General features: G+C 62.8%; 10 protein-coding genes across 19 annotated transcripts; 2 read left to right on the top strand and 8 right to left on the bottom strand.

Moving 5' to 3' along the window:
- Positions 1-2,981: 2,981 nt before the first annotated feature.
- LOC141951981 (uncharacterized) lies at positions 2,982-13,426 on the top strand. Its single transcript, XM_074888931.1, has 21 exons — positions 2,982-3,322; positions 3,935-4,099; positions 4,182-4,275; positions 4,351-4,572; positions 5,332-5,442; positions 5,734-5,836; positions 6,406-6,473; positions 6,887-6,957; positions 7,318-7,400; positions 7,683-7,794; positions 8,057-8,194; positions 8,494-8,594; positions 8,874-9,015; positions 9,188-9,274; positions 9,906-10,018; positions 10,577-10,963; positions 11,171-11,337; positions 11,701-11,832; positions 12,037-12,152; positions 12,248-12,365; positions 12,440-13,426. Exons 1-20 carry the CDS (start codon positions 3,320-3,322, stop codon positions 12,362-12,364), a joined length of 2,532 nt encoding a protein of 843 aa, XP_074745032.1. The 5' UTR covers positions 2,982-3,319; the 3' UTR covers position 12,365; positions 12,440-13,426.
- Positions 13,427-14,895: 1,469 nt separating this feature from the next.
- Positions 14,896-41,396, bottom strand: RNF157 (ring finger protein 157). 6 transcript variants are annotated; one of them, XM_074888935.1, is made up of 20 exons: positions 37,170-37,387; positions 31,311-31,429; positions 26,786-26,874; positions 26,062-26,208; positions 25,417-25,534; positions 25,239-25,305; positions 25,022-25,065; positions 24,088-24,135; positions 23,730-23,801; positions 23,037-23,196; positions 22,703-22,815; positions 22,166-22,404; positions 21,952-22,060; positions 21,637-21,748; positions 20,984-21,204; positions 20,784-20,849; positions 20,406-20,454; positions 18,769-18,879; positions 15,600-15,640; positions 14,896-15,138 (listed from the first exon to the last, which is right to left on the bottom strand). In XM_074888935.1, the coding sequence occupies exons 1-19, from the start codon at positions 37,255-37,257 to the stop codon at positions 15,600-15,602; spliced, it is 2,013 nt and encodes a 670-aa protein (XP_074745036.1). In that variant the 5' UTR covers positions 37,258-37,387; the 3' UTR covers positions 14,896-15,138. The 6 variants fall into 6 exon arrangements, with proteins under 6 accessions (XP_074745036.1, XP_074745037.1, XP_074745033.1 ...); XM_074888936.1 differs by lacking the exons at positions 15,600-15,640; positions 37,170-37,387 and adding an exon at positions 40,971-41,396; XM_074888932.1 differs by lacking the exon at positions 15,600-15,640.
- Positions 41,397-41,654: 258 nt separating this feature from the next.
- UBALD2 (UBA like domain containing 2) lies at positions 41,655-47,248 on the top strand. Its single transcript, XM_074889374.1, has 3 exons — positions 41,655-41,889; positions 42,550-42,612; positions 46,087-47,248. Exons 1-3 carry the CDS (start codon positions 41,770-41,772, stop codon positions 46,405-46,407), a joined length of 504 nt encoding a protein of 167 aa, XP_074745475.1. The 5' UTR covers positions 41,655-41,769; the 3' UTR covers positions 46,408-47,248.
- Positions 47,249-49,902: 2,654 nt separating this feature from the next.
- Positions 49,903-52,081, bottom strand: LOC141952076 (glutamine-rich protein 2-like). Its single transcript, XM_074889100.1, has 6 exons — positions 52,009-52,081; positions 51,655-51,756; positions 50,909-51,062; positions 50,637-50,724; positions 50,373-50,480; positions 49,903-49,961 (listed from the first exon to the last, which is right to left on the bottom strand). The coding sequence occupies exons 1-6, from the start codon at positions 52,023-52,025 to the stop codon at positions 49,903-49,905; spliced, it is 528 nt and encodes a 175-aa protein (XP_074745201.1). The 5' UTR covers positions 52,026-52,081.
- A 1,186-nt stretch (positions 52,082-53,267) lies between these two features.
- On the bottom strand, positions 53,268-59,032 carry LOC141952230 (uncharacterized). Its single transcript, XM_074889424.1, has 11 exons — positions 58,662-59,032; positions 57,587-57,691; positions 57,134-57,202; positions 56,788-56,931; positions 55,496-56,003; positions 55,265-55,359; positions 55,036-55,127; positions 54,806-54,920; positions 54,040-54,637; positions 53,739-53,813; positions 53,268-53,429 (listed from the first exon to the last, which is right to left on the bottom strand). Exons 1-9 carry the CDS (start codon positions 59,019-59,021, stop codon positions 54,314-54,316), a joined length of 1,812 nt encoding a protein of 603 aa, XP_074745525.1. The 5' UTR covers positions 59,022-59,032; the 3' UTR covers positions 53,268-53,429; positions 53,739-53,813; positions 54,040-54,313.
- Positions 59,033-62,512: 3,480 nt separating this feature from the next.
- On the bottom strand, positions 62,513-64,691 carry LOC141952075 (glutamine-rich protein 2-like). The gene is made up of 6 exons (XM_074889099.1): positions 64,619-64,691; positions 64,265-64,366; positions 63,519-63,672; positions 63,247-63,334; positions 62,983-63,090; positions 62,513-62,571 (listed from the first exon to the last, which is right to left on the bottom strand). The coding sequence occupies exons 1-6, from the start codon at positions 64,633-64,635 to the stop codon at positions 62,513-62,515; spliced, it is 528 nt and encodes a 175-aa protein (XP_074745200.1). The 5' UTR covers positions 64,636-64,691.
- A 1,186-nt stretch (positions 64,692-65,877) lies between these two features.
- On the bottom strand, positions 65,878-71,743 carry LOC141952236 (uncharacterized). The gene is made up of 11 exons (XM_074889438.1): positions 71,272-71,743; positions 70,197-70,301; positions 69,744-69,812; positions 69,398-69,541; positions 68,106-68,613; positions 67,875-67,969; positions 67,646-67,737; positions 67,416-67,530; positions 66,650-67,247; positions 66,349-66,423; positions 65,878-66,039 (listed from the first exon to the last, which is right to left on the bottom strand). The coding sequence occupies exons 1-9, from the start codon at positions 71,629-71,631 to the stop codon at positions 66,924-66,926; spliced, it is 1,812 nt and encodes a 603-aa protein (XP_074745539.1). The 5' UTR covers positions 71,632-71,743; the 3' UTR covers positions 65,878-66,039; positions 66,349-66,423; positions 66,650-66,923.
- Positions 71,744-75,122: 3,379 nt separating this feature from the next.
- Positions 75,123-77,301, bottom strand: LOC141952074 (glutamine-rich protein 2-like). Its single transcript, XM_074889098.1, has 6 exons — positions 77,229-77,301; positions 76,875-76,976; positions 76,129-76,282; positions 75,857-75,944; positions 75,593-75,700; positions 75,123-75,181 (listed from the first exon to the last, which is right to left on the bottom strand). Exons 1-6 carry the CDS (start codon positions 77,243-77,245, stop codon positions 75,123-75,125), a joined length of 528 nt encoding a protein of 175 aa, XP_074745199.1. The 5' UTR covers positions 77,246-77,301.
- Positions 77,302-78,487: 1,186 nt separating this feature from the next.
- On the bottom strand, positions 78,488-81,241 carry LOC141952237 (glutamine-rich protein 2-like). The gene is made up of 7 exons (XM_074889439.1): positions 80,716-81,241; positions 80,485-80,579; positions 80,256-80,347; positions 80,026-80,140; positions 79,260-79,857; positions 78,959-79,033; positions 78,488-78,649 (listed from the first exon to the last, which is right to left on the bottom strand). Exons 1-5 carry the CDS (start codon positions 81,173-81,175, stop codon positions 79,534-79,536), a joined length of 1,086 nt encoding a protein of 361 aa, XP_074745540.1. The 5' UTR covers positions 81,176-81,241; the 3' UTR covers positions 78,488-78,649; positions 78,959-79,033; positions 79,260-79,533.
- A 5,803-nt stretch (positions 81,242-87,044) lies between these two features.
- Positions 87,045-90,601, bottom strand: LOC141952241 (phosphoribosyl pyrophosphate synthase-associated protein 1-like). 5 transcript variants are annotated; one of them, XM_074889451.1, is made up of 5 exons: positions 90,203-90,601; positions 89,659-89,729; positions 88,801-88,947; positions 88,029-88,140; positions 87,045-87,880 (listed from the first exon to the last, which is right to left on the bottom strand). In XM_074889451.1, coding segments are annotated over exons 1-5 (339 nt in total). In that variant the 5' UTR covers positions 90,204-90,601; the 3' UTR covers positions 87,045-87,872. The 5 variants fall into 5 exon arrangements, with proteins under 5 accessions (XP_074745552.1, XP_074745550.1, XP_074745547.1 ...); XM_074889449.1 differs by having other exon boundaries at positions 87,045-88,140; positions 89,659-89,968; positions 90,203-90,596; XM_074889446.1 differs by having other exon boundaries at positions 87,045-88,140; positions 90,203-90,596.
- Between the last annotated feature and the right edge of the window lie 31,295 nt (positions 90,602-121,896).

Genomic DNA, 121,896 nt, shown 5'->3' with positions numbered 1-121,896 from the left:
GAAACCACAAGGAAAGCTGGGCTTTGGTAAACGAGCCACCCCTGGAGCATCAGCCTGATTTTCCCTCCCCTGCCCATGCTGGAGGGCTGGGGAACAGCTGGCCTCCTGCAGCCCCCCTGGTTTTCTCAGCTCAGCGTGACAGTGAACCCCAAAGCTCTCCCCGTGCCCAGCACGGTGCTGCTGGTTCCTTGGGGCTGGAACACCCAAACCCGTGGGTTGCCCCAGCACGGCACAGAGCAGCGCATCCCCATGGGGGGATGCAACGTGTCCCCAAATGGGGTGCAAGGCTTGTTCCCACCACTCCAGCCCTCTCTGCTGTCAGAAGCTCCCATCCTACAGGATGCCAGTTTGGAGGTGTGACCCCCCATCAAGCACCCACCCCTGGTGAGCTTACAGGAGACATGGTGGGGTGTCAGCCCGGAGGAAGGAGCAGAGGGGTGGCCGACACTGACCCCACCTCCAGCAGGACCCATACCAGGGCCACAGAGCGAGCAGCTACCGCAGCTCTGACTGTAAACCAGGCAGAGAAAACACCCTCCCAGCCCCAAAAAGGGCTTTCTATCCCTCTTTAGGAGCCACAGCCATCAGCAGAGCCTGTGCTCCTCCATGGGGATGGGCAGTGGGGACCTGCTCTCCACACACACCCCGCAGCCACTGTGGGACGTTGCTTTCACTGGATGAACATGTCTGTCCTAAGGTAGCAGTGTCCTCCTGCAAAGTGGAGGTGACCTTTGCTATAGCATCTGTGTGACAAAACCAGGTGGGGAAAGGGGAGCTCAGCCTCCCACCCTGGGCTGGCCCAAACAGCTCCAAGAGCTCGCTAGATTGGGATGCTGGGTCTGGTGCTCCTCAAAGTGGCTTCTGACTGTCCCTGATGCTTTCTAGGGTGGAGCCTGGCCTCTGCCAACAAGCCCATCAGGTCCCCCAGGGCTGTGGCTGCGTCCCTACCCCATTGGTGTCCCCGCCGGGCCCTGCGGGGCAGGGGCAGCCCCACATCCCTGGTGCAGAGCTGGGGGGGCAGCTGAGACTGAGCTGTGGAGGGGTTGCTGATTCCTCCCGCCCCAGCATCCCCCCTCGGGGCGGTCGGTGACGGTGTCGGTGTCTGTTTGCGCAGATCTCGTGCCGCCTCTCCATCCCCTGCTTCGTCTCCTCCTCGGACGAGTGTCTCTGGACAGACTGGGCGATGGAGAAGAACAACATGGACGGGCGGCAGGTGAAGCACTACGCCTGCATCAAGAGGAGCGAGGGCTCGTGCGCCTGGTACCGCGGCACGGCCCCTCCCAAGCAAGAGTTTCTCGACATCGAGGACCCCTAAGCCAAACGAGCGCATTCCAGTAGCCAGTAGAAAAAAAACCTGCGAGATGTTAGACTGGTGCACGCTGATATCAATTCCTGGAGACAGCATGAAAATCCGCTCGGCCACGGGGGTCCCCGGGCTGCGGCAGCTGCCGCGCGCATGCAGGGGGCAGGGACAGGGACCCGCAGGGCTGAGCAGGGTGCGGGGGGACCCCGCTGCCGGGGCCACGCTCAGCCCTGGTGCCCGGGCAGCTGTGAAGGAACCGAACCCTCGGGAGTGGCGGGAGCTGCCCCGGCTGCGTAGCAGGTCTACCAGTGGCCCCGCCGTGGGGGAGCCACCCCAGCAGCTCTTGCCAGGCAGCGCTCCCCACCGCAGTGTCCCCAGCTGCCCTCCAGCGCCGGGGACCCCTCTGTCCCCCTCCCCACCCACCGTCCGTCCCTCCCTTCGGGGTGCAGGAAGGGTACAGCCAGGGGCTCTTGGGTGGGGGGGTACCATGTGGCAGATCCCCCGGCTGCATGCGAGGGGCTCTGGGCTTCTCGTGGGGCCGGGTGGCTCCTGCGCAGCTGCTTGTCCTGAAAAGCTGGAGGGACACGTTAGCATGGCTGGGGTGACCCCCCCCATCCCTGCATGCACCCGGGCACTGCTGCCCCTCTCCCCACGTGCCCCTCTCCCCACGGGGACACGGAGGTGAGTGTGGGGTTCACCGCCCTCCCCGGCATCACGGAGCGGGGGGTCTGCTCCCCCTACAGCCGCCTGCACGGGCGGAGAGCTGCTGCCAGACCCTTCGGCTGCCGTTGGACGGGCTGAGACCCACCAGCCTGGGCAGGCAGGGAGCAGGGCAGGCGGGGAGCTGCCCCTCGACGGCACCGGGGGCAGGAGCTCCGGCTGTGTGGGTGCAGAGCGTTTCCATCATGGCCTCGTGCAGCTGCTGGCTGAGCCGGGCCACGGCCTTCGGCGGCACCGGCCGAGCTCCCTCCTCACCGGCAACGGGAAGATGGATCCCGGCACCCGGCCGGGCGCGGGCAGCAACGCAGCCGCAGGAAAACCCGTCCCCTCCGGCGAACCCTCCCGCACCCCTCGGGTCCCGCTTTTCTCTGAGCCGTTCCCACACCGCGCGGTGCCGGCCGTGGGGCCGCCCGTCCACGACGACGGCAGCACCGGCACGTGCGCCCCGGGAATCCCCCCCGCAGCCCCGCTCCGGGGCGTTTTCATGCTGTGCGTCCCCGTCAGGTGTGAGGGGTCGTCCTGGACCAGTCTGGGCCATTCCAACGTATTAAAGAGAAAAATTGAAAGGAAAAAAACCCAAGCTCTAATCGCTCCCATATAGGAGGCCCGTTCGCTTACTGTACGGCTGTATCACAGGTGCCATTTACTCCTGTCTCTGCTCTAGTCTGTCTCGGAGTTTATTAATTTCCACTTGTTTTGCCACCGGCTCCGCGGTCCCTGTGCTGTAATTTCTGTTCCGCCGGGGCCGCGCCGGCAGCTCCCGGGCACTGGAGAGCGGTGGCGCCGCTCCTCCGGCTCGGCTCGGCTCGGCTCGGCCCGGCTCGGCTCGGCCCGGCTCGGCTCGGCTCATCCCCCGGGTCCCGCCCAGGATTAAGTCGGGTCCCGGCGCGGCCGCTCCCGGTAGCGCCGCCCGCGGGGTGTAACGGGGGGCGTGTCCTGTGGTGTCGGGGGGCGGGGCCGCGCTTTTGTCTAAGTGACGCAACAGTGCCCCCACCTGGCGACGGTTGCCGCGGCCACCGTGTCCCCCGCGGGGTCTGGTTGGGGGGCGACAGTCCGCGGCAGGACACAGACGGAGAAGGAGCGAGTAGAGAGTAGGGAGAGGAGAGAGGAGAGAGGAGAGAGGAGAGAGCGACGGACAGCGACCGGTAGCGACAGCGAGAGGGAGCACGAGCGGGCGGGGGCGGACCCCTGCCCGGCGCCGCCCCTTCGGGGACCGGCGTGGAAGCTCCGTGTGGCGGCGGCGACAGGAGGGCGGTTCCTGTACTACACGTGCACGCCGAGGTGGCGGCGACCCGGATGGTGAGTGCAGCCGGGGACGGAGGGGACGGGAGGGAGCGGGAGCGGGAGGTGTCGGGAGCGGGGCTGGGGATGGGACGGGACGGGACGGGACGTGTCGGGACCGGGACCGTCACCGGGAGGTGCCGGGACCGGGACGGGGGCTCGGGATGGGACGGGAGGTGTCGGGACTGAGACCGAAAGTGGGGCTGGGGATGGCACAGGAGTTGTCGGGACCGGGAGCGGGGTTGGCGATGGGACAGGAGGTGTCGAGACCGGGACCGGGAAGTGCCGGGACCGGGACCGAGAGCGGGGCTGGGACGGGAGTTGTCGCGACCGGGAGCGGGGCTGGGGATGGGACGGGACGTGTCGGGCCCGAGATCGGGAGGTGCCGGGTTCGGGGCTTGCGCTCCAGCCGCCGGTACCGGGCGGGCCAGATGCAGCGCGGCGGGCAGCGCTGAGGGTCGCGGTCGGGAGGACGCGGTGTCCGTGGCGACAGTGGTCGGGGACGTGCCCCCCCCAGCCCCGGGCCCCTGCGGGACGTGGGCCGCGGCCCGTTGCCCCGGCAGCGCGCTGCCCCGCCGCGGGAGCGGAGCGGCCGGTGCCCCCGTTCAACCGGCCACTGCCTCCCCCCAGCCGGGGCCGCCGGGCCCCGACATGCCGATGGCGGAGAAGCGGACGGAGGCGCTGAGGCCGGGCCCGGAGGCGGGCGAGGAGGCGGAGCCGCTGCAGCAGGTGGAGGTCGAGCCCGGCACCTGCGACAACGCCAGCCCGTGGGAGCTGCTGCGGGACAAGTACCAGGTGCTGAGCCCCTGCCCCGAGGCCACCGCCCGCCAGCCCAGCGCCGAGGCGGGACCGTGCTGAGCGGGACCATCCCGAACAGGACCGTGACGAGCCGGACCGTGACGAGCTGGACCGTGCCGAGCCAGACCGTGCCAAGCAGGACCGTGCCAAGCAGGACCCCTCCGGCAGGCAGGGTAGGTAGCGAGGGCCAGAGGGAACACCCCTGCACCCCCCACCCTGCCACTCACCCCCCGCCCTGCTCCCCGCAGACAGCGGCCGTGGCCCGGAGGGGCCGGGGGACGGGATCCCCGCGCCCCAGAAGGTGCTTTTCCCCCCGGAGCGCCTCTGCATGAAGTGGGAGCGTGTCCACCACGTCGGGGCCGGGCTGTACAACTTGGGGAACACTTGTTTCCTCAACGCCACCATCCAGTGCCTGACCTACACGCCGCCGCTCGCCAACTATCTGCTCTCCCGGGAGCACGGCCGCAACTGTGAGTGGGGAGGCCTGGCGCGGGCAGCGGGGCTGGGGGGCTGAGGAGGAGGAGGAGGAGCGCCTGCCTGTCCCGCTCGCGGTGCTGCGCCCAGGCATGGCTCTGGCGAGGGCCGTGCGGGTGTCGGGATGCACCTTCTCTGCTCCCTCCTGCCCGTTTCTGCGTCGAGAGGCCGTTCCTGCGTACGGCTCGTTCGTCCTGGCCTTAGCAGGGGTCCCGAGCACTGCATCCTTGTGTCTGGCAGGGGCTTTATCTCGGCTGGGTGTAGCTGGGACTAAGATGGGTCTAATGGGCTCTGCTGGCTTCCTGCGGGCCCCAAGCAGCCCCTGCCTGTGGGGGCAGGAGGCTGCGTACAGCTGCCATTGAGGGGTGGCTTGAAAAGGGAGCCTGGGGGCCACTGCTCCAAGCTGTGACCAAGGGGAGCACGCAGGGCTGGCAGCCCTGTCCTTAGGGCTCCGGGGGGACCTGCCCCTCGGGGCTGACCTGTAGGCTCCTTCAGCTGGTCCCTGTGACCTGTTTTCCATCCACGTGGATGCTGCCTTGTCTGGGGGGGTTGCGGGGGCTGCTGCTGTGACTCGGGCTGCGCCAGCTGGGGTGGTCCCTGCGTACCCGGGATGCCCCAGAGCTCTGCTGTAGCGCAGAGCTCATAGGGAAAACTGAGCGTGGCTGAGCCGCGTTGGACCAGAGAGCCCCCTGTCCACTGTACTGCCTCCATCTGTCTTGGGTCCGTCCCCAACATCCTCTCCTCTCCTGCTCCAGGTCACCAAGAAGGCTTTTGCATGATGTGCATCATGCAGAGCCACACGATCCAGGCTTTTGGCTCCAGCGGGAACACAATAAAGCCGGTGTCCTTCATCCGAAACCTCAAGAGTAAGGATGGTTGCCCCACCCCTCCCGTAGCCCTGCAGGAGGGCAGTGACTAGTGCAGGAGCAGAACCTTTGAGATCGGGGCAGGTCTTGGCAGAGGCACTTCTGAGATGACTCACTGAGCCTGCCAGGGGCTGGCGACTTCATGGGCTGCCTGGGGCTTCCCCACGGCCAGCATGGCTCCGACTCTGGTTTGGGTTGAGGGGGCTCAAACCCCAGAGTCCCTGCCCCGAGGGAGGGAGGGCCTGCCCCTGCTGCCGCACGTGCCGGGGCTGATTCCTCCCTCTCCTGCAGACATCGCCCAGCACATCTGCTTCGGGAGGCAGGAGGACGCGCACGAGTTCCTGCGTTACACCATCGACGCCATGCAGAAGGCCTGCCTGAGCCGCTGTGCCAAGTACGTGGGGCCTCTGCCCGCCCGTCGCTGGTGCCCTGCGCCCGCGGGAGGGGACTCTGGGGTGGACGTGTCCCCCGGGTCGGACTCAGGGAGGGAGGTGCTGGGGTGGGTGGCCCAGCTCTGCCCCTCTGCGACACAGCTCTGGGCTGTTGTCTGCCTTCTCCCCGCTCCTCCGCGCGGCGTAGCTGTGGTCCTGTCCCCGGATCCCGAGGCTGCTCTGGGTTTGGATCCTGCCCCAGTTGCCGGGGAATCCAGGCGTGCCCGCCGGCTCAGCCCCAGCTCTGCGGCTGGCGGGGGGCAGCTCTCCCCGGGGCCCCCCATCCCGGGCAGCTGCCTTGCCTCTGCAGAGCCCAGCTCTGAGCTCCGGCCGCGAGTTTCTGCTCCTTCCAGGGGCAGGTGCGGGCCGGAGCCTGGTGCCGCCCCATGAGCTGCGGCGCAGGCAGAGCAGACGGGCGGAGGCTGCGGCTGCCCGAGCTCTGCGGGGCCGGAGCGCGCGGGGGAGCTGCCCTGAGGCCACTGGGGTGGCCGTTGCAGGAGGGGGGTGTGAGATCCAGTGTCGCTCTCTCTAGGTTGGATCACCAGAGCCAGGCCACGACGCTGGTTCACCAGATCTTTGGCGGTTCCCTGCGGTCCCGTGGTGAGTGCTGGCTGCCAGGTCCTGGGCCTGTGACTCTCCGGGCTGCTCTTTCCCCGAGAGCCTCACAGTGAAAATCTTTGGGGAAAATTGCTGCACGTGTGTAAATTATCCGGAGCTGCAGCTGGTCGGTCTTGCGGTACCCGTGGGTCGTGATCCTTGTCGTGGCGATGGAAAACGCTGTTGGCTGTGGGTCCCCAGCCCGTTGCCACCAGCGAGGGAGCCCGTGTTGCCAGCTCCCTAGGAGCGCTCGCTGTCCCCTCCCGTAGTGGACTTGCCCTCCTTGCCAGGCTGGGCATCCCAGCGCTCGCGTCCCGGAGCCCGGCGGGGGGATGCCGCAGCTGCCCGTGCTGTGCTGGGGTGGTGGCAGGCGCGGGTGTTGTGCTGGGGTGTGCTCATCGCTCGCTCTTTTGCAGTGAAGTGTGTGGAGTGTGAGGCCGTTTCGGACACCTACGAGCCTTACCTGGACATGGCGCTGGAGATCGAGGTACAGCGGCAGGGTCGGGGTGGGGAGGAGCTCTGCTCTTGCGGGGGATGTTCTTGCAGCTGCACCGGGGCTGCTCTCAAGGCTGCTTAAGCTGCACGGTGCAGGCAGGGAGAGGCAGCTTGCCCACTGCCCGCGCGTGAGCCATGACTCCTCCGCTGAGGCTCCGTGGCGTGGGGAGCAGTGCCGCCGGCCCTCATGGCCACTGGCCAGTGCCTCGCTGGCGGCGGGCTCGGGGCTTTGCTGTAGCCTGTGGCCCCTGCTCGTGCTCTGCGCTCCCTCTCGGGGCCAGCGTCTCAGCAGGGAGCCAGGCTGTGGCGTGGACAGGCCGCTGGTGCTCTGACCTCTCCTCTGCCCTTGCAGCAAAGCAGCAACATCAAGCAGGCGCTGGAGCAGTTTGTGAAGCTGGAGTTGCTGGCCGGGGACAACGCCTACAGCTGTGCCCAGTGAGTGTGGGGCCACGGGTGGCGCGGGGCCGCGGGCGTGCTGGTGGGAAGCAGGAGGAAAGAAAGCCTGCCGCAGGTCGGGGGGGCTTCTCTACCCGCTCCATGGCCAAACCGTGAGGTCCTCACGAGGAGGAGCTGGGCCGGGAGATGTGGCCGCGAGCGGGTGCCCTGGAGTGGTGGCTGGTGTCAGCAGGGCCATTTCCGAAGGGTTGCCACTTGCCCAGGGCTGGCAATCAGCTGGGTGGTGGAACAGCTCGACTAGCTCAAGCTCTTCCTGTGCAGATGCAAGCAGAAAGTTTTGGCCTGCAAACGCTTCACGATCTACCGAGCCTCCAACGTCCTCACGCTCTCGCTGAAGCGTTTTTCTGACTTTGGTGGAGGCAAAATCACAAAGGTGAGTGCCCGGCACTGCTGAGCTGGGGCTGGCCCCGACCCGAGGCCCTGCTGCCCGGAGCAGGGCGGAGGGTGGTCCTGCATGCGGTGCGAGCTCTGCGGTGGGACTGGGGCCCATCCTGGCGTCTTCCTCCCTACGGCCTCTGCCTGGGGAGAGCGGGACCCTCCGCTCGAGAGATGGGACTCTCAGGACAGCTGAGCTGCTCCTGCTGTAGCCAGAAAGCGTCTGCTGTGTGGGCTCCTGAGGTGTCCTCTCTCCGCAGGACGTGGCGTACCCCGAGTTCTTGGACATCCGCCCTTACATGTCGGAGAAGGGGGACCCCGTCATGTACTCGCTCTACGCGGTGCTGGTGCACGCTGGCTACAGCTGCCACGTGGGGCATTATTACTGCTACGTGAAGGTGAGCCCAGGGCGCGCTCCTGGGACCCGCTGCGGGCTGGGGGCTGGCGGGTGCTCGGGGGTCCCTGTGTTGCACAGAAAGGAGGGTGCTCAGCAGATGCGTGTGGTGTGGAGCACTGGGCGGGGGTACAGGCTGCGCTCTGGAATCGTGGAGATCCTCTCTAGCAGAGTCCCCTTGCCTGCCCTGGGCTGCCTGTGGGTTTTGGGGAGCGGAGCTCTGCCAGCGGGTGCTGTTCCTGCTGCTCTTCGTGCCAGGAGGGTCCCCAGCACAGCCTGACCCTGTTCCTTCTCCTTCCACAGGCCAGCAATGGGCAGTGGTACCAAATGAACGACGACGTGGTCCGCTCCAGCAACATCAAAGTGGTCCTCAACCAGCAGGCCTACATGCTGTTCTACGTGAGGTGAGAGCGGCCTGTCCCGCAGCCCGTGGGACAGGGCGGGTGGCCCCTGCGTGGCTGGGGGACGGAGCTCGGCCCAGGTAGCCCCACACCCGTGTGCATGCGCCGGCTCGGGGGAGCGTGGCAGGGAGAGGTCCAGCCCCTTGTCATGGTTTTGCTGTAGATCCAGAGCACCTCAGCTCTCGGGGCTTCTGGCTCCTGTTTCTTGTGTGCGTCTCTGACGAGAGCGTTCAGTTGCTCAAACCCCCGTGGTTAACACGTGTGCTTCTCTGCCTTCGACAGAACCCCCAACCCCGGGAAGGGCTTGGAGGAGCGCATGGCCAAAGTTATCTCCAACCTGGAGCCAACTGCCCTCACCAGCAGCGTCTCTGGTCAGGCCCAGAAAGTGTCCAATGGGCCCATGTCCTCCTCGCTGCTGGGCTGGGTGAGTCCTGGGGGCTGGGAGCCGCTGCCCCTCCGTCCGTGCTGCGAGCGGGAGGGGTCCTGCTGAGCCGAGGGTTCCTGTGTGGGCCTGGGGAGGGACGCGGAGGGCGGTATCGCTCTGTCCCTGGCTCCTTGAATTCTCTCCGTGCTGAACCTCTCCTCTCTCCGTCTAGAAACCAGACCTGCTGCTGAAGAAGCAGCTGCCGGATCCGGACAAGATGAGAATTCTTCTGACCCCTGACGAGTTTGAGAAGCCGAAGGTGCCAAATGGAGTTGCTTCGCAGAAGCTGCCCACTGGGTCCCTGTCACCTAAACTGCCCCTCAAAGCCACACACATGGCCACCGCGCTGCCCAATGGCACAGCCCGGGGGGCCGAGAAGCTGCTCCCCTCCCCGAAGCTGCCTGCTGTGCTCAAAGCAGTTCAGGGACTCTGCAACGCAAAAGGGGCCAAAGAGGGGCCGCGCTGGCAGAAATCCCTGGGGGGCGAGCAGCTGTGTACCTCATCCAAGCTGCTGCTGGAGCCCAGCCCCGGCCAGAAGTCCCGTGGCCGCGAGGCAAACACCAGCCCCCTGGAGAAGGACTTGTCCCGCAGCAAAGCTGCCAGCCTGGAGCACAGTGCAGCGGGGAAGGTGGCCGAAGCGTCCCAGAAGGCCAAGAAGGGAACCAGCAGCTCCCACACCTCTCAGGAAAGAGGCTGTGGCACGGGGCTCCCTGCAGGCCCCGGTGCCAAGCCGGCTGCCCCCAAAGGCTCCAAACCGGCACAGCTGAAATGTTCAGCTGTGTCTGTTCCCCTCCCCTTTCTCTGGGCTCCCCTTTTTATTTTCCCCCCTGGGCTCACAGAAACATCTTTTCTTTAGACCACCAAGTTTTTATTTCTGTCAATACCTGCAGGGCAACGCTCCGCAGAAGGCGAGCGGAAGCGACCGCCAGGCACTGAGTGACCGCACCACGGCCACGACCACCACCCCCCCCGACTCTGCTCCGCAGCCTTCCGGCAAGTCGAGGTAAGCGGTGCCAGTCGCTGCCGGGCTCCGGTCGCAGCCCTGGGCAGCTCCACCAGGCGACTGTCCGGTGTCGCAGCTGGCTTGGGGGCAATTTTGGCAGCCGGCTCTCCTGCTCTCCTGGGCTGGCTGGGCTTGCTCTGGGTTCTAGAAGCAAGGTGGTTTCTCTGAGTGTTGGCTCACCCTTGCCTAATCCCTGGTGGGACAGCGTGTGCCCCGCGTGTGGCTGGCCCTGGGCAGGTGCAGGGTCGCTCTGCGCCTGCAGCTGCTGCCCTGGGAGCGGGGTCTGATTCACATTTCGTGGCAGAGATGGCAGCAGTTGGGTGCTGAGCTCCTGCAGCTCGGGGTGGGGAGGAAGAGAGGGGCTCCCGCTCCTGACCTGCCTTTCAGATCATGTCAGCCTCTTTTCCTGTCCTTCAGACTGTCCTCATTGGCTCTCAAACTGCCCAGTAGTGAAAAGCCTTCCTCCAGCTTCATCTTCGACTCAGCCCCTCAGCTCCCAGCCTCCCCCCTGACCAATGGTTGCACTGCCCACCCTTCACACCACCTTCCTCCCCACAGCAAGGAGAAGGGGCTCGGCCAGGTCACCTCTGGCTTCTCCAAAAAGAAGGGGCAAAAGCGCCATCATGGAGCAGAGGACAGCCCTGGCGCTCTGGCTGAGAAGGGCAAGGATGAAGTCTTCAAGCCCCACAAAAAGAAGTCGAAGAAGAACCATCTCCCTCAGGAGAGCTCAGTGCCCCTCGCAGAGAAGGCGGCGGTGGACAAGGGCCCCAGCAGTGTTGGGAATGGGCCGGGCTGTCAGGAGCTGGAGAGCAGGCCCAAGCTGCAAGTGTGGGAGCCCAGAAGTCACCTGGGCATGGAGCCCACCTCTTGCCTCAAGAAGAAGAAGAGGGAGAGGAGGATGGAGGAGGCAGGAGGGTGCTGCAGTGGGACACTGTCCTCGGGCAGGTGAGGGGCTGGGGTCACACCTCCGCTCTGCCTGCGGGCTGGCTCCCTGCGCTGCCACCGGCTGCACGGAGCAGGCTGAGGGTGGCTCCCCCCTCCCCGAGCACAGCGCTGGGGCGCAGGCGTCCCTGTCCCCCATTGCCCTGCGGGGAGCTCAGACATCCCCCTCGGGCCTGGCCGGCGCGGCCTGACCCTGGCTGCCTTCCCCAGCTCTAGGGAGGCCGAATCGGAGCCGCCAAGCACAAAGCGGCAGCGGACTGTGGCGCCTGAGGGTGGAGAGAGCGACCAGCGCAAGCGCAAGTGGAGGGAAATCCTCAGCAGCCTGAGCCTGGAGCTGCCAGCTGCCCACAAATGCTGTGCCACGGACAGCAGCCCAGGTACGGCCGTGTGCCTCCACCCTGCCCGCTCCCCTTCCCACGCAGCCCCTCGGAGCACTGGGGTGCAGTCCCCAGCGCTTACTGGTCCCCACAACGGCCCGGTGGGTGCCCGTCTCCCTGCCCCTGTCCCTGGCTGAGCTGCCGCAGGCCTGTGTGCTGCTGGTGGCGGGGAGCTGCCCGCTTGCACCCTGCCTGAGGGTGTGCTCCCCTGGGGTGAAGATTTACCCCCCAGCTCCTCCCTGCCCCAACGCCTTGGGGAGATCTTGTTAGTCCCGACAGCGTCTCCTGGGGCAAGATCTGCCTTGGCAATGGGGCAACACAGGAGCTGCCTGCGGCTTGTCCTCACCCCGCCTGTTTCCGCAGGGGCAGCCCGTGACCGGCTTGGCCAGGCTGGAGATGACTGTGGGGCTGGAGTAGCACCCGGGAAGCTGTCGGTGTCCAGCGTGGTGGAGGAGCTACTCAGGGAGTCCTTGGACAAGGCTTATGGCAGACAAGGTAATCCCCGCTCGCCTGGGTGGGCAAACAGCCACGTGGCTCCCTGGCCTTGAGCCCCGGACGTGGGCAGAGCCCTCGGTGCTGGGACCTGAGCTCCCCCCAGCTCCAGTGCAGGTGGCTGCGGGGGCTCCTGGAGCCGGCCGAGGGGCTGTTGGGGGGTGCCACAGAGTGGGCTGCTCCCCCCCTGACCGTACTGCTCCGCAGTCTTGGCCTGGTACGGCGGGGCCTCAGCCGTCAGCCAGGATGCCATTCGGGATGTGACATGGCCCCGGAGCGAGACCATCATTGACAAGTGGGACGAGGAGTTTGACACAGGGAAGGTGGGTGCTGGCCCCGTCCCGGGCTGGGGTGGGCGGGAGGAGGCTGGGGGGGGACTCTGCAGTCTGAGCCCAAGAGCCTTCCTGCCCCTGCACAGGTAAAGAAGAGCAGACAAATGAAGCAGGAGACACAGCGCTTCAGGCCCTTCCCGCAGCAGCAGGACAAACGCGGGTTGTGTTCTCCCAAGTCCTCCAGCCTGAGCCCCCAGCCCTGAGGTGAGTGAGCCCCAGGGCGGGCAGGGAGGGGGGCAGCTGCCCGGCGGGGTGCTAACGCCGCCCTTTCCTCCCAGGTCCCCCAGCGGGCGAACGGAGCAGTCCCGGGTCAAGGACGGGCCGGGGAGCGGTGGGGACGCTGACCCCGCGTGTCGCCAGGGCCCCAGCGCTGGGGTCACGCCGTGCTTGGCGTCCATCCCCTGCCCTCCCCTCCTCGGGGCGGCTCCCCAGAATCACAGAATCAACTAGGTTGGAAAGGACCTTGAAGATCATCTAGTCCAACCATTAACCTAGCACTGCCAGTTCCCATCTACACCAGATCCCTCAGCGCTGTATCGACCCTACTCTTAAACACCTCCAGGGATGGGGACTCCACCACCTCCCTGGGCAATCCATTCCAAATGCCCGCTCCCCTCCAGCTGAGCAGGGGCCTCTCGAGCTCTGACCGCCCCATCCAGGCCCCTCCACCATCTCCTCTGGGCCTGGAGCAGCCCCTTCGCCCCCACCCCCCAGCCTGGACTTTAAATCTCGGGGGCTCCTGGGAGGTTCCTGGGCCAACCACCGCCCCGGGGCTGCGGCTGCTCCCCTGGGCCTGGCTCCAGCCCCTCTTGACCTCCTGCTCTCACGAGTGGTGTCCCCCAGGGCTCGGTTTTGGGGCCACTCCTGTTTAACATCTTTATTGATGATCTAGACGAGGGGATCGAGTGCCCCCTCAGTCCCCATCCCTGGAGGTGTTCAAGAGTCGGGTTGACCCAGCGCTGAGGGATCTGGTGGAGTTGGGAACTGTCACTGTGAGGCTGATGGTTGGACTGGAGGAGCTTCAAGGTCTTTTCCAACCCAGACGATTCTGTGATTCTGCTCCATCCCTGGTTGGGACCCCTCACCCCCCTCATTCCCCCCCTTTCCCCTCTGCCTGTTGCAGTGAAACCCTCAGTTCCCCCCCCCTTCCCCTCCCCATCCGCTCCCCGCCCGACCCGACCCCACGCTGAGCGCTGGAGGCGGTGGCCGGTCCCCGCGGGCTCGGGGCCGCCGGACCGTGACAATAAACTGTCGGTGTCTGTGAACCGGCTGCTCTGATCGGTGGGGCGGGGCCGGCCGGGGAGGGCGGTGATAAGGGGGGGGGCGACGATAAGGGGAGGGGCGGCGATAAGGGTGCAGGGATAAGGGTGCAGGGGCTGGGCTGGTGCCGCCCACGGTGGTCTCGGCGCCTTCGTCACGCGGGCGGGGCCGGAGCGGCGGCGGCGGGATACAGGAGGAGGAGGAGGGCGGCGGCGGCGGCTCCGGTCAGTGCGGGGCCGGGGGGCTCCGGGACCCCGCCTGGGCCGGGTCGCGGCGGGGCGAAGGGCCGGGGTGGGTGCCGCGGCTCCGGGCAGGCAGCCGGCGGGGGCCGGGGCTCGGGGCCGGGGCGGTCCGTGACGGTCCGTGACCCGCGGAGGGGGGGGCGGGTCTGTGTCCGTCTCCCGGTTTGGGCCGCGCCGCTCCCGGGTGGAAGAGCGGGGTCGGCGGCTCCGGGTCGGGCTGGGGGGGTGGGGGGGCGGCGGAACCCGCGCCCGCAGGTGCCAGGGGCGGCTGCTCGCCCAGGCGTGGCCGCGGCGGTCGCGGGGCGGTGGAGGAAGTGCCGGGAGGAAACGGGCACCCGGTGCCCACAGACAGCGCGGAGAGCGGGGCCCCCCCGCAGCCCCCGGCGCTCCCGCTTCGCCGGCGGCGCGGCCTCATCCTGGCCCGGGGCTCGGCCCCAGCGGCCCCGCTGTGCTGCCCCGCTGCCTGCAGTGTGGGTGCTGCCGGGCTCTGGGCCCCGCTGCCTGCAGTGTGGGTGCTGCCGGGCTCTGGGCCCCGCTGCCTGCAGTGTGGGTGCTGCCGGGCTCTGGGCCCCGCTGCCTGCAGCGGGTGGGACAAGGAGTGACACTTTTGGCACTTATTCCAGAGAGAGGGCACAGCCCCAAGCCCCGAGCTCACAGTGGGGCGGAAGACAGTGAGGATAAATTAGTGATGCCACAGGGGCTGGTGACTGGGGAGGGGGAACCGGGTCCCCTGCCCACCCCTGCCACCCTGCTCCATCCCCTGGGGAAAAGCAACCTCGTGGGCCTGGCCCAAAAGCCCACGTGCTGCCCAGGAGGAGAGTGGAGGGAGGGGGAGCAGGGGGGAAACATCACCACCAGTGCATTAATGGGGACATCCCACAGCATGGCAGGGGCACGGGCCAGCAAACCTGGGGGGGCCTGCCCCCCATGAAGGTCACAGGTTCATGCACTGAGGACGTCAAAGCCAACACTCCTCCTCAGCCCACACCCCTGGGCACCCTCCTCCTGTTGTCCCCCTCAGCCACATCTCAGGACCCCCTTTGTGGGGTGACCCCATCCCACCTGCTCCACACGCTGGAGGAGAGGAGCCTGGGGGTGTGAGATGGCTGGGGGCAGGAGGGGACCCCAGCCTGTCCCCATCAGGGCTGGAGGATGGGAAGGTGCTGCTGGGGGAGCCCCGACATGATGTGGCCCTCGGCCCCTCTCTGCACAGCGGGGCCAGGCAGGAAAAGTCAAGGTTACCATCTTTTCTTTTGAAAATCAGTCCTGTTACAGCCGAGGGGTGGAGGTGGCGATGCCCACAGCGCCCGGGCACCAGGGTCCCTCTGGGTGGACAGGGGGGTTTGTGCCCCCGCCGAGGCTGAGCCCTCACACAGGCAGGGTGGCTGCTGCCTGCTCCAGGTCTCGGGTGCCAGGGGGGCGGCGGGGCCAGGGCGCCTGCTGCAGCCGCACGTTGTTGTTGGCTGCCTCTGGGCCTGGGGGGAGAAAAAGGGGGGTTAGGGGCTCCCAAAGCCCACCGCTGCCCTCGGCTCATCTTTCCACGGGGGATGCAATTTAGTCTCCCCAGATAACCCCCACAACCCCAGCCCCTCTTGGGGTTTTGGCTGCAGTGAGGGCTGGTGAGCGCCTGCACTTACCTCTCCAGGCTGGAGGAGCTCCTTAAGCCCCTGATCTCTCAGGAATGCCAAGGGGCAAACGGGAAGCACCGCGCACCGTGGCCGGGTTTTAATAACCCAAAGGGAAGGGGGCTGCCTCTGCCCGCCGTGCCCAGCGAGAGGACACATGCAGATGCCCGGTGGGGACTGCAGGTTAGGCACTAAGGGATGTCACCCTGCCTGGGACAGCGAGGGGACTGCCAGCAATGCCAGGGTGAGGGATGCCAACCCCCCCTGGGTGATGGGGCGCGAGGCGGGCGCAGGCTCTGAGGGTCTCATACCTATTCCTCCATGTTAATGGGGCAGGAGTCCGGCACGGCGGCTGCGTGGCAGGAGAGACCAGAAGGCACATGGTGAAGGGGGGAGCGGAGGCAGCGTGGGGGCATGCACAGGAGCGAGCAAACGGGGCAACCGCGGGGGGACGGGGGGATCCCGTTGCCTGCGAACGGGTCTGGGATGAGGACGGGGAGCTGCAGTGCGAGGGGGCCATCGTGCGTGCTGGCCACCGGGGTTTTGTGCCAAGGAGAACCAAGGGGTGGGCATGCCTGTGGCATGGGGGACCCGGGTCCCCGCACACCGCCTCTCTGGCAGCAGGCTCCCAGTTCAGGCAGCACCCTCCAGCTGGAGCAGGGCGACAGGCAGAGCCTGGGACCTGCCTGCCCGCAGCTTGTGTCCCGCCACCCAAACCACCAGAGACTACGTGGTGCCCTTAGGAAGGGGGTGCACCCCTAAAGCAGGGCTTAACCACCAGCGAGGTTAAGCCCTGTTCCCAGGTGTGGGGACAGCTCTGAGCCCAGGGGGCTCATGCAAGGGCACCCCAAGGCCAAGGGCAAGCAGTGAGGCTTCCTCAGAGAGGGAGCAACAAAAACCTGCTGCCTGCTGATTTATGGGAGGTGACAGCTGCCGTTTGGACTGGCTTTTCATGGCAAGCTCAGGCTGGAGAGCAAGTCTGCGGATCCCAGAGGGAACGGAGAATTAAATAGGAGCACACACACACACACCCCCCCCCCCATATACACACGCACACCGAAATCCCATTAAGAGCTTGATATTGCATAAGTCACTGCACTGCTCTGCTGCAGAGACCCGGCTCAGCTCAGCACACCCTTTGTAGGCTGCCGAGGAACGGGGCTGGGGGCAGCAGGACACGGGTCTGCGGGTGTTACTTAAACCTTGTGTCCTAAAATCCTGGGATGTGGCCTTTCAACTCCTCCCACAGCCCTCTCCCACCAGATTGAAATCTGCAGAGATTTCACAACAGCCCTGGGGATGAGCAAACCTTTCTGTTTAGAGGAATCACGTCCCGTGCCTTTATCCATTACAGAGACAGCAAAAACCAACCCATGGGACTGATCACATCAAAATCTCCCCAAAGAGAAATTGGAGGAGGAATAATAATAATATCATCTCTGGTCAAGGTGATTTTCTTTTAAGCTTTCAAGAAAACAGCACCTGGCCCCAAAGTCCACCCTGTTCTTGCCGGCCCCATGGATGCGGTTACATCCAGACCTGCAAGAAACCTCTGCCAAAAAGGACTTTTTCAGTGCATGCAAACCAGCCCTACAATTGCAGTCCAGCACCGTTAAATCGTGCCTCAAATCATCTCCGTGGCAAAGCAGCCGAGTCCTGATAGCGGGTGGCTGCTGACGGGGAGCAGACGGGGTGGGGGAAGGAAGGAGCTGCCCTGAATCTAATGAATAAAACTGATGTTGCAAAGCACCGACTGCAACCAGAAAATGACCAACCAGCCATTACGGCCCCATGGGCAGCTGCTCCCCTTCACTGCCCTGGCCCCCCCGAGCTCTTCTGAGCACCCCGGGACACCCCAGGGCAATCCTCCTCCAACTCCTCCTCCCGAAGCCCCCACTATGCACCTCCTCTGTCCCCAGTGCGAGCGGCAGCCCCCCGCTTTTCCCAGCGAATGCCGAGGCCGGATCCATCACCCCTCTCATGCGGGCGGCAGCGCAGCTCCCTGCCGAGGGCTTCGAGCAGCGCAGCCGCCGGACACACGGACAGCTGTGGTGGCCAAAGGATGGAGAGTGCATCCTTGGCTGGGCTCGGCCCAGGGGCCAGATTCTGCACCCCAGCACATGCGGGGGATGAGGCCGCTGCAGGCCTCATGGCAGAGCAAGAATCTGACCCTGTGCCGGGGCTGTTTGGGCTGCAAAGCTCTCCCTTTCTCATCCTCCCCCCGGCACAACCAAGAGGGATGCGGTCAGGGATGGCTTTGCCTGGTGCCACAGCCAGGGGATGCTTTGCCGGGACCCCCAGCAAAGGCAGGGGCATTGCTGGGGCCCCCCCAGTCCCTGCCCCAGTCCCCCCAGGCCAGCAGGGCTCAGCCAGTTGCTGCCAGAGGGTGATGGAGGGGACACGGGGCATTTGTGGCAGGCGCCCCAAGAGTCTCAGCTCTATTTCTGCAGTGCAGAAACCACCAGGAACAGGCAAGGCAGCAGAAGAGGAAGCTTTCCCAGAGGAGAAGGGGGGAAGAAAGAATTTCCCCTCCCTCCAGTGGGTTTCACCCTCCCTCTTGGCTCTCCAGCAGCCACTGTGGGTCTGGGACCTGCCACAAATTTAGCCAAAGGGGCAAGGCGGGAGCAGAGTTGCTTTCAGCTTGTCCACAAATGTATTGATGGAGACTTAGACCCTCAGAGGGCTTCATCGTGGCTTTTTGCCCCATTTTCCCCCAACACAGGCTGACAAAGAGGAGCCTGCAGCGCTGCGCAGGGTCTCCAGCCCGCTCCCTCCTTGGTCTGCACGGGGACCAGGGGTCAGCAATACATTTGTCACCTTTGGGCAACTCTGGGCAGGGAGGGGACACAAGCATGGGTTGAGAAAACCGTGTTGGCACAGAGCGAACATGAACTTTCACGCAGACAGAGGAGCCTGGGAGGGAGGAAGAAGAGAAAAAAGGGATGGAGAGAGGGTGGGAGGAGAGAGAAGTGGAAGGAGGGTGGGAGAGAAAGCGTGAAGAAATGGGAAAGAGGGATGAACTTTGGGGCTCTGCAGAAGGACAACCTGACCTGACATGCCCCATCTCCCTGGCCTTGGAGGAAGAGGAGGGTGAGGCAGGCAGCCCCTGCAGTGAGGCTGGAGTGGCTGCGGATCTCATCCCAACCCAAAATACTGCTGCGAGTCTGGACCAGGCTGGAGTGGTGCCACACAACCGCCTTCACAGGAAGGGCTGGTGCCCCCCAGGGGCATCTCAGCGAAGCAAGTCTGCATCCCCCCGAGGACATCCCAGTGGGGACAGGTCACCCTGACCTACGGCTGCGGGGTGGTGACACGCCTGGTGCTCAGCCCACCATGGGGTGGGTGGGGGGGTGCAGCGAGGACAAACTGGTGGGGATGGTGGTGGGAGAGGAGGAATGGATGCAAAGGGCTGGGGTGATGCGGGGCAGAGTGGAAGTGTCCCCCCCACCCCAAGTTCATGTTCAGCAGACGGCCACTCACCAGGTAAGCAGGCCTCAGAGCACAGTTTATTGTCCAGCGCTTTCACGTGTGCGATGCCCAAGTCATTGTTATTGTCACACCTCAGACCGAGGAAAGCGCCTGTCCTCGGGCCTGGAAGGGAGTTAAGGCAGTTAATGCCGCGGCTCAGCGCTGGGGCTTGCCGTTGCCTTTTTAGCAGTGGGGTGTGGGATTTCCGGGTCTTTTCCCTCTCCCCTCCCCACCCTCTTTCAAAAAAAATAGATAAAAATGATGCATCTAGATGGGAGTGGGTGAAGAGCGGACAATAACACCTGGGCACAGTCCGAGCTGCTCCTTTCCTTGCACCGGCCGCATCGGAGGGCAGCGAAACAGCAACGATGCGGCAATGGGCACCGGCATGCGTGAACCTGCTCCCCCACCGCCTGCCCGGGGTTCAACCAGACCTTCCCCGGGCACGGCCGAGCCGTCCCCGGTCGGTAGAGCCGGGCTGCGGTGGCACCCGTCACCTCCCGCCGGAGCCTCTCCGGCACCATCAGCATGTGTGCGAGAGCCGGGGGGATGCCGGGGGGAGGCAGCAACTGGATGCGTGGGGCAAAAGAAGCCGTAGCCAAGCTTTGCAGGGGGGCTGGGGGCTTTTGAGCTGAGGGAGGTAACTCTGCTTCTTAGCATCACCTGTACGAGAGATCAGCCCCCAGGTTCTTACCTGCATCCATCAGATGCAGGTGACTAAAGCTCAGGAGCGATGTTCCCAAATAAGCCAGCAGCCCCGCTGAGAATGGGTGCAGGACCGTGTCCTAAGGAGAAAGGCTGTCCTGCTCCTGGAGCTTTTGGGGTGCCCATAGATGTCCACCACAGCCCCTGGTTGCTCCCCAGTTGTCATATTTGAGTTTCCCCAACAGCAAGAGCCTCCCCGCAGAGCAGAAGCCAAGTTTGAGGGACAGGTGTTCCTGCTTTCCAGCTCAGCTGAGTGTCTGGGTCAGACAGGGGAAGAGTTTTGGGACGTTTTTGCTAACCAGAGACTTGCAAACATGGGAGGGGGCACACTGGGGGCCTCCCTATTGCCCAAAAGGAATCCAAGGTGGCTGGTGCCCAATGGTGTGGGGGTGACCACGCCTTTCCTTGGCTATTTGAGCACAAGGGAGGAGGTGAGAGGAGCCCTCAATGTGCCTGTGTGGGCTTGCGAAAGCACACTGAGGACAGGCCAAAAAAAATTAGGAGAGCATCCCACAGGGAAGATTTTTAGAGCCCCTTCCTATGGGAACCAGCCTAGGCAGGGGTCCCTAAGCAGGAGACTTTCAGAGATATGAGGAAAGACCTTCTTGGTGGGGGGAAGAGCACAGAGAAGCCTCTTTCCCACTTGGCCCATTGGAAACACCATCGGATCCTGCATGCCAACCGTCACCCCGCACCATGCTCACCAAGGTCCCCGTGGCCAGCTGGCTTCCCCCCACTCAGTGGTGTTCAACCCCGCCATGGGTGGCCCCGCTGTGACGGATGCTTGCCCAGCCCTGGTGCCCACAGAGTCAGGCAGGGCTCTCCCTGATGGCAGCCAGCAGGCAGGGGAGCTGGGGGCAGCGCAGCATCTGCCGCTGGCTTGGCTGCCCACTGGTGACAGCAAACCGAAAGTGAGGGGACAACAACGACCTGGGACTTTTTACCGTCTTCCTGCGTGGGAGAGGCATCCTCATCCTCCAGCATGTCGTTGCCCTGTGGCACAGGCAAGAGGCAGCGAGCGTTAGAGGCCCGCGGCATCCCGGCACTGTGCCGGGGGCTGTCCCCAGGTCCCTTTGGGGGAATGTCCCTGGCCCTAGGGGTTTCCATGGAACATGGAAATGTCCTGGATAGGGGACAGCCCCACTGCCCCATCCGTCCCCAGGGCAGCCCCACAGGGACATAGATGTGTGGGTAGCCCCTTCCCTAGCCCAGCCCTGGGGGAATGCGGTGACAGCCACCCAGCTTCCCCCTCCGTGGGCACCCAGAACCAGGCACAACCGGGGTCCCCCTGCCATGCCGGGGTGCAGGGCGGTTACGGTTACCTCGGCGTCGCGCTCCTCGGCCGAGATGCTGACGAAATTTATATCCGGGGACTCCACAGGTGTTGACTGCGGGAAGAAGGTGGAAAAGATGGAAAAAAAATAAAGAGTCTGCTGCTGGGTGGTTTGGAGAAGTTACATCCCATGGGGAAGCTCTTGAACCCGGGGCCTATGGGCACCATCAACAACCCCCCAGCCCCTACCTCTCCATCAGAGGCTGTGGCACTGGCAGCCGTGGGCGAGGGGAGCATGTCCCCTTCCTCCTCCTCCTCCTCCTCCTCCTCCTCCTCCTCCTCCTCCTCCGTGCCGGGAGCGATGTAGGAGCCAGACATGGAGGACACGGTGTTGGTGCTGAGCTGGGAGTGCTGGCTCTGGGAGGAGGCCATGGACATGACGGACTGAGCCAGGCTGCTGCTGACGGGCTCTGGGGGAGAGCAGGGGCTGAGCAGGGCTGACAGACCCCCCCCAGCCCACCAGTGCAAGTTGCAGCACAGCATCAGCTAATTAAAAACAAGGGTAACGAGGATAAGCAGGGCAAGGAGCAAGGACCTGCTGCATGCCACAGAGGTGTGATGGGGGGAAAGCTGCCAGCAGTGGGTCCCTGGAACTTGCAGCACCCCCATCTCTGGGTCTGTGGGGTGATGAGGCAGGGGCGGTCAATGCCCCCATGCCCCCCCATCTTCAGGTCTGTGGGTAACAAAGCAGAGGTGACACCCTGGGGCTTCACACAACATCCATTGCAGGGTAGAAAGGGGCCATGCAAACCCCCTCCGCATCCCCCCGCAGCAGGACGGACCCAAGACCGCGATGCTGCTCTCCTGCCTTGCCAATGCCCGCGAGCCCCGCTGTGCCGTACCTTCTGGGGACGAGATGGTGGAGGAGAGGGGGGTCCCGGTGCACGAGGACTGGTCGATGGCTCCTGACGATGACAGGGTGAGGTTTTCACTCTCTGGTGTCGCACCGCATTCCTGGAAGAAGGGCCCGTGGGGAGGATGGGATGAGGGATATTTGGCACGGAATGGATCCATCTCCTCTGGGCATCCTTATGGATGGAGGAAGAGCCAGGACGGGCAAACCCCAGCCAGACCCTCTGGTCCCAAGCTTCCCCAAAACCTGCCACCCTCCACTCCGTGCCTCAGCTCATCACCAGCACGTTTTGGAGAGCGCTCACCTCCTCACACCGGGCAGGGGATCTCCTCCTGGAGACCCTCAGCTCCGACTCAGTGCACGACTTCTCGTCTTCCTCTTCAGGCAGGATGGAGGAGTTCTGCGAGATGGACCTGCCCGGGGAGGGGAGGGGGGCAAAGCAGAGGGCTTCACCCCCGCCCACAGCCCCCAGATCCCCCTGAACCCCCCCAGACCCCTGCGCCCACTCGGGTACTCACTTGGAGAGGGTCTTCTTCAGCTTGAGCCCCGGGGGGCCGCAGTCAGGGAGACGCTCGAGGGGCGAGAGGGCCCGCAGGGGGGGCAGGGGGCCGTCGCTGCCGTAGGACGGGAGGGTCCCCGCGCCCGGGGGGTCCCCCAGCGCGCGCAGTGGCAGGGCAGCCGGCGATGGCGTCAGCGGCCCGTTGAGGGCCTCTAGCAGCGACACCACCTCGTAGCCTGGGGGGATGTTCTCTGAGGACTGGGGAGAGGGGGGAGACGGGGTGAGGGTCCCCTCCAGGCCATTTTGCTGCCCCCACCTCTGCTCCCCACAGGATCGGAATGCCCCGGGGAGAAGTCAAAACCCAGAGAATGGAGAAACTACCTGCACAAACAAAAGCCCCAAATCCACCATCTTTCTACCCAACCAAAAGCCCTTTTTTTGCAACATCAAACTTGCATTTTTTGCAAGATCAGTTTGCATTAAATAAATAAACCCTGGCCCCTGGAAGCATGTGCATCCCCAAACCTCCCTGGCTTGGCCCCAGCTGGTCACTGACCGAGTGCTCCTCGGAGTCAGAGGTCTGTGAGGCGATGATGGGGTTGAAGCTGGTGGGCGAGAGGGGACCCAGCTTTTTCCTCATGGCTCGGATTTGAAGCAAGGCTCGGAAAGCTGCAACAGCAGGGATGAAAGGTGAGGTGAAAACTGGGCACCAAAAGGAGACAGCCCCCAGCAAAACGCCACCCCATTTCCCAGGAGGGGCATCCCCGTACTGTACAGCATCGCTGCACGTGGGGCTGGAGGAACCCAAAAGCTCAAGGATGGGAGATTCCAGCTGCCCCCCAGAGATGCCAATCCCCCGCCCTGAGATGCCAGCCCCCTCCAGCCCTTACGCAGCCTGCAGATGGGGCAGTTGTTGGCCTGGTAGCGCAGGGTGTCAGCGCAGGTGTTGCAGAGGCAGAGGTGGCGGCAGGGCAGGATGAGGGTGTCGCGGACGTCCGAGAGGCAGACGACGCACTCGGCGCTGTTGTCGCTCACCTCATCCTCGGCCACCTGCCCCATGGGAGAGACGGGAACTGCTTGGCCTCGGTGTCTCCAGGCCGTGTGGCACGAGGGTGGGTGCCCTAAAATACTGGCTGGGTGCCCTGAGAGCTCGCTGCAGGGTCCCACCTGTGTCCTTGGGCTGCCTGCTCTTGAAACACAACCCTGGGATCTTATCCCTTCCCTCCTGGAGGCTGGAAGATGGGGCCAGATGCATCAGGCACCCCACAGAGGGATGCATCCTTCACCCCAACTTTTACATATATAGAGCAGAGCATGAGGCACATCCCATGCTTTGAGCCCCACATCCCCCTCCTAAACCAGCAAGATCCGTCCTCCACCTTCTCAAAGGACCACAAAGGATGGGGGGAAAAGGCTCAATCCTTCAGCTTTGATGCCAACACAGTGTCCCCAAACAGCTGCATGCCCCTGGCAGCTCCATGCTGTGCTGCAAACTCTCGCCCTGAGCATGTTTTGGGGGCCAGACCTGTGCTAGGGGAAGGGAAGAGGGGATGTGAGAAGACCCACGGGATGCAGGCGCGTACCTTGGAGTCCTGCGTGTTGTACTTGTTCTCGATGCCGTAGATCTCCTGCAGCAGGTAGCTCACACCATCCACCTGCAAGCCCATGGGGAAGGGGTGAGGGGCAGAGACATGCCCTCCCCAGCCACCATGGCTCCTGCTCCTCAGGCCAGCCCTCCTCACCCCAACATCCGTGGTTCCTCTTTGCATCGATGCACTCAAAATTGCACTCGAAAAGCTCCCTGGGAGGCAGGAGCAGGGCAGGGACAGGCTGCTACCCGCACCGGGGTCTGCTACTCCCCAGAAGCCCCTCATCACCTTCCCCACAGGGATGCGTACATGGCAGTAGCTGCCACCACCTCGGGGACACCCGGACACTCACCACTTGCTTCTGCTTGAGGGGCTTCACACAGAAGGTGCCGTCGCTGTGCTGGAGGGAGGAGAGCACATGGGTGGGCACCGGGGCTGAGCACCCCAGGGACCGCTGTGCTCGAACACCCACCCACTCCATAGCTGTCGCAGCTCCCTCCTCACTCCCAACCAGCCCATTTGGCAGCAATTCTGTTTTTTCCCTGACATCCTGGTACCAGACAGGTGTGGGATGTCACACACATCACAAAGTTGGAGACTTGTTGGAACAAGGAAGATGCAGTTGAGACCAAATGCCTCAAAAGTGGGTGCTTAAAGTCAAGGATTTGGGGGGAAAATCAAGGATTGGGGGATATTCGTAGAATCACAGAATCGTTTGGGTTGGAAGGGACCTTAAAAATCACCTAGTTCCAACCCCCCTGCCATGGGCAGGGACACCTTCCACTAGCCCAGGTTGCCCAAAGCCCCGTCCAACCTGGCCTTGAACCCTTCCAGGGAGGGGGCAGCCACAGCTTCTCTGGGCAACCTGTGCCAGTGTCTCACCACCCTCACACTTCCTTATATCTAATCTAAATCTCCCCTCTTTCAGTTTAAAACCGTTACCCCTCATCCTATCCCTACACTCCCTGATACAGAGTCCCTCCCCATCTTTCCTATAGCCCCTTTAAGTCCTGGGAGGCCGCTCTAAGGTCTCCCCAGAGCCTTCCCTTCTCCAGCTGAACACCCCCAACTCTCTCAGCCTGTCCTCACAGGGGAGGTGCTCCAGTCCCCTGAGCATCTTTGTGGCCTCCTCTGAACCCTCTCGAGAATTTCCAGAATTTCAGGAGTAGCCCCAGACTAGTCCCAGCCCAGAAGCACTATTCTGAGCCCTGCAGGGTTTCTCCAGGCTCTTGCACCCGGTGGGCAAGGGGGCAGGAGACGGAGGACAGCCCCAGCTTGGCACTTACCTTCTCAAAGGTGGCCAGGAGCACGTGGCAGTGCCCGGTGTGCTCTGCAAGACACAAAGGGACAGGCAGGGCTCAGGGGACATGCAGGGCTCAGGGGATGGGCAGAGCCACTGTGGCAGCGAGGAAAATCAGAAGGCTCTGCCCAGTTGGTGCAAGGGTTGGCATCACAATGCCAGCAACTGGGAAAGCCCAAGCCAGCAAGGAACCCCCTCCTCACCGTCTCCTTCATCCACCACTGCATGCACCACCATGGGATACACCTCCCGATCCAGGTCGAAGCCCAGCTGGAGAGAGACAGAAGAGGCTTGGTGAGATGGAGCAGTGATGGAGGCTTCATCCCACGTTCATAACCGCACCTGACCCTGTGGCTGCTGCCATGGGCTGGTGGGACCCACCTCCTCCTCGCTCCACTCAGAGGGGTCGACGGTGTGGGAGGGCACACAGAACTGCTGGCACACCCCCCGCTTGTAGTGCACCGTCTCTGACTGCAGGCTGTTGTCCCTGGGGATGTAGCTGTCCCGTGGAGAGAGGACAGAGTCAGGGGCACCGCGGGTGTTCCCACACTCCTCCTGGTCCCCCCAGCTCGCAGGGATGCCGGGAAGATGGGAGAGAGGGGTGTCACTCCTCCCCTCCCGGATGCCTCTCGGGGACAAGGCATGAAGTCCTAAAAAGAACTAAAATAATCCACAGGGCTAAAATAACCCTAAGGCAGCCAACACAGGACAGGGATAAACCCGCAGCCAACCAGGCGGGGACCAGGAGGGGCAATGATTTCTCCTGGTCTCAGCTCTGGCCTGGAGGTAACAAGAGGAGCAGGACGGGACAGGGAAGGAGGCAGTGGGGGCTGGCAGGGACCTGGCGGTAGCACCTAGAGGAGACAAGCACCCCCCTCCAGCTTTGGCACCATGGGGAGCTGCCTGATGCCCCAAGGAGGGGAGATGCTCCAGGGAGGAGAGACCATCTCCATCTCCATCAGCAGAGACCCACACCCTGGTCAGGAGGACACAGGCCAGGCTGGGGGGGCGACACACACTCCTCACCTTGCCACCCCGTTGTGAAACTCCTCGCTTGCCTGGTAGTAGATGGTTATGGCCACACGGGCGTCTGTGTCAAAGGTGAACTCCACGTTGTAGTATACCTTGGCTTTGCTGACTTCTTCCCCCGGGGTCTTCACCTCCTCCGAGCACCTGGGGAACACAGAGGGTCCAGGAGACGGGCACCCCTTGGGGAGGGCTCGGGGTACCCCAGGACTGATCCCCTGGCAGAGATGGCTTCCCTGGTGTGAGGTTCCCTTCGGCACCAATGGCCCTAAAAAGGGCTGCTCCCTCCATCGGGGGAAACTGAGGCACACCAGGAGGGCCTGGAGTGCCCAAGGTCAAGCCTGCAGGCTGGGAAGCACCGCAGGCAGATTCCAGCCATAATCCTGAATCTCCCAGGCTGGCTGCAATCCCCAGCCTCCCTCCAACAAAATCTTTGGAAGGTGGAGGAGAAAGAAAAAGCAAAGCACTTCAAAGGCAGCACTAAGCTCCTTTAATCCCGCAGTGGAGCCAGCGCAGCCAGTGCCTGCCTGAGGGAACCTCACCCGTGCCAGGAGGGGAATGGGCACATTTGGACAGCAAGGGCTCATCCCCTCCGTCCGCCTGTGCTGAGATGAGAGCACCCTCGTGCTCAGCATCCCCGGGAGCATCCACCTGGACCCTTCCCTCTCTGTGGCTCACGGCCGTGGGGGGCCCAGCCTCGTCTTCCCCCCCCACCAGGACTCACTTGACGAGGCGCAGGGTGTCCTTGCGGATGTTGATTAAGCTCCTGAGGGTCTTCACGGGTTCCTGAGGAGGTGGAGCAGCGTAAGGGAACTAGGATGAGAGAGACACCACTGAAGGCAGACACACACAGAGGGTTACAGCAGCCATAGACCCTGTCCCAGGACCCCCCAGTGACCCAGCCCCAACCCGACACCCCCATATAACACAGGGACCTGGGGGGGGGCTGTGCATCCGAATGGGTGCTGAGCACCCGCAGCTCCTGCTGGCACTTGGGTACCAGGCAGCGTGATGACAGGGACATCCCTCCACAAAGAGCAAGCCCAAAAGCCTTTACAGGGGACAGTTTCACCGGGGGAGGGCATGCAGGGAGGGGCTGTTCCTTGTCCCTTTGGCTGGAGGGCGAGGGGGACGCAGGGCACGGGGCAGGTGGCTGGCTGCTGATCTATTTTGAGGCTGTTGATGCAGCGTGGAGCTGCTGGATGAGGCTGGGCAGGACGAGGCTGAAGCTCCCTCCCTGCCTGGCAGCCAGGGAACCTGTCCCTGTTTTCTCCTGAGGATGGATGGGATTTGGGTGGCGGGGTCTCCGCCAGCCCCATGGGGCAGCTGGGCAGGACCAGGTGGGCAGCAGCGCTATGAGGAAGAGGTGTCAAGCCATCCTCCAAGGTGACCTTCTCCTTCCTGGTCCTTCCTGTCCACCTGCAGCCACCACGGGGGCTACAGAGCTTGCTGAGGAGAGGGGACACCCTCTCCTTGGTACCGCAGCCACCCAAGGGAGACTCAGGCCACAGAGGAAGGGGTGTAGGACCCATCTCCCCTCTCTCCATCTCCCAGGTATGTTGAACCCCAGGAAGGGATCAGCCCCGCCAGGGGACGACACAAACACACATTGGAGAGACAGAGGCTTAGGCCGGGATTAACTTCTGGCTCGTTGGCAAGGTGTCACCATGTGCCAGGGGACAGTCAGAGCCAGGAGGGTGTCAGGTGCCATCGGGGATGGCAGATGCTCACAAGAGCCAAAGAGCTCAAGCGCTGCCTTGGGAGAGGGGTAGGTAACCAAACCAGGCTGCCTGGGTCCCTTCATCCCCCCACGCTGCCCCCAGCCCAGGGAGGGGAGACTTGGGGATGGTGAGGCGCCTGCTGCACCCCGATAGCGAGGGGACAAGACTGAATTGCAGATGGCACCTGGGGATGCCCCGTGGGGAGCCAGGTGCCCATTTCCCATGTCCCTGGCGCCCTTGTGCGGGAAAGCCATCATCATCTTCCCCGTCCCCAAAGCCAGCGTCACCTTCCCCATCCCCAAAGCCAGTGTCACCTGTCACCTTCCCCATCCCCAAAGCCCTGCAGGGCAGGATGGATGGGGCTGGGGGACCCGTACTGGGCTCAGCGGGATGGGACAGGACAGGCAGCTTGCAGGACCAGGCAGTGCAAGCAGAGGCCTGCCCCATCCCTGTTCCACCATCCAGGCGTCACCTCCTGTGTCCCACCATCCCACGGCTCTGGTCCCACCAGTGACAGCAAAAGGCAGGTTAAAGCCTGGACTGGACCCAGCCTGGCTGATGGCACAGGGCACTCTGAAGATGAATCCACGGCACCTTGGAATCGCTGCCCCCTCCCTCCCCTCCAGGAGGGGCAAAGGGCGGCTGAGTCATTAATCTGGTGTTAATAGGCTTTTTAACGAGTCACTAAAGGTGCACCTGCAGAATTGCCAGGTTGCAGCTGGAAAGGAGCAAGTGTGAAAAAGCCTCCAGGCTGGAGCTGAGCCGTGTTGTAACATGCCCTGCCATATCACGATACATCCTCTGCTATTCAAATTAATGAAGCAATCCAATCTTGCTCATTTGCACCTTGCCCAGTTGAGCTGTACCCAAACCAGCCCGCAGTAAGTGGCAGAGCTTGCCCTGGCAGGAAGAGCACCCATGGGTGCAAGCCCCCTCCCACCGCAGCACCCAGGGGTGGGCAATGGAGCAGGAAAGGGGGGGCCGTTGGGCAGAGCAGGATGGGGAAGCACCACAGGCAAATTTCTTGCTACAGAAACCACTTTGCCGTCACGGTTGAGCTCTTCCACACACACATCTGGGCCCTTTCTTGGGGGGTTGGGGCTTTTTTTTGAATGAAATTTTGCAGGCTGGATTTGCACATCAGAAAGGGGTAGTTTAAAGGACTTTTTGCATCTCCTCAATTTAAATCAAACTGAAAAACAACAGAAAAATCCTCACGGCAACCGTTACCCATTTAAAAACACCATCCATGCATCTATAGCGACATTTGGTCCAAACTGGCTTCTGTTAAAGTGAAAAAAAATCTGCTCAAATATCTCTCTTGGGTTTTTTCTACAAGCAGACCCAGGCTGGTTTGCATGGGCAGGGAAACCCAGCAGCACATTTCAACAGTCCCCGGCTTCCCCAGAACACCCCACACTCTCCAGGTACCACAAATCCGCTCCTCAGCCCCTGCAAAGGTGTCCCAGCATGGTGGCAGATACTTAAACCTTCCCAGCAACGCCCTTCCCAGCCCCTTGGGAACCAATCCCGAGCTGGAAAATCCAGATTATCCCGTATCCGTGGAGGGGAGGGTCTGCACAGCCTCTGGGTGCTCGGCACATCCCTGCGGCAGCAGCACTGTTACTAGCTCAGCCAAGGTGCTCAGAGAGGACTTGGGACACAATTTTTCCAAGACTTCCTAGCCCTCCACACCCAAGGAACCCGAAATAAATCCCCCACCAAAAAGCACTGGCCATCTCCGATGTTTCCAGCCCAGCCAGGGCTCTCACAGCACGCCAGACAGCGAAAGCATCGCAGCCAAGAAGCATCAGGACAGGTTTTGGAGGCAGCATCAGAGATGCCCAAACGGTGCCTGGACACAGGCTTGGACCAGAAACAACACAGGTCTGAGCCCCCAAAACTGGCCTGACCCAAAAGCCCAGCCCCAAAACGCCCGCCGCTCCCTAGGGAGATGGGACCTCGGTCACAGCTCAGGGCCATCGGTAATTAAACCGGAGCAGTGCAGTTTAGTTTGCAATGCTATATTAATTCTTTCTGCTGTTTCCAAGCTGTTCCTTTACCTTTCCCGCTGCTTCTGCTGTCAGGGCGTCTGACTCAGAATTGCTCACTGGGCAGTTTAGAGGCTTTTACTGTCATCAAGGGCTCGCTGCTGGAGGGAGAACCCCAGTGCTGACTTTTCATTTTCTAGGGAAGCATGGAGGATGGAGAGAAAGATGCTGGCTTTGCCCACGCAATGCCCATGGGTTTTGAGGAATGCTCCTGCCCTTGGCTTTACTGGGATCCCCGCTCTGGCACAGCCCAGGGCCGTGTGCTTCCCCACGGAAGGGCCATACGATGCTGCCAAAACGCTGCTGAAGATGATTTCAAGGAGGAAACACAAACTGGGATGGCAGCAGCCTCACCAGCCCAACACAGAGCAGGCAGCATTTGAGAGCTGGGCCAATAGCACCAGGTAAATTTATCTCAACTCAATAGAAAAGCTTTGGTGCTTTTTAAGTCCTCACTTTGAATTTTTTTTTAATACTTGAACCTCCTACTACTCCAGCTCATGCTGGAGAGCCACCCTGCTGAGATGCACCTGGAAGAGCAAGGGACATTTGCCCCTACAGCCAAAACCCGCTGTGGGGACCGCCCCACTCTCATTTCCTCCCCTTCCAAAGGCAGAAAACACATCCCCAGGACCGTGGGCTCTGGGGATCTCCCCTGCAGCCGGGTTTCCCCGTGTCCTGGGGCCAGCTGGAGCAGGCAGCACCCAGCACCGCAAAACCCATCAGTGCTGCCCCACAGCCCCCACCAACCCATTTTGGTTTTTTTTTTTTTCCCTGTTGGCTAGAGCTTGGGGAATATTTTCACCTGCTCCTGTCCATGCTACTCTACCCCACAGCACGCCAGCACCACTCCCAGCATGTCCCCCACCCTGTGCTGCCTGGGCTGGGAAAGGCAAGAGGGAGTGAGAAAGGAGGAGTTGGGCTAAATCAGCCCATTACCCCTCACCACCTTCACCAGCTGATGTTTTTAAGTTGGTGGGTTTGTGTGTGCAAGCAGCCCTTTGCAGGTCAGAAAATATGTGCAGGTCTGATGAGCCACAACACGGGTACTGCAGAGAGTGGCACCCAAAGGCAGATGTCACGCCATCGCCCGGTCCATCCCCAACCACCTGCAAACCTATTCAACCCTTGCAACTCAAGTTTGGCACCGAGATGAGAGATATAGCATTAACATTATGTTGCTGTGGAGCGTGTAGACGCAGGCAGACAGGCTGAGAGGAGACCTGGGTTAGTCCCTGATGGAGGACAGGCTGCAGCAAGTAACCGACCCTTATATTAGACATCAGAGAATCCAGTTGGGCCACCCCAGGAATTCTTGGCTGGCTCTGCCCTTGGGGGGTGACAGCCAGCAGCCTTATACCATGCACCCCCATGACACACACAGTCACTACCATTTTGGGAAGGGGCATGCCCAGGCCCTGCATCTCCCGCCAGGCCCCATGTCCCCCCCAGCCTCGTATCCCCCCCCAGTGCCCACCACCACAGGTCGGTTCCCCAGGAAGTTGAGGTCACTGTTCTCGCCGAAGAGGTAACCCTCGGGGTGCGTGGAGTCAAACTTCTCGCCGCCCATGATGAAGTGGTTGGCAAAGTAGCTCCCTGGAAAGAAAACACAGAGAGACTGCCTGAGTGGAGGGGGAGGACGGGGCTTCAACCAGGTGATGGAGCGGCACGAAGCCACCGAATCGATGGCTCAGAGGTGGCTTCGTCCCCAGGGTCACCTTGCTGGGAGCCTTTCAGGTTGAGTTCATGTGCTGCCAGCCCCCAAGCAGGCAGAGCTGAAGGGGGAGCTGGCCAAGACGTGACCCCGCCTGGCTGCCCTCTGCCTGCCTGTCCTGCCCGCCCCTCTCCCTGCCTGCATCCCCCCACCGCCATCCCTCCCAGCCCTGCACGGCCGCCGCGATGACCGGAGTGTGGGCAGAGAGAACCGGGATGGGGAGAGGCCGGTGCTGGGGTCCAGCCCCATGGCAGTGCCTGGCCCAGGGGCTGCTCCATCCAGAAGGATTTAACGGGAGCAGAATCACACCCTGGGGCTTTGGCTGTGTCCCTCCCGGAGTGCAGCGCCCACTCCCCTTTCCCTGCTCGGGAAATCCCTGTGAGCCCCAGCCCAGCCTGAGCTGCCCAAGGTCACCCCGACCTTCAGCCATCCCCGCACTGGCAGGGGTGGCCAAATCCTGGTCAGTGAGCAGGAACGGGAGATGGGTCCCAGGGCAGCAGAGCAGGAGAGCAGCACTAATCCTCCACATAAATACCAGCTAATTTCCCCGAGGAGGCAGGAGAGGCAGCGGTCACAGCCTGTCCTGCCAGAGCACCACGTCTGTCTCCAGAAGCCCTGGGAGCCCTGGGGCAGCCGGGCTGGCTCCTTCACCCCCACGCTGGCAGGAAGGGGCAGCACAGACCAGGCACACAGCCCTCAGAACGGGCAGGGATGGTCCTGCCCAAAGCCCGACATCACAGGCCTCGTGTGCCATGCAAGGCAGCATGTCTGCAGCCAGACACCTGCCCGGGTTTGCCACGGCCACCACCAGGAAGGTGGGCAAAGCACAAATGAACTGAGTTCTGTCAGTTCTCAGCCTGAAGCCTTCCCTAGGAAGGACCTGCCTGCAGGAGGGAGGATTCTGGGGGGCTGTAGACTCTCCAGGAGGTCAGCAACCCCCCTACAAAGTGTCCCACATTGCCCTGATGAACACCAGGCAATGACCAGTGTCCCTTCTTCCCTCACAGGGTAAAGCACAGAGCCAAAACACCGGCATGTCCTGTCCCCCAAGCTCGGAGCAGCCCCCAGGCCAGGCACTTCTCAACTACAGGAGTTATTTTCCTCCCAGCTCAACCAGGAGATGACTGGTGCCTGCTCCTTGTTTGCGAGATCCGGGGGCAGGAAGGTCGGGACTTCTCCCTGAGGTGGGAAAAGGAAGGGAAAAAGGGAGGTGAACAGGGATGGCGAGGAGCAAGCAGAAGCACCAGGAGCCACGAGAGGCAACGGATGGAGGATGGACACGGCGCCCTGCATCCTGCCAGCCACGGGGACAGGATCTAGTTTGCAAAAACCCCAAACCCAACAGCACAGAGCCATCCACAGCCCCACTGGGGACACCCTGAAACTAAACCTTTGATGTCCACAGATAAAGAAGCTCACGCCTGGGCTGCAGCTCTGCTTGTGGGGACTGAAGTCAGAGCTGGCAGTTACCTCCCAGCAGATGCAGCGACTGCCCAGGGCTGGATCAGGCCTTAATACTGCATTTAAAAAACAAAACTGAGCCCAAAGCTCACAGGGGAGGAGGAGAGGGGATCTAACACCGGGGCAGGAGGGACGAGTGGGGCCGTACAGCTTCATCCGAAGGCCCCGCCACGCAGGGATGCCCGGATGCAGCGCGCCCATTAGCAAACGTCGACCATCAATTATTGATGCCTGCTGCTTTCTGGGCCCATTTTCCATGTACATAATTTATAGGCAGCTCCCCAGGGAAGGACACAGCCACGTAAAAAAAAAAAAAAAAACCAAGAGCAAAGTGCCTTCGGAGCTGCCTGCTGGGGGAGAAGAGGGCAGTCAGGAGCTTTTCCTGGCACGAACTTGGGGTGAGAGCAGGAGATGGAAAAAAAAGATATTTAAACCTGCAGAAAACCTACCCCAGCACTAGGGAAAAGCTGGACAGTGGAGCACAGGCTCTCTGCGATGGCCCCAGTCATGGTTTGGTGGGTGCTGGGGACTCCCATAAAATGGGCAGAGCAGGTGAGGACCACACTGCTGTCACGTAATCTCTCTGCCAGGAGTTGGGAGCACCCCTGGGTGCTGCAGGCTCCCGGTGCACCCCGTGATGGCCCAGGGGCTTCAGCTCCCCCTTTGCAGCAGACAGCGCTGGCCCCGTGCTCCCTCCCAGGGAAGGTCCTCCAAAAACCTTGCCATTAAACAAGAGCCCTGAGCTGTGCTGGGCTCTGCCAGGGAAGCACCAGCACGGAAAAGCCCGTGGCATCAGCAAAGCCAAGAGCATCCGTCAGCAAAGCCCAGGAGCCTGCCAGCTCCACCGGGTGCCAGTGACCCTGTAGGCACCGCCGGGTGGCAGAGGAGTGAAGCACCTTTCCAGCCCGCCACCTTATTATCGGCTAATTATAAATCCTTAACCAAAGCCTACCCCCAGGGAAGGAAAGCCAGTCAAGGACGGTCACGTTGCAAAGGGAAAGCTGGGCTTTAATGAGATCTTAAACTTCAGAGACTCAGTGAGCGTGTGGGAAGGGCTGAACAGAGCGGCTGCTGGAAAGGAGGAATAAACCAAAATTCCCTAAGGTTTTTGGGAAATAGAGTGTGTCCTGCACGCCTGCCGGCACCAGCACGCGGGACATATCTGGCACCAGCCAGTGCTGATGACACTGTCAGCCCCTTTTCTCCATGAGTGCCAGGGATGCCACCTTGCCCAGATGCCCCGAGATGGGTGAGGACCCCGTGGGTGCAGACCCTGGTGCGTGCTGTGGCCATGCCCGTGGCTCTGGCACATGGTGGCACACGTCCTGCATCATCCCCTGAGCCATCGCTGCCCTGCTGGGGTCTGGCTCAGCTCTGGTAACGCAGCCTCTGGCTCTCAAACGTCAGAGCCTGGATGTTTCAGCTGGGTCACAGCCTGGCTCTCCAAAGCAGCTAAAATAGAAAAGCTCATTTTCAGCCCATCCGCACGCTCCCAGAGAGGCAATCGCCGAGTTTCACACAGGCTGGGGTCAGCCTAGTGGCTGTGGCACGGTGCTGGCACAGGGCACAGGAACACCCTGTGGCAGTGGGTGCCGGTACAGGGTGCTGCCACAGGCACGGCACCGCCTGGGCGAAACCCTGGCTGGTTAAAAGGTGCAGGGTGCTTCTGCCCCAGGGCACCCCATCGCCACCCAGTGAGCTGGCACACTGCGGTTTATTTAATTCAGCGCTCTAAAGCAGGCAGCCAGAGCCAGCAGCAGCCCGAGGCAAAGCCAAAGCCAAACCCTGGCCACAGCACTGCTGTGTCAGCCCTCATCCACTGCGGCCCTGGGAGCCCCCCTGGGCTGCTCCCTGTGCCTTGGCAGTGCCACCACCATGGGGTTGTGCCCCCCAGATTGGGGGTGTCTCTGCCTGGGCAACCCCTGCGCTCCTGTTCCCAGCCAGGACCCCGCTCCCTGTCCCCACTCCCGTGTGCTTCAGGGGAGCTCAGTGCTGGCCTCAGCCAGGGACAGGGGCTGAAAGCCAGGGACTTGCCCCAACAAGCATCCCACTAGCCAGGCAGTGGGCTCCATAAACAGCCCCCGCTTGCTCTCCCTCCTATCGCCTTTGCCAGCATGAGGTTAGAGCCCTGAAGTAAATCCCAGACTTTGCTTCAAAATACTGGTTTAACTAATCCCATCTGCACCCTGCCTGGAGGGGATGGGACCCCCAGGATGGGAAAGGGAGATGCTTGACTGGGACAAGACATGGCTGCCCTATTCCCAGGGGCTGCACTGGCCATCCCAAACGAGCCTGCAGCAGAACAGCCAAAGTCATGTCTGAAGAGAGGGCAATGCCTCAGGGTCCCACAAGACCCCCCCTGAGGGCCATGTTTCCAATGCCAGTGGCTGTGTCCAAGCAGCATTCGAGGCGAGAGAAGTGCTGCTGCCACAGAGTCAGCTCTGCTGCCCGGCACGTCCTCCCCTGCCTCCCCCCCCCGGCTGCTGGCAGCGCTGAAGGCAAATCCCCTCTCAGATTAAAAGCAAACCAGCCATAATCTCCCCCGCTCACCAGCCTGTCTTCGTCCCAGTGCAGATGGCCACGTCACCTGGGCACCTCCTGCCCCTCTCCCCGAGGACCCTGGGCAGTACCAGGACCATTCCCCACCCCCCGGGCTCTGCCCAGGCCCCATCGGTGGGACCAACCCAGCTGAGCACACCTGAAAGCCCCAGGTTCTCTCTGAAAGACAGAATTAAGCATCAACCTGGTGTCTTCTGCTAGCTGAGATGAGTTGGAAGTACTCAGCTGGGTGCACTTGCTCCCCCAGAGCAGGGCACAGGACTGACACCCTCCACCCCAGACATTTCAAGAGCCTCTACAGAAGAAGCAGCCCCAAGATAAAAGCCTTTAACACACGGCCCCTGCAGAGAGCAAACCCACAGATGGGGTGGTCCATCTTCAGCTGGTATCAAGGTGACAAAAGCCTTGAAACCGTGTAAAAGGGGGAGCTGGGAGAGCCCCACAGGAGGACAGGCAGTCCAGGATTGGCCACCTCCACCCCGCAGCGTCCCGGTTAACCCCCACCACTGCAGATGTGCCAGCCAGCTGTGCAACTGATTTCAGATTAAAATTTAAAAAAAAAGCACCAGCACAGCTTTTCAGGACAAGAGAAGGGTTTGTGTTGGCTCTAATTCTTCCTAAGGAGGTCTTTATTTGTAATTAGCGAGTAATTTGTCACGGCACTAATGATCCAAGCGTTTACCTTATCCTATTAACTACCAGAATAGTCACCTATTAATAATATTCAGTGCCGCAAGGATCCTGTGGCAATCCCCGCGCACACACACAGTGCTCCCGGGCATCATCCACTGATAGCGGTATTTTTGTGGCTCTGAAGCGCTGCCAACCCACGGACCAGACTCCATCACCTCTCCCCATAGTGACCCCCTCACGGCCCCCCCGGACACCTGCTCAGGCTGGCCCTTTGCAGGGAAAACCAAGGCACAGAGGGGAGGGACGGATTTTCCAAGGTCACGCACAAGGTTTGAGACAGGGCCGGCTTCGGGAGCGGGAGAGACATCACGGCTGAGCCCCAAGGCAGGGTGAGGAGCCGGGGCAGGCGAAGTCTCCCCATGGCAGAGGTTGGGGTGCCGCTATGGGGCAGGGCCCTGGGAAGGAGGGATCCCCTCCAATCCCTCCCACCCCAGCCTCTCTCATCCTCCCGGGAATTTAAACCCAGGCTTTTCCCAAGCAGCCAGCACCGGAGCGACCGGCTATAAAAAGAGCTCCAGCCTTCCCAACCCTGTGCCGCAGACCACGGGTATTAAAAAAATCATCATAATTATGATTAAAGTCGCATCAACTCAGCCAAGTTTGGGAGCCGGGTTGGGCTGGCAAAGATGCACCCAGAGAGGGGGCACCCCGCGAGCAGACCCAGGGGTGCCCCCATCCCCGCCGCGCCGCATGGACCCAGGGCGCCCAGCACCAGATCTATATTTTTTAGGGTGCCCTCCCCACCCCAGCTGTGTGCGCTCAGGCTTTGTTTTGGGGTGCGCAGGGGCATCCCCGGCCGGAGCAAGGTCGTGCCCGGTCCCCGCCCTGCTCGCTTGCTGCCCCCCCCCGCCCTCCACCCCCCCCCGCCCAGCGGCGGCACCGGGATGCGGGACCCCCCCGGCGGCTCACCGGATTTCGGGGGGTATCTGTAGACGGAATTAGCGGGGATATCCACTTCCTCCACCCCTGCGTTTTGCCGGCTGGTCAGAGCCCCCATGGCCGGGCCGGGGCTCAGCGGGCGGGATGTGGCGGGATGCCCCCCCGCCCGGGACCGGCACCGGGGCTGGCGGCGGCGGCCCCCGCCCGCAGCATCCTCCGCTCTGCGCCGCGCCCGGCACCGCCTCCGCGCTAGCGCCGGGGCTGCGCCAATGCGGGGCCGGGCCGGGCCGGGCCTCCCCCGCCCCGCACCGCCCCGCCACGGCTCGGCACGGCTCGGAGATGCCGCGGGGCTGGGGGACAAGGCGCTGCCCCTGTCCCCAGGATCACCCTGCCCCTGTGTCCCCCACCCGCACAGCAGGGGCCCCCCTCAGGTGCCACTTACCTGGACACCCTCCTCCCCCCGTGGCACACGCGTGACCCCAGTGCCACCCCCGCTGGCACCCAGTTGCCTCTAGTAGCGGTCACTGGTCCCCTTTGCCATCACCCCCATACCATTCATCTGCCCACCCCCCAGTCACACACCCCAGTGACCCCTGCGCACCCCAGTATCACTCTCCTCCCACCCCCAGCCCCACCAGCTGGGTGACACTAAGCAGCATCCCCACCCCAGGGGCCCCCAGGGACAGCCTGGGCCCCCCCGGCTGGTTCAGAGCACGGCCCCTCTGTCCCTGTACCCCCCCCAGCTGCTGGGGTGACCCCTGGGAGAAGGCCAAGCCCCCCCACTTTTCCCAACCAGTCGCCTGGCACAGGGGAAGGAGAGGGAGCTGCCGTTGGCACTGGGGTTGAGCCCCTCTGGCAGCTGCCCAGTGCTGGGGGGGGGGGGGGGGGGACGACACAGATTAAAAGCCCCCCCAGTGCACACCTCCATCTTCTCCGTCCTGCCTTCCCAGCTCTGCTCCGCACCAGGAGCAGCTGTATTTGCCGGGCACAGCCTCTGGAGGCAGGGAGCTGGTTCTCTGCTCTGGTGCACCTCAACACACCCCCAGATTCCCCCAGTTCCCCCAGCATTAAGCTACTGGGAAGCACTGGGCACCTTCACATCTTCCCCTTGGGGATGGAGGTGAAGGATGGACCCTTCGACCGCTCGCTTAAAAACCCTGGTGATGGATTAGTCCTGCAGTGCAAGTTAGTGGAGCATCACATGATTTTGATTTGAGTTGATAACACGAGTGCTATAAATATCAAACAGGAGATGTGCAGAGAGGCGGATCAGCTGCCCCGATGTCCTCGGCTACTCAGCGGTGACAAGCAAAGGCCGTCCCCGAGGCTCCCCCCTTCACATCCTCCCTGCAGAGGGGACACACGCATCTCCCTCCCCGATTGCTTTCTACCAGCACAGCCCCAAGGGCGGCTGAGAAAAGCCAAACCAAAGAGCAGCCACCACCAGGGCAAGCCCAGGGGCAGCTCTGTACCCTGTTTTGTCAGCCAGATGCTGTCACACCAGGACCCACGGCCCCGGCAGTGACACTGTGTCTGCACCGCTGGATGTCACACCTGGGCTGGGTGCCAACAGGAGTGCTGGCCCAAGAGGAGTCGAGGGCGACATCAACGCCGGGAGCCTGCGCTGGCTCTGGGTGCTGGCACCCAGCAGGAGCCCCGAGAGCCCAGGGGCTGATCCCCGCTCACCCCAACACACATTTCGGAGACCCTGTTCTGCAGATGGATCATTTACAAATCTAGCACAGCCCAGCACTGCTGAGCTGCCAGCACGGCCCCGCTCCTCTGCCTCACTCCAGCCAGTGACAACAGCGAGAAACACGACCCTGAGAGAGGGAGCCAGCACATTTCATTACCGGCACACAACAGACTGCAGGGTTTTAGTGCAGATAATAATTCAAAGTTATCCCCGTGCAGATCCATAACCCAGCAGTCATTACACACAGAGCTGCTGCGTGCATGCACGGCTTGTGGGGTGGTGTGTTTTTTTTTTTTTCCAGCAGTGTATTACTGCAGCAGAGGATTTTGTAGGACAGTGCCGCAGTGGAGCGCGGGAGCGCAGGCAGGAGCTGGGTGACGATACGGCTTCGAGGGCAGGTTCCCTCCCGAGCCTGCCCGGCCACGTACGCACCAGACCCCAGCACATGTAAAGCCAGAACGAACCCCAGTGGGGCTGACCCGGCAGGGCTGTGGGGAGGGTGAATCCAAGGCACAAAGAAAAAGCAACATTTAACCCCAAAACACACCTGCTGCTGGGCAAGATGCAAGTCTGAAGCGCTCATGCTGCCCGGCCGTGGGATTTGGTGTGTGTGTTTGGCAGGGAAAGGGGATCCTGCTCCAGCCTCCCTGTGCTGAAAGGGAAACTGAGGCACGGGAGGGCCCAGCGGTTTGCTTGGAGGTTAAACAAGAGAGTGAGCAGCTCACTCATGGCAAGTAAATGTTTGTCCGTATACCCAGTATTCCCAGTCCACTCCCAGTCCCTCCAGCAGTCACTGGCACATGCTGCAGAGCCAACCACCCTCCCCTGGGCTGGCTCAGACCCCAGCTCTGTGCAGCCCAGCACAGAGGCTGCCCCAGCCCTGCAGCATGGGAAAGGCTGGGGAGGGGATGGGCCCTTTGTTAGCAGGTGCTGAGCCCCTAATGAGGGCTGCTGCATTGTCAGCCCCCCCCCCCCCGGGCTGGTTCCCAGATCAGCTCCTGGCCCAGAGGGCACAGCAGGGTGCTGGGAACCCACAGCCTGCCTGGAGGGGTGACCCCACACCCCGCCGCGGGTCCCAGGGGGTGGCAGGGCAGCGCACCTGATGGGAGGATGGAAGAGCCTCTCAGGCAGGATCAGGCCAAGGAAGTGATGGTGAATCCTGCCCTCGCTGCAAATCCTGCCTGAAAAAGTGTTTTTTCCACCAGCTGGTTGGTGCGGCGGGAAAATCCGAGGTGTTTGCAGTGGTCTTGTGGCTCCACAGCCAGGCTAGGCACAGAGTTTCATTTTGAAGGACTGATGGTCCTGCCTGCTTTTCCAAATGTCACTAACGCTGCGTTTTATCACGGCCTTGCACACCCGCTGCCTGCGTGAGCCCCGCTGGGTTGTGAGTGAGGGCTCACAACAGCGTTTTCCTGGGTTTCAGAGCAGGCGCTACCTGAGGCTGGTCGCTCGCAGCTTTGCTAGCTCAGCTAAAGCCGCGCTGCGCACACAAGTGGGTGTTTCTGGCAAGCGGGAGAGGTCCTGAGCGCTCTCCAGGGCTGTGCGGAGGAGGAGGCAGGCCGGTTTGGGATCCCAGCTTCTGGAATTGCTCCTCTCACACCTCCACCTGCCTCAGGGCTGGTTTTGCCCCAGGAGGATGAAGCTGCCAAAATCTCAGCAGGGCGAGCAGGACCCTCTGTACCCACTGCTGCATCCTGGTGAGTGGGATCCCCCTGAACACCCCAGGGCGATACCCAGCCTGGGGAAACCACGCGCTGGCATCGCTTCGCCGTTGTGCTGCTGCCTGCCAGAGCCCACCTCCACGGGACCATCGTGACTTTGCAGAAGTCCCACACGGGCTCTCGCACACAGACCGATGGGGGTAACCGGCCACAGATGCTGCTTCAAGTCTCCATCCCTCCACCTCTTCATTTCCTCTCCCAGCTGGTCACCACTGCCACATTCAAACACCCAACGGCTCTTTTCAGCTTAGTCTATTTTTGCACCATCCACATGCAAAGTTCCCAGTTTACTCAATTGGTTTTTAAGTGTTACTTTTCCCTTTTTTATTAAAGGCTTTTGGGTGTGCATTGCACAGGTCCCACTCGGTCCCTGAACCCCACGGGGGGACACGCACTGGGGGGAAGCTCACTCACCCTTGCAGGCTGCAGCTGAAGCTTGGAGTCACCAGGATTTTAAACGTTATATTATAAAAAAACAAAAAACAAAACCCTCAAATTTGGGAGCTCTGCCTGAGCTCCTGCTGGCGGGGCCTTCCCCCGGGAGGGGCATGAGGGTGAATTACAGGCCGGGGGGCCCGGTCCCCCCTCCCGCCCCCAGGCTGGGCCCTTGCTCCGGGGGCAACTGGGTCCCCCAAAAAGCGGGGGGGGGGAAGGCAGCAAAATGGGGGCTAAGGGGGGGCTAAGGGGGGAGAGGCTAAGCGGGGTGGGTAAGGGGGGAGCCCCCCCCTTCCCCCCGCGCCTCTCAATGAACCTCCTCAATGAACGTGACGTCACCAACGCCGCCGGGAAAAAAAAACGCCTCACAACTCACCCAATCAGCGATCTTCTACCGTCCGCCCCGCCCCGCCTCGGGTTCAACAGCCAATAGCGACGCCTCCTGCAGCCAAAACACAAGCGCCGGCCAATGGGGAGGCGGCGGGGCGGGGCGTGGCGCCGGGGCAGCTGGAAGATTCGAACCGAACGCCCGTCGGGGCGGGCGGCGCGGCGGCAGCCAATCAGGGCGCGGGGGCGGGGCCTCCCCGTGTGTGTGTCTGTGTGTGTGTGTGTGTGCGTGTGTGTGTGTGTGTGCGCGCGCGCGCGCGCCCCCCCCCCCGCCCCGGCCCCCCCCCCCCCCCCCCCCCCCTCCCTCCGCCGCCCCCCGGTGTCGGCGCGGCGCGGGGCGGCGGGCGCGCTCCGGGCACCCAGGGGTGCGCTCGGCGGGGCCGCCCCCGCCATGTCGGTGAACATGGAGGAGCTGCGGCACCAGGTGATGATCAACCAGTTCGTGCTGGCGGCCGGCTGCGCCGCCGACCAGGCCAAGCAGCTGCTGCAGGCGGCCCACTGGCAGTTCGAGGTACGGGACGGGCCCCCCCCATCCTCCCCCCCCCGCGCAAACCGGGGCACAACGCCCCCCTCTCTCCCCGTCAAACCGGGAGCCCCCGACACCCCCCTGCCCGCGGAGCCACGGGGCGGAAGGGATGGGGGGAAGGCCGGCCCAGCCGCGGCCCACCGACACGCGTGGCTGGGCCGCTGCGCCCCCCCCTCCAGCACCCACGCGGAGTTGGGGGGGGGGAACAACCGGCTCCGAGCTCCCCCCGAATCTATTTATACCCGGGCCGTAACCCGAGCTGCGGCCCAGCGCCCTCCGCCGCGGGGGCGCCCCCCCCCCCCCGCCCCGCTGAGCTGGGAGCGGGGGGGCCGTGGGTGGGCCCGCTGGGGAGGGGGACACCGTGTAAACACCGGGGTGGGCTGTACACCCCCCCCCCCTCGCGGGGAGCCCCTACGCGGTGGGGGGACACGACCCCGAGTGGGTCGGGTGAAGGGCAGCACCAGGCTCCCCTGCCTTAGGCCTGGCGGGGCGGGGGGGGGGGGGCGCCCGTGGATGCCCCCGGGGTGGTCCCACGGGGCGGGAGGGGGGGAGCGAGCGGGGGGCTGCGGGGTGGACCGGGGTGGGGGCGTGTTTTCCTTCCCCCTTTGTCTCGGGTGGGCCGGGGCTGACAGCTTGTCCCCACAGACGGCCCTGAGCGCCTTCTTCCAGGAGACCAACATTCCCAGCAGCCACCACCCCCCCCAGATGGTAAGTGGGACCCGCACCCCCCCCCATCCCTCCCCAACCCTCACCCCATCCCAAACCCACCTTTAAACCCACCCCAGCAGCTACCAACCCCCCCCCACCCCCCCCCCCACCTACAAACACCACCCAGCTCAGGACCCCCCAGCCACCCCCCCGGCCCCCCCAGCCCCCCCGGGCCGCGGAGCTGTCAGCTCCCCTGCCAGCCATATTGCTCTGCGCCCGGAGGAACACGCAGCCGGCGAATGTAAACACGAGCTAAAATGTCTGCCAGGAAATAGTTTGTCTCCGCAAGCATCGCGCTGGAAGTTGGGCTCTCCGGGCTGGGGGGCCACTGCAGCCCCCCCTTCCCCCAAACGCCGCTTGACCTTGGCCGAGGGCACGTCCCTTGGCCAAGGGGAGGAAGTTATTCCCTCCCCGGGTGGTTTTTGTTGTGTTTTTTGGGGTTTTTTTAATGTCTTTTTGTGTTTTTTTTCCTGTTGAGGGAACTAAACGGTGCCGCACGCGGGGGAAGGAGCGGATCTGGGCTAAGCCGATCTTTTTTCCCCCTTTTCTCCTGCCGTCAGGAAATCACCAGCCAGCCCGGCATCGCCGGCAGCTCTCTCGGAGAAAGTCGTTTTGCCGGCTGGCTCCCCCTTAAACCCCTTTTATTTTAATTCCTCCTCCCCCTGTGCATTTTCTTGCTGTCTCAGGCAGCTTGCGAAGGGTCGTCTCTCGGAAAACCCTCTTTCCCGGTGGGAGAGGGGACGGGAGAGCCGGTGGGAGCTGCGGGCCGGGTCTGGGCCTCGCTGTGTTTTCACACCAAAATCCTCGTCAGGGCGATTCCTGTCGGGCGGCTGCCGGCAGCGGGATGCAAAGCAGCTCCGATGAAACCCATCCCGCTCCCCATCCCTGCGCTCCCCGGGGCCGAGCGGGACCCCCCTCCCACCCCGAGCAGGACGGCCGCCCCGTCACCCCCAGCCAGCCCAGAGCTGAGCAGCTCTCCCCTTCCCCACGTTGTTTTCCCAACACTGTGTTCCACGTGGTGACAAAACACCTTTCACCCTCTCCCCGAATACTCCCACCTCGCATTTTTGGCATTTTTTTGCTGCTGTCCCCCACCCTGCCCAGCATCCTGATTTCTGCAGCTTAAAACACCCTGCACGGCTCGGGGCAGGGGGTGAGACGAGGGGCTTTATGCTTGCGGTTTCTATTTCTTTTTCAAGCAGCAGAGAACAAAGCTGTGAGTGCAGCAGCGTTATGGTGTGGGGTGGAACGTCACCTTCCCCCCCGCACGGAGGGGAGGCTCCCCCACACCCGGCAAAACCCCTGCGGGTCCGGGCTGTGGGGAAAGGACTCCCCAGAGCGGCAGCTCATGGTGGGACTGACAGTGGAGCAGCTCCTTAACAGAAAGTGTTGGAGGAGGAAGGCGATAATTACATGGCAATTCTTTTTTTTTTTAAATTAATGTTTTAAATTAATCTGGCAAACACCACCCCAGAAGCTCAGAGCTGTGTCCCCCCTCCAGCATCGTGTCCAACCTCAGTCCAGGGCTGGTGGGTGGCACATGTGTGGCTGTGTTGTTTGTTTTTTTCAAAACACAGCCACTTGAAGTTTTTTTTTCTTTTTTGGGGGGTGTTGGGGTTTTTTTTGTAACAAGTGTCTTTTCAGATACTGCCAAATTTACAGGTGATTTTTAAAACAAAGCTGGCTTACCACTGCGTTGAGGTGAGCTCTGAAATGAGCTTTCCCAAAGCCTGTGTGTGGTGAGGGAGGAACACCCCGGCTCACCACGAACGCGTTCGCTGCCAGCCTGGCTGTGATTGCATTTTTGGGGTGCACCAGCTCCGCACGCTGATGGGAGCTCATCCATCCCACTGCCAGCACGGGTCTGCCGGCCGCTGCTTCCCCGAGGCTGGGGGAGCACCCCGTCTTCGAACAGGTCTGGCTGGGACCCCCCTGGCCAGGGTTTGGGCGCAGGAGGGGGGAGCGGGGAGCACCTGCAGCATTCCCGGCTGCTCCTCTCATCCTGGCGATCGCCAAGGGTGGCCGGGATGGGGCTGAGGGGGAATCGTAAGAGGGATTCGGCACTTGCATGTGCTGGGGAGCAGCTGGGACTGCCGGGTGCCAGCCAGGGCAAATCCCAGGAAGGGGGAGATGCAGCAGCTACTCCCCATCAGAAGCGTCTCCCCGATTCGCTGTTGCCGGAGGCAGCAGATGCTGCCCTGGCCCCTTGGCACTGCTCGACATCCCCACGAGCAGCACAGCAGTGAGACGCGCTGCTCGGCTGCGACCCGGGGTCCGACGGGAGCCACGGCTCCGTGAGGGCGATGGGGATTTGGGATGGATTTAACCCAGCGGGGTGAACCCCCTCCCCATGCACAGACCCCCTCCGTGTCCACGTGTCCCCTCCCAGTGCACCCCCCGCCCACACGTGTGCCCCATACACGTACCCCCACGTGTGTTCCCCGTGCAGCCTCAGGGCAATTTTGCTCGGTGGGTCCAGTGGGGTGAAAGTGCCCCTCTAGACCATTCCACCCCCCCAAGGGACTGGGCTGGACAAAGTGCTGCTATTTCTAACCACCCCCCCACGTGCGTTCAGAGCAGCCCGTGGCACAACGCTGCTTCCTGCCAGTGACCCCCCTGCTCTGGAGATAAAAAAGGGGGGCATTAGGACAGGCACCCACCCAATTTTGCATTGCTGGGGTGAAGCCCCCCCCCCACACACATATCCCCTCTGGGGGGCTTTAGCACCCCCCCATACTCAGAGTGTAGCAAGTGCTTTGCTGAATTGAGGCCCCAGCACCGCCAGACCCTGGGCCCCAGCACGGGGCCGGGTCCCCCCCCCACCAGATTTTCTTCTGCCAGCGAGATCGGCTGCAAAAAGGGCCGGATCCGGCACCGGCTGGGCTGGGGGGGGCGGGGGGGAAGGTGCTAAATTTAGCTGGGTACGCAGAAGGCAGGGGCCGTACCGGGAACCGCACGGGGCCCGGCCACTGCCTCGCATCCCGGGGGGGGCCCTGCCTGCCTTCTGCTCTCTGTGCCCTGCCAGGGTGCGCAGGGGAGGGAGGGTGTCAGGGAACTGGGTGAAGGGGGGGTCCTGTGGGACCCCAGCACCCTCCCCACCCATTATGCTGGACCACACTGCATCACCCCCGTCCCTGCTGCTCTCCTCCATGGGGCAGCTGGCATCAGAGCAGCATCCCCCTCCCCAAACCTGCCTCTCCCCGGGGCTTTGAGCACCCAGACTGGGTGGAGACCCTCCCCAGGCAGCCCCCACATCTTTGGGGGAGCCACCCAGACCCTTGAGGGCTGCACAGCAGCGCTGGGGACCCCCAATACCAGCCAGACCTGGGCTCTAAGTGTCCCCTGGAGCCGGGGGGGTCCTGGGTGTGGGATACAAACAGGATCCCCAGTAACGTGTCCGGCTCCTGCGGGCAGGTTGGGACCCCAAAAGTATCCATGCGCAATCTGACACCCGCCCTCTCCTCTCCCCCGCAGATGTGCACCCCCAGCAACACGCCGGCCACACCGCCCAACTTCCCGGACGCTCTGGCCATGTTCTCCAAGCTGCGGACCTCCGAGAGCCTGCAGAGCAGCAACAGCCCCATCACCTCCATGGCCTGCTCCCCCCCCGGGAGCTTCAGCCCCTTCTGGGCCTCCTCACCCCCCAGCCACCAGCCTGCCTGGTTGCCCCCCTCCTCGCCCACTGCCCATGGCCTCCACCACCACCTGCACCACCCGCAGCCTGCCTGGCCCCCTGCCCCCCCACCCGCTGCCCCCCCACAGAAAGCTGTGGCCACCATGGATGGCCAGAGATAAGAGTGGGCTGGCGGAGGGGGGGGGGGGGGGGGTAAATCATGGGTGGGGGTGTGGGGGGTTGTCTGGGCCAGGGCGTTGGGAGCGGGGGCTCCCCCAGAAACGCACTGGATTAATTTTCTAGGTTTTATTATTATTTTTAAGGGGGGGGGGAACGGGACATGCTGCCGGGGAGGCCACCGGCCCATGAGAGCCTCTGCAAGAGTCACTAGCTGGTCTTTTCTCCCCCCATTTTTTTTTTTAAATATATAACTATAATATATAAATATATCTAATGTATATAAATCCAGAGAGAAGGAGCAGCAGCACGGAGGTGGCTGCTGGGTGGGTGGGGGGGTTTCCCTGTGGCTCCCCCCCCAGCATCCCTGCAGCAGGGCAGGAGAAGGAAGGGTGGGGGGGAAATAACGGAAAATAAATGGAGGCAGCTGTTGGCACCCCGGATCGTGGCCACAGACACAGAGCCACTGGCCCCCCCATCCCTGGCTCTGGATTTCCTGGACGCTTGTCGCAGCGCCCAGAGCAAACACGCCTCTTCTCTGGCTTCGGAAATTCAGCCTGGCTTCTTGCACAGACCCCCCCGGACCCCCCCCAACCCCATCCTCCCTCCCTCGGCACCCCCAGGGCATAGGGGGATTTATCAAGGCGATGCCCCTCCTGTCCCTGCAACTGCCATTCATGGCCCTTCCCCAGAGAGGGGGGAGCTGGGGGGAGGTTTTTTAGTTTTCAAATCAATCTTGCTAAAAAAAAAACAAAAACAAAAAAAGAAGAAAGAAACAACAAAAAACAGGTTGAAGGTTTTTTATTAATTTAAAAATAATTAAAAAAAAAAAAATCACTTTTTTAACACCAGCTGTCCCTGCCTTCTCTCTTTGCTGGCAGCACATCCCTGCAAGGGCACCGAGAACGGGCGTGAGCCCCCCCCCAAGCCGCAGCATTACCAGTGGGGACAGGCCCCCCCCAGGAGGCTGCGCCGAGTCCCACGTGCTGCCTGCGCTCTGCCTGCGCTCTGCCTGCAGAAGCCGCCGCTGCCATCCCCGAAGGGGGGAGCAGAGGGAAGGGGGGACCCCGGAGCCGTGGGGGGGCCATGTGAGCACAGCGAGGACCCCCATGTCCTGGGGTGCAGCCCGAACCCCATCCTGCACCCTCACAAAATACTGCGGTTTGCAACCCACCCCCCGGCAGCTTGTGTCCCCCTCCCCAGCCCCATCACCCACCCATGTGATGAGCCCCCCAGGCCTCAGCCCTGCAGGGAGCCCTGCGATACTCAGGGCTGCCAGGCTTTTAGGCAAAGCCTGCTCTGAGGTGGGGGGGGTGGGGGGGTGATGCCTTTTCAGTGTCCCCCACTGCAGGAGGGCCATGGGTGGGGGCTCGCTGGCCACCAACTCCTTTCCCCCCAGGCCCAGGACACTGCTCAGCCCCAGGCCCTGACCTCACAAGCCACTTGCTGTGCCACCCCCCTTCTAACGACTCCAAACAACGCACCAGCCCCTGGCTTTGTGCTTAAATATCCAAACTCAATTAAAATTGAAGAAGAACACGGCACACACCCCCCCCCCCCCCCTTGCCACACTGCTCACACACCAAGCAACTGGGGTAAAAAAAGCCCAAAATGGGAACGGAGCAGCTCCAGAGATGGCAGCAAGGGCTGGGGGGGCTCAAAGCACAACAGCAAGTCATCCCCCAGGGAACAGGGAGACCCCCAGCACAGCCCAACCTCAGAAGGAAAAAGGAAAAAAGGGGAAAAAATGCCCCAGCTGGGGCTACTCACCTGCTCCAGCAGCGCAGGCAGCACCCAAAAAGGGATGTGGGGCTGGGTGCTCATGTTTGGGGGGGTGGGGGTGTTTGTTTATAGGGTGCAGCTGGGTCCGAGCAGCAGCAAATGGGACAGTGGGTGGGAGAGGGGGTGAGCTGGGGACACACACACACCCCAAAGGGCTCAGCCCCAGCTGGGCCAAATCCTGCAAATGCAATTAGTCCCAGGGAGTGGGGGGTGTTTTTAAGCCCATCAATGCCTGACCCCCCTCCTGGGGGACAAGATGGTCCTCTGCTGGCTCTATTCTAGTGGTCACCAGTTTGCTCTGAGTGCTCCCAGTTATCCCACTGGAGGTAGCACTGAGGGAATCCCAGATCCTGCTGGATCCACCTGGGCACCCCCAACGCGGGTATTTAGCACCTATTTTTCCCCTGAAAAACCAAACCCACCAGGGGAAACATCCCCGGCAGGGGGGGCTCCCTGGGGGCTAAGGTGCCTGGAGACTGCAGCGGGGTGGGCAGGGTTGGGGTCTGCCATTGTGGGGGGGAGGTTTGGGTGCTTCCCCCCCCTCGCCCGAATCTGGGGAGAAGATCTACCAGGGGAGCAGTTTTTCCACAGGGCAGCCCCCAAGCACGCACCATGGCAGGGTGAGGGGATGCTTCCCCACGTGCCTGGGTCCCCCCCGGCTGCCTCTGGGGTTCCCCTCAGGGTTTCTCACCCTCCCGAGAGGTGCCACCAGCTTGGTGTGTCCGTCCCCGTTCCCCCAGGGGAGTTGGGGCTGTCCCCGGTGCTTTGCACGTTGTGCTGGGACAGCCCCGGCTCCCCCATACACACGGCCACATGTCCCCAGCCGTGACACCCCCAGGTCCCCCCGCCATGTCGCTTCTAGGGACTGCAGTTTCCCTGCCCAGTACCTCTCCATTCGTGACACGACTTATGCCAGGTCTCAGCACACCTTTCTCCCATCTGACGGTGAGGGGTGGCAGAAGGGGGCTGGGGAAAAGCAGCCCCAAGCAATGGGGGTGGCGTAAGAGAAAGGAGGGGATGTGTGTCCCCAGGGCTGGGGGCAGAGAAGGGGTTATGGTGCTTCGCTCCGGAGGGGGGAATCATCAGCTGCCCCGAGCCCGGCAGCAGTGGGGTCAGTGCCTTCCTCTTTCCATCAATGGCCGCGTTGGAAGAGGGACAAGGGGGTGACAATCCATGAGCAGATAAGGAAACCTGCTCAGTGATGCTCATCCCGCGGGATAAGCGATAGCCAACCAGCGGGCTTGGGGGGGGATTCGCTTTTGGCGTTAAAGCCATGTCCTGCTGCCACCCTTCCCACCGCGGTCCCCATCTCCCACCACAGTCCCCATCTCCCACCACCTTCAGCAGCAACGGAGCGTCATCATCCTCCTGCTTTAGCGTGGGCTCCCCCAGAGCCTTTTGGGGGCCACAAGCTCCCTGTCAGGAGCCATCGGGGCCGAAAAGTGGTTCATGGAGGCCAGGGGGTGTCAGGGAGAGCGTGGCAGCACGGGGCCGGCACAGACCCTGGGAGGGGGGTTGGACAGGGGCTGGTTTCAGCTCCTCTGGCCACACGTGGCCGCAGGACAAGGGATGCTGCGACCCCTCCTTATGCACGACGGGAAGATCCCAGCCCAGGGCCACCCCACTCAGGCCACGCAGGTGCTTGGCTGCCCATCGCCCTTTATTGCTGCTGGCCAGAGATGCTCGCTCGCCTGCTCGGTGGCCGGGGTGGTGGGGGTTCAGTCGGGGACCCCCAGTCCTGCCTGGCTTCCGGGGTGCTGGATCCGTCCCACGAGGGCTGGAGGGGCACGAGGAGCCCCCGTGCCTGGGAGAGGCGGCCGTGGGAGGAGGCTGGCCTGTGCTCTGGCGAGGTGGGGATGCCTGGGGGAGAGGGGCAGGGGTTAGCCCCCCTGCAGCCCCTGGGGGTTAGCCCCCCTGCCTGGCCAGAGACACCCAGAAATGGGGTCCTGGCCCCCACCCTGAAGCAGACAGGCTCTTGTCCCGCAGCGGCCAGGACCACCCCGCCACATCCCTCCACCTTGCTCTGGCTCCAACATGGGGATCGATTGCCCCATCTTCCAGTCCTCCCCCTCCATCCTGCTCCCACCCCACTCCACCCCAAACCCCCATCCCACCCTGCTTGCCCCCACCCACCAGGACACAGCAGGGTGCCCTCTCCCCCCACCCCGGTGCCCTGGCAGGGCTGTACCTGGCTGGCTGAGCGAGGACGCAGTGCTCTGGGGCCGGGAGAGCAGGCGGTCGGTGTCCCTCGCATCCCACTGCCTCGGGGACAGCTTGGGCTTGGCCCTGGGGAAGTCTGGCAGGAGGGAGCAGAGGGAGCTGGGCTGGGGGGAGCCAGGGAGAACACACGGCGGGGAAAGGGGGAAAACCTGGCACCCCGCGGGCACCCTGCCCACTCCACTGCCCAGTTCACCCCCGCCACATCCCCTCCCCAAGCGTGGCCCAGACGTACCCTCCTCGCCCACGAGCACAGGCAGCTGCCTGACCCGCCGGCCCCTGTAGATGTGGCCATCCTGGCCCAACAGCTCCGTCTCGTCGTGCTGGGAAGGAGAGAGGGGATTGGCTGAAACACGGGGCCCAAATCAGCATCCCCAGGCAAACCCCCCCACCCAGCTCCCCCTGGGGAAACCGAGGCACGGATCCCCCCACCCCCACCCTGGATGCTCAGCATCACCCTCCCAGCCTCGCTTGCCCCCGCTGTATCCCTACCTTCGTCATCCTTACCTTGATGGGGAGCAGGGCGCGGGGCTGGAGCGGCCGCGGGGCCCTGGGCGGGTGGGGCTGGGGGTGCGGGCAGCGCTGCAGCGGGTGGGTGAGGGTGTGCCGGCCCCTGCGGCGCCGCGGCACGCGGGGGTACCCGCACTCGGCCACCCGCTCCCTGTGGGACGGAGCACAGGGATGCTCAGCACCCAGCACCGCGGCACCCCGTGCTTCACCCTACTACGCCAGGGAGGGGGCCGCGCGTGCTCCCCGCTGGGGTATGTCCCTCCCGGGTGCCCTCCGACTGCTGAAGGAGACCCACGCCTGTCCAGCTGTGCTGGATCTGCTCTTTCCCCGTGGCCCTGGTGAGCTGGTCACGGCCATGGCAGGTCCCTGCACCCTACGCAAGGGACACCGGGAGGCAGGAGCTGGGCTGTCCCAGCTGCAGTGTTTAATTTCGGTGACTTGTTTCACAGGAGGCAGCTGACTCCCCCGTGAAGCCTGAGGTCAGGCTGAGACCAGACACAGCTCATCACATGTGGCTTCAGCACCACTGAGACACAGACCTGGGCTAGACAGGGCAGCGCAGGGAGGGCTGTAAAACGCCACAGACCGGGGACAAGCACAGCTGACCCCTCTGCAGCACATCTCTGCTCCCCTGCCCTGCCCAGGCCCCCCCTGCATCCCTTCACCCCCACCCTGGGAAGAGTTCTCCCTCTCCAGGGCAGGGCCAACCTGCACCCCAGGGGCCGGGTCCCCGTGTCCCCTACCTGTGGCTGTGCTGCCGTGTTTGCTCCAGCTCCACGACAGTATGGGAGCGCCTGGCAAGGCGGAGGGGGAGCGGTGGCCTGGACGGGATGGCCGCGATGTGCCTGGGGAGGGCAGGAGCCGTGGGTGGGTGACAGGAGACACACGACCCACCCCAGCTCGGGGCAGTGCCCCAAAACCCACAGGCTTGTACCCCATTGGCATCCCACTGCCCCCAGGGAGGGGCTCAGGAGGGCTGCACCCCCCAGGCAGACACCCTAACCCCCGTGCCGGGCACAGCGGGGCACTGCCAGCACCCGTCTCTCCTCCGAATCACCCACGCACCCCCCGATGCACCGGTGCCGGACGGTACTCACGGGCCAGGCACCAGCATGCTGAGGGGCCGGTCGCAGGACAGGCAGTGAAAATGGGCCAGCAGCTGCCTGTGGGGGGGGGGGAAAAGGGCTGGGTGAGTTCCTGGGGGGGATACAGCCCTGCCTGCACACAGGCAGGCAGCTGGCAGGCAGCAGCAAGGTGCTGGGCACTGCATTGTAATGAGTTATGGTATTTGCGGGGGGAACCGCAGGGTTTTGAGCCTGGCTTACCCCCCACCCCACCCCACCCCACCCCAACAAGGTCGCAACCCACCGGCTGACTACAAAATCAAGGGGGTACGATGGGGGAGAGCAGTTGGTTGTGGGCTCCCGCTTGGGAAAAAGCTCCACCTCGTACTAGGCACCGGAGAATCCACTGAGGGGAGCACCCAAAAACCACCATTACGGGAACTACGCCCACAGGCACGCACAGCACCCCAGTCCCATGGGAACTGGGGGTACCAGCAAGGACAGAATGCGGGTGTTCCTGTACCTCTTGCTGGGGTACAAACGCCGGGCCTGGGGGATGCAGGATTCCCACATTTTTCAGGATGAGTTTTGTCACAGCTGCCCCGAGGACAGGGACACGCTCGCCTCGGCCCTGCGGGCACCTCCGAAACCTGGCAGCTGCCTGTGGCTGCCCAGGGCAGGCAGGGATGGGAGGCGAAGGGCGCAGGCACCCATAGCTGCCATCCCAACCAGCCCTCACACCGGTTTCATCACTTCGTCAGCGCTAATTACCCCCCTGCCCCTCGCCAGGAGGGCAGGTCACAACCCAGCTCTGCGGCGCCGCGTGTCACGCCCCTGCCCAGGGGGACAAGTCGCCGTTCCCCACCCTTGCTCCAGAAAACCTTTGCACCCACATCCCACTTTTGGTTCGGGAGGGCTCCATCCTGCAGGTCCCCCTCCTCGTGCCTCCTTTAACATCGGGAACCTGCTACCGGTGGGAGGAGAAGCCATCGCCACCCCCATCGCACTCACTTCTTCATCCCAGCTGCATCGTCAGCCTCCGTCAGCGGCTCCTTCTCCTTGAGCTGCTCCAGGATGCTCCTCCAGTGCTCCTCCAGCTGCTGCCGGAAAGGCCCCAGCTCCAGGCGGTCCAGCTACGGACAGACACACACCCTCAGCCAGCTGCCCCGGGCTGGGACATCATGTTCCCCATGAAAAGCCAGGAGGGGGGATCCTCAGAGGGATGCTGCCTTAGGCTGCCAAGCCCCGAAGGTGCCAGTTTTGCGCAGCGGGGACGTGCCACCCCTCACCTTGGAGTCCATCTCTTCACTGAGCTGCCGCTGGACCTGGTGCCAGCCCTGCTCCTGCCCCGCCACCCGGCTCAGCGTCTCCTGCATCCTCTCATTCAGCCGCTCCATGCTCGCCTCAAACTGGGTGCGACTCACTTTGCCGGCCAGGGCGGTTTTGTCTGCTTTCTAGCAGCGGGGAAAGGCAGGAGAGCAGTGAGGAAAGGATGGAGGGATGATGGGCAGGGCCAGCTCGTGGCAGGAGGACAGGGAGAAGTGGCTGTGTGGCCCCACTCGCCCCATCACCCCCGTGGGGTTGGTCACACCAGCTGAAGGGACCCAGGGGAAGACAGAGGCACCTGGGGAAGGAGCCACAGCCAGTCTGGAAACCCTCCCTCCCCCAGGCCAGTTCTGCCACTGAGCCCCCAAGGCACAAGAGGTGTTCGTCACCCTGCCCAGCACCCCCTTGGGTGGTGCCAGGACCCCCCAAGGCCATACCACATCAGTTCCCAGCACCAGGTCTTCCTTGTTCGCCTTCTCCTTCTCCAGCCTCTCCAGGGACCGGAACAGAGCCTTCCAACACAGAAAAGCATCCCATGACACCGCGGCAGGGTTGGAGCTGCCTCCTGGCCAGCTGAGCAACCCCCGCTCCCCCCACCTCACCCAAACCTCCAGGAAAGGTACAGTGAACCTCCACAGGGCTGCGAGGTTTGGGGGGGTGCAGACAAATCCCTTGTGGTCCCCAGCCTGGGGTCTGCCTGGAGGATGCTCTGACCCCGAGGGGGTTTCAGCCACCTACCTCCATATCTTTCTCCTTCTGGTGACGGTCATTCAGGAGGTTCGTGGTGACAGAATTGAGCTTCTCGTAGTCGCCTTGCACCTGCGTGACGGTGGCCTGGATGCGCTTCAGCAGCTCCTCGTCCTGCTTCAGGGAGGAAGATGACAAGGTGGTGCCGTGCAAGGGGGGGCTGGCTGCCCCCGTGGGGACAGACCCGGGTTACTTGCCCGGTGGCCATGGGCTCTCAGTGCCAACAGGACATTTGCATCAAGGCTTTAATTTCCTGCCATGCTGCTCACTTGTACCAACTAATCTGGGAGGCGGTGAGGGGCTCCCCCACGTTACAGTGAAGCACAACCAGCTGGGGGGGTGCTGGCAACCCCCTCCCAAGCCCCCCATGCCGGCATCTCCTTACCTGGCTCCTCCCTGGAATCTGCCTTACCACCTTGACCACTGCCTGCCGCGACACTAAATCGTCCACCACCTCCTGGAGCTTCTCGTGGCGCTGCAGGAGCTGCCCCAACTGCTTGCGGATGTCCCCGCTGCAGTCGGGGCACGCTGCCTGCGCCTCTGCCTGCTCCTGCCCTGTGCTCGCCACCGTCGCCCTCGGCTTGCCCAGCTGCAGGAAGGGGAGAAGGAGTCGGCTCTGAGATGAGGTGGATGCAGTCAACAAATCCGGGTGCTGTGGAGGCTCGATGGCCCCAGCCAGCCAGAGGATGTGGCTGGGAACCCCTCCAGGACCACCCCACCGAGCTGTGGCGGTGGGAGCGCTGCCCCTGGACCTCACCTGCTCCTGCAGCTCGTCAGCCGTCTTGGCCACCAACCGCTCCAGCGTGGCCTTGGTCATCTCCTGCTGCTCTTCCAGCTCCTTCAGCTTACGCCTCATCTCCTGCAGCGTGGACCTGGTCAGTGAGACAGGGGCACAGGCAGGCTTAGCCTCCACAGGGCCGCTCAGGGGGTGTCCCTTGTCCCCCCGGGCTCCTCCTGCAGGGTAGGAAACCCTGTCCGTCCTTTTACCCCAGTTGCAGGGTGATCTGCTCGCTGACATCCCCTTTCCAGTTGGCTCCAGCTACCTCCAGCTTTCCAACGGCATCTTCCAGCTGCCTGATCTGGGAAAGGCAGTGGCGGATGAGTCAGGGCACAGCCCCCTCTGTTGTCCCAGCCCAGGGGCCCTTCAGCTGCCTCCTCCCTGCCCAACTCCCCCCTGGCATCCCCGCAGCCCCCCCAGGGACTGCTGCCAGCTCACCTTCCCATTCTCGCCCTGCAGGTCACTGGTCAGGCCCTGCAGCGAGGACACCCGGCCCTGGAGGTCGGCCAGGACGCTGGTGATGCTCTCCTTGTCTAGATGTGGTCCGAGGGGACATGCTGTCAGTGAGGGGGTCTCGCCTTTGAGGCCAGGCTCTGAGCACAACGAGCCCCCAGCCCAGGGTGTCCCCATGCCAAACACCCCCCTGCCAGCCCCCCCAGGGGCTCCTACCTCCCTCCGAGGAGAGCAGGCGCAGCTTCTCAAGCTCGGCGTGCTCTGACTTAGTGGCTTCCAGCCGGGCCACCTGCTCCTTCAGGCTGGCACAGAGGTGGCTGAGCTGCCCGATCTGGTGGAGAGCCTCCACCGTTTGGGTGCTGGGGGTACTTGGCTGCACCCCTGGGGTAGCACTCTGGGTGTCAGAGGCCCCTGGCTGTGCCCCTGGGGTGGAGGTCTGGGTGTCAGGGGCCCCTGACTCTGTCCCCAGCGTAGTGGCACGGGCATCACAAGTCTTTGTCTTATCTGAGGAAGCACCTGCCCCCTTCTCAGGGGCCACTGGTGCTCTCTGCGTCGCCGGGGAGCCAGGCTGTGTCTGTGGAGTCCCCTTGCTGGTCCCTTTGCTGGTCCTGAGTGCAGGCTGTGTCCCTGGTCCCTTCAGTCCCAGCGCTGAGCTTGCCCCATGCGGGGTGTCCATGTCTGCAGTGGGGGGCTCGGCGGGGGCAGCCTGGCCCTCACTGCCATCCTGCGAAGAGGAGGCAAAGGGGAGCAGGTTTATGGGCGGAAGTGCAGCAGCAAGGGCCACCCGCCCTGTCCTCAAACCCCCCAGCTCACGGAGCCAAACTCAAGTACCCCAAAGGCAGAGACCGCCCAACCCACAGGGACCCCCGGGCGCCCCAGCCGCCCGGCCCCTCCCCAGTCCCTTTAGTCCTTTGGCCACCTCTGTGCCTGCAGAGTCATTTCAGCAGCCGATCCTGGAGATCAGCAAACCCCCTGCTGATGCCACCTGACACAACAGCAAGGCATTCTTCTCTCCAGCAATGGGATTCTGTACTCCAGAGCTGCTGGACCAGACCCGCTTCCCAGCCTAATGGGCTGCGCCTTCATTTCAGGAGCAGCAGCCCCAGGTAGGATTTGGAAACCATCTCATGGTGCAGAATGCTGGGGTTTGCCCCAAAATGTCCCTCCGCTGTCCCCGGCTCCCACCTACCAGCCCCAGAGAGACCAGGAGGGCAGGGAGCCGTGGTCCTGCCCAACGTTGAGCAAGGACAGGGGGCTGCGCGGTCACCCCAAGGGTTTCGGGCGCTCCCTTGCCCCACGGAGGGGCTGTTGGGGGCTGTCGGTGGCACAGACGATGAGGAGGTCTCTGTTGGGGCAGCCGAGGAGCTGCCCTGGCTCTGCTGGTGCCAGGTCCTGCCTCCCGGCGGGATGCACAGGGAAGAGAAGTGCTGAGCAAACCTCCGCCGAGGCCCGGGGGGCTGCGGTCCTGCTGAGTCCCACTCCCATAGCTGGGATGCCCCAGCACTCACCACTGACAGAGCTCGGCCTTCTCCTCCTCCTTCTCCTCCTCCCGCTTTGCTGCCCACCAGGCAATCCTCCAGCACCTCCCAGCGCACCATGTTGCTCGCCTCCTCCGGGGCTGGGTAGAGGCTCAGCCTTTCCTTCAGCTTTTTCTGGGGAAAAAAGGGATTAGGGGGTCAACCCTGGCCACGTAGCCGGGTGAGATGGCACCCACAGGAGCACTGACCCCCTCCAGCATCGCTGCCCAGCCCTGCTGGGACCGTGCCCTGACACCGAGGGACTGGGTGCACCGGTGCCCCGGGCACGCAGCCGCCTCCGTCCCGGAGCAGGATCCGGGCGTGCGCGCGGCCGTACCATGTCACTGTCCAACGCCGTCTGGTCACGGAGGGCCGGCAGCTGGCCGGCAGCGTCCTGGAGATTCCCCTGGAGCGGGACAAGGAGAGGGATGGCAGCCCAGACACAGGAGCAGGATTGAAAAGGAGCATCCAAAAATTAACTTGGGCACAGGACAGAGGGATGCCAGGCAGGGTTGTGGCTGTGTTGCATGGGTAGATCTTTATCTCCTCTCCTTCTTAGCACCCATGTTTCTTTCTTTACAGCTGTTTAGTTAAAAAATGTCTTAGCATCACTTTGGTTGGTGCATGCAGTTACCTCTTCAGCCTTGGGACACCCTTCCTGCTCTTCCCTCCTGGCACCCTTCACGCCGGGTGACACCCAGGGCCGTGGGGCAGGGGTGGCAGGGTGACACAGAGGCAGGGAGCGGGGTGAGGGCCCAGCTGCCTCCTGGGGACACCGGCAGCAGCTCACCATGCCAAGCGTCTCGCGGATCATCCGAATGTCCTCCTCCATGCGGGACTGCGCCGCCTTCATCCTGCCCATCTCCTCGAGGAGATCCTGGGAGAGAGCCACGGCCTGAGAGAGGGGAGTGGCGGGGGTGAGTCCCGGGGGCACTGCACTGCGGGCAGCACTTACCATTCATCACACCTTCAGCAGCCAAGAAGGGGCAGCAGCTCCCCAGAGACCCCCCCCAACCCTGCCCCGGGGGGGGCCCACTGCACAGCCCAAGTAAGCGGGGACAGATCCAGCCCTGCCTCCCCACACCGGGCTCTGGGCAAGACTACTGAAGCCGATCCAAAGGGCAAAGAGCTGCTGCCACCCTCTCAACCACAGCCTGGCCCGCGAGGGCAGCGGCAACCGCGGCTAACGAAGCGGGGAGCGATCAAGCAGGGGCCTGCCCCGAGGAGGGTGAGCTCAGCCACCCGGGGAAACCCTCCCTGCTGCCTTCTCCCTACATGTCCCAGCCCCAGCAGGATCCGGCCCTGCAGCACCCAAGGTGACCGTTTCCTTGAACCTGAGCTTATTTCTTCCCACTGGGGATGCTCGCAGCCCCAGACGGCTCAGCGCTGTGCAGGATGAGGCCCCTCTCCAGTCCCCACCAGTGCTGGGTCTAGCCCTTGGGCAAGCCAAGGGGATTTGGGCTGCGAGATGAGGCCCATGAGGTGCTGATGGAGCCTCTCAGCTGCCTGAGGAGCGGGTGCCGTACCTGGCTGTGGCTCAGGAGTGGGGAAGGGAGGGATGGAGAGTGGTAGGGCTGGATCTCCACAGGTGCTGAGCCTCTGCCTGCTGGAGCCGAGGGCACCGGCTGCTGTACCGGACCCACGACTTGCTGATGGCAACTTGGGGAGAACCCAGAGCAACTGGAGCAGCATTTCAGCCCCAGCTCTTTCTCCCCAAAACTCCATCCCTTTCCCACAGTGAAGCCCCACATACCACCTCGAGCTCAGGCTTAAACCAGACCTAAGGGCACCACAATGGTGGTGCAGACCCCAGAGGAGGGGGTGTCTCACGGGGGGGCACCCAGGGAACGGGGAAGAGCCTCTACCTTGGAGGTGCTGCTCTCGTTCTCTTCAATCTTTGCCTTCATCTGCCCCGCGTCAGCGGCCACGGAGGCGTCCTGGGGAGTGCTCACGGTCCCCTGCAGCGGGTCCTTCGCGGGCGTGAGCGACTCTGTGCCTGGGCCTCCGCCCTGTCCCCCTTCTTCTCTCGGGGGTGCCTCGGGGGGCTGGTCCCGCCCCAGGAGGGGGGTCGGGCTGTGCCCTCGCCCCAGGGCAGGCAGGTCCTGCAGGCCCAGGTGCCTGAGCATGGCCTGCAGCAGGCTGTGCAGCGCCGGGAAGTTGACGGCCCCGACCTGGGGCGTCCCGATGGCGACGTCCAGCAGCTGGGACAGGCTGAGCGGGTCCATGGCTGCTGCCCTGCCCGAAAACACCGAGCCTGAGCGGGGGGGACACGACAGCACCCCTTTTGCCTCGAGGGGACCTGGGCGGCTGGGAGGGATGGGCAGCCGCCCTCCTCCTCCTCCTCCTCCTCCTCCTCCTCACCACAGGAAGTGGTCGAAGCGGTGGGGGCGCGGGTGACACGGTGACCCCCCGAGGGCAGGGCTGTCTGGGGGAGAGGGAGGGGTGTCTCCTTCCCCGGCCACCCCCAGCCTCATACCCAGCTCTGCCTGCCCCTGCCCCCCGCCTCACTTTCTCGCCAGCCCCCCGGGCCCCCCAGGCCCCCCAGGCCCCCCAGGCCCCCTCTCCCGACCGCGCACCCCCAACCTTACTCGTCCGTCCCCGCCGCCGCTCTGCTCTCCCCTAGCCCCGCCCCTCACCCTGAGCCCACCCCTTCCCTTTCCTCATTGGCCACCACCCGCCGCTGCCCGCTGCCCATTGGCCGAGCCCGCTGCCCACGTGCCCGTGTTTACAGGGCGGGATAACGCAGCGCCTCCCGTTGCCAGGCGACGCGGCGGCCCCGGCGGCGGGCAGGGCCCGGGCTCCCCGCTGCCTTTTCCACTGTGACGACACAAAATACAACTGGTGACGTCGAATATTTTGACGCAGCTCCCTGCAGCCCGTGGCTGCGCCGTGCACAGAGACCATCCTGCCCGTCCGGCACCCTGCTCCCCCCTGAAACTCTCCCAGACAAGCCCAGTCCCGGCAAGGAAGCACCTCCATTGATTTATTGGCTGAGGTGTCAAAAGCGTGACAGATTTTACCCTCTCCCTCAGACGTGGCAATGGTGGAAGGCTGCTGCTGACTGCATCAACACACAGATTTCTCGCACCTTGCACCGAAGCAAAGGAGCCGTGAGAGCGGGGAAAAAAGAAACGCAGCTAAACACAGGCATCCAGACAGCCCCAGGAAGTATTCAAACACTGGGAAAAATCTTCGAGCCCGAGGGATCCATCAAAGTACTTACAAAAATAATCGACAAGCATTTCTTTTCCCTTAGAAACCTCCAGGTCGGGCCGTCACACGGTCAGAGCACCCCCTTGGGTGAGGCACTCAAAGACCATTTCCAAGAAAGGATGAGGGTGGGCAAGCAGGAAGCAGAACTCGCTCTTCTAAATGACACCAGATACCTGTTCTCAGGCATTAAAACCAAAGCCTCTAGTCTGTATTCTTCTCTTCCAAACTGGGAGGACTGAATTCAAAGAGGGAGCAGAGAGATTAAGAGATGGGAACAAGATGCACTGAGGCAAGAAGCTAAACCCTCCTTGGAGTGCCCCTAAGTCTTACCTCCAAGTCAGCGGCAGAGCGGGGGGCTCAGGAGTGCTAAAGCTACGCCCAGGGGCTGCTCAAGCTGTCTAGACAGCACTCGGGACCGGCAGGAAAAGCTGTAAGACTCCCTAAAATAGCACAGGCCCCATCAGCACAGTGGTGCAGCAACAGCAAGGGGAGGGTCTTGGGGCTGGAGAGAAAACGCTGAGGTTTGATGCTGACGGGATGGCAACCTAGGTCTGGGTTGGTCAGGTCGGGCAGATGCCGTGTCCCCAACGCACCATCCCCCCGCCACCCCTGTGGTTTTATTATTATTTTTAAGGGGGGGGCGGGACGGGACATGCTGCCGGGGAGGCCACCGGCCCATGAGAGCCTCTGCAAGAGTCACTAGCTGGTCTTTTCTCCCCCCATTTTTTTTTTTAAATATATAACTATAGTATATAAATCCAGAGAGAAGGAGCAGCAGCACGGAGGTGGCTGCTGGGTGGGTGGGGGGGTTTCCCTGTGGCTCCCCCCCCAGCATCCCTGCAGCAGGGCAGGAGAAGGAAGGGTGGGGGGGAAATAACGGAAAATAAATGGAGGCAGCTGTTGGCACCCCGGATCGTGGCCACAGACACAGAGCCACTGGCCCCCCCATCCCTGGCTCTGGATTTCCTGGACGCTTGTCGCAGCGCCCAGAGCAAACACGCCTCTTCTCTGGCTTCGGAAATTCAGCCTGGCTTCTTGCACAGACCCCCCCGGACCCCCCCCAACCCCATCCTCCCTCCCTCGGCACCCCCAGGGCATAGGGGGATTTATCAAGGCGATGCCCCTCCTGTCCCTGCAACTGCCATTCATGGCCCTTCCCCAGAGAGGGGGGAGCTGGGGGGAGCTTTTTTAGTTTTCAAATCAATCTTGCTAAAAAAAAAACAAAAACAAAAAAAGAAGAAAGAAACAACAAAAAACAGGTCGAAGGTTTTTTATTAATTCAAAAATAATAAAAAAATAAAAATCACTTTTTTAACACCAGCTGTCCCTGCCTTCTCTCTTTGCTGGCAGCACATCCCTGCAAGGGCACCGAGAATGGGCGTGAGCCCCCCCCCAAGCCGCAGCATTACCAGTGGGGACAGGCCCCCCCCAGGAGGCTGCGCCGAGTCCCACGTGCTGCCTGCGCTCTGCCTGCGCTCTGCCTGCGCTCCGCCAGCTTGGTGTGTCTCCCCCCCCCCGCCACGTGTCACTGCGTGTGTGCACAGGGGAGTTGGGGCTGTCCCCGGTGCTTTGCACGTTGTGCTGGGACAGCCCCGGCTCCCCCATACACACGGCCACATGTCCCCAGCCGTGACACCCCCAGGTCCCCCCGCCACGTCGCTTCTAGGGACTGCAGTTTCCCTGCCCAGTACCGCTCCATTCGTGACACGACTTATGCCAGGTCTCAGCACACCTTTCTCCCATCTGACGGTGAGGGGTGGCAGAAGGGGGCTGGGGAAAAGCAGCCCCAAGCAATGGGGGTGGCGTAAGAGAAAGGAGGGGATGTGTGTCCCCAGGGCTGGGGGCAGAGAAGGGGTTATGGTGCTTCGCTCCGGAGGGGGGAATCATCAGCTGCCCCGAGCCCGGCAGCAGTGGGGTCAGTGCCTTCCTCTTTCCATCAATGGCAGCGTTGGAAGAGGGACAAGGGGGTGACAATCCATGAGCAGATAAGGAAACCTGCTCAGTGATGCTCATCCCGCGGGATAAGCGATAGCCAACCAGCGGGCTTGGGGTGGGATTCCCTTTCGGCGTTAAAGCCATGTCCTGCTGCCACCCTTCCCACCGCGGTCCCCATCTCCCACCACCTTCAGCAGCAACGGAGCGTCATCATCCTCCTGCTTTAGCATGGGCTCCCCCAGAGCCTTTTGGGGGCCACAAGCTCCCTGTCAGGAGCCATCGGGGCCGAAAAGTGGTTCATGGAGGCCAGGGGGTGTCAGGGAGAGCGTGGCAGCACGGGGCCGGCACAGACCCTGGGAGGGGGGTTGGACAGGGGCTGGTTTCAGCTCCTCTGGCCACACGTGGCCGCAGGACAAGGGATGCTGCGACCCCTCCTTATGCACGACGGGAAGATCCCAGCCCAGGGCCACCCCACTCAGGCCACGCAGGTGCTTGGCTGCCCATCGCCCTTTATTGCTGCTGGCCAGAGATGCTCGCTTGCCTGCTCGGTGGCCGGGGTGGTGGGGGTTCAGTCGGGGACCCCCAGTCCGGCCTGGCTTCCGGGGTGCTGGATCCGTCCCACGAGGGCTGGAGGGGCACGAGGAGCCCCCGTGCCTGGGAGAGGCGGCCGTGGGAGGAGGCTGGCCTGTGCTCTGGCGAGGTGGGGATGCCTGGGGGAGAGGGGCAGGGGTTAGCCCCCCTGCAGCCCCTGGGGGTTAGCCCCCCTGCCTGGCCAGAGACACCCAGAAATGGGGTCCTGGCCCCCACCCTGAAGCAGACAGGCTCTTGTCCCGCAGCGGCCAGGACCACCCCGCCACATCCCTCCACCTTGCTCTGGCTCCAACATGGGGATCGATTGCCCCATCTTCCAGTCCTCCCCCTCCATCCTGCTCCCACCCCACTCCACCCCAAACCCCCATCCCACCCTGCTTGCCCCCACCCACCAGGACACAGCAGGGTGCCCTCTCCCCCCACCCCGGTGCCCTGGCAGGGCCGTACCTGGTTGGCTGAGCGAGGACGCAGTGCTCTGGGGCCGGGAGAGCAGGCGGTCGGTGTCCCTCGCATCCCACTGCCTCGGGGACAGCTTGGGCTTGGCCCTGGGGAAGTCTGGCAGGAGGGAGCAGAGGGAGCTGGGCTGGGGGGAGCCAGGGAGAACACACGGCGGGGAAAGGGGGAAAACCTGGCACCCCGCGGGCACCCTGCCCACTCCACTGCCCAGTTCACCCCCGCCACATCCCCTCCCCAAGCGTGGCCCAGACGTACCCTCCTCGCCCACGAGCACAGGCAGCTGCCTGACCCGCCGGCCCCTGTAGATGTGGCCATCCTGGCCCAACAGCTCCGTCTCGTCGTGCTGGGAAGGAGAGAGGGGATTGGCTGAAACACGGGGCCCAAATCAGCATTCCCAGGCAAACCCCCCCACCCAGCTCCCCCTGGGGAAACCGAGGCACGGATCCCCCCACCCCCACCCTGGATGCTCAGCATCACCCTCCCAGCCTCGCTTGCCCCCGCTGTATCCCTACCTTCGTCATCCTTACCTTGATGGGGAGCAGGGCGCGGGGCTGGAGCGGCCGCGGGGCCCTGGGCGGGTGGGGCTGGGGGTGCGGGCAGCGCTGCAGCGGGTGGGTGAGGGTGTGCCGGCCCCTGCGGCGCCGCGGCACGCGGGGGTACCCGCACTCGGCCACCCGCTCCCTGTGGGACGGAGCACAGGGATGCTCAGCACCCAGCACCGCGGCACCCCGTGCTTCACCCTACTACGCCAGGGAGGGGGCCGCGCGTGCTCCCCGCTGGGGTATGTCCCTCCCGGGTGCCCTCCGACTGCTGAAGGAGACCCACGCCTGTCCAGCTGTGCTGGATCTGCTCTTTCCCCGTGGCCCTGGTGAGCTGGTCACGGCCATGGCAGGTCCCTGCACCCTACGCAAGGGACACCGGGAGGCAGGAGCTGGGCTGTCCCAGCTGCAGTGTTTAATTTCGGTGACTTGTTTCACAGGAGGCAGCTGACTCCCCCGTGAAGCCTGAGGTCAGGCTGAGACCAGACACAGCTCACCACATGTGGCTTCAGCACCACTGAGACACAGACCTGGGCTAGACAGGGCAGCGCAGGGAGGGCTGTAAAACGCCACAGACCGGGGACAAGCACAGCTGACCCCTCTGCAGCACATCTCTGCTCCCCTGCCCTGCCCAGGCCCCCCCTGCATCCCTTCACCCCCACCCTGGGAAGAGTTCTCCCTCTCCAGGGCAGGGCCAACCTGCACCCCAGGGGCCGGGTCCCCGTGTCCCCTACCTGTGGCTGTGCTGCCGTGTTTGCTCCAGCTCCACGACAGTATGGGAGCGCCTGGCAAGGCGGAGGGGGAGCGGTGGCCTGGACGGGATGGCCGCGATGTGCCTGGGGAGGGCAGGAGCCGTGGGTGGGTGACAGGAGACACACGACCCACCCCAGCTCGGGGCAGTGCCCCAAAACCCACAGGCTTGTACCCCATTGGCATCCCACTGCCCCCAGGGAGGGGCTCAGGAGGGCTGCACCCCCCAGGCAGACACCCTAACCCCCGTGCCGGGCACAGCGGGGCACTGCCAGCACCCGTCTCTCCTCCGAATCACCCACGCACCCCCCGATGCACCGGTGCCGGACGGTACTCACGGGCCAGGCACCAGCATGCTGAGGGGCCGGTCGCAGGACAGGCAGTGAAAATGGGCCAGCAGCTGCCTGTGGGGGGGGGGGAAAAGGGCTGGGTGAGTTCCTGGGGGGGATACAGCCCTGCCTGCACACAGGCAGGCAGCTGGCAGGCAGCAGCAAGGTGCTGGGCACTGCATTGTAATGAGTTATGGTATTTGCGGGGGGAACCGCAGGGTTTTGAGCCTGGCTTACCCCCCACCCCACCCCACCCCACCCCAACAAGGTCACAACCCACCGGCTGACTACAAAATCAAGGGGGTACGATGGGGGAGAGCAGTTGGTTGTGGGCTCCCGCTTGGGAAAAAGCTCCACCTCGTACTAGGCACCGGAGAATCCACTGAGGGGAGCACCCAAAAACCACCATTACGGGAACTACGCCCACAGGCACGCACAGCACCCCAGTCCCATGGGAACTGGGGGTACCAGCAAGGACAGAATGCGGGTGTTCCTGTACCTCTTGCTGGGGTACAAACGCCGGGCCTGGGGGATGCAGGATTCCCACATTTTTCAGGATGAGTTTTGTCACAGCTGCCCCGAGGACAGGGACACGCTCGCCTCGGCCCTGCGGGCACCTCCGAAACCTGGCAGCTGCCTGTGGCTGCCCAGGGCAGGCAGGGATGGGAGGCGAAGGGCGCAGGCACCCATAGCTGCCATCCCAACCAGCCCTCACACCGGTTTCATCACTTCGTCAGCGCTAATTACCCCCCTGCCCCTCGCCAGGAGGGCAGGTCACAACCCAGCTCTGCGGCGCCGCGTGTCACGCCCCTGCCCAGGGGGACAAGTCGCCGTTCCCCACCCTTGCTCCAGAAAACCTTTGCACCCACATCCCACTTTTGGTTCGGGAGGGCTCCATCCTGCAGGTCCCCCTCCTCGTGCCTCCTTTAACATCGGGAACCTGCTACCGGTGGGAGGAGAAGCCATCGCCACCCCCATCGCACTCACTTCTTCATCCCAGCTGCATCGTCAGCCTCCGTCAGCGGCTCCTTCTCCTTGAGCTGCTCCAGGATGCTCCTCCAGTGCTCCTCCAGCTGCTGCCGGAAAGGCCCCAGCTCCAGGCGGTCCAGCTACGGACAGACACACACCCTCAGCCAGCTGCCCCGGGCTGGGACATCATGTTCCCCATGAAAAGCCAGGAGGGGGGATCCTCAGAGGGATGCTGCCTTAGGCTGCCAAGCCCCGAAGGTGCCAGTTTTGCGCAGCGGGGACGTGCCACCCCTCACCTTGGAGTCCATCTCTTCACTGAGCTGCCGCTGGACCTGGTGCCAGCCCTGCTCCTGCCCCGCCACCCGGCTCAGCGTCTCCTGCATCCTCTCATTCAGCCGCTCCATGCTCGCCTCAAACTGGGTGCGACTCACTTTGCCGGCCAGGGCGGTTTTGTCTGCTTTCTAGCAGCGGGGAAAGGCAGGAGAGCAGTGAGGAAAGGATGGAGGGATGATGGGCAGGGCCAGCTCGTGGCAGGAGGACAGGGAGAAGTGGCTGTGTGGCCCCACTCGCCCCATCACCCCCGTGGGGTTGGTCACACCAGCTGAAGGGACCCAGGGGAAGACAGAGGCACCTGGGGAAGGAGCCACAGCCAGTCTGGAAACCCTCCCTCCCCCAGGCCAGTTCTGCCACTGAGCCCCCAAGGCACAAGGGGTGTTCGTCACCCTGCCCAGCACCCCCTTGGGTGGTGCCAGGACCCCCCAAGGCCATACCACATCAGTTCCCAGCACCAGGTCTTCCTTGTTCGCCTTCTCCTTCTCCAGCCTCTCCAGGGACCGGAACAGAGCCTTCCAACACAGAAAAGCATCCCATGACACCGCGGCAGGGTTGGAGCTGCCTCCTGGCCAGCTGAGCAACCCCCGCTCCCCCCACCTCACCCAAACCTCCAGGAAAGGTACAGTGAACCTCCACAGGGCTGCGAGGTTTGGGGGGGTGCAGACAAATCCCTTGTGGTCCCCAGCCTGGGGTCTGCCTGGAGGATGCTCTGACCCCGAGGGGGTTTCAGCCACCTACCTCCATATCTTTCTCCTTCTGGTGACGGTCATTCAGGAGGTTCGTGGTGACAGAATTGAGCTTCTCGTAGTCGCCTTGCACCTGCGTGACGGTGGCCTGGATGCGCTTCAGCAGCTCCTCGTCCTGCTTCAGGGAGGAAGATGACAAGGTGGTGCCGTGCAAGGGGGGGCTGGCTGCCCCCGTGGGGACAGACCCGGGTTACTTGCCCGGTGGCCATGGGCTCTCAGTGCCAACAGGACATTTGCATCAAGGCTTTAATTTCCTGCCATGCTGCTCACTTGTACCAACTAATCTGGGAGGCGGTGAGGGGCTCCCCCACGTTACAGTGAAGCACAACCAGCTGGGGGGGTGCTGGCAACCCCCTCCCAAGCCCCCCATGCCGGCATCTCCTTACCTGGCTCCTCCCTGGAATCTGCCTTACCACCTTGACCACTGCCTGCCGCGACACTAAATCGTCCACCACCTCCTGGAGCTTCTCGTGGCGCTGCAGGAGCTGCCCCAACTGCTTGCGGATGTCCCCGCTGCAGTCGGGGCACGCTGCCTGCGCCTCTGCCTGCTCCTGCCCTGTGCTCGCCACCGTCGCCCTCGGCTTGCCCAGCTGCAGGAAGGGGAGAAGGAGTCGGCTCTGAGATGAGGTGGATGCAGTCAACAAATCCGGGTGCTGTGGAGGCTCGATGGCCCCAGCCAGCCAGAGGATGTGGCTGGGAACCCCTCCAGGACCACCCCACCGAGCTGTGGCGGTGGGAGCGCTGCCCCTGGACCTCACCTGCTCCTGCAGCTCGTCAGCCGTCTTGGCCACCAACCGCTCCAGCGTGGCCTTGGTCATCTCCTGCTGCTCTTCCAGCTCCTTCAGCTTACGCCTCATCTCCTGCAGCGTGGACCTGGTCAGTGAGACAGGGGCACAGGCAGGCTTAGCCTCCACAGGGCCGCTCAGGGGGTGTCCCTTGTCCCCCCGGGCTCCTCCTGCAGGGTAGGAAACCCTGTCCGTCCTTTTACCCCAGTTGCAGGGTGATCTGCTCGCTGACATCCCCTTTCCAGTTGGCTCCAGCTACCTCCAGCTTTCCAACGGCATCTTCCAGCTGCCTGATCTGGGAAAGGCAGTGGCGGATGAGTCAGGGCACAGCCCCCTCTGTTGTCCCAGCCCAGGGGCCCTTCAGCTGCCTCCTCCCTGCCCAACTCCCCCCTGGCATCCCCGCAGCCCCCCCAGGGACTGCTGCCAGCTCACCTTCCCATTCTCGCCCTGCAGGTCACTGGTCAGGCCCTGCAGCGAGGACACCCGGCCCTGGAGGTCGGCCAGGACGCTGGTGATGCTCTCCTTGTCTAGATGTGGTCCGAGGGGACATGCTGTCAGTGAGGGGGTCTCGCCTTTGAGGCCAGGCTCTGAGCACAACGAGCCCCCAGCCCAGGGTGTCCCCATGCCAAACACCCCCCTGCCAGCCCCCCCAGGGGCTCCTACCTCCCTCCGAGGAGAGCAGGCGCAGCTTCTCAAGCTCGGCGTGCTCTGACTTAGTGGCTTCCAGCCGGGCCACCTGCTCCTTCAGGCTGGCACAGAGGTGGCTGAGCTGCCCGATCTGGTGGAGAGCCTCCACCGTTTGGGTGCTGGGGGTACTTGGCTGCACCCCTGGGGTAGCACTCTGGGTGTCAGAGGCCCCTGGCTGTGCCCCTGGGGTGGAGGTCTGGGTGTCAGGGGCCCCTGACTCTGTCCCCAGCGTAGTGGCACGGGCATCACAAGTCTTTGTCTTATCTGAGGAAGCACCTGCCCCCTTCTCAGGGGCCACTGGTGCTCTCTGCGTCGCCGGGGAGCCAGGCTGTGTCTGTGGAGTCCCCTTGCTGGTCCCTTTGCTGGTCCTGAGTGCAGGCTGTGTCCCTGGTCCCTTCAGTCCCAGCGCTGAGCTTGCCCCATGCGGGGTGTCCATGTCTGCAGTGGGGGGCTCGGCGGGGGCAGCCTGGCCCTCACTGCCATCCTGCGAAGAGGAGGCAAAGGGGAGCAGGTTTATGGGCGGAAGTGCAGCAGCAAGGGCCACCCGCCCTGTCCTCAAACCCCCCAGCTCACGGAGCCAAACTCAAGTACCCCAAAGGCAGAGACCGCCCAACCCACAGGGACCCCCGGGCGCCCCAGCCGCCCGGCCCCTCCCCAGTCCCTTTAGTCCTTTGGCCACCTCTGTGCCTGCAGAGTCATTTCAGCAGCCGATCCTGGAGATCAGCAAACCCCCTGCTGATGCCACCTGACACAACAGCAAGGCATTCTTCTCTCCAGCAATGGGATTCTGTACTCCAGAGCTGCTGGACCAGACCCGCTTCCCAGCCTAATGGGCTGCGCCTTCATTTCAGGAGCAGCAGCCCCAGGTAGGATTTGGAAACCATCTCATGGTGCAGAATGCTGGGGTTTGCCCCAAAATGTCCCTCCGCTGTCCCCGGCTCCCACCTACCAGCCCCAGAGAGACCAGGAGGGCAGGGAGCCGTGGTCCTGCCCAACGTTGAGCAAGGACAGGGGGCTGCGCGGTCACCCCAAGGGTTTCGGGCGCTCCCTTGCCCCACGGAGGGGCTGTTGGGGGCTGTCGGTGGCACAGACGATGAGGAGGTCTCTGTTGGGGCAGCCGAGGAGCTGCCCTGGCTCTGCTGGTGCCAGGTCCTGCCTCCCGGCGGGATGCACAGGGAAGAGAAGTGCTGAGCAAACCTCCGCCGAGGCCCGGGGGGCTGCGGTCCTGCTGAGTCCCACTCCCATAGCTGGGATGCCCCAGCACTCACCACTGACAGAGCTCGGCCTTCTCCTCCTCCTTCTCCTCCTCCCGCTTTGCTGCCCACCAGGCAATCCTCCAGCACCTCCCAGCGCACCATGTTGCTCGCCTCCTCCGGGGCTGGGTAGAGGCTCAGCCTTTCCTTCAGCTTTTTCTGGGGAAAAAAGGGATTAGGGGGTCAACCCTGGCCACGTAGCCGGGTGAGATGGCACCCACAGGAGCACTGACCCCCTCCAGCATCGCTGCCCAGCCCTGCTGGGACCGTGCCCTGACACCGAGGGACTGGGTGCACCGGTGCCCCGGGCACGCAGCCGCCTCCGTCCCGGAGCAGGATCCGGGCGTGCGCGCGGCCGTACCATGTCACTGTCCAACGCCGTCTGGTCACGGAGGGCCGGCAGCTGGCCGGCAGCGTCCTGGAGATTCCCCTGGAGCGGGACAAGGAGAGGGATGGCAGCCCAGACACAGGAGCAGGATTGAAAAGGAGCATCCAAAAATTAACTTGGGCACAGGACAGAGGGATGCCAGGCAGGGTTGTGGCTGTGTTGCATGGGTAGATCTTTATCTCCTCTCCTTCTTAGCACCCATGTTTCTTTCTTTACAGCTGTTTAGTTAAAAAATGTCTTAGCATCACTTTGGTTGGTGCATGCAGTTACCTCTTCAGCCTTGGGACACCCTTCCTGCTCTTCCCTCCTGGCACCCTTCACGCCGGGTGACACCCAGGGCCGTGGGGCAGGGGTGGCAGGGTGACACAGAGGCAGGGAGCGGGGTGAGGGCCCAGCTGCCTCCTGGGGACACCGGCAGCAGCTCACCATGCCAAGCGTCTCGCGGATCATCCGAATGTCCTCCTCCATGCGGGACTGCGCCGCCTTCATCCTGCCCATCTCCTCGAGGAGATCCTGGGAGAGAGCCACGGCCTGAGAGAGGGGAGTGGCGGGGGTGAGTCCCGGGGGCACTGCACTGCGGGCAGCACTTACCATTCATCACACCTTCAGCAGCCAAGAAGGGGCAGCAGCTCCCCAGAGACCCCCCCCAACCCTGCCCCGGGGGGGGCCCACTGCACAGCCCAAGTAAGCGGGGACAGATCCAGCCCTGCCTCCCCACACCGGGCTCTGGGCAAGACTACTGAAGCCGATCCAAAGGGCAAAGAGCTGCTGCCACCCTCTCAACCACAGCCTGGCCCGCGAGGGCAGCGGCAACCGCGGCTAACGAAGCGGGGAGCGATCAAGCAGGGGCCTGCCCCGAGGAGGGTGAGCTCAGCCACCCGGGGAAACCCTCCCTGCTGCCTTCTCCCTACATGTCCCAGCCCCAGCAGGATCCGGCCCTGCAGCACCCAAGGTGACCGTTTCCTTGAACCTGAGCTTATTTCTTCCCACTGGGGATGCTCGCAGCCCCAGACGGCTCAGCGCTGTGCAGGATGAGGCCCCTCTCCAGTCCCCACCAGTGCTGGGTCTAGCCCTTGGGCAAGCCAAGGGGATTTGGGCTGCGAGATGAGGCCCATGAGGTGCTGATGGAGCCTCTCAGCTGCCTGAGGAGCGGGTGCCGTACCTGGCTGTGGCTCAGGAGTGGGGAAGGGAGGGATGGAGAGTGGTAGGGCTGGATCTCCACAGGTGCTGAGCCTCTGCCTGCTGGAGCCGAGGGCACCGGCTGCTGTACCGGACCCACGACTTGCTGATGGCAACTTGGGGAGAACCCAGAGCAACTGGAGCAGCATTTCAGCCCCAGCTCTTTCTCCCCAAAACTCCATCCCTTTCCCACAGTGAAGCCCCACATACCACCTCGAGCTCAGGCTTAAACCAGACCTAAGGGCACCACAATGGTGGTGCAGACCCCAGAGGAGGGGGTGTCTCACGGGGGGGCACCCAGGGAACGGGGAAGAGCCTCTACCTTGGAGGTGCTGCTCTCGTTCTCTTCAATCTTTGCCTTCATCTGCCCCGCGTCAGCGGCCACGGAGGCGTCCTGGGGAGTGCTCACGGTCCCCTGCAGCGGGTCCTTCGCGGGCGTGAGCGACTCTGTGCCTGGGCCTCCGCCCTGTCCCCCTTCTTCTCTCGGGGGTGCCTCGGGGGGCTGGTCCCGCCCCAGGAGGGGGGTCGGGCTGTGCCCTCGCCCCAGGGCAGGCAGGTCCTGCAGGCCCAGGTGCCTGAGCATGGCCTGCAGCAGGCTGTGCAGCGCCGGGAAGTTGACGGCCCCGACCTGGGGCGTCCCGATGGCGACGTCCAGCAGCTGGGACAGGCTGAGCGGGTCCATGGCTGCTGCCCTGCCCGAAAACACCGAGCCTGACCGGGGGGGACACGACAGCACCCCTTTTGCCTCGAGGGGACCTGGGCGGCTGGGAGGGATGGGCAGCCGCCCTCCTCCTCCTCCTCCTCCTCCTCCTCCTCACCACAGGAAGTGGTCGAAGCGGTGGGGGCGCGGGTGACACGGTGACCCCCCGAGGGCAGGGCTGTCTGGGGGAGAGGGAGGGGTGTCTCCTTCCCCGGCCACCCCCAGCCTCATACCCAGCTCTGCCTGCCCCTGCCCCCCGCCTCACTTTCTCGCCAGCCCCCCGGGCCCCCCAGGCCCCCCAGGCCCCCCAGGCCCCCTCTCCCGACCGCGCACCCCCAACCTTACTCGTCCGTCCCCGCCGCCGCTCTGCTCTCCCCTAGCCCCGCCCCTCACCCTGAGCCCACCCCTTCCCTTTCCTCATTGGCCACCACCCGCCGCTGCCCGCTGCCCATTGGCCGAGCCCGCTGCCCACGTGCCCGTGTTTACAGGGCGGGATAACGCAGCGCCTCCCGTTGCCAGGCGACGCGGCGGCCCCGGCGGCGGGCAGGGCCCGGGCTCCCCGCTGCCTTTTCCACTGTGACGACACAAAATACAACTGGTGACGTCGAATATTTTGACGCAGCTCCCTGCAGCCCGTGGCTGCGCCGTGCACAGAGACCATCCTGCCCGTCCGGCACCCTGCTCCCCCCTGAAACTCTCCCAGACAAGCCCAGTCCCGGCAAGGAAGCACCTCCATTGATTTATTGGCTGAGGTGTCAAAAGCGTGACAGATTTTACCCTCTCCCTCAGACGTGGCAATGGTGGAAGGCTGCTGCTGACTGCATCAACACACAGATTTCTCGCACCTTGCACCGAAGCAAAGGAGCCGTGAGAGCGGGGAAAAAAGAAACGCAGCTAAACACAGGCATCCAGACAGCCCCAGGAAGTATTCAAACACTGGGAAAAATCTTCGAGCCCGAGGGATCCATCAAAGTACTTACAAAAATAATCGACAAGCATTTCTTTTCCCTTAGAAACCTCCAGGTCGGGCCGTCACACGGTCAGAGCACCCCCTTGGGTGAGGCACTCAAAGACCATTTCCAAGAAAGGATGAGGGTGGGCAAGCAGGAAGCAGAACTCGCTCTTCTAAATGACACCAGATACCTGTTCTCAGGCATTAAAACCAAAGCCTCTAGTCTGTATTCTTCTCTTCCAAACTGGGAGGACTGAATTCAAAGAGGGAGCAGAGAGATTAAGAGATGGGAACAAGATGCACTGAGGCAAGAAGCTAAACCCTCCTTGGAGTGCCCCTAAGTCTTACCTCCAAGTCAGCGGCAGAGCGGGGGGCTCAGGAGTGCTAAAGCTACGCCCAGGGGCTGCTCAAGCTGTCTAGACAGCACTCGGGACCGGCAGGAAAAGCTGTAAGACTCCCTAAAATAGCACAGGCCCCATCAGCACAGTGGTGCAGCAACAGCAAGGGGAGGGTCTTGGGGCTGGAGAGAAAACGCTGAGGTTTGATGCTGACGGGATGGCAACCTAGGTCTGGGTTGGTCAGGTCGGGCAGATGCCGTGTCCCCAACGCACCATCCCCCCGCCACCCCTGTGGTTTTATTATTATTTTTAAGGGGGGGGCGGGACGGGACATGCTGCCGGGGAGGCCACCGGCCCATGAGAGCCTCTGCAAGAGTCACTAGCTGGTCTTTTCTCCCCCCATTTTTTTTTTTAAATATATAACTATAGTATATAAATCCAGAGAGAAGGAGCAGCAGCACGGAGGTGGCTGCTGGGTGGGTGGGGGGGTTTCCCTGTGGCTCCCCCCCCAGCATCCCTGCAGCAGGGCAGGAGAAGGAAGGGTGGGGGGGAAATAACGGAAAATAAATGGAGGCAGCTGTTGGCACCCCGGATCGTGGCCACAGACACAGAGCCACTGGCCCCCCCATCCCTGGCTCTGGATTTCCTGGACGCTTGTCGCAGCGCCCAGAGCAAACACGCCTCTTCTCTGGCTTCGGAAATTCAGCCTGGCTTCTTGCACAGACCCCCCCGGACCCCCCCCAACCCCATCCTCCCTCCCTCGGCACCCCCAGGGCATAGGGGGATTTATCAAGGCGATGCCCCTCCTGTCCCTGCAACTGCCATTCATGGCCCTTCCCCAGAGAGGGGGGAGCTGGGGGGAGCTTTTTTAGTTTTCAAATCAATCTTGCTAAAAAAAAAACAAAAACAAAAAAAGAAGAAAGAAACAACAAAAAACAGGTCGAAGGTTTTTTATTAATTCAAAAATAATAAAAAAATAAAAATCACTTTTTTAACACCAGCTGTCCCTGCCTTCTCTCTTTGCTGGCAGCACATCCCTGCAAGGGCACCGAGAATGGGCGTGAGCCCCCCCCCAAGCCGCAGCATTACCAGTGGGGACAGGCCCCCCCCAGGAGGCTGCGCCGAGTCCCACGTGCTGCCTGCGCTCTGCCTGCGCTCTGCCTGCGCTCCGCCAGCTTGGTGTGTCTCCCCCCCCCCGCCACGTGTCACTGCGTGTGTGCACAGGGGAGTTGGGGCTGTCCCCGGTGCTTTGCACGTTGTGCTGGGACAGCCCCGGCTCCCCCATACACACGGCCACATGTCCCCAGCCGTGACACCCCCAGGTCCCCCCGCCACGTCGCTTCTAGGGACTGCAGTTTCCCTGCCCAGTACCGCTCCATTCGTGACACGACTTATGCCAGGTCTCAGCACACCTTTCTCCCATCTGACGGTGAGGGGTGGCAGAAGGGGGCTGGGGAAAAGCAGCCCCAAGCAATGGGGGTGGCGTAAGAGAAAGGAGGGGATGTGTGTCCCCAGGGCTGGGGGCAGAGAAGGGGTTATGGTGCTTCGCTCCGGAGGGGGGAATCATCAGCTGCCCCGAGCCCGGCAGCAGTGGGGTCAGTGCCTTCCTCTTTCCATCAATGGCAGCGTTGGAAGAGGGACAAGGGGGTGACAATCCATGAGCAGATAAGGAAACCTGCTCAGTGATGCTCATCCCGCGGGATAAGCGATAGCCAACCAGCGGGCTTGGGGTGGGATTCCCTTTCGGCGTTAAAGCCATGTCCTGCTGCCACCCTTCCCACCGCGGTCCCCATCTCCCACCACCTTCAGCAGCAACGGAGCGTCATCATCCTCCTGCTTTAGCGTGGGCTCCCCCAGAGCCTTTTGGGGGCCACAAGCTCCCTGTCAGGAGCCATCGGGGCCGAAAAGTGGTTCATGGAGGCCAGGGGGTGTCAGGGAGAGCGTGGCAGCACGGGGCCGGCACAGACCCTGGGAGGGGGGTTGGACAGGGGCTGGTTTCAGCTCCTCTGGCCACACGTGGCCGCAGGACAAGGGATGCTGCGACCCCTCCTTATGCACGACGGGAAGATCCCAGCCCAGGGCCACCCCACTCAGGCCACGCAGGTGCTTGGCTGCCCATCGCCCTTTATTGCTGCTGGCCAGAGATGCTCGCTTGCCTGCTCGGTGGCCGGGGTGGTGGGGGTTCAGTCGGGGACCCCCAGTCCGGCCTGGCTTCCGGGGTGCTGGATCCGTCCCACGAGGGCTGGAGGGGCACGAGGAGCCCCCGTGCCTGGGAGAGGCGGCCGTGGGAGGAGGCTGGCCTGTGCTCTGGCGAGGTGGGGATGCCTGGGGGAGAGGGGCAGGGGTTAGCCCCCCTGCAGCCCCTGGGGGTTAGCCCCCCTGCCTGGCCAGAGACACCCAGAAATGGGGTCCTGGCCCCCACCCTGAAGCAGACAGGCTCTTGTCCCGCAGCGGCCAGGACCACCCCGCCACATCCCTCCACCTTGCTCTGGCTCCAACATGGGGATCGATTGCCCCATCTTCCAGTCCTCCCCCTCCATCCTGCTCCCACCCCACTCCACCCCAAACCCCCATCCCACCCTGCTTGCCCCCACCCACCAGGACACAGCAGGGTGCCCTCTCCCCCCACCCCGGTGCCCTGGCAGGGCCGTACCTGGTTGGCTGAGCGAGGACGCAGTGCTCTGGGGCCGGGAGAGCAGGCGGTCGGTGTCCCTCGCATCCCACTGCCTCGGGGACAGCTTGGGCTTGGCCCTGGGGAAGTCTGGCAGGAGGGAGCAGAGGGAGCTGGGCTGGGGGGAGCCAGGGAGAACACACGGCGGGGAAAGGGGGAAAACCTGGCACCCCGCGGGCACCCTGCCCACTCCACTGCCCAGTTCACCCCCGCCACATCCCCTCCCCAAGCGTGGCCCAGACGTACCCTCCTCGCCCACGAGCACAGGCAGCTGCCTGACCCGCCGGCCCCTGTAGATGTGGCCATCCTGGCCCAACAGCTCCGTCTCGTCGTGCTGGGAAGGAGAGAGGGGATTGGCTGAAACACGGGGCCCAAATCAGCATTCCCAGGCAAACCCCCCCACCCAGCTCCCCCTGGGGAAACCGAGGCACGGATCCCCCCACCCCCACCCTGGATGCTCAGCATCACCCTCCCAGCCTCGCTTGCCCCCGCTGTATCCCTACCTTCGTCATCCTTACCTTGATGGGGAGCAGGGCGCGGGGCTGGAGCGGCCGCGGGGCCCTGGGCGGGTGGGGCTGGGGGTGCGGGCAGCGCTGCAGCGGGTGGGTGAGGGTGTGCCGGCCCCTGCGGCGCCGCGGCACGCGGGGGTACCCGCACTCGGCCACCCGCTCCCTGTGGGACGGAGCACAGGGATGCTCAGCACCCAGCACCGCGGCACCCCGTGCTTCACCCTACTACGCCAGGGAGGGGGCCGCGCGTGCTCCCCGCTGGGGTATGTCCCTCCCGGGTGCCCTCCGACTGCTGAAGGAGACCCACGCCTGTCCAGCTGTGCTGGATCTGCTCTTTCCCCGTGGCCCTGGTGAGCTGGTCACGGCCATGGCAGGTCCCTGCACCCTACGCAAGGGACACCGGGAGGCAGGAGCTGGGCTGTCCCAGCTGCAGTGTTTAATTTCGGTGACTTGTTTCACAGGAGGCAGCTGACTCCCCCGTGAAGCCTGAGGTCAGGCTGAGACCAGACACAGCTCACCACATGTGGCTTCAGCACCACTGAGACACAGACCTGGGCTAGACAGGGCAGCGCAGGGAGGGCTGTAAAACGCCACAGACCGGGGACAAGCACAGCTGACCCCTCTGCAGCACATCTCTGCTCCCCTGCCCTGCCCAGGCCCCCCCTGCATCCCTTCACCCCCACCCTGGGAAGAGTTCTCCCTCTCCAGGGCAGGGCCAACCTGCACCCCAGGGGCCGGGTCCCCGTGTCCCCTACCTGTGGCTGTGCTGCCGTGTTTGCTCCAGCTCCACGACAGTATGGGAGCGCCTGGCAAGGCGGAGGGGGAGCGGTGGCCTGGACGGGATGGCCGCGATGTGCCTGGGGAGGGCAGGAGCCGTGGGTGGGTGACAGGAGACACACGACCCACCCCAGCTCGGGGCAGTGCCCCAAAACCCACAGGCTTGTACCCCATTGGCATCCCACTGCCCCCAGGGAGGGGCTCAGGAGGGCTGCACCCCCCAGGCAGACACCCTAACCCCCGTGCCGGGCACAGCGGGGCACTGCCAGCACCCGTCTCTCCTCCGAATCACCCACGCACCCCCCGATGCACCGGTGCCGGACGGTACTCACGGGCCAGGCACCAGCATGCTGAGGGGCCGGTCGCAGGACAGGCAGTGAAAATGGGCCAGCAGCTGCCTGTGGGGGGGGGGGGAAAGGGCTGGGTGAGTTCCTGGGGGGGATACAGCCCTGCCTGCACACAGGCAGGCAGCTGGCAGGCAGCAGCAAGGTGCTGGGCACTGCATTGTAATGAGTTATGGTATTTGCGGGGGGAACCGCAGGGTTTTGAGCCTGGCTTACCCCCCACCCCACCCCACCCCACCCCAACAAGGTCACAACCCACCGGCTGACTACAAAATCAAGGGGGTACGATGGGGGAGAGCAGTTGGTTGTGGGCTCCCGCTTGGGAAAAAGCTCCACCTCGTACTAGGCACCGGAGAATCCACTGAGGGGAGCACCCAAAAACCACCATTACGGGAACTACGCCCACAGGCACGCACAGCACCCCAGTCCCATGGGAACTGGGGGTACCAGCAAGGACAGAATGCGGGTGTTCCTGTACCTCTTGCTGGGGTACAAACGCCGGGCCTGGGGGATGCAGGATTCCCACATTTTTCAGGATGAGTTTTGTCACAGCTGCCCCGAGGACAGGGACACGCTCGCCTCGGCCCTGCGGGCACCTCCGAAACCTGGCAGCTGCCTGTGGCTGCCCAGGGCAGGCAGGGATGGGAGGCGAAGGGCGCAGGCACCCATAGCTGCCATCCCAACCAGCCCTCACACCGGTTTCATCACTTCGTCAGCGCTAATTACCCCCCTGCCCCTCGCCAGGAGGGCAGGTCACAACCCAGCTCTGCGGCGCCGCGTGTCACGCCCCTGCCCAGGGGGACAAGTCGCCGTTCCCCACCCTTGCTCCAGAAAACCTTTGCACCCACATCCCACTTTTGGTTCGGGAGGGCTCCATCCTGCAGGTCCCCCTCCTCGTGCCTCCTTTAACATCGGGAACCTGCTACCGGTGGGAGGAGAAGCCATCGCCACCCCCATCGCACTCACTTCTTCATCCCAGCTGCATCGTCAGCCTCCGTCAGCGGCTCCTTCTCCTTGAGCTGCTCCAGGATGCTCCTCCAGTGCTCCTCCAGCTGCTGCCGGAAAGGCCCCAGCTCCAGGCGGTCCAGCTACGGACAGACACACACCCTCAGCCAGCTGCCCCGGGCTGGGACATCATGTTCCCCATGAAAAGCCAGGAGGGGGGATCCTCAGAGGGATGCTGCCTTAGGCTGCCAAGCCCCGAAGGTGCCAGTTTTGCGCAGCGGGGACGTGCCACCCCTCACCTTGGAGTCCATCTCTTCACTGAGCTGCCGCTGGACCTGGTGCCAGCCCTGCTCCTGCCCCGCCACCCGGCTCAGCGTCTCCTGCATCCTCTCATTCAGCCGCTCCATGCTCGCCTCAAACTGGGTGCGACTCACTTTGCCGGCCAGGGCGGTTTTGTCTGCTTTCTAGCAGCGGGGAAAGGCAGGAGAGCAGTGAGGAAAGGATGGAGGGATGATGGGCAGGGCCAGCTCGTGGCAGGAGGACAGGGAGAAGTGGCTGTGTGGCCCCACTCGCCCCATCACCCCCGTGGGGTTGGTCACACCAGCTGAAGGGACCCAGGGGAAGACAGAGGCACCTGGGGAAGGAGCCACAGCCAGTCTGGAAACCCTCCCTCCCCCAGGCCAGTTCTGCCACTGAGCCCCCAAGGCACAAGGGGTGTTCGTCACCCTGCCCAGCACCCCCTTGGGTGGTGCCAGGACCCCCCAAGGCCATACCACATCAGTTCCCAGCACCAGGTCTTCCTTGTTCGCCTTCTCCTTCTCCAGCCTCTCCAGGGACCGGAACAGAGCCTTCCAACACAGAAAAGCATCCCATGACACCGCGGCAGGGTTGGAGCTGCCTCCTGGCCAGCTGAGCAACCCCCGCTCCCCCCACCTCACCCAAACCTCCAGGAAAGGTACAGTGAACCTCCACAGGGCTGCGAGGTTTGGGGGGGTGCAGACAAATCCCTTGTGGTCCCCAGCCTGGGGTCTGCCTGGAGGATGCTCTGACCCCGAGGGGGTTTCAGCCACCTACCTCCATATCTTTCTCCTTCTGGTGACGGTCATTCAGGAGGTTCGTGGTGACAGAATTGAGCTTCTCGTAGTCGCCTTGCACCTGCGTGACGGTGGCCTGGATGCGCTTCAGCAGCTCCTCGTCCTGCTTCAGGGAGGAAGATGACAAGGTGGTGCCGTGCAAGGGGGGGCTGGCTGCCCCCGTGGGGACAGACCCGGGTTACTTGCCCGGTGGCCATGGGCTCTCAGTGCCAACAGGACATTTGCATCAAGGCTTTAATTTCCTGCCATGCTGCTCACTTGTACCAACTAATCTGGGAGGCGGTGAGGGGCTCCCCCACGTTACAGTGAAGCACAACCAGCTGGGGGGGTGCTGGCAACCCCCTCCCAAGCCCCCCATGCCGGCATCTCCTTACCTGGCTCCTCCCTGGAATCTGCCTTACCACCTTGACCACTGCCTGCCGCGACACTAAATCGTCCACCACCTCCTGGAGCTTCTCGTGGCGCTGCAGGAGCTGCCCCAACTGCTTGCGGATGTCCCCGCTGCAGTCGGGGCACGCTGCCTGTGCCTCTGCCTGCTCCTGCCCTGTGCTCGCCACCGTCGCCCTCGGCTCGCCCAGCTGCAGGAAGGGGAGAAGGAGTCGGCTCTGAGATGAGGTGGATGCAGTCAACAAATCCGGGTGCTGTGGAGGCTCGATGGCCCCAGCCAGCCAGAGGATGTGGCTGGGAACCCCTCCAGGACCACCCCACCGAGCTGTGGCGGTGGGAGCGCTGCCCCTGGACCTCACCTGCTCCTGCAGCTCGTCAGCCGTCTTGGCCACCAACCGCTCCAGCGTGGCCTTGGTCATCTCCTGCTGCTCTTCCAGCTCCTTCAGCTTACGCCTCATCTCCTGCAGCGTGGACCTGGTCAGTGAGACAGGGGCACAGGCAGGCTTAGCCTCCACAGGGCCGCTCAGGGGGTGTCCCTTGTCCCCCCGGGCTCCTCCTGCAGGGTAGGAAACCCTGTCCGTCCTTTTACCCCAGTTGCAGGGTGATCTGCTCGCTGACATCCCCTTTCCAGTTGGCTCCAGCTACCTCCAGCTTTCCAACGGCATCTTCCAGCTGCCTGATCTGGGAAAGGCAGTGGCGGATGAGTCAGGGCACAGCCCCCTCTGTTGTCCCAGCCCAGGGGCCCTTCAGCTGCCTCCTCCCTGCCCAACTCCCCCCTGGCATCCCCGCAGCCCCCCCAGGGACTGCTGCCAGCTCACCTTCCCATTCTCGCCCTGCAGGTCACTGGTCAGGCCCTGCAGCGAGGACACCCGGCCCTGGAGGTCGGCCAGGACGCTGGTGATGCTCTCCTTGTCTAGATGTGGTCCGAGGGGACATGCTGTCAGTGAGGGGGTCTCGCCTTTGAGGCCAGGCTCTGAGCACAACGAGCCCCCAGCCCAGGGTGTCCCCATGCCAAACACCCCCCTGCCAGCCCCCCCAGGGGCTCCTACCTCCCTCCGAGGAGAGCAGGCGCAGCTTCTCAAGCTCGGCGTGCTCTGACTTAGTGGCTTCCAGCCGGGCCACCTGCTCCTTCAGGCTGGCACAGAGGTGGCTGAGCTGCCTGATCTGGTGGAGAGCCTCCACCGTTTGGGTGCTGGGGGTACTTGGCTGCACCCCTGGGGTAGCACTCTGGGTGTCAGAGGCCCCTGGCTGTGCCCCTGGGGTGGAGGTCTGGGTGTCAGGGGCCCCTGACTCTGTCCCCAGCGTAGTGGCACGGGCATCACAAGTCTTTGTCTTATCTGAGGAAGCACCTGCCCCCTTCTCAGGGGCCACTGGTGCTCTCTGCGTCGCCGGGGAGCCAGGCTGTGTCTGTGGAGTCCCCTTGCTGGTCCCTTTGCTGGTCCTGGGTGCAGGCTGTGTCCCTGGTCCCTTCAGTCCCAGCGCTGAGCTTGCCCCAGGCGGGGTGTCCATGTCTGCAGTGGGGGGCTCGGCGGGGGCAGCCTGGCCCTCACTGCCATCCTGCGAAGAGGAGGCAAAGGGGAGCAGGTTTATGGGCGGAAGTGCAGCAGCAAGGGCCACCCGCCCTGTCCTCAAACCCCCCAGCTCACGGAGCCAAACTCAAGTACCCCAAAGGCAGAGACCGCCCAACCCACAGGGACCCCCGGGCGCCCCAGCCGCCCGGCCCCTCCCCAGTCCCTTTAGTCCTTTGGCCACCTCTGTGCCTGCAGAGTCATTTCAGCAGCCGATCCTGGAGATCAGCAAACCCCCTGCTGATGCCACCTGACACAACAGCAAGGCATTCTTCTCTCCAGCAATGGGATTCTGAACTCCAGAGCTGCTGGACCAGACCCGCTTCCCAGCCTAATGGGCTGCGCCTTCATTTCAGGAGCAGCAGCCCCAGGTAGGATTTGGAAACCATCTCATGGTGCAGAATGCTGGGGTTTGCCCCAAAATGTCCCTCCGCTGTCCCCGGCTCCCACCTACCAGCCCCAGAGAGACCAGGAGGGCAGGGAGCCGTGGTCCTGCCCAACGTTGAGCAAGGACAGGGGGCTGCGCGGTCACCCCAAGGGTTTCGGGCGCTCCCTTGCCCCACGGAGGGGCTGTTGGGGGCTGTCGGTGGCACAGACGATGAGGACGATGAGGAGGTCTCTGTTGGGGCAGCCGAGGAGCTGCCCTGGCTCTGCTGGTGCCAGGTCCTGCCTCCCGGCGGGATGCACAGGGAAGAGAAGTGCTGAGCAAACCTCCGCCGAGGCCCGGGGGGCTGCGGTCCTGCTGAGTCCCACTCCCATAGCTGGGATGCCCCAGCACTCACCACTGACAGAGCTCGGCCTTCTCCTCCTCCTTCTCCTCCTCCCGCTTTGCTGCCCACCAGGCAATCCTCCAGCACCTCCCAGCGCACCATGTTGCTCGCCTCCTCCGGGGCTGGGTAGAGGCTCAGCCTTTCCTTCAGCTTTTTCTGGGGAAAAAAGGGATTAGGGGGTCAACCCTGGCCACGTAGCCGGGTGAGATGGCACCCACAGGAGCACTGACCCCCTCCAGCATCGCTGCCCAGCCCTGCTGGGACCGTGCCCTGACACCGAGGGACTGGGTGCACCGGTGCCCCGGGCACGCAGCCGCCTCCGTCCCGGAGCAGGATCCGGGCGTGCGCGCGGCCGTACCATGTCACTGTCCAACGCCGTCTGGTCACGGAGGGCCGGCAGCTGGCCGGCAGCGTCCTGGAGATTCCCCTGGAGCGGGACAAGGAGAGGGATGGCAGCCCAGACACAGGAGCAGGATTGAAAAGGAGCATCCAAAAATTAACTTGGGCACAGGACAGAGGGATGCCAGGCAGGGTTGTGGCTGTGTTGCATGGGTAGATCTTTATCTCCTCTCCTTCTTAGCACCCATGTTTCTTTCTTTACAGCTGTTTAGTTAAAAAATGTCTTAGCGTCACTTTGGTTGGTGCATGCAGTTACCTCTTCAGCCTTGGGACACCCTTCCTGCTCTTCCCTCCTGGCACCCTTCACGCCGGGTGACACCCAGGGCCGTGGGGCAGGGGTGGCAGGGTGACACAGAGGCAGGGAGCGGGGTGAGGGCCCAGCTGCCTCCTGGGGACACCGGCAGCAGCTCACCATGCCAAGCGTCTCGCGGATCATCCGAATGTCCTCCTCCATGCGGGACTGCGCCGCCTTCATCCTGCCCATCTCCTCGAGGAGATCCTGGGAGAGAGCCACGGCCTGAGAGAGGGGAGTGGCGGGGGTGAGTCCCGGGGGCACTGCACTGCGGGCAGCACTTACCATTCATCACACCTTCAGCAGCCAAGAAGGGGCAGCAGCTCCCCAGAGACCCCCCCCAACCCTGCCCCGGGGGGGGCCCACTGCACAGCCCAAGTAAGCGGGGACAGATCCAGCCCTGCCTCCCCACACCGGGCTCTGGGCAAGACTACTGAAGCCGATCCAAAGGGCAAAGAGCTGCTGCCACCCTCTCAACCACAGCCTGGCCCGCGAGGGCAGCGGCAACCGCGGCTAACGAAGCGGGGAGCGATCAAGCAGGGGCCTGCCCCGAGGAGGGTGAGCTCAGCCACCCGGGGAAACCCTCCCTGCTGCCTTCTCCCTACATGTCCCAGCCCCAGCAGGATCCGGCCCTGCAGCACCCAAGGTGACCGTTTCCTTGAACCTGAGCTTATTTCTTCCCACTGGGGATGCTCGCAGCCCCAGACGGCTCAGCGCTGTGCAGGATGAGGCCCCTCTCCAGTCCCCACCAGTGCTGGGTCTAGCCCTTGGGCAAGCCAAGGGGATTTGGGCTGCGAGATGAGGCCCATGAGGTGCTGATGGAGCCTCTCAGCTGCCTGAGGAGCGGGTGCCGTACCTGGCTGTGGCTCAGGAGTGGGGAAGGGAGGGATGGAGAGTGGTAGGGCTGGATCTCCACAGGTGCTGAGCCTCTGCCTGCTGGAGCCGAGGGCACCGGCTGCTGTACCGGACCCACGACTTGCTGATGGCAACTTGGGGAGAACCCAGAGCAACTGGAGCAGCATTTCAGCCCCAGCTCTTTCTCCCCAAAACTCCATCCCTTTCCCACAGTGAAGCCCCACATACCACCTCGAGCTCAGGCTTAAACCAGACCTAAGGGCACCACAATGGTGGTGCAGACCCCAGAGGAGGGGGTGTCTCACGGGGGGGCACCCAGGGAACGGGGAAGAGCCTCTACCTTGGAGGTGCTGCTCTCGTTCTCTTCAATCTTTGCCTTCATCTGCCCCGCGTCAGCGGCCACGGAGGCGTCCTGGGGAGTGCTCACGGTCCCCTGCAGCGGGTCCTTCGCGGGCGTGAGCGACTCTGTGCCTGGGCCTCCGCCCTGTCCCCCTTCTTCTCTCGGGGGTGCCTCGGGGGGCTGGTCCCGCCCCAGGAGGGGGGTCGGGCTGTGCCCTCGCCCCAGGGCAGGCAGGTCCTGCAGGCCCAGGTGCCTGAGCATGGCCTGCAGCAGGCTGTGCAGCGCCGGGAAGTTGACGGCCCCGACCTGGGGCGTCCCGATGGCGACGTCCAGCAGCTGGGACAGGCTGAGCGGGTCCATGGCTGCTGCCCTGCCCGAAAACACCGAGCCTGACCGGGGGGGACACGACAGCACCCCTTTTGCCTCGAGGGGACCTGGGCGGCTGGGAGGGATGGGCAGCCGCCCTCCTCCTCCTCCTCCTCCTCCTCCTCACCACAGGAAGTGGTCGAAGCGGTGGGGGCGCGGGTGACACGGTGACCCCCCGAGGGCAGGGCTGTCTGGGGGAGAGGGAGGGGTGTCTCCTTCCCCGGCCACCCCCAGCCTCATACCCAGCTCTGCCTGCCCCTGCCCCCCGCCTCACTTTCTCGCCAGCCCCCCGGGCCCCCCAGGCCCCCCAGGCCCCCTCTCCCGACCGCGCACCCCCAACCTTACTCGTCCGTCCCCGCCGCCGCTCTGCTCTCCCCTAGCCCCGCCCCTCACCCTGAGCCCACCCCTTCCCTTTCCTCATTGGCCACCACCCGCCGCTGCCCGCTGCCCATTGGCCGAGCCCGCTGCCCACGTGCCCGTGTTTACAGGGCGGGATAACGCAGCGCCTCCCGTTGCCAGGCGACGCGGCGGCCCCGGCGGCGGGCAGGGCCCGGGCTCCCCGCTGCCTTTTCCACTGTGACGACACAAAATACAACTGGTGACGTCGAATATTTTGACGCAGCTCCCTGCAGCCCGTGGCTGCGCCGTGCACAGAGACCATCCTGCCCGTCCGGCACCCTGCTCCCCCCTGAAACTCTCCCAGACAAGCCCAGTCCCGGCAAGGAAGCACCTCCATTGATTTATTGGCTGAGGTGTCAAAAGCGTGACAGATTTTACCCTCTCCCTCAGACGTGGCAATGGTGGAAGGCTGCTGCTGACTGCATCAACACACAGATTTCTCGCACCTTGCACCGAAGCAAAGGAGCCGTGAGAGCGGGGAAAAAAGAAACGCAGCTAAACACAGGCATCCAGACAGCCCCAGGAAGTATTCAAACACTGGGAAAAATCTTCGAGCCCGAGGGATCCATCAAAGTACTTACAAAAATAATCGACAAGCATTTCTTTTCCCTTAGAAACCTCCAGGTCGGGCCGTCACACGGTCAGAGCACCCCCTTGGGTGAGGCACTCAAAGACCATTTCCAAGAAAGGATGAGGGTGGGCAAGCAGGAAGCAGAACTCGCTCTTCTAAATGACACCAGATACCTGTTCTCAGGCATTAAAACCAAAGCCTCTAGTCTGTATTCTTCTCTTCCAAACTGGGAGGACTGAATTCAAAGAGGGAGCAGAGAGATTAAGAGATGGGAACAAGATGCACTGAGGCAAGAAGCTAAACCCTCCTTGGAGTGCCCCTAAGTCTTACCTCCAAGTCAGCGGCAGAGCGGGGGGCTCAGGAGTGCTAAAGCTACGCCCAGGGGCTGCTCAAGCTGTCTAGACAGCACTCGGGACCGGCAGGAAAAGCTGTAAGACTCCCTAAAATAGCACAGGCCCCATCAGCACAGTGGTGCAGCAACAGCAAGGGGAGGGTCTTGGGGCTGGAGAGAAAACGCTGAGGTTTGATGCTGACGGGATGGCAACCTAGGTCTGGGTTGGTCAGGTCGGGCAGATGCTGTGTCCCCAACGCACCATCCCCCCGCCACCCCTGTGGTCCCAGGGAACACAGGGTATCGGTTTTCCTAAAGCAGTTAAGAATTTTGAGATGTGAACATCTCCTCGCTTCAGTTTAGCCAACTGCTTTTGGCTTCTAGTCAGGGTAAGGTTTGAAGCAAAGTCAGAATAATTCAGGTTGTGGTCCCGAGTACAACGCAGGGGACACCATCACAACCCTCTGGTCACTGGTGCTGTGGTTTCACAGTTTCCACCCAAATACAGCCCAGTACAAGCAAGCCTGACTGGGGCAAGAACACTCAGCAAGCCCTGACCTTGCTTCTGGCCAGTCTGACAAGCAGTTTGAGGGGAGAAAAGAGCAATACCGCTCATAGTGTAAGCCAGTGTTAAAAATGTGAAGAGTATGATCCGGTACTGGCTCAGAACAAGGGGACACACCTGCAAGGGCTTCACACACTTCAGCACAGCACTGTGTTCCTGCCCCCGGCCAAGGACCCATGCTGTGGTCACAGAGTACAGCTGTGATTTGTTCACAGTGCTTTGAAAACGCAGGAAAACCATCAACAGCCTTAAGACCTCATCCAGCCCCAAGCATCCCTCGTGGGATCAGGCTCGGAGGTTTAATCCATGCTGGATACTGGAGATGACCCAAGAGCTCCGGGCTTTTGCGTACCCTCACCAGCTATGAGATGGCACTATGCTGCAGGACCAACTCCCCCAGGCCAAGGCACGCTTGTTTGCCCAGTGTTCAAGGCTTGTCCTTCTCCCAGAGTCACTGCCTGCCCCTAGGCACCGCGCACATTTTAGATGCTGGAGTGGAAGAGAAGGATGTAGGCAGAAGTTGAAGGATAAGCAAAACCAAACAACTGCCTGCTAGAGACAGCCCGTTATCAGCAGTGCTCTTTTGAAGCTACTGCCTCCAAGCAGGATTTGTTCCACGCATCAGCAGGCTAGAAAGTGGTATAGATTTTACTGAAGTGTGTTTGTCAGCCTCATCAAGGGGGAAGATCACAGTTTGGGAATTTATCCTTGTATCATCTTGGAGACGAAAGCTTTCACGAGCACCTTGTGCAGCTTTCTCAAGTGCCCCTCCAGCCAAGGATTAGTGTCACTCAAGAAAGGAGCAAGCAGTGAGTCCTACTTCCCCATGGAAGCTCCAAGTGAGCCTGGTTACAGCAACAGCCCCATGGTACAGACAGAGCAGCTGTTCAGGGGGTACAAGGTTCAGGGGAACCACCAAAAATGAAAAATTCTATGCTTTTTATTGCAGATTCAGTGTTAGTGTTTTGGAGAGAACAGCTGCATTAGAGGCAGATATTGTTCCAACTCCCCTTCCTCATGAGACTGCCACAATTCATCAGCTCCATGCAACTCCAGAAACGGCGCCTCGTTTTGCAGTGCAGACAAGTTTCAAGTGAGGACTTAGACCCTCATGTGACTTGCCACTGAAGAACAATAATGATCCAAGGCTCGTAAAATGAAAAGGCCAGCGCATTAACTAGCACCCCTTGCCCTGCTGGGAGACACACGTGAGCTTGTTCCCAGCGCCCCAACGCAAGGATGTGAGCAGCCCTGCGAATGGGTTGCCCTAAGCTGCCCTCTCTGGATGTTCGCTAACTTAGTTTTGATGAAAGTCCTTGCTATGCTGTGCAGGAGATGAGAGGCCACTCGGTTGGCAAGGAGCTGCTCTGCTGATCAGCTCTGCCAGCAGCGAGCAGTCCTGCCCAGCTGCCTGAATAAAGCACTGCCTTCTGCGCTCTCTCAGGCGAGTCACAGGCAGAAACAGAAACCCAAAGGCTGTCTCCTCTTGCTGCCCACTTGCAGTCTCTATTCCCTTCTCATAAGCTGACAGCTACTTCTTTTTGCTTTTCGTTCCCCCCCTATAGGGCAAGAGATAACACACTAAAAAAAAAAAAAAAAGGAACTTAAAAAAATTCAACACCACCTCATTTCTCCATCTCTCTCAAGATGTAATCCTCCCCATTGCCAGTGGCCTCTTCTATTCACCTGTAAAGTGCTGGTCAGGTTGATGCTTTCTATTAGATCTCATGGCTCAAGACTCTGAAAACCTTCACGCTCCTACAAGAATAAACAGTTGTGTTATGCCTATAATTTATGGTATTGCCGTTTCATGCATATTTCCTTCTCTTGTGGAAGCCAGGACGGGGGCAGCACCAGGTCTAGTCATCGACAGTGATGTTGCGGAAGAGATAGGCCATGGACTCGCCATTGTGGATTCGTCGGACGGCTTCAGAGAGAATCAAACTGATATCCACAGTCTTTATCTTGGGGCACTGCAGCTTCTGCACCTCGTGAGGAACTGTGTTGGTTACTACCACCTATGGAGTGCCAAAAAGAAAAGACAGTTAGTTGTGCTGCTGATACGCTCGCTCTCACCAACAGCTACCCTAGATCAACTCCACGAGTGGTGTGTACCTGCTGTTTCACAGTTCAGGGGGAGAAATCCTTGTATGTTAGGAAAAAAAGATGAAAATAAATGGTCTCCCCCACATGACAGTCAATCTGTTGAGGGGCCCGGCGTAACCAGCACTCTACAACAGCCACCTCCACACAGGCTGACGGGTGCATTTAGAGCGCAGGATCTGACATGTTTGCTACTAAGGGCGAGGTCTGAAATCTTAAGGTACCCAACAGCCCGTCATCAGCTGGGGCAGAGGGTCAGGTAGAAGGTCTGTGCAGTGAGAAAGCGATCACATGCACCCAGCTGTAGGAAGAGAAGTGTCCAAGCAGGGATGGCTAATATCTGTGCATTAAGGAGAAAACATACACAGATCTGATCTGAACACGTAATCATCACACATGTTTTTTTTTTTTTTTCTTCAGTGAAGAACCAGCTAACTGAAAGCATCTGATGAAACCAGTCATTTCAGAGATGAGCTACGTGGCAGGGGAAGAACATCAGTTTGTGGGTTTTGGTGCCTTAAATCAACCCAGTTACCAGAGCCAGCCCTCCCCCCCAGCCCAGAAAGCAGACGCACCTCATCGATGGAGGATTCCTCTGTGAGACGGGGGGCATCTGCTGACAGGAGCCCGTGAGTAGCCATCACAAAAATCTTGTAGGCTCCACGCTCTTTCAGGATCTCTGCAGCAGCTACAAAGCTTTCCACATCATCGATGATGTCATCCTGAGAAGAGACAGAAATAACACCAAAACCAGAAGTTTACCATGCCTGCAGGGCAGGAGTGGATCTGCAAGGTACTGCAGCTTTGGCCACAAACATAGCCAAAAAGAATATAATCCCTGGCTACTTCAGCTGCTGTTGAGATTCAAGCACAGCCACGTGCACAACTTAAATCTGTGGACACCGTTTCCCTAATTTACAGACCCTTTTGCTAGTGTGCAGAACAAACATTGTGTCTTGGAAACAAACTAGTCCCTGCACATGCTCACAGGCAAACAGAGCTTATCTTCAGCAAGGTATTTTTTTTCACAGCGATAGTAGCTGCATGTTGATTAGTTACACTGCAGCATGGCACAGCATGTAAGAAAAGCTCAGCGAGCTTTTTTTATGGTTGGTTGGTTTGTTTGTTTTTTTTTTTTTAAATACTTCAGGAGATTTCTCTGCATGTCCTGGATTTGCTGAGTATTTGTACACATCTGATATTTGTAGATTCAAGGGAGCAAGGAGATTTCAGAGCTTAAAGCACTGAAATACGAAGGGTTTTCAGCAGAAAGCTGAAATAACCAAAGCCACCAGCAAAACTGGAGAAAACAGTGGTAACAATCCTGTTCCCACCCCTACACCAGCAGTCCCTCCTGCCCTCTGGGATAAAGCAGCTCAAGAAAAGATGCTGGGAGGAAGCCACCCCCCCGCTCCTCTCCATCACACCCATACCACAATGATGGCAATTCTTCCTCCAACGTCTCCAACCACAGTTATTGGCGGTTTCTCCTTGGCCATCATCACTAAAGAAGAAAAATAAAAGCCCAGGTCAGTTAGCCTTGAGTCAAACCGCAACAGCTCCACCACACAAGAGGCCCTTAACTGTGTCTTACTGGTGCACAGATACAGGCACGTGCTTTACATTATCCTGACACCCACCTCAGTGGGGAACCACTCGTTTAACCATTGTTTTCCTCCTTAAATGAATAGCACTGCTGCGTAAAGATGAAACTCTCAGTTTCTGTGGGCACCTCGTACTGACCTCAGAGACAGTAAGCAAATCCAAATAGTTCACAGATCCCTGTGCAAGGAGAGCTACAAAGCAGCACCTAGTTTATGGGAAACGTCAGTGACTTTCTTTGTGCTCCAGAACAGGACTTGGAATTAAAAAAAAAAGGGTATTTCATGACTGGGCACAACAAAGGGACTTGTCTGAGCAACACCTCTCAAAGGGCACATGCTTTACCAGGTGCAATTTTTCACCTGCTGGACTCACTAATTCATCTGAAGGATTTGTGACTCGCACTGCAGCTTGCTTGCTTTCTCTCGTATCACCAAACACACAAGGCTCTTTCAGAGGGCATAAGCACCTTAATAATATCTGCTCAGGCAAAGAAAGCTTAAGGAAATTTGCAGGAGCAAATTTGCTGGTGTTTTTTTTTTTAAGTGGATTAATGGAAAGAGCAGGACAAAGTTCAGTTCAAACTCAGTTCTACAAGCTCAGTGCAATCAGCAGTTTGAAGCAAAAGGATGCATGGATGAGCTGTGCTATCCGACACACAGTGAAGAGATGTACTGGGAAATAAGGTTCCACTCCCTCCTGACTCTACTTTTGCACTGACATGGTTCATGGAAAAACTACATGTGTAGCAGGCTTTGTCCTTTATCCTGAAAAACTTCCAGCAGCACTATAAAAAATAACAGAGAGATGAACTAGGATGCACTGAGAGTGTCCAGACGTAACACAGTCTTCAGACTTGCACCGAACAGCAACCAGCCTCTGATACGGGCCAGGGACTTGCTGTCCATAAGCCAAACCTCTCGCCTGCCAGAGGTGCTGGTTTATACAGGGAATGCGGTACAAAACCTCCAGCACGGACAGGACACGGTGATGGGCACGCACGTGTCATTAGGTGATAATCTGGGCTGATCTAACCGCTGAAGCAAAGAGGAACATCCAGCATTTTGTAACACTTACCTGGCCCACCTGCACCCCCCAGATTTTATGCTCTCTACGGGGAGTGCAGCAAAGTGTCCTACCAACGCACTTTGTGCCTCTCCTCTTTGTAAGCTCAGGTCTTGCCAGGATTCTAGCCACAGAGGCTTCTCAAGCGCCAAGTTTTGGACACCCTGGCTAGCAAGACTTCTCCCCTTTAAGATAACCTACTTCAATATCCTACTTGAGCAGCACGAGAACACAAGCCCTCGCCTGTCTGAATATTGATTTCTGCCCTCCTGGGTCAGAGAAGTCCTACACGAAACTCCCCATCCCGCACAGCAGGCTGATCCAGTAGCATTCCCACAGCTCAGTGACTGGGAATGCCTGGAGCGCAAGCACAGCTGGGTGAGTGAGTCAGGCTGAGGGGTGGGATGGAAGCAATTATAAGGACCACTGTAGGGAATGGCACTCGGAAGATCTCGCGATGTACGGAAAGAGTAGTTACAACCTCCCCTCCTTTCCTTTGTTACTAAATAAGGTAATAGGTAAGCCTGTAATGCCGAAGGCGCACCCACGGAGGAGGTGCTTGGCGAGCATATATATGCAAGTTGTGCAGTTCAATAAACGGACGTTTTGTAACCACCACATTGGTGTCTGTACTGATGTCCCCGAGAAGGTCTTAACCCCCTGCGGTATCTGGCCCTGCGACCTGAGCGCCACCAACAGGTGGATAGGCAGGCTTAAAGATGCAGAGCCGGCTACAATAAGTGGTGGCCCCGACGTGATCTACAGTTACCGTCGTCGGTGCCCAGCAGGGGGTGGAGGAGCTCCACGCAGGACGGGAGACTCCGCGGCCAGCGCGCCATGGATGCCATAATTCAGGTACTGAAAAGATGGGGCGAGCAACATAAGGCTTCTGTGAAGTCGAAGACACTGAAAGCTATGCTACCCATAATTAAGGTACTGAAAAGATGGGGCGAGCAACATAAGGCTTCTGTGAAGTCGAAGACACTGAAAGCTATGCTACAAAATTTGATGGGGCTCGGCGTGTTGCCGGAGCCAATAGACGGCACGAAGCCGGAGCTCTGGCCGCAGATAGAGGCGGTGCTGACGGAGCAGGCCAAGCTGGGAAGGCCACAGCACTTAGTGGCTTGGGGGAAGGCAAACGCGATGATGATAGCTACCCCGGAGGAGCAACAGGCATGGCGCGATGCGAAGAAGGGTCTGCGGGGTCTCGCGGAGGAGACCACCCAAACGGAGGAGCTCACGGCGAGCTCCGACGATGAGGAGGGGGAAGACATAGTAGGGAAGCTAGAGGCGTGGCCCATAGAAGGCAAGCCATCGGGGGGAGACGGGGGTGGAGAACACGGGAAGAAGGGTGCGATCCCGTCTGCGCCCCCGGCACCCCCCCTGTGTACCCTTGGGAGGAGATGCAGAGGGTGGAGACCGACGTGCGTAAACAAGAACCAGCAGAAAAGGGGCGCGCGAACATGCATCGTTCGGGGGTAGATATGGGGGCGGCCAGGCAACCACAAGAGCAGGGGCAAGTCGCCCAAGGGCCGGGCCAAGGAGGGCAACCTGGGCAGGACTCGCTCCTTGATTGGTTGCCGGGCGCTCCTCAAACCCCCGTGCGTGCCCGCCATGGAGTGCAGTGGGGCCGGCAGAGCCTCGCCATATAAGGGAACCGAGCGACCCGTTCGCTCATTGGCGGGAGCCAAGGTCCCGGATAGGGTCGGATGGCGAATCGGAGAGCGACGAAGCAGAACATGACCAAAAATGGAAGCATGAGGGAGGTTGGGGGGCGCGGCCCAACCAGCGGGAGGTCCAGTGGCTGTTAGAGCCGCCCGGAGGGAATGAAAGGGCTGACGACGGAACTGGCTAAACTATCCGCTGCAGTTAGAACAGGCGGCTGGTGGGGGGGGGCTTGGCGCCATCCCCTGCGCCGAGGACACCCACAGATTGGCAACGTATAGCCAAGGAGTGCATTATGTCGGGGGTGAAGCTTGAGCCTGCAGCAATACATGCCTACCCAGTCAGGGTTACCCCCACAGGGCAGCAGGAGTGGTATCCGCTTGACGCGAAGGCCGTGCAAACCCTATTTAAGGCAGTTGCTGAACACGGCTTAGGACACCCAGAAACAACTTTGCTATTAGAAACCATTTTGGCATTGCCACTGACCCCCTCTGACACGCAACAGCTGGCGAAAGCGGTGTTAAAACCAGCAATGTATTTGCTGTGGAAGGAGGCATGGGGAAGCCGAGTTACTGCTGTAGTCCATGCGGCCGCCAATCAACAGCACCCCTTACACGGGCCTACCCATGACCGCCTATTAGGGCGGGGTGCTTTTGCAACGATGCCGGCTCAGTTACGACTGCGGCCCAGAGAATTCACGGCCACTACCGAAGCTGGCAAACAGGCCTTTATGGACGTAGCCAAATTGGAGAAGAAGGAGCCCGCTTGGACCTCCATCAAGCAGGGGACAGGGTATGAAGAACTCGCCTGTCATTTGCCAGCTATATGTGGTGTGGTGGTTTAGCCCCTGCCGGGGTCTGAGACCACGCGGCCGCTGCCCCTCCCCCACAAAGGGAGTGAAATACAAAGCCCCAAGACTGAAATAAGGAAAGGTTTAATACAACAATGCAACAGCAACACAACCAACAACAACAATAACAATAACAGTAATAGTGATAGTGATAGCAATGAACAGAGCAAAATAGCTACCAAATACAGCAGTGGGAAGCACGATGTACAAAACCACGAGTGCACCGCGCTCCGCGCCAGGAAAATGTGACCTGCCAGGATGTGACGTCCGCATGGTATCTGAATAACCCGGCTAGAGCTCCCCCCCACTGCTGGGGAAACTTAACCCTATCCTGGTTAAACCAGGACACGTGGCCAGGGCCATCGCACCCTTAAGAGAAGGTGAGCCTAAGCACCATGTAATACACTATATGGACGACATACTACTAGCGGCACCTACAGAACAGCAGGTAGAACACCTGTTCCAACGCGCCAAGGCCTTACTTCAACGACATAATCTGAGCATTGCCGAAGCAAAAATTCAACGTGGTACGCGATTACAATACCTGGGCATGACGTTGACAGGGAACAACATAAGTTCGCAGCCAGTGGCTCTCACCCCGAGCGTTGCCACTCTCCATGAAGCTCAGAAATTAGTTGGGGCCTTACAGTGGCTCTGCACCTTTGTCTACATCCCCTTGGGATTTATGAAACCCTTTTATGAACTACTAAAAGGCGAACACCTGTGGGAGCCCAGAACACTCACGAAAGAGTGTCAAAACAATTTGGAACTCATATAGGCTATCTTACGACAGCAGCAGCCGTTGCAGCGATGGGACCCGACACAGTCAGTCGCAGCAGGCTGCTTCATTTCTGAACATGGGACAGTAGGCATCCTGTTCCAAGGCACACATGGTAAGCCCGTGCCCTTAGCCTGGGCTTGCCAAAATACCAACAAAGCTGCTTTTGTCACCATTGTTGCTGTTTTGGCTCTGTTACACTTTGGAAAGGAACCTGATACGATCCTCGTCCGCTGGAAGCAACAGCTATGGGAAAATATGGTTGCTCGTTCTGAAGATTAACAATGTGCCACCTTTGACTTTCCGGGCTCCATAACAATAGGAAAAGGCCTACAATGGATTACCCACCTGAAAACGCTCCAATTACAACTTACCCTACCTCTATCAATGCGCCCTCTCCAAGGCACAACATGGGGACTGGGGGTACCAGCAAGGACAGAATGGGGGTGTTCCTGTACCTCTTGCTGGGGTACAAACGCCGGGCCTGGGGGATGCAGGATTCCCATATTTTTCAGGATGAGTTTTGTCACAGCTGCCCCGAGGACAGGGACACGCTCGCCTCGGCCCTGCGGGCACCTCCGAAACCTGGCAGCTGCCTGTGGCTGCCCAGGGCAGGCAGGGATGGGAGGTGAAGGGCGCAGGCACCCGTAGCTGCCATCCCAACCAGCCCTCACACCGGTTTCATCACTTCGTCAGCGCTAATTACCCCCCTGCCCCTCGCCAGGAGGGCAGGTCACAACCCAGCTCTGCGGCGCCGCGTGTCACGCCCCTGCCCAGGGGGACAAGTCGCCGTTCCCCACCCTTGCTCCAGAAAACCTTTGCACCCACATCCCACTTTTGGTTCGGGAGGGCTCCATCCTGCACGTCCCCCTCCTCGTGCCTCCTTTAACATCGGGAACCTGCTACCGGTGGGAGGAGAAGCCATCGCCACCCCCATCGCACTCACTTCTTCATCCCAGCTGCATCGTCAGCCTCCGTCAGCGGCTCCTTCTCCTTGAGCTGCTCCAGGATGCTCCTCCAGTGCCCCTGCAGCTGCTGCCCGAAAGGCCCCAGCTCCAGGCGGTCCAGCTACGGACAGACACACACCCTCAGCCAGCTGCCCCGGGCTGGGACATCATGTTCCCCATGAAAAGCCAGGAGGGGGGATCCTCAGAGGGATGCTGCCTTAGGCTGCCAAGCCCCGAAGGTGCCAGTTTTGCGCAGCGGGGACGTGTCACCCCTCACCTTGGAGTCCATCTCTTCACTGAGCTGCCGCTGGACCTGGTGCCAGCCCTGCTCCTGCCCCGCCACCCGGCTCAGCGTCTCCTGCATCCTCTCATTCAGCCGCTCCATGCTCGCCTCAAACTGGGTGCGACTCACTTTGCCGGCCAGGGCGGTTTTGTCTGCTTTCTAGCAGCGGGGAAAGGCAGGAGAGCAGTGAGGAAAGGATGGAGGGATGACGGGCAGGGCCAGCTCGTGGCAGGAGGACAGGGAGAAGTGGCTACGTGGCCCCACTCGCCCCATCACCCCCGTGGGGTTGGTCACACCAGCTGAAGGGACCCAGGGGAAGACAGAGGCACGTGGGGAAGGAGCCACAGCCCGTCTGGAAATCCTCCCTCCCCCAGGCCAGTTCTGCCACTGAGCCCCCAAGGCACAAGGGGTGTTTGTCACCCTGCCCAGCGCCCCCTTGGGTGGTGCCAGGACCCCCCAAGGCCATACCGCATCAATTCCCAGCACCAGGTCTTCCTTGTTCGCTTTCTCCTTCTCCAGCCTCTCCAGGGACCGGAACAGAGCCTTCCAACACAGAAAAGCATCCCATGACACCGCGGCAGGGTTGGAGCTGCCTCCTGGCCAGCTGAGCAACCCCCGCTCCCCCCACCTCACCCAAACCTCCAGGAAAGGTACATTGAACCTCCACAGGGCTGCAAGGTTTGGGGGGGTGCAGACAAATCCCTTGTGGTCCCCAGCCTGGGGTCTGCCTGGAGGATGCTCTGACCCCGAGGGGGTTTCAGCCACCTACCTCCATATCTTTCTCCTTCTGGTGACGGTCATTCAGGAGGTTCCCGGTGACAGAATTGAGCTTCTCGTAGTCGCCTTGCACCTGCGTGACGGTGGCCTGGATGCGCTTCAGCAGCTCCTCGTCCTGCTTCAGGGAGGAAGATGACAAGGTGGTGCTGTGCAAGGCGGGGCTGGCTGCCCCCGTGGGGACAGACCCGGGTTACTTGCCCGGTGGCCATGGGCTCTCAGTGCCAACAGGACATTTGCATCAAAGCTTTAATTTCCTTCCATGCGGCTCGCTTGTACGAACCAATCTGGGAGGCGGTGAGGGGCGCCCCCACATTACAGTGAAGCACAACCAGCTGGGGGGGTGCTGGCAACCCCCTCCCAAGCCCCCCATGCTGGCATCTCCTTACCTGGCTCCTCCGTGGCAGCTGCCTTACCACGTTGCCCACTGCCTGCCGCGACGTGAAATCGTCCACCACCTCCTGGAGCTTCTCGTAGCGCTGGAGGAGCTGCCCCGCCTGCTTGCTGATGTCCGTGCTGCAGACGGGGCACGCTGCCTGCGCCTCTGCCTGCTCCTGCCCTGTGCTCCCCACCATTGCCCTCGGCTCGCCCAGCTGCAGGAAGGGGAGAAGGAGTAGGCTCCGAGATGAGGTGGAGGCAGGCAACAAATCCGGGTGCTGTGGCACCAGCCAGTCTGGAAATCCTCCCTCCCCCAGGCCAGTTCTACCACTGATCCCCAATGCACAAGGGGTGTTTGTCACCCTGCCCAGCACCCCCTTGGGTGGTGCCCGAGTTCTACCACTGAGCCCCAATGCACAAGGGGTGTTTGTCACCCTGCCCAGCACCCCCTTGGGTGGTGCCCGAGTTCTACCACTGAACCCCAATGCACAAGGGGTGTTTGTCACCCTGCCCAGCACCCCCTTGGGTGGTGCCCGAGTTCTACCACTGAACCCCAATGCACAAGGGGTGTTTGTCACCCTGCCCAGCACCCCCTTGGGTGGTGCCCGAGTTCTACCACTGAACCCCAATGCACAAGGGGTGTTTGTCACCCTGCCCAGCACCCCCTTGGGTGGTGCCCGAGTTCTACCACTGAGCCCCAATGCACAAGGGGTGTTTGTCACCCTGCCCAGCACCCCCTTGGGTGGTGCCCGAGTTCTACCACTGAGCCCCAATGCACAAGGGGTGTTTGTCACCCTGCCCAGCATCCCCTTGGGAGGTGCCAGCACCCCCCAAGGCCATACCACATGGCTGGGGATGTGGCTGGGAACCCCTCCAGGACCACCCCACCATGCTGTGGCGGTGGGAGCGCTGACCCTGGACCTCACCTGCTCTTGCAGCTCGTCAGCCGTCTGGCCACCAACCGCTCCAGCGGGGCCTTGGTCATCTCCTGCTGCTCTTCCAGCTCCTTCAGCTTACACCTCATCTCCTGCAGTGTGGACCTGGTCAGTGAGACAGGGGCACAGGCAGGCTTAGCCTCCACAGGGTAGTGGTCTGGGTGTCAGGGGCCCCCGGCTCTGTCCCCAGCGTAGTGGTCTGGGTGTCAGGGGCCCCCGGCTCTGTCCCCAGCATAGTGGTCTGGGTGTCAGAGGACCCCGGCTTTGCCCCCGGGGTGGAGGTCTGGGTGTCAGGGGCCCCCGGCTCTGTCCCCAGTGTAGCGCTCTGGGTGTCAGGGGCCCCCGGCTCTGTCCCCAGCGTAGTGGTCTGGGTGTCAGGGGCCCCCGGCTCTGTCCCCGGGGTGGAGGTCTGGGTGTCAGAGGACCCCGGCTGTGCCCCCGGGGTGGAGGTCTGGGTGTCAGGGGCCCCCAGCTCTGTCCCCGGGGTGGAGGTCTGGGTGTCAGGGGCCCCCGGCTCTGTCCCCGGCGTAGTGGTCTGGGTGTCAGGGGCCCCCGGCTCTGTCCCCGGCGTAGCGGTCTGGGTGTCAGGGGCCCACGGCTGTGCCCCCGGGGTGGAGGTCTGGGTGTCAGGGGCCCCCGGCTCTGTCCCCGGCGTAGCGGTCTGGCTGTCAGGGGCCCCCGGCTCTGTCCCCGGCGTAGCGGTCTGGCTGTCAGGGGCCCCCGGCTCTGTGCCCGCCGTAGCGGTCTGGCTGTCAGGGGCCCCCGGCTCTGTCCCCGGCGTAGCGGTCTGGCTGTCAGGGGCCCCCGGCTCTATCCCCGGCGTAGCGGTCTGGCTGTCAGGGGCCCCCGGCTCTGTCCCCGGCGTAGCGGTCTGGCTGTCAGGGGCCCCCGGCTCTGTCCCCGGCGTAGCGGTCTGGCTGTCAGGGGCCCCCGGCTCTGTCCCCGGGGTGGAGGTCTGGGTGTCAGAGGACCCCGGCTGTGCCCCCGGGGTGGAGGTCTGGGTGTCAGGGGCCCCCGGCTCTGTCCCCGGGGTGGAGGCCTGGGTGTCAGAGGACCCCGGCTGTGCCCCCGGGGTGGAGGTCTGGGTGTCAGGGGCCCCCGGCTCTGTCCCCGGCGTAGCGGTCTGGGTGTCAGGGGCCCCCGGCTCTGTCCCCGGCGTAGCGGTCTGGGTGTCAGGGGGCCCCGGCTCTGTCCCCGGCGTAGCGGTCTGGCTGTCAGGGGCCCCCGGCTCTGTCCCCGGGGTGGAGGTCTGGGTGTCAGGGGCCCCCGGCTGTGCCCCCGGGGTGGAGGTCTGGGTGTCAGGGGCCCCCGGCTGTGCCCCCGGGGTGGAGGTCTGGGTGTCAGGGGCCCCCGGCTGTGCCCCCGGGGTGGAGGTCTGGGTGTCAGGGGCCCCCGGCTCTGTCCCCGGCGTGGAGGTCTGGGTGTCAGGGGCCCCCGGCTCTGTCCCCGGCGTGGAGGTCTGGGTGTCAGGGGCCCCCGGCTCTGTCCCCGGCGTGGAGGTCTGGGTGTCAGGGGCCCCCGGCTCTGTCCCCGGCGTGGAGGTCTGGGTGTCAGGGGCCCCCGGCTCTGTCCCCGGCGTGGAGGTCTGGGTGTCAGGGGCCCCCGGCTCTGTCCCCGGCGTGGAGGTCTGGGTGTCAGGGGCCCCCGGCTCTGTCCCCGGCGTGGAGGTCTGGGTGTCAGGGGCCCCCGGCTCTGTCCCCGGCGTAGCGGTCTGGCTGTCAGGGGCCCCCGGCTCTGTCCCCGGCGTAGCGGTCTGGCTGTCAGGGGCCCCCGGCTCTGTCCCCGGCGTAGCGGTCTGGCTGTCAGGGGCCCCCGGCTCTGTCCCCGGCGTAGCGGTCTGGCTGTCAGGGGCCCCCGGCTCTGTCCCCGGCGTAGCGGTCTGGCTGTCAGGGGCCCCCGGCTCTGTCCCCGGCGTAGCGGTCTGGCTGTCAGGGGCCCCCGGCTCTGTCCCCGGCGTAGCGGTCTGGCTGTCAGGGGCCCCCGGCTCTGTCCCCGGCGTAGCGGTCTGGCTGTCAGGGGCCTCCGGCTCTGTCCCCGGCGTAGCGGTCTGGCTGTCAGGGGCCCCCGGCTCTGTCCCCGGCGTAGCGGTCTGGCTGTCAGGGGCCCCCGGCTCTGTCCCCGGCGTAGCGGTCTGGCTGTCAGGGGCCCCCGGCTCTGTCCCCGGCGTAGCGGTCTGGCTGTCAGGGGCCCCCGGCTCTGTCCCCGGCGTAGCGGTCTGGCTGTCAGGGGCCCCCGGCTCTGTCCCCGGCGTAGCGGTCTGGCTGTCAGGGGCCCCCGGCTCTGTCCCCGGCGTAGCGGTCTGGCTGTCAGGGGCCCCCGGCTCTGTCCCCGGCGTAGCGGTCTGGCTGTCAGGGGCCCCCGGCTCTGTCCCCGGCGTAGCGGTCTGGCTGTCAGGGGCCCCCGGCTCTGTCCCCGGCGTAGCGGTCTGGCTGTCAGGGGCCCCCGGCTCTGTCCCCGGCGTAGCGGTCTGGCTGTCAGGGGCCCCCGGCTCTGTCCCCGGCGTAGCGGTCTGGCTGTCAGGGGCCCCCGGCTCTGTCCCCGGCGTAGCGGTCTGGCTGTCAGGGGCCCCCGGCTCTGTCCCCGGCGTAGCGGTCTGGCTGTCAGGGGCCCCCGGCTCTGTCCCCGGCGTAGCGGTCTGGCTGTCAGGGGCCCCCGGCTCTGTCCCCGGCGTAGCGGTCTGGCTGTCAGGGGCCCCCGGCTCTGTCCCCGGCGTAGCGGTCTGGCTGTCAGGGGCCCCCGGCTCTGTCCCCGGCGTAGCGGTCTGGCTGTCAGGGGCCCCCGGCTCTGTCCCCGGCGTAGCGGTCTGGGTGTCAGGGGCCCCCGGCTCTGTCCCCGGCGTAGCGGTCTGGGTGTCAGGGGCCCCCGGCTCTGTCCGCGGCGTAGCGGTCTGGGTGTCAGGGGCCCCCGGCTCTGTCCCCGGCGTAGCGGTCTGGGTGTCAGGGGCCCCCGGCTCTGTCCCCGGCGTAGCGGTCTGGGTGTCAGGGGCCCCCGGCTCTGTCCCCGGCGTAGCGGTCTGGGTGTCAGGGGCCCCCGGCTCTGTCCCCGGCGTAGTGGTCTGGGTGTCAGGGGCCCCCGGCTCTGTCCCCGGCGTAGTGGTCTGGGTGTCAGGGGCCCCCGGCTCTGTCCCCAGCGTAGTGGCACGGGCATCAGAACTCTTTGTCTTATCTGAGGAAGCACCTGCCCCCTTCTCAGGGGCCACTGGTGCTCTCTGCGTCGCCGGGGAGCCAGGCTGTGTCTGTGGAGTCCCCTTGCTGGTCCCTTTGCTGGTCCTGGGTGCAGGCTGTGTCCCTGGTCCCTTCAGTCCCAGCGCTGAGCTTGCCCCAGGCGGGGTGTCCATGTCTGCAGTGGGGGGCTCGGCGGGGGCAGCCTGGCCCTCACTGCCATCCTGCGAAGAGGAGGCAAAGGGGAGCAGGTTTATGGGCGGAAGTGCAGCGGCAAGGGCCGCCCGCCCTGTCCTCAAACCCCCCAGCTCACGGAGCCAAACTCAAGTACCCCAAAGGCAGAGACTGCCCACCAGGCAATCCTCCAGCACCTCCCAGCGCACCATGTTGCTCACCTCCTCTGGGGCTGGGTAGAGGCTCAGCCTTTCCTTCAGCTTTTTCTGGGGAAAAAGGGGATTAGGGGGTCAACCCTGGCCACGTAGCCGGGTGAGATGGCACCCACAGGAGCACTGACCCCCTCCAGCATCGCTGCCCAGCCCTGCTGGGACCGTGCCCTGACACCGAGGGACTGGGTGCACCGGTGCCCCGGGCACGCAGCCGCCTCCGTCCCGGAGCAGGATCCGGGCGTGCGCGCGGCCGTACCATGTCACTGTCCAACGCTGTCTGGTCACGGAGGGCCGGCAGCTGGCTGGCAGCGTCCTGGAGATTCCCCTGGAGCGGGACAAGGAGAGGGATGGCAGCCCAGACACAGGAGCAGGATTGAAAAGGAGCATCCAAAAATTAACTTGGGCACAGGACAGAGGGATGCCAGGCAGGGTTGTGGCTGTGTTGCATGGGTAGATCTTTATCTCCTCTCCTTCTTAGCACCCATGTTTCTTTCTTTACAGCTGCTTAGTTAAAAAATGTCTTAGCATCACTTTGGTTGGTGCATGCAGTTACCTCTTCAGCCTTGGGACACGCTTCCTGCTCTTCCCTCCTGGCACCCTTCACGCCGGGTGACACCCAGGGCCGTGGGGCAGGGGTGGCAGGGTGACACAGAGGCAGGGAGGGGGGTGAGGGCCCAGCTGCCTCCTGGGGACACCGGCAGCAGCTCACCATGCCAAGCGTCTCCCGGATCATCCGAATGTCCTCCTCCAAGAATTTCTTTTCCCTTAGAAACGTCCAGGTCGGACCGTCACACGGTCAGAGCACCCCCTTGGGTGAGGCACTCAAAGACCATTTCCAAGAAAGGATGAGGGTGGGCAAGCAGGAAGCAGAACTCGCTCTTCTAAATGACACCAGATACCTGTTTTCAGGCATTAAAACCAAAGCCTCTAGTCTGTATTCTTCTCTTCCAAACTGGGAGGACTGAATTCAAAGAGGGAGCAGAGAGATTAAGAGATGGGAACAAGATGCACTGAGGCAAGAAGCTAAACCCTCCTTGGAGTGCCCCTAAGTCTTACCTCCAAGTCAGCGGCAGAGCGGGGGGCTCAGGAGTGCTAAAGCTACGCCCAGGGGCTGCTCAAGCTGTCTAGACAGCACTCGGGACCGGCAGGAAAAGCTGTAAGACTCCCTAAAATAGCACAGGCCCCATCAGCACAGTGGTGCAGCAACAGCAAGGGGAGGGTCTTGGGGCTGGAGAGAAAACGCTGAGGTTTGATGCTGACAGGATGGCAACCTAGGTCTGGGTTGGTCAGGTCGGGCAGATGCTGTGTCCCCAACGCACCATCCCCCCGCCACCCCTGTGGTTTTATTATTATTTTTAGGGGGGGGAGACGGGACATGCTGCCGGGGAGGCCACCGGCCCATGAGAGCCTCTGCAAGAGTCACTAGCTGGTCTTTTCTCCCCCCATTTTTTTTTTTTTAAAGATATAATATATAAATATATCTAATGTATATAAATCCAGAGAGAAGGAGCAGCAGCACGGAGGTGGCTGCTGGGTGGGTGGGGGGGTTTCCCTGTGGCTCCCCCCCCAGCATCCCTGCAGCAGGGCAGGAGAAGGAAGGGTGGGGGGGAAATAACGAAAAATAAATGGAGGCAGCTGTTGGCACCCCGGATCGTGGCCACAGACACAGAGCCACTGGCCCCCCCATCCCTGGCTCTGGATTTCCTGGACGCTTGTTGCAGCGCCCAGAGCAAACACGCCTCTTCTCTGGCTTCGGAAATTCAGCCTGGCTTCTTGCACAGACCCCCCCGGACCCCCCCAACCCCATCCTCCCTCCCTCGGCACCCCCAGGGCATAGGGGGATTTATCAAGGTGATGCCCCTCCTGTCCCTGCAACTGCCAATCATGGCCCTTCCCCAGAGAGGGGGGAGCTGGGGGGAGGTTTTTTAGTTTTCAAATCAATCTTGCTAAAAAAAAACCAAAAACAAAAACAAAAAAAACCCCAACAAAAAACAGGTTGAAGGTTTTTTATTAATTTAAAAATAATAAAAAAAAAAAATCACTTTTTTAACACCAGCTGTCCCTGCCTTCTCTCTTTGCTGGCAGCACATCCCTGCAAGGGCACCGAGAACGGGCGTGAGCCCCCCCCCAAGCCGCAGCATTACCAGTGGGGACAGGCCCCCCCCAGGAGGCTGCGCCGAGTCCCACGTGCTGCCCGCGCTCTGCCTGCGCTCTGCCTGCAGAAGCCGCCGCTGCCATCCCCGAAGGGGGGAGCAGAGGGAAGGGGGGACCCCGGAGCCGTGGGGGGGGGTCCTCGCTGTGCTCACATGGCCCATGTCCTGGGGTGCAGCCCGAACCCCATCCTGCACCCTCACAAAATACTGCGGTTTGCAACCCACCCCCCGGCAGCTTGTGTCCCCCTCCCCAGCCCCATCACCCACCCATGTGATGAGCCCCCCAGGCCTCAGCCCTGCAGGGAGCCCTGCGATACTCAGGGCTGCCAGGCTTTTAGGCAAAGCCTGCTCTGAGGTGGGGGGGGGGTGGGGGGGCGGTGATGCCTTTTCAGTGTCCCCCACTGCAGGAGGGCCATGGGTGGGGGCTCGCTGGCCACCAACTCCTTTCCCCCCAGGCCCAGGACACTGCTCAGCCCCAGGCCCTGACCTCACAAGCCACTTGCTGTGCCACCCCCCTTCTAACGACTCCAAACAACGCACCAGCCCCTGGCTTTGTGCTTAAATATCCAAACTAAATTAAAATTGAAGAAGAACACGGCACACACACCCCCCCCCCCCCTTGCCACACTGCTCACACACCAAGCAACTGGGGTAAAAAAAGCCCAAAATGGGAACGCAGCAGCTCCAGAGATGGCAGCAAGGGCTGGGGGGGCTCAAAGCACAACAGCAAGTCATCCCCCAGGGAACAGGGAGACCCCCAGCACAGCCCAACCTCAGAAGGAAAAAGGGGGAAAAAATGCCCCAGCTGGGGCTACTCACCTGCTCCAGCAGCGCAGGCAGCACCCAAAAAGGGATGTGGGGCTGGGTGCTCATGTTTGGGGGGGTGGGGGTGTTTGTTTATAGGGTGCAGCTGGGTCCCAGCAGCAGCAAATGGGACAGTGGGTGGGAGAGGGGGTGAGCTGGGGACACACACACACACACCCCAAAGGGCTCAGCCCCAGCTGGGCCAAATCCTGCAAATGCAATTAGTCCCAGGGGGTGGGGGGTGTTTTTAAGCCCATCAATGCCTGACCCCCCTCCTGGGGGACAAGATGGTCCTCTGCTGGCTCTATTCTAGTGGTCACCAGTTTGCTCTGAGTGCTCCCAGTTATCCCACTGGAGGTGGCACTGAGGGAATCCCAGATCCTGCTGGAGCCACCTGGGCACCCCCAAGGCGGGTATTTAGCACCTATTTTTCCCCTGAAAAAACCAAACATCCCCGGCAGGGGGGGCTCCCTGGGGGCCAAGGTGCCTGGAGACTGCAGTGGGGTGGGCAGGGTTGGGGTCTGCCATTGTGGGGGGCAGGTTTGGGTGCTCCCCCCCTCGCCCGAATCTGGGGAGAAGATCTACCAGGGGAGCAGTTTTTCCACAGGGCAGCCCCCAAGCACGCACCATGGCAGGGTGAGGGGATGCTTCCCCACGTGCCTGGGTCCCCCCCGGCTGCCTCTGGGGTTCCCCTCAGGGTTTCTCACCCTCCCGAGAGGTGCCACCAGCTTGGTGTGTCCGTCCCCGTTCCCCCAGGGGAGTTGGGGCTGTCCCCGGTGCTTTGCACGTTGTGCTGGGACAGCCCCGGCTCCCCCATACACACGGCCACATGTCCCCAGCCATGACACCCCCAGGTCCCCCCGCCATGTCGCTTCTAGGGACTGCAGTTTCCCTGCCCAGTACCGCTCCATTCGTGACACGACTTATGCCAGGTCTCAGCACACCTTTCTCCCATCTGACGGTGAGGGGTGGCAGAAGGGGGCTGGGGAAAAGCACCCCCAAGCAATGGGGGTGGCGTAAGAGAAAGGAGGGGATGTGTGTCCCCAGGGCTGGGGGCAGAGAAGGGGTTATGGTGCTTCGCTCCGGAGGGGGGAATCATCAGCTGCCCCGAGCCCGGCAGCAGTGGGGTCAGTGCCTTCCTCTTTCCATCAATGGCCGCGTTGGAAGAGGGACAAGGGGGTGACAATCCATGAGCAGATAAGGAAACCTGCTCAGTGATGCTCATCCCGCGGGATAAGCGATAGCCAACCAGCGGGCTTGGGGGGGATTCGCTTTTGGCGTTAAAGCCATGTCCTGCTGCCACCCTTCCCACCGCGGTCCCCATCTCCCACCACAGTCCCCATCTCCCACCACCTTCAGCAGCAACGGAGCGTCATCATCCTCCTGCTTTAGTGTGGGCTCCCCCAGAGCCTTTTGGGGGCCACAAGCTCCCTGTCAGGAGCCATCGGGGCCGAAAAGTGGTTCATGGAGGCCAGGGGGTGTCAGGGAGAGCGTGGCAGCACGGGGCCGGCACAGACCCTGGGAGGGGGGTTGGACAGGGGCTGGTTTCAGCTCCTCTGGCCACACGTGGCCGCAGGACAAGGGATGCTGCGACCCCTCCTTATGCATGATGGGAAGATCCCAGCCCAGGGCCACCCCACTCAGGCCACGCAGGTGCTTGGCTGCCCATGGCCCTTTATTGCTGCTGGCCAGAGATGCTTGCTCGCCTGCTCGGTGGCCGGGGTGGTGGGGGTTCAGTCGGGGACCCCCAGTCCTGCCTGGCTTCCGGGGTGCTGGATCCGTCCCACGAGGGCTGGGGGGGCAGGAGGAGCCCCCGTGCCTGGGAGAGGCGGCCGTGGGAGGAGGCTGGCCTGTGCTCTGGCGAGGTGGGGATGCCTGGGGGCGAGGGGCAGGGGTTAGCCCCCCTGCAGCCCCTGGGGCAGGCACCGCCCATGGGCACCTGCCTGGCCAGAGACACCCAGAAACGGGGTCCTGGCCCCCACCCTGAAGCAGACAGGCTGTTGTCCCACAGTGGCCAGGACCACCCCGCCACACCCCTCCACCTTGCTCTGGCTCCAACACGGGGATCGATTGCCCCATCTTCCAGTCCTCCCCCTCCATCCTGCTCCCACCCCACTCCACCCCAAACCCCCATCCCACCCTGCTTGCCCCCACCCACCAGGACACAGCAGGGTGCCCTCTCCCCCCACCCCGGTGCCCTGGCAGGGCCGTACCTGGCTGGCTGAGCGAGGACGCAGTGCTCTGGGGCCGGGAGAGCAGGCGGCTGGTGTCCCTGGCATCCCACTGCCTCGGGGACAGCTTGGGCTTGGCCCTGGGGAAGTCTGGCAGGAGGGAGCAGAGGGAGCTGGGCTGGGGGGAGCCAGGGAGAACACACGGGGGGGAAAGGGGGAAAACCTGGCACCCCGCGGGCACCCTGCCCACTCCACTGCCTAGTTCACCCCCGCCAGATCCGCTCCCCAAGCGTGGCCCAGCCGTACCCTCCTTGCCCACGAGCACAGGCAGCTGCCTGCCCCGCCGGCCCCTGTAGATGTGGCCATCCTGGCCCAACAGCTCCGTCTCGTCGTGCTGGGAAGGAGAGAGGGGGTTGGCTGAAACACGGGGCCCAAATCAGCATCCCCAGGCAAACCCCCCCACCCAGCTCCCCCTGGGGAAACTGAGGCACGGATCCCCCCACCCCCACCCTGGATGCTCAGCATCACCCTCCCAGCCTCGCTTGCCCCCGCTGTATCCCTACCTTCGTCATCCTTACCTTGATGGGGAGCAGGGTGCGGGGCTGGAGCGGCCGCGGGGCGCTGGGTGGGTGGGGCTGGGGGTGCGGGCAGCGCTGCAGCGGGTGGGTGAGGGTGTGCCGGCCCCCGCAGAGCCGTGGCACGCGGGGGTACCTGCACTCGCCCACCCGCTCCCTGTGGGACGGAGCACAGGGATGCTCAGCACCCAGCACCGTGGCACCCCGTGCTTCACCCTACTATGCCAGGGAGGGGGCTGCGGGTGCTCCCCGGTGGGGTATGTCCCTCCCGGGTGCCCTCCGACTGCTGAAGGAGACCCACGCCTGTCCAGCTGTGCTGGATCTGCTCTTTCCCCGTGGCCCTGGTGAGCTGGTCATGGCCATGGCAGGTCCCTGCACCCTACGCAAGGGACACCGGGAGGCAGGAGCTGGGCTGTCCCAGCTGCAGTGTTTAATTTCGGTGACTTGTTTCACAGGAGGCAGCTGACTCCCCAGTGAAGCCTGAGGTCAGGCTGAGACCAGACACAGCTCATCACATGTGGCTTCGGCACCACTGAGACACAGACCTGGGCTAGACAGGGCAGCGCAGGGAGGGCTGTAAAACGCCACAGACCGGGGACAAGCACAGCTGACCCCTCTGCAGCACATCTCTGCTCCCCTGCCCTGCCCAGGCCCCCCCTGCATCCCTTCACCCCCACCCTGGGAAGGGCTCTCCCTCTCCAGGGCAGGGTCAACCTGCACCCCAGGGACCGGGTCCCCGTGTCCCCTACCTGTGGCTGTGCTGCCGTGTTTGCTCCAGCTCCACGACAGTATGGGAGCGCCTGGCAAGGTGGGGGGGGAGCGGTGGCATGTACGGGATGGCCACGATGAGCCTGGGGAGGGCAGGAGCCGTGGGTGGGTGACAGGGGACACACGACCCACCCCAGCTCGGGGCAGTGCCCCAAAACCCACAGGCTTGTACCCCATTGGCATCCCACTGCCCCCAGGGAGGGGCTCAGGAGGGCTGCACCCCCCCAGGCAGACACCCTAACCCCCGTGCCAGGCACAGCGGGGCACTGCCAGCACCCATCTCCCCTCCGAATCACCCACGCACCCCCCGATGCACCGGTGCCGGACGGTACTCACGGGCCAGGCGCCAGCATGCTGAGGGGCCGGTCGCAGGACAGGCAGTGAAAATGGGCCAGCAGCTGCCTGGGGGGGGGGGGGGGGAAAGGGCTGGGTGAGTTCCTGGGGGGGATACAGCCCTGCCTGCACACAGGCAGGCAGCTGGCAGGCAGCAGCAAGGTGCTGGGCACTTCATTGTAATGGGTTATGGTATTTGCGGGGGGAACCGCAGGAATTTGAGCCTGGCTTACCCCCCACCCCACCCCAACAAGGTCACAACTCACCAGCTGACTACAAAATCAAGGGGCTACGATGGGGGAGAGCAGTTGGTTGTGGGCTCCCGCTTGGGAAAAAGCTCCACCTCATATTAGGCACCGGAGAATCCACTGAGGGGAGCACCCAAAAACCACCATTATGGGAACTACGCCCACAGGCACGCACAGCACCCCAGTCCCATGGGAACTGGGGGTACCAGCAAGGACAGAATGGGGGTGTTCCTGTACCTCTTGCTGGGGTACAAACGCCGGGCCTGGGGGATGCAGGATTCCCACATTTTTCAGGATGAGTTTTGTCACAGCTGCCCCGAGGACAGGGACACGCTCGCCTCGGCCCTGCGGGCACCTCCGAAACCTGGCAGCTGCCTGTGGCTGCCCAGGGCAGGCAGGGATGGGAGGTGAAGGGCACAGGCACCCGTAGCTGCCATCCCAACCAGCCCTCACACCGGTTTCATCACTTCGTCAGCGCTAATTACCCCCCTGCCCCTCGCCAGGAGGGCAGGTCACAACCCAGCTCTGCGGCGCCGCGTGTCACACCCCTGCCCAGGGGGACAAGTCGCCGTTCCCCACCCTTGCTCCAGAAAACCTTTGCACCCACATCCCACTTTTGGTTCGGGAGGGCTCCATCCTGCACGTCCCCCTCCTCGTGCCTCCTTTAACATCGGGAACCTGCTACCGGTGGGAGGAGAAGCCATCGCCACCCCCATCGCACTCACTTCTTCATCCCAGCTGCATCGTCAGCCTCCGTCAGCGGCTCCTTCTCCTTGAGCTGCTCCAGGATGCTCCTCCAGTGCCCCTCCAGCTGCTGCCGGAAAGGCCCCAGCTCCAGGCGGTCCAGCTACGGACAGACACACACCCTCAGCCAGCTGCCCCGGGCTGGGACATCATGTTCCCCATGAAAAGCCAGGAGGGGGGATCCTCAGAGGGATGCTGCCTTAGGCTGCCAAGCCCCGAAGGTGCCAGTTTTGCGCAGCGGGGACGTGTCACCCCTCACCTTGGAGTCCATCTCTTCACTGAGCTGCCGCTGGACCTGGTGCCAGCCCTGCTCCTGCCCCGCCACCCGGCTCAGCGTCTCCTGCATCCTCTCATTCAGCCGCTCCATGCTCGCCTCAAACTGGGTGCGACTCACTTTGCCGGCCAGGGCGGTTTTGTCTGCTTTCTAGCAGCGGGGAAAGGCAGGAGAGCAGTGAGGAAAGGATGGAGGGATGACGGGCAGGGCCAGCTCGTGGCAGGAGGACAGGGAGAAGTGGCTGTGTGGCCCCACTCGCCCCATCACCCCCGTGGGGTTGGTCACACCAGCTGAAGGGACCCAGGGGAAGACAGAGGCACGTGGGGAAGGAGCCACAGCCCGTCTGGAAATCCTCCCTCCCCCAGGCCAGTTCTGCCACTGAGCCCCCAAGGCACAAGGGGTGTTTGTCACCCTGCCCAGCGCCCCCTTGGGTGGTGCCAGGACCCCCCAAGGCCATACCGCATCAATTCCCAGCACCAGGTCTTCCTTGTTCGCTTTCTCCTTCTCCAGCCTCTCCAGGGACCGGAACAGAGCCTTCCAACACAGAAAAGCATCCCATGACACCGCGGCAGGGTTGGAGCTGCCTCCTGGCCAGCTGAGCAACCCCCGCTCCCCCCACCTCACCCAAACCTCCAGGAAAGGTACATTGAACCTCCACAGGGCTGCAAGGTTTGGGGGGGTGCAGACAAATCCCTTGTGGTCCCCAGCCTGGGGTCTGCCTGGAGGATGCTCTGACCCCGAGGGGGTTTCAGCCACCTACCTCCATATCTTTCTCCTTCTGGTGACGGTCATTCAGGAGGTTCCCGGTGACAGAATTGAGCTTCTCGTAGTCGCCTTGCACCTGCGTGACGGTGGCCTGGATGCGCTTCAGCAGCTCCTCGTCCTGCTTCAGGGAGGAAGATGACAAGGTGGTGCTGTGCAAGGCGGGGCTGGCTGCCCCCGTGGGGACAGACCCGGGTTACTTGCCCGGTGGCCATGGGCTCTCAGTGCCAACAGGACATTTGCATCAAAGCTTTAATTTCCTTCCATGCGGCTCGCTTGTACGAACCAATCTGGGAGGCGGTGAGGGGCGCCCCCACATTACAGTGAAGCACAACCAGCTGGGGGGGTGCTGGCAACCCCCTCCCAAGCCCCCCATGCTGGCATCTCCTTACCTGGCTCCTCCGTGGCAGCTGCCTTACCACGTTGCCCACTGCCTGCCGCGACGTGAAATCGTCCACCACCTCCTGGAGCTTCTCGTAGCGCTGGAGGAGCTGCCCCGCCTGCTTGCTGATGTCCGTGCTGCAGACGGGGCACGCTGCCTGCGCCTCTGCCTGCTCCTGCCCTGTGCTCCCCACCATTGCCCTCGGCTCGCCCAGCTGCAGGAAGGGGAGAAGGAGTAGGCTCCGAGATGAGGTGGAGGCAGGCAACAAATCCGGGTGCTGTGGCACCAGCCAGTCTGGAAATCCTCCCTCCCCCAGGCCAGTTCTACCACTGATCCCCAATGCACAAGGGGTGTTTGTCACCCTGCCCAGCACCCCCTTGGGTGGTGCCCGAGTTCTACCACTGAACCCCAATGCACAAGGGGTTTTTGTCACCCTGCCCAGCACCCCCTTGGGTGGTGCCCGAGTTCTACCACTGAGCCCCAATGCACAAGGGGTGTTTGTCACCCTGCCCAGCACCCCCTTGGGTGGTGCCCGAGTTCTACCACTGAACCCCAATGCACAAGGGGTGTTTGTCACCCTGCCCAGCACCCCCTTGGGTGGTGCCCGAGTTCTACCACTGAACCCCAATGCACAAGGGGTGTTTGTCACCCTGCCCAGCACCCCCTTGGGTGGTGCCCGAGTTCTACCACTGAGCCCCAATGCACAAGGGGTGTTTGTCACCCTGCCCGGCATCCCCTTGGGAGGTGCCAGCACCCCCCAAGGCCATACCACATGGCTGGGGATGTGGCTGGGAACCCCTCCAGGACCACCCCACCATGCTGTGGCGGTGGGAGCGCTGCCCCTGGACCTCACCTGCTCCTGCAGCTCGTCAGCCGTCTTGGCCACCAACCGCTCCAGCGGGGCCTTGGTCATCTCCTGCTGCTCTTCCAGCTCCTTCAGCTTACACCTCATCTCCTGCAGTGTGGACCTGGTCAGTGAGACAGGGGCACAGGCAGGCTTAGCCTCCACAGGGTAGTGGTCTGGGTGTCAGTGGCCCCCAGCTCTGTCCCCAGCGTAGTGGTCTGGGTGTCAGGGGCCCCCGGCTCTGTCCCCAGCGTAGTGGTCTGGGTGTCAGAGGACCCCGGCTGTGCCCCCGGGGTGGAGGTCTGGGTGTCAGGGGCCCCCGGCTCTGTCCCCAGCGTAGTGGTCTGGGTGTCAGGGGCCCCCGGCTCTGTCCCCGGGGTGGAGGTCTGGGTGTCAGAGGACCCCGGCTGTGCCCCCGGGGTGGAGGTCTGGGTGTCAGGGGCCCCCGGCTCTGTCCCCGGGGTGGAGGTCTGGGTGTCAGGGGCCCCCGACTCTGTCCCCGGGGTGGAGGCCTGGGTGTCAGAGGACCCCGGCTGTGCCCCCGGGGTGGAGGTCTGGGTGTCAGGGGCCCCCGGCTCTGTCCCCGGGGTGGAGGTCTGGGTGTCAGGGGCCCCCGGCTCTGTCCCCAGCGTAGTGGTCTGGCTGTCAGGGGCCCCCGGCTCTGTCCCCAGCGTAGCGGTCTGGGTGTCAGGGGCCCCCGGCTGTGCCCCCGGGGTGGAGGTCTGGGTGTCAGGGGCCCCCGGCTCTGTCCCCAGCGTAGCGGTCTGGGTGTCAGGGGCCCCCGGCTCTGTCCCCGGCGTAGCGGTCTGGGTGTCAGGGGCCCCCGGCTCTGTCCCCGGCGTAGCGGTCTGGGTGTCAGGGGCCCCCGGCTCTGTCCCCGGCGTAGCGGTCTGGGTGTCAGGGGCCCCCGGCTCTGTCCCCGGCGTAGCGGTCTGGGTGTCAGGGGCCCCCGGCTCTGTCCCCGGCGTAGCGGTCTGGGTGTCAGGGGCCCCCGGCTCTGTCCCCGGCGTAGCGGTCTGGGTGTCAGGGGCCCCCGGCTCTGTCCCCGGCGTAGCGGTCTGGGTGTCAGGGGCCCCCGGCTCTGTCCCCGGCGTAGTGGTCTGGGTGTCAGGGGCCCCCGGCTCTGTCCCCGGGGTGGAGGTCTGGGTGTCAGAGGACCCCGGCTGTGCCCCCTGGGTGGAGGTCTGGGTGTCAGGGGCCCCCGGCTCTGTCCCCGGGGTGGAGGTCTGGGTGTCAGGGGCCCCCGGCTCTGTCCCCAGCGTAGTGGTCTGGGTGTCAGGGGCCCCCGGCTCTGTCCCCGGCGTAGCGGTCTGGGTGTCAGGGGCCCCCGGCTCTGTCCCCGGCGTAGCGGTCTGGGTGTCAGGGGCCCCCGGCTCTGTCCCCGGCGTAGCGGTCTGGGTGTCAGGGGCCCCCGGCTCTGTCCCCGGCGTAGCGGTCTGGGTGTCAGGGGCCCCCGGCTCTGTCCCCGGCGTAGTGGCACGGGCATCAGAACTCTTTGTCTTATCTGAGGAAGCACCTGCCCCCTTCTCAGGGGCCACTGGTGCTCTCTGCGTCGCCGGGGAGCCAGGCTGTGTCTGTGGAGTCCCCTTGCTGGTCCCTTTGTTGGTCCTGGGTGCAGGCTGTGTCCCTGGTCCCTTCAGTCCCAGCGCTGAGCTTGCCCCAGGCGGGGTGTCCATGTCTGCAGTGGGGGGCTCGGCGGGGGCAGCCTGGCCCTCGCTGCCATCCTGCGAAGAGGAGGCAAAGGGGAGCAGGTTTATGGGCGGAAGTGCAGCGGCAAGGGCCGCCCGCCCTGTCCTCAAACCCCCCAGCTCACGGAGCCAAACTCAAGTACCCCAAAGGCAGAGACTGCCCAACCCACAGGGACCCCCGGGCGCCCCAGCCGCACGGCCCCTCCCCAGTCCCCTTAGTCCTTTGGCCACCTCTGTGCCTGCAGAGTCATTTCAGCAGCCGATCCTGGAGATCAGCAAACCCCCTGCTGATGCCACCTGACACAACAGCAAGGCATTCTTCTCTCCAGCAATGGGATTCTGTACTCCAGAGCTGCTGGACCAGACCCGCTTCCCAGCCTAATGGGCTGCGCCTTCATTTCAGGAGCAGCAGCCCCAGGTAGGATTTGGAAACCATCTCATGGTGCAGAATGCTGGGGTTTGCCCCAAAATGTCCCTCCGCTGTCCCCGGCTCCCACCTACCAGCCCCAGAGAGACCAGGAGGGCAGGGAGCCGTGGTCCTGCCCAACGCTGAGCAAGGACAGGGGGCTGCGCGGTCACCCCAAGGGTTTCGGGCGCTCCCTTGCCCCACGGAGGGGCTGTTGGGGGCTGTCAGTGGCACAGACGATGAGGACGATGAGGAGGTCTCTGTTGGGGCAGCCGAGGAGCTGCCCTGGCTCTGCTGGTGCCAGGTCCTGCCTCCCGGCGGGATGCACAGGGAAGAGAAGTGCTGAGCAAACCTCCGCCGAGGCCCCGGGGGCTGCGGTCCTGCTGAGTCCCACTCCCATAGCTGGGATGCCCCAGCACTCACCACTGACAGAGCTCGGCCTTCTCCTCCTCCTTCTCCTCCTCCCGCTTTGCTGCCCACCAGGCAATCCTCCAGCACCTCCCAGCGCACCAAGTTGCTTACCTGCTCCGGGGCTGGGGAGAGGCTCAGCCTTTCCTTCAGCTTTTTTCTGGGGAAAAAGGGGATTAGGGGGTCAACCCTGGCCACGTAGCCGGGTGAGATGGCACCCACAGGAGCACTGACCCCCTCCAGCATCGCTGCCCAGCCCTGCTGGGACCGTGCCCTGACACCGAGGGACTGGGTGCACCGGTGCCCCGGGCACGCAGCCGCCTCCGTCCCGGAGCAGGATCCGGGCGTGCGCGCGGCCGTACCATGTCACTGTCCAACGCTGTCTGGTCACGGAGGGCCGGCAGCTGGCTGGCAGCGTCCTGGAGATTCCCCTGGAGCGGGACAAGGAGAGGGATGGCAGCCCAGACACAGGAGCAGGATTGAAAAGGAGCATCCAAAAATTAACTTGGGCACAGGACAGAGGGATGCCAGGCAGGGTTGTGGCTGTGTTGCATGGGTAGATCTTTATCTCCTCTCCTTCTTAGCACCCATGTTTCTTTCTTTACAGCTGCTTAGTTAAAAAATGTCTTAGCATCACTTTGGTTGGTGCATGCAGTTACCTCTTCAGCCTTGGGACACGCTTCCTGCTCTTCCCTCCTGGCACCCTTCACGCCGGGTGACACCCAGGGCCGTGGGGCAGGGGTAGCAGGGTGACACAGAGGCAGGGAGGGGGGTGAGGGCCCAGCTGCCTCCTGGGGACACCGGCAGCAGCTCACCATGCCAAGCGTCTCCCGGATCATCCGAATGTCCTCCTCCAAGAATTTCTTTTCCCTTAGAAACGTCCAGGTCGGGCCGTCACACGGTCAGAGCACCCCCTTGGGTGAGGCACTCAAAGACCATTTCCAAGAAAGGATGAGGGTGGGCAAGCAGGAAGCAGAACTCGCTCTTCTAAATGACACCAGATACCTGTTTTCAGGCATTAAAACCAAAGCATCTAGTCTGTATTCTTCTCTTCCAAACTGGGAGGACTGAATTCAAAGAGGGAGCAGAGAGATTAAGAGATGGGAACAAGATGCACTGAGGCAAGAAGCTAAACCCTCCTTGGAGTGCCCCTAAGTCTTACCTCCAAGTCAGCGGCAGAGCGGGGGGCTCAGGAGTGCTAAAGCTACGCCCAGGGGCTGCTCAAGCTGTCTAGACAGCACTCGGGACCGGCAGGAAAAGCTGTAAGACTCCCTAAAATAGCACAGGCCCCATCAGCACAGTGGTGCAGCAACAGCAAGGGGAGGGTCTTGGGGCTGGAGAGAAAACGCTGAGGTTTGATGCTGACGGGATGGCAACCTAGGTCTGGGTTGGTCAGGTCGGGCAGATGCCGTGTCCCCAACCCACCATCCCCCCGCCACCCCTGTGGTTTTATTATTATTTTTAGGGGGGGGAGATGGGACATGCTGCCGGGGAGGCCACCGGCCCATGAGAGCCTCTGCAAGAGTCACTAGCTGGTCTTTTCTCCCCCCATTTTTTTTTTTTTTTAAATATATAATATATAAATATATCTAATGTATATAAATCCAGAGAGAAGGGGAAGCAGCACGGGGGTGGCTCGGTGGGGGGGTTTCCCTGTGGCTCCCCCCCCAGCATCCCTGCAGCAGGGCAGGAGAAGGAAGGGTGGGGGGGAAATAACGGAAAATAAATGGAGGCAGCTGTTGGCACCCCGGATCGTGGCCACAGACACAGAGCCACTGGCCCCCCCATCCCTGGCTCTGGATTTCCTGGACGCTTGTTGCAGCGCCCAGAGCAAACACGCCTCTTCTCTGGCTTCGGAAATTCAGCCTGGCTTCTTGCACAGACCCCCCCGGACCCCCCCAACCCCATCCTCCCTCCCTCGGCACCCCCAGGGCATAGGGGGATTTATCAAGGTGATGCCCCTCCTGTCCCTGCAACTGCCAATCATGGCCCTTCCCCAGAGAGGGGGGAGCTGGGGGGAGGTTTTTTAGTTTTCAAATCAATCTTGCTAAAAAAAAACCAAAAACAAAAACAAAAAAAACCCCAACAAAAAACAGGTTGAAGGTTTTTTATTAATTTAAAAATAATAATAAAAAAAAATCACTTTTTTAACACCAGCTGTCCCTGCCTTCTCTCTTTGCTGGCAGCACATCCCTGCAAGGGCACCGAGAACGGGCGTGAGCCCCCCCCCAAGCCGCAGCATTACCAGTGGGGACAGGCCCCCCCCAGGAGGCTGCGCCGAGTCCCACGTGCTGCCCGCGCTCTGCCTGCGCTCTGCCTGCAGAAGCCGCCGCTGCCATCCCCGAAGGGGGGAGCAGAGGGAAGGGGGGACCCCGGAGCCGTGGGGGGGCCATGTGAGCACAGCGAGGACCCCCATGTCCTGGGGTGCAGCCCGAACCCCATCCTGCACCCTCACAAAATACTGCGGTTTGCAACCCACCCCCCGGCAGCTTGTGTCCCCCTCCCCAGCCCCATCACCCACCCATGTGATGAGCCCCCCAGGCCTCAGCCCTGCAGGGAGCCCTGCGATACTCAGGGCTGCCAGGCTTTTAGGCAAAGCCTGCTCTGAGGTGGGGGGGGGGTGGGGGGGCGGTGATGCCTTTTCAGTGTCCCCCACTGCAGGAGGGCCATGGGTGGGGGCTCGCTGGCCACCAACTCCTTTCCCCCCAGGCCCAGGACACTGCTCAGCCCCAGGCCCTGACCTCACAAGCCACTTGCTGTGCCACCCCCCTTCTAACGACTCCAAACAACGCACCAGCCCCTGGCTTTGTGCTTAAATATCCAAACTAAATTAAAATTGAAGAAGAACACGGCACACACACCCCCCCCCCCCCTTGCCACACTGCTCACACACCAAGCAACTGGGGTAAAAAAAGCCCAAAATGGGAACGCAGCAGCTCCAGAGATGGCAGCAAGGGCTGGGGGGGCTCAAAGCACAACAGCAAGTCATCCCCCAGGGAACAGGGAGACCCCCAGCACAGCCCAACCTCAGAAGGAAAAAGGAAAAAAGGGGAAAAAATGCCCCAGCTGGGGCTACTCACCTGCTCCAGCAGCGCAGGCAGCACCCAAAAAGGGATGTGGGGCTGGGTGCTCATGTTTGGGGGGGTGGGGGTGTTTGTTTATAGGGTGCAGCTGGGTCCCAGCAGCAGCAAATGGGACAGTGGGTGGGAGAGGGGGTGAGCTGGGGACACACACACACACACCCCAAAGGGCTCAGCCCCAGCTGGGCCAAATCCTGCAAATGCAATTAGTCCCAGGGGGTGGGGGGTGTTTTTAAGCCCATCAATGCCTGACCCCCCTCCTGGGGGACAAGATGGTCCTCTGCTGGCTCTATTCTAGTGGTCACCAGTTTGCTCTGAGTGCTCCCAGTTATCCCACTGGAGGTGGCACTGAGGGAATCCCAGATCCTGCTGGAGCCACCTGGGCACCCCCAAGGCGGGTATTTAGCACCTATTTTTCCCCTGAAAAAACCAAACATCCCCGGCAGGGGGGGCTCCCTGGGGGCCAAGGTGCCTGGAGACTGCAGTGGGGTGGGCAGGGTTGGGGTCTGCCATTGTGGGGGGCAGGTTTGGGTGCTCCCCCCCTCGCCCGAATCTGGGGAGAAGATCTACCAGGGGAGCAGTTTTTCCACAGGGCAGCCCCCAAGCACGCACCATGGCAGGGTGAGGGGATGCTTCCCCACGTGCCTGGGTCCCCCCCGGCTGCCTCTGGGGTTCCCCTCAGGGTTTCTCACCCTCCCGAGAGGTGCCACCAGCTTGGTGTGTCCGTCCCCGTTCCCCCAGGGGAGTTGGGGCTGTCCCCGGTGCTTTGCACGTTGTGCTGGGACAGCCCCGGCTCCCCCATACACACGGCCACATGTCCCCAGCCGTGACACCCCCAGGTCCCCCCGCCATGTCGCTTCTAGGGACTGCAGTTTCCCTGCCCAGTACCTCTCCATTCGTGACACGACTTATGCCAGGTCTCAGCACACCTTTCTCCCATCTGACGGTGAGGGGTGGCAGAAGGGGGCTGGGGAAAAGCACCCCCAAGCAATGGGGGTGGCGTAAGAGAAAGGAGGGGATGTGTGTCCCCAGGGCTGGGGGCAGAGAAGGGGTTATGGTGCTTCGCTCCGGAGGGGGGAATCATCAGCTGCCCCGAGCCCGGCAGCAGTGGGGTCAGTGCCTTCCTCTTTCCATCAATGGCCGCGTTGGAAGAGGGACAAGGGGGTGACAATCCATGAGCAGATAAGGAAACCTGCTCAGTGATGCTCATCCCGCGGGATAAGCGATAGCCAACCAGCGGGCTTGGGGGGGGATTCGCTTTTGGCGTTAAAGCCATGTCCTGCTGCCACCCTTCCCACCGCGGTCCCCATCTCCCACCACAGTCCCCATCTCCCACCACCTTCAGCAGCAACGGAGCGTCATCATCCTCCTGCTTTAGTGTGGGCTCCCCCAGAGCCTTTTGGGGGCCACAAGCTCCCTGTCAGGAGCCATCGGGGCCGAAAAGGGGTTCATGGAGGCCAGGGGGTGTCAGGGAGAGCGTGGCAGCACGGGGCCGGCACAGACCCTGGGAGGGGGGTTGGACAGGGGCTGGTTTCAGCTCCTCTGGCCACACGTGGCCGCAGGACAAGGGATGCTGCGACCCCTCCTTATGCATGATGGGAAGATCCCAGCCCAGGGCCACCCCACTCAGGCCACGCAGGTGCTTGGCTGCCCATCGCCCTTTATTGCTGCTGGCCAGAGATGCTTGCTCGCCTGCTCGGTGGCCGGGGTGGTGGGGGTTCAGTCGGGGACCCCCAGTCCTGCCTGGCTTCCGGGGTGCTGGATCCGTCCCACGAGGGCTGGGGGGGCAGGAGGAGCCCCCGTGCCTGGGAGAGGCGGCCGTGGGAGGAGGCTGGCCTGTGCTCTGGTGAGGTGGGGATGCCTGGGGGCGAGGGGCAGGGGTTAGCCCCCCTGCAGCCCCTGGGGCAGGCACCGCCCATGGGCACCTGCCTGGCCAGAGACACCCAGAAACGGGGTCCTGGCCCCCACCCTGAAGCAGACAGGCTGTTGTCCCACAGTGGCCAGGACCACCCCGCCACACCCCTCCACCTTGCTCTGGCTCCAACACGGGGATCGATTGCCCCATCTTCCAGTCCTCCCCCTCCATCCTGCTCCCACCCCACTCCACCCCAAACCCCCATCCCACCCTGCTTGCCCCCACCCACCAGGACACAGCAGGGTGCCCTCTCCCCCCACCCCGGTGCCCTGGCAGGGCCGTACCTGGCTGGCTGAGCGAGGACGCAGTGCTCTGGGGCCGGGAGAGCAGGCGGCTGGTGTCCCTGGCATCCCACTGCCTCGGGGACAGCTTGGGCTTGGCCCTGGGGAAGTCTGGCAGGAGGGAGCAGAGGGAGCTGGGCTGGGGGGAGCCAGGGAGAACACACGGGGGGGAAAGGGGGAAAACCTGGCACCCCGCGGGCACCCTGCCCACTCCACTGCCCAGTTCACCCCCGCCAGATCTGCTCCCCAAGCGTGGCCCAGCCGTACCCTCCTTGCCCACGAGCACAGGCAGCTGCCTGCCCCGCCGGCCCCTGTAGATGTGGCCATCCTGGCCCAACAGCTCCGTCTCGTCGTGCTGGGAAGGAGAGAGGGGGTTGGCTGAAACACGGGGCCCAAATCAGCATCCCCAGGCAAACCCCCCCACCCAGCTCCCCCTGGGGAAACTGAGGCACGGATCCCCCCCACCCCCACCCTGGATGCTCAGCATCACCCTCCCAGCCTCGCTTGCCCCCGCTGTATCCCTACCTTCGTCATCCTTACCTTGATGGGGAGCAGGGTGCGGGGCTGGAGCGGCCGCGGGGCGCTGGGTGGGTGGGGCTGGGGGTGCGGGCAGCGCTGCAGCGGGTGGGTGAGGGTGTGCCGGCCCCCGCAGAGCCGTGGCACGCGGGGGTACCTGCACTCGCCCACCCGCTCCCTGTGGGACGGAGCACAGGGATGCTCAGCACCCAGCACCGTGGCACCCCGTGCTTCACCCTACTATGCCAGGGAGGGGGCTGCGGGTGCTCCCCGGTGGGGTATGTCCCTCCCGGGTGCCCTCCGACTGCTGAAGGAGACCCACGCCTGTCCAGCTGTGCTGGATCTGCTCTTTCCCCGTGGCCCTGGTGAGCTGGTCATGGCCATGGCAGGTCCCTGCACCCTATGCAAGGGACACCGGGAGGCAGGAGCTGGGCTGTCCCAGCTGCAGTGTTTAATTTCGGTGACTTGTTTCACAGGAGGCAGCTGACTCCCCAGTGAAGCCTGAGGTCAGGCTGAGACCAGACACAGCTCATCACATGTGGCTTCGGCACCACTGAGACACAGACCTGGGCTAGACAGGGCAGCGCAGGGAGGGCTGTAAAACGCCACAGACCGGGGACAAGCACAGCTGACCCCTCTGCAGCACATCTCTGCTCCCCTGCCCTGCCCAGGCCCCCCCTGCATCCCTTCACCCCCACCCTGGGAAGGGCTCTCCCTCTCCAGGGCAGGGTCAACCTGCACCCCAGGGACCGGGTCCCCGTGTCCCCTACCTGTGGCTGTGCTGCCGTGTTTGCTCCAGCTCCACGACAGTATGGGAGCGCCTGGCAAGGTGGGGGGGGAGCGGTGGCATGTACGGGATGGCCACGATGAGCCTGGGGAGGGCAGGAGCCGTGGGTGGGTGACAGGGGACACACGACCCACCCCAGCTCGGGGCAGTGCCCCAAAACCCACAGGCTTGTACCCCATTGGCATCCCACTGCCCCCAGGGAGGGGCTCAGGAGGGCTGCACCCCCCCAGGCAGACACCCTAACCCCCGTGCCAGGCACAGCGGGGCACTGCCAGCACCCATCTCCCCTCCGAATCACCCACGCACCCCCCGATGCACCGGTGCCGGACGGTACTCACGGGCCAGGCGCCAGCATGCTGAGGGGCCGGTCGCAGGACAGGCAGTGAAAATGGGCCAGCAGCTGCCTGGGGGGGGGGGGGGGGAAAGGGCTGGGTGAGTTCCTGGGGGGGATACAGCCCTGCCTGCACACAGGCAGGCAGCTGGCAGGCAGCAGCAAGGTGCTGGGCACTTCATTGTAATGGGTTATGGTATTTGCGGGGGGAACCGCAGGAATTTGAGCCTGGCTTACCCCCCACCCCACCCCAACAAGGTCACAACTCACCAGCTGACTACAAAATCAAGGGGCTACGATGGGGGAGAGCAGTTGGTTGTGGGCTCCCGCTTGGGAAAAAGCTCCACCTCATATTAGGCACCGGAGAATCCACTGAGGGGAGCACCCAAAAACCACCATTATGGGAACTACGCCCACAGGCACGCACAGCACCCCAGTCCCATGGGAACTGGGGGTACCAGCAAGGACAGAATGGGGGTGTTCCTGTACCTCTTGCTGGGGTACAAACGCCGGGCCTGGGGGATGCAGGATTCCCACATTTTTCAGGATGAGTTTTGTCACAGCTGCCCCGAGGACAGGGACACGCTCGCCTCGGCCCTGCGGGCACCTCCGAAACCTGGCAGCTGCCTGTGGCTGCCCAGGGCAGGCAGGGATGGGAGGTGAAGGGCGCAGGCACCCGTAGCTGCCATCCCAACCAGCCCTCACACCGGTTTCATCACTTCGTCAGCGCTAATTACCCCCCTGCCCCTCGCCAGGAGGGCAGGTCACAACCCAGCTCTGCGGCGCCGCGTGTCACACCCCTGCCCAGGGGGACAAGTCGCCGTTCCCCACCCTTGCTCCAGAAAACCTTTGCACCCACATCCCACTTTTGGTTCGGGAGGGCTCCATCCTGCACGTCCCCCTCCTCGTGCCTCCTTTAACATCGGGAACCTGCTACCGGTGGGAGGAGAAGCCATCGCCACCCCCATCGCACTCACTTCTTCATCCCAGCTGCATCGTCAGCCTCCGTCAGCGGCTCCTTCTCCTTGAGCTGCTCCAGGATGCTCCTCCAGTGCCCCTCCAGCTGCTGCCGGAAAGGCCCCAGCTCCAGGCGGTCCAGCTACGGACAGACACACACCCTCAGCCAGCTGCCCCGGGCTGGGACATCATGTTCCCCATGAAAAGCCAGGAGGGGGGATCCTCAGAGGGATGCTGCCTTAGGCTGCCAAGCCCCGAAGGTGCCAGTTTTGCGCAGCGGGGACGTGTCACCCCTCACCTTGGAGTCCATCTCTTCACTGAGCTGCCGCTGGACCTGGTGCCAGCCCTGCTCCTGCCCCGCCACCCGGCTCAGCGTCTCCTGCATCCTCTCATTCAGCCGCTCCATGCTCGCCTCAAACT

Source organism: Strix uralensis, chromosome 19, assembly GCF_047716275.1.
Source record: "Strix uralensis isolate ZFMK-TIS-50842 chromosome 19, bStrUra1, whole genome shotgun sequence".
NCBI lineage: Eukaryota > Metazoa > Chordata > Aves > Strigiformes > Strigidae > Strix > Strix uralensis.
Note: the sequence above shows the minus strand (reverse complement) of the source record. Positions and strands in the feature narration are given on the sequence as shown.

Bases quoted from the DNA above. Each gene is read 5' to 3' on its own strand.
- LOC141951981 (XM_074888931.1), top strand. The intron at 10,019-10,576 runs GTAAGCGGTGCC...TCCTCCCCACAG, and splicing joins CAGCCTTCCGGCAAGTCGAG to CAAGGAGAAGGGGCTCGGCC. The intron at 12,153-12,247 runs GTGGGTGCTGGC...GCCCCTGCACAG, and splicing joins AGGAGTTTGACACAGGGAAG to GTAAAGAAGAGCAGACAAAT.
- RNF157 (XM_074888938.1), bottom strand. From the start codon at position 37,257: ATGGGGGCTCTGACCAGCCGGCAAAACGCAGGGGTGGAGGAAGTGGAT. The intron at 23,802-24,087 runs GTGAGTGTCCGG...ATGGGCTTGCAG, and splicing joins CCCTCAAGCAGAAGCAAGTG to GTGGATGGTGTGAGCTACCT. The intron at 18,880-20,405 runs GTAAAAAGTCCC...ACTCCCTTCCAG, and splicing joins CTCTCCCACGCAGGAAGACG to GCCCGAGGACAGGCGCTTTC.
- UBALD2 (XM_074889374.1), top strand. From the start codon at position 41,770: ATGTCGGTGAACATGGAGGAGCTGCGGCACCAGGTGATGATCAACCAG. The intron at 41,890-42,549 runs GTACGGGACGGG...TTGTCCCCACAG, and splicing joins CGGCCCACTGGCAGTTCGAG to ACGGCCCTGAGCGCCTTCTT. The intron at 42,613-46,086 runs GTAAGTGGGACC...TCTCCCCCGCAG, and splicing joins GCCACCACCCCCCCCAGATG to ATGTGCACCCCCAGCAACAC.
- LOC141952076 (XM_074889100.1), bottom strand. The intron at 50,725-50,908 runs GTAAGGATGACG...TCTCCTTCCCAG, and splicing joins GCGCCCTGCTCCCCATCAAG to CACGACGAGACGGAGCTGTT. The intron at 49,962-50,372 runs GTACAGCCCTGC...GTGCCCCTCCAG, and splicing joins GTCCTCGCTCAGCCAGCCAG to CCCTCGTGGGACGGATCCAG.
- LOC141952230 (XM_074889424.1), bottom strand. From the start codon at position 59,021: ATGGACCCGCTCAGCCTGTCCCAGCTGCTGGACGTCGCCATCGGGACG. The intron at 57,692-58,661 runs GTAGAGGCTCTT...CCCCTCTCTCAG, and splicing joins ACGAGAGCAGCACCTCCAAG to GCCGTGGCTCTCTCCCAGGA. The intron at 56,004-56,787 runs GTGAGTGCTGGG...TCCTCTTCGCAG, and splicing joins AAGGCCGAGCTCTGTCAGTG to GATGGCAGTGAGGGCCAGGC.
- LOC141952075 (XM_074889099.1), bottom strand. The intron at 63,335-63,518 runs GTAAGGATGACG...TCTCCTTCCCAG, and splicing joins GCGCCCTGCTCCCCATCAAG to CACGACGAGACGGAGCTGTT. The intron at 63,091-63,246 runs GTACGTCTGGGC...CCCTCCTGCCAG, and splicing joins TGTGCTCGTGGGCGAGGAGG to ACTTCCCCAGGGCCAAGCCC.
- LOC141952236 (XM_074889438.1), bottom strand. From the start codon at position 71,631: ATGGACCCGCTCAGCCTGTCCCAGCTGCTGGACGTCGCCATCGGGACG. The intron at 69,813-70,196 runs GTGAGCTGCTGC...GTCCCGCTCCAG, and splicing joins TCCGCGAGACGCTTGGCATG to GGGAATCTCCAGGACGCTGC. The intron at 67,738-67,874 runs GTGAGCTGGCAG...TGCCTTTCCCAG, and splicing joins TGCAGGGCGAGAATGGGAAG to ATCAGGCAGCTGGAAGATGC.
- LOC141952074 (XM_074889098.1), bottom strand. The intron at 76,283-76,874 runs GTAGGGGACACG...TCCGTCCCACAG, and splicing joins ACACGGCAGCACAGCCACAG to GGAGCGGGTGGCCGAGTGCG. The intron at 75,701-75,856 runs GTACGTCTGGGC...CCCTCCTGCCAG, and splicing joins TGTGCTCGTGGGCGAGGAGG to ACTTCCCCAGGGCCAAGCCC.
- LOC141952237 (XM_074889439.1), bottom strand. From the start codon at position 81,175: ATGGACACCCCGCCTGGGGCAAGCTCAGCGCTGGGACTGAAGGGACCA. The intron at 80,580-80,715 runs GTAGGAGCCCCT...GACCACATCTAG, and splicing joins CCTGCTCTCCTCGGAGGGAG to ACAAGGAGAGCATCACCAGC. The intron at 80,141-80,255 runs GTAAAAGGACGG...CTCACTGACCAG, and splicing joins CAGATCACCCTGCAACTGGG to GTCCACGCTGCAGGAGATGA.
- LOC141952241 (XM_074889446.1), bottom strand. The intron at 88,948-89,658 runs GTATGGGTGTGA...GTCTCTTCTCAG, and splicing joins GAAGAATTGCCATCATTGTG to GATGACATCATCGATGATGT. The intron at 88,141-88,800 runs GTGCGTCTGCTT...GGCACTCCATAG, and splicing joins AGGAATCCTCCATCGATGAG to GTGGTAGTAACCAACACAGT.